Raw genomic sequence first — 144179 nt, forward strand, 5'->3', positions numbered from 1 at the left:
ATTCACCAAAATGGCACCTGGTATTGAACCATGGTATTCACCAAAATGGCACATGGTATTGACCCATGGTATTTACCTCGAATGTAGCCTATTTAAATGGGGGAATTAAACCAGCATAGATCATCTTTACTATGGATCTACTAACCCCCGAGAGGTATCAAATATCGTGATATGCAAACTAGCATAGAGTGCAAAAGTATTTGATCCCTCTCGGGGGTGGATCAAGAGTAAAAATGGATGTTGTAATTTAATGTATGTTAAATATTTTAGCTTGGTTAAAATAAAAAATAAAATAAAAATCAACTATTAATTTTATTAATTTTTATAAATTACTAATAGTAAATTTTAAGCTCCAGGTTTATAATAACCCATGGTAATACCAATATCTTATAAGATTTTATAATTGAGTAAAATATTCGCCATGCCTTGTGTGAGATTCGCCAAAAAATTATATATACATATTATATTATTGATAAACTCGCCTTCCATTTTTCCTATATACCATGGAGATTCGCCCATTTATTATATATATAAATTTAGGGGGTTCTTAAAATTTTCCCTATTGGCGATTGATTTTATTTGGTACCGAATAAGAAACCAATAAGGGAGTCGTTCTTCATGTCCAACTAATGAAATACAATTTTATTTGGTACCGAATAAGAAACCAATAAGGGAGTCGTTCTTCATGTCCAACTGATGAAATACAACTACCTCCAACTGATGAAATACAACTACCTCCATCAGCAGACATAGAATATATTTTAGCGAAGATAGTGGTAGGTATTCCATTTCCTTTACACTAAACACTTTCTATTGAAAATCTCCACTTTTGAATTGAACTTACTGGATTTTGATTACTCCTATGAGAGAAATTACCACAGGTAACTGTGGGGAATGGTTGCATGTGCAATCCGTGAATAGTTGTTGTTGACTTCATCTTCAATGTTCAAAAGTCTCATACACTGCGTTTTCATGGACGATTGACAAGATGAATTTTGATTGATCTTTGTAAACGTTCTCTTTGAAAATCCCACTTGAATTCGAATAGACGAGATATGTAGAAGAAATGACTGGAGTTATTAACAACTTCCATAGTCATTGTGTGTTGTTATTTATGTAAGCATAAGGAAAAAGGAGGCCGAAAGGAAGAAATTCCCTTCTATGCAAAACGCATATTCGCCATCGTCATCTGCTTCCAACTGCAGCTTGATTTCTATGACATAAAACTCCTCGAAGCAAAAATTCCCAATGGAAAATAATAATCGGAAGATATTTAATAAAAAGGAGCGACGGAAGCATTATGTCATCGAGCAAATGTTACTGCCGCAATAAGAATAAAAGAAAGTGTTCAGATGAGAAGTAGGATAATAGTCCCCAATATATTAACTTGTGCCATGCTTTAGATTAAGAAGCCTTTAATCTAGATTTCCATGGATGTATGTAGTTTTTTATTTTACACCACTTTGTATGGTTGCAGACAACACTATTTTGTATTGTTGCAGATAACATTTCACAAGTTTTCGAGCATTCCATCGTGACATCACAATTATTTACACGTTGTTATGCATCCTTCAAATGATGATTCACACCGTCTCCGGCCTCAACTTCTTAAAGAGGACCAACAAGCATCTGTTAGAGCCTAGATTTGTCTCAGGCTGAAAAGACAAGGTTCTAGGTCCACATCAAACCACGCTCAGCCTCATAGCTAGCCCTACGAGGACAGGAGAGGGCTCTCTCTAGGTCGATCTCAGAAAAATACAAGCGATGGGGCTCGAGATGACTATAGTAAAAGCTAATCTTAGGCTAGGCATTAATTACAAAGGATTTGATTTGGGTTTTTGAGGGTTTTGTTGAAAAATTGGGAAAGGAAAATTTGGGCTCGGGGATGAGGCATAGTTTCTGCAAAGGTCTGATTGGGGCAAGGAAGGCAGTTGTTTTGATGCTTTAAAGCAAGTGATATGGATAGATCAGACAGGTGAGGAGCTAAGGAGAGCAAGAGAGTCTCAAGAATTCTCCTTAAACTGAATAAAACATGAAAATTTAAACAAATTTCAAAGGCAGAGCATAACAATTATGGATTCCACCTTAATCACTCATTTGTTTCAAATTCAGAAGAGGAAGCAAGAAAATGATACAAATAACACTAGATAAACTTACAATTACTTAGAGAATCACACCATCAAAACATAAATCCACATGAATCCCAAACTGTGCTGCAAAACCCTGGTCTTTCCTTAGCCAAAAATGCAGAGATAGAATGTACAATAGAGTGCCAAGCTTTTCCAAAGAGTCCAACCCTGACAATGACTTAGAAAATACATGATATAGACTAGCTCAAACCATTCCCTTGCCTCTAGGGGTCGAGCTCGTCATTCTAGGTGTTGTTTCAACCAATTCTAAACAAAGCACTAAAATCTTGGCAATCAAAACAACTTGCCTCTATAAGGTAGGAAACTGATTCATTCATTAAATTTTCACTCTTTGGTGAATGAATCCTCTAGAACAAGTAACTAAGTGTCAAAATTACATCATGTTCACCCAATTACATCAATATAAGTCAAAAATAACATAACAAAGCAAAACTAGTCAAAATGGTCGAATTTATGAGGTGGAAGGTGAAACATTGGGCCAAAAAACCTTTGTGTACCGCGCCACTTTGGAGCTGATTTTGAGGCACTTCATGAAGTCAAAATTGAGCCTAAGTGTGCTTGTTGGAAATCCATGCCTTTCTACTTTCCAACACAAGTGGAATTTCTGAATTTGGTGCCCATTTGCCCCTCCAAAACCTCAATCTCCCAAGACTACATCCTGTGTGTGAAATTAGGGGTAGAGAGGTAATTTTTACGGTGTTTTTGACATCCTGGGGACTCAAAACTTGCCCAAAATTCTTGGCCATGCACCAACGGTCATGATTTTTCATGAAAAATCCAAAACTATAAACGTTTTTGCATTTGTAGCCTCCTATTGTAAGCGCATGCCACGTGGCGCGGTGCAAAGGGAGAAAACCCTGTTTTTTGCACACAAATTTACAAAAATACCAAAAATGTCCCAAATTTCTTGAAATTTGGGTTGGAGCTTCCTTATAAAGTGTTATGTTGGGCTAAAGAGGCCTCGGCCAATATCTGAAGATGATCGAGCTCCCTTTGCCTCTTTTGCTTCTTGATTGCCTTCCTCAATTTCGCCTTCAAATTCCTGATTCGGGCCTTGCACACTTTGTTTCGCGCCATGTAATGGAAAGCCATGTGTCTTAGCAAAGCATGGTCCTTGTCGGCCTTGTCCAACAACCTCTCTAGGTGCATGTTAACTCTCTCGATATTGGCCTCCCGATCCTCATTAATCTCTTACTCCAAAGACGTTAACTCAATTCTTCTTCTTTGTGCAGCTTGACGATTCTTGCGAATGTTTTGTTGCTCCATGATCGCTTGTTGATCCTCAAGTTGTTTGTTCCTCTGCTCCAAGTACTTCATGGTCCACTTAGCCCTCTCCAAGTCAAGGGATAAGGCTTCTATCTCAATTTGCTGCTCCTGGATGATCTCTCTAAGCTGTGCACTTTGCCAACCCGTATCTATATCAGTATCATGAAGGAGAATGAATTCGGTCTCTCGTTCACCTGATGGCTCACCTGAAGGCCCCTCATCCTGCATTGGGCTCTTGCCTTTGTCCTGTACCTGTGATGTTGATGGAGGAAATGAGGCCCCTTCCACCCCGGGTGGAGATAACACTCGCTTTGCCGCTACAAACAAATGTCTAATGCCTCTCTAATATGTGATGAAAACCGGCACACTAGCAATCTCATGGCGCTCATACTGATGAGAAGGTTCACCTTCATGCTTAACCTCTGATAATCTCAACGAAGCTCTGAATAAGTCATGAGAGATGAAATCATCCCAAGTGATGCCCTATAATCCAAGCTGATGAACCACCAAAATATTAATAAGAGCAAAATGATATACATTGTTAAGTTGCTGCTGAGGGGTTTTATGGTATATAAAGGTGGTCATCCTCTCTATGTTCCAGCAAATGAAATACGAAATGTTCATCATCCGTACCCTTGTGAAATGCATGAGAAAGCTGATGTGATAAGCATAGAGACGAGAGAAGCGTCCCTCACAGCTGAAATATTTCATGATCAATCTCATTAGTGGAGCATATTCATCTTTCAGATACCGGAACGAGAAAACTCTCTTGATCTGCCTCAAGAAACTGGTTTTGATGTATGGCTTATAATGCTGCTGATCAATCTTCTGTTTCTTGTGCAACGGTTCACCAATATTCGGTATACCGGTTGCTAATGAGACAGATTCTGGTGTAAGTGTGAAGGTGACATCAGCCAAGATAGCTTGATCTCTGTGAAAGTGCAACACAAAAAGACGAGCCAACTCATGATGAAATTGGACACTAGCCACTTTTTGACAAAACTCATAGAATGACTGATGCTGAAAACACTGCATAGCAAGAGAGCAGGCCTGCAATTCTGTAAGGGTGGTCGGTTCTTCCCTAACATGTCTGCCACTTTTATGAGGTCTCCGGGGTGCCTATTCTTCCAAGGGAGAGTCACTTTGAGTTTCTACCTCATATTCCGATGAATGCTCTGATGCCATGACTGCTGGAAAAAATACCTTGAAGACAAGACTACTGTTGTTTATAAACTGTACTTGGACTGCTCTTTTTGGTGTTGTATTTCAATTTCTGCCATCAAGGGAAAAAGCAAATGAAATAGGGACTGTTAGGAGGGGGAAACAATATTGAGGAATGGGAATTATTGGGAGAATTTTAATAGGGAAATATGGGAGAGGGTTTGAGGGATTGATGTATGGGAATAGGGTTTTAGGGTTTAGGATTATTTGTATAGGGTTGAGGAGATTTTTATAAGGGCTAGGGTTTTGGGATTTGAATGTAATGTAGGATTCATAAGCTTAGTGGGGGGGTAGGAAATGAGGAAACAAGGGAGAATGGGGAAGGAGGAGAGTCCTTGGTGACAAAATTGTGAGCTCTGAAACCCTGGCAACAAATTTGATTGTATTGGGTTTGAAATTTTGTTTCAACCTTTATCACCCTTACACCAACATCTCTTATCATAAAATCTGAAGCAATGTCAAAATAGAAGGCCCTACCTGACAACACCACGCAAGGGACGAGAAATTTGAAGAGATTTGACACAATTTCGGGCTTTGAACTGTGTGCGCCGTGCCAAGAACCCAATGTGCCGTGCTCTCTATGTGCGTCATGCCCGTTCAAATTAACACTGGGCGGAATCCCTAGTGCGCCGCACGCTTCCAGTGCGCTGCGCCACCTGTTATATGCACCGCGACACTTAGCTACAAACTAGTTCTCTCCAAAACACACATTGCTCACCCAAATTCACCTTGAAATGCTTTTCTCCAACCTTGGCATGCAGAATGGCTTTCATCTTCATGGAAAAACCTTTATAAAGACATCAATTTGATTTTTGGTTCTCCAAAACCCATTTTGTAATGTTTTGCAATTGACAGTTTTTCACAATTAATAGAACTCTGACTTTTTGTTTCCTCGATTTTTTGGTTGAAATGATGAATTTCTTGGAAATTTTTTGCAGGGATAGCTGACATGGGATTTGGAAAAGGAGACCAGGGTTGCGCGTGAAGAATTCAAGAACTAAAAATTTTGGAAAATTATTACAAAAAATGAAATGTCGACTTGTCTTCAAAACTTTGAAGAAAAGTCATAATCCATCTCTATGACGATAAAAATCTTTGAAATAATAACTTATCAAGAACTTCATCAAGAACCTCCCTTTGGCTTGTTGGATTTATTAGACCTTGTCGAAGACCAACCTGACTAACCCCAGACCTAATGACTAAAATGACTGTTATGACCTAGAAACTGAAACAAGGACTGCCAATGACTTTTAATATTTGATTTTGATAGACAGACCTGAGCCAACAGTGCAAAGCATGAGGGGTATGAATAACAAAAGCCCTTTTGTCAGATTTATGGCATGTTCCTAACGGAAAGCAACTGATAAAGTGAGATGGGACACCTAAACATAAAATGCAAAAAGAGTTTTGATCTCTGATGGAGGGATGACCAGACCGACACTAACATTGGCTCCAATGGGGATGGTAGCTCCTTGGAGGTGCCAAGAACGACAGATTTTTGGGAGAGCAGACCAATGCCTTCGTCCATTGGGCTATGGAGTCATTATCTCGACAAAAAACACAAGACTTTGACTCATTTATTGACTAAAACGTGACTCAAACTAGCTCGATGCAATACTGAAATGACTGGAAAAACTTGACTCAACAGACCAAAAATAAATGACTTATGATTGACTTAAAACAAAAGCTTGTGAAAAATGCAGCAGTCCATCAAGATTTGAAATCATGATGAAAACCACCTGTGTTTCTTACAAAAGAATATACCATCAAACTATATCAAAATGCCAATGCAACCAATCAAGCAGATGCCTTCTTGATTGATTTTCCTAATCAGATTTTCTGGTCAACAATGAATACTGGTAACTGGGAATCCAAAAACACAGTTGACCATGATCTCCTTCATCACCGAATACTGCAATAATCACCTTCACTGCTGACTGCAACAAATCTGCCATTGGATCCTGAAAAACATGAAGTCTTTCCTCCTGCTCAAAGAGCAAGGTGTCTTTCTCTCTTGCTTCTGATCTTTCTTCATAATGTACTTCAGTATGTTCCTGGTCCTCAAAAAATTCTGAACAAGTAGATGATTGGATCTCCTCTTGAAAGAACATTTCAAAACATGAGACATATGAAGAAGAATTTGAAAGGGAATCTTGAATGGTCTGATCTTCGGCAGTCTGAATATATTGTAGATCGTCTTCATACGATATGACAACCGGATTCTCATTACATTCATCAATCATAAGAAAAGAAACTTCAGATATTTTTTGAAAGCCAACGCTATCATTTATATCATCTACCAACGATGCATCCAAAGAAGATTTTTCACTTACTTGAACAAAGATTTCATCTTTTTTTTCATGAATTCGCTGGATTACCTCGTTATGAAGGTTGTGTTTTGATGAGATGAGGGCAGTTAGGTCTGTAACTCTATCTTCTTCATTTGAGGCAACCTCAACAATGCAATTCTCTTCTATGAGATCCGGAACAACATGTTTTTCTTCATCACAATCTGTCTCTCGATCTGATTTATCATCACCATTTTTAGAGATTGGAACATCATTTTCCTGCGTATCCTCTTTTATTTCAACCAGATCTAAAATAAAACTTCTTCTTTCATCATTTTCAGCCATATGGAAATCTTCAACTTGTTGATTTTGATCCTGCTGCAAAGTTCCCTCTAAGAGTTCTGTGTGCTGCTGAAACAGAATTTCATACAAGGCTTACATGATCTCATCATCCATGAAATTATCATCTTCATAATATTTCTCAAGGATTTCAATAAAACCATAAGCATGATTGCAACAATCTTGAACTAAATTTAATGATGGATAAGATTCTTTATACCTTTCAAAGAACATGGTATGAAAATCTTTCAAACAGTAAATACAAGCTGGCTGCAAATTTTCATACCAAGATTGTGCTTCACCTTCCAGAGTGGCCAGGAATATCTTCATCAAGCAATCTTCAGGAAAATCAACCTTCAACTTGCAAATATGCATGTGAAATCTGATCAGATGTAAAGCAACATCCTTCCTACCATCATCTTTAAACGTAGGCAAATTCCTTGACCAATCTACCTTCGGAATTTTATTTGGGAAGCCTAGAATGTGATCTCGGCTCATGGGAGTGTATCTTCTTGCAACCCGTTCCATCTTGAAAATCTCAAAGCTACTGATCTCTCTGCAGTGGAGTCACCATGAAGGATTGATTTCAGGATTTTTCAATAAATGAAGTCGCCAGGTGAATGATTTCAGCCTTCTTATGCCTGATCGTTTTCCACCATCAACAATCATATGTGAACTTGATACATGTACTGGGGCAGTTAACAAGTTAGATGTCATGTTTACAAGCTAGATCAGAGATTGACTGAAGCATCGTTTATCTACATCCGCTAATGCAAAGCAAAAGCGTTTCGAAGGCTACCTGGCATAACTTCAGGCTCTGTCTGTAGCTTATAAAACAAATGACACCAACAAGCAAACCATTTTCTTCCCCAGTATGGCCACTATGTTAGAGCCTAGATTTGTCTCAGGCTGAAAAGACAAGGTTCTAGGTCCACATCAAACCACGCTCATCCTTGTAGCTAGCCCTACGAGGACAGGAGAGGGCTCTCTCCGAGTCGATCTTGGCAAAAGACAAGCGATGGGGCTCAAGATGACCGCAATAAAAGCTAATCTTAGGCTAGGTATTAAGTACAAAGGATTTGATTTGGTTTTTTGAGGGTTTTGTTGAAAAAATGGGAAAGGCAAATTTGGGCTCGGCGATGAGGCACAGTTTCTGCAGAGGTCTGATTGGAGAAAGGAAGGTAGTTGTTTTGATGCTTTAAAGCAAGTGAGATGGATAGATTAGACAGGTGAGGAGCTAAGGAGAGCAAGAGAGTCTCAAGAATTCTCCTTAAACTGAAGAAAACATGAAAATTTAAACAAATTTCAAAGGCAGAGCATAACAGTTATGGATTCCACCTTAATCACTCGTTTGTTTCAAATTCAGAAGAGGAAGTAGGAAAATGATACACATAACACTAGATAAACTTACAATTACTCAGAGAAGCATACCATTAAAACATAAAGCCACATGAATCCCAAATAGTGCTGCAAAACGCTGGTCTTTCCTTAGCCAAAAATGCAGAGATAGAATGTACAATAGAGTTCGAAGCTTTTCCCAAGAGTCCAACCCTGTCAATGACTTAGAAAATACATGATGTAGAGTAGCTCAACTCATTCCCTTGCCTCTAGGGGTCGAGCTCATCATTCTAGGAGCTGTTTCAACCAATTCTAAACAAAGCACTAAAATCTAGGCAATCAAAACAACTTGCCTCTATAAGGTAGGAAACTGATTCATTCATTAAATTTTCACTCTTTGGTGAATGAATCCTCTAGAACAAGTAACTAAGTGTCAAAATTACATCATTTTCACCCAATTACATCAAGATAAGTAAAAAATAACATTACAAAGCAAAACTAGTCAAACTGGCCAAATTTTCGAGCTGGAAGGTGAAAAATTGGGCCAAAAAACCTCTGTGCGCCTCGCCAATTTTTGTATGCATCGTGCCACTTTGGAGCTGATTTTGAGGCACTTACCGAAGTCCAAATTGAGTCCAAGTGTGCTTGTTCGAAAGCCCTACCTGTTTACTTTCCAATCCAAGTGGAATTTCTGAATTTGGTGCCCATTTGCCCCTCCAAAGCCTCAATCTGCCAAGACTGCTTCCTGTGTGTGAAATTAGGGGCAGAGTGGTCATTTTTAGGGTGTTTTTGACCTCCTGAGGACTCAAAACTTTCCCAAACTTCTTGGACATGCACCAAAAGTCATGATTTCTCATGAAAAATCCAAAAATATAAACTTTTTTGCATTTGGAGCCTCTTATTGTAAGCGTGCGCCACGTGGCGCGACGCACAGGGAGAAAAACCCTATTTTTTGCACAAAAATTGACAAAAATACCAAAACTGTCCCAAATTTCTTGAAATTTGGGCTGGAGCTTCCTTATCAAGTGCTTTGCTAGGCTAAAGAGGCCTCGGCCAATTTCTGAAGATGATTGAGCTCCCTCTGCCTCTTTTCCTTCTTGATTGCCTTCCTCAATTTCGCCTTTAAATTCCTGATTCGAGCCTTGCACACTTTGTTTCACGCCATGTAATGGAAAGCCATCTGTCTAAGAAAATTGTGGTCCTTGTCGGCCTTTTCCAACAGCCTCTCTAGGTGCATGTTAACTCTCTCGAGATTGGCCTCCCGATCCTCATTAATCTCTTGCTCCAAAGACGTGAACTCAATTCTTCTTCTTTGTGGAGCTTGACGATTCTTGCGAATGTTTTGTAGCTCCATGATCGCTTGTTGATCCTCAATCTGTTTGTTCCTCTGCTCCAAGTACTTCATGGTCCACTTAGCCCTCTCCAAGTCAAGGGATAAGGCTTCTATCTCAGTTTGTTGCTCCTGGATGATCTCTCTAAGCTGTGCACTTTGTGGACCCGTATATGTATCAGTATCATGAAGGAGAATGAATTTGGTCTCTCGTTCACCTGATGGCTCACCTGATGTCCCCTCATCCTGCATTGGGCTCTTGCCTTTGTCCTGCACCTGTGATGCTGATGGAGGAAATGAGGCCCCTTCCACCTCGGGTGGAGATAACACTCACTTTGCGCTGTAAACAAATATCCAGTGCCTCTCTGATATGTGATGAAAACCGGCACACTAGCAGTCTCATGGCGCTCATACTCATGAGAAGGTTCACCTTCATGCTTAACCTCTAATAATCTCCGCGAAGTTCTGAAGAAGTCACGAGAGATGAAATCATCCCGAGTGATTCCCTGCAATCTAAGCTCATGAACCACGAAAATCTTAATAAGAGCAAAATGATATACATTGTTAAGTTCCTGCTGAGGGGTTTTATGCTGTATAAAGGTGGTCATCCTCTCTATGTTCCGACAAATGAAATACGGAATGTTCATCATCCTTATCTTCGTGAAATGCATGAACAACCTGTGTGATAAGCATAGAGACAAGAGAAGCGTCCCTCACAGCTGAAATGTGATCAATCTCATTAGTGGAGCATATTCATCTTTCAGATACAGGAACAGGAACACTCTCTTGAGGTGCCTCAAGAAACTGGTTTTGATGTATGGCTCATAACGCTTCTGGTCAATCCTCTGTTTCTTGTGCCATGGTTCACCAATATTCGGTATATCGGTTGCTAATGAGATAGATTCTGGTGTAAGTGTGAAGGTGACACCAACCAAGATAGCTTGATCTCCGTGCAAGTGCAGCACGAAAAGACGAGCCAAATCATGATGAAATTGGACACTAGCCACTTTTTGACAAAACTCATAGCATGACTGATGCTGAAAACACTCCATAGCAAGAGAACATGCCTGCAATTATGTAAGGGTGGTCGGTTCTTCCCTAAAATGTCTGCCACTTTTATGAGGTCTCCAGGGTGCCTATTCTTCCAAGGGAGAGTCACTGTGAGTTTCTACCTCATGGTTCGATGAATGCTCCGATGCCATGACTGCTTGACAAATACCTTGAAGACAAGACTACCGTTATTTATAAATTGTACTTGGACTGCTCTTTTTGGTGTTGTATTTCAATTTCTTCCACTAAGGGAAAAAACAAATGCAATAGGGACTGTTAAGACGGGGAAACAATCTTGAGGAATGGGAATTATTGGGAGAAATTTAATAGAGAAATATGGGAGAGGGTTTGAGGGATTGATGTATGGGAATAGGGATTTAGGGTTTAGGATTATTTGTATAGGGTTGAGGAGATTTTTATAAGGGCTAGGGTTTTGGGATTTGAATGTAATGTAGGATTGATCAGCTTAGTGGGGGGGTAGGAAATGAGGAAAAAAGGGAGAATGGGGAAGGAGGAGAGTCCTTGGTGACAAAATTGTGAGCTCTGAAACCCTGGCAGCAAATTTGATTGTGTTGGGTTTGAATTTTTGTTTCAACCTTTATCACCCTTACACCAACATCTCTTATCATAAAATCTGAAGCAATGTCAAAATAGAAGGCCCTACCTGACAACTCCACGCAAGGGATGAGCAATTTGAAGAGATTTGACACAATTTCGGGCTCTGAACTGTGTGCACCGTGCCAAGAACCCAGTGCGCCGTGCTCTCTATGTGCGTCATGCCCGTTCAAATTAACACTGGGCAGAAATCCCTAGTGCACCGCGCCACCAATTATATGCGCCGCGCCGCTTAGCTACAAACCAGTTCTCTCCAAAACACACACTGCTCACCCAAATTCACCTTGAAATGCTTTTCTCCAACCTTGGCATGGAGAATGACTTTCATCTTCATGGAAAAACCTTTATAAAGACATCAATTTGATTTTTAGTTATCCAAAACCCATTTTGTAATGTTTTGCAATTGACACTTTTTCACAATTAATAGAACTCTGACTTTTTGTTTCCTCCTTGATTTTTTGGTTGAAATGATGAATTTCTTGACAATTTTTTGCAGGGATAGCTGACATAGGATTTGGCAAAGGACACCAGGGCTGCGCCTGAAGAATCCAAGAACTGAAAATTTTGGAAAATTATTACAAAAAACGAAATGTCGACTTGTCTTCAAAACAAAGTTTTGAAGAAAAGTCATAATCCATCTATATGACGATAAAAATCTTTGAAATAATAACTCATCAAGAACTTCATCAAGAACCTCCCTCTGGCCTACTGGATTTATTAGACCTTGTTGAAGACCAACTTGACTAACCCCATACCTAATGACTAAAATGACTGTTATGACCTAGAAACTGAAGCAAGGACTGCAAATGACTTTTAAGATTTGATTTTGATAGACAGAACTGAGCGAGTAGTGAAAAGCATGAGGGGTATGAATGATAAAAGCCCTTCTGTCAGATTTATGGCATGTTCCTAACGGAAAGAAACTAATCAAGCGAAATGGGACACCTAAACATGAAATGCAAAAAGAGTTTTGATCTCTAATGGAGGGATGAACAGACCGACTCTAACAACATCAAATGTGACAACGAGAGTTCTATGAAGTTGGAAAATAATCCAATTTATCATGCCAAAACAAAACATATTGAAGTACAACATCATTTTGTAAGAAAAAAGATACAATCAAATGAAATTCATTTAGTGTATTGTAATAGAAGTGAGAATGTTGCTGACATCTTTACCAAGCCTCTTGGAAATATGAACTTTGAAATATGTAGACAACAACTAGGCATCGTTGAAAATCCATTTCTCCATTATGGGGGGATGTTGGAATAATGTAGACATGATATGTCTAGATAGAGTTGATGAGTTGTATTCTTGTAGTTAGTGTTTAAGTCTATCTGTCATGAGTTGTGTCTTCATAGTTTGTGTTGTGAGTTGGTAATGTGAATTATTTTGATCTAGATAGCCCTAGAAGATGTCTATGTGTGCCTATATAATGTACTGGTTGTCCAAGCAGTTTTATCAATGAGATTTGATTTCATCCTTGTGCATCTCTTTGATTTTGTAATATCATTTCCACAACTTGTATATTTTAATGATTGTCTACAATGGAGGGTTTGTACTGGTAGGCAGCGATCTTCAAGGTGTTATCTAGTTGATACCATAGCAAGCAAGTGAATCAAATTTTTATGGTATTTATGAATATATGAAACTAGAAACAACAACATGACGAGAAGCATTCCAAAAACAAGGAGAGAGAAAAAATAAGGAAAATATAGAAAACATAAATCGAAATATTCATTATTTACATGGTTGGAATTGTAATAATCGTATTTAACTATAGTGAAGTAACATGTCTTATTAATTAAGATGGTAAAATTTTAACAGAATTCTAAACTGTTATGTAGAAACTTAACTATAAAGATATTTCGTTTAGTCTTTAAAGCCAACAATATATGTGCACAAACATGTGTTATTATTCATTTAGAAAGTTTATTTTAGAAAATGATGTAGAGACATGTTACCTGTTTTCTTATCAGCATTGACAATTTACAAACAACCTCCATATTATTATTCATTTTACTAAATTTACCTTTGCGCTAAACAAGCTATATTCTTAATATTTAAATGAGTAGAGGGAATACGAAAGACTCAGTCATGTATTCCCTGGTCAAGGAAAGACTCACTCCATGAGGTATTGCCGATTATAAGGTTTCTCTTATCTTATTCCTCCGTCAAGCGTTTGTTAACATATTACAAGAATGTCGATTGGATACTCTTCATTGTCACAACCCCTGTAGATGAATTATAGAGGAAAAAGCTAAATTGTAGAGGTAAGGGCTCTATTAGTGTGCATAATTGGTTAAATATGCAGATATGCAGTGTAAGCCACCTCCCAAAAGAATATATGTCATGCAAACCACTTCTCAAAAATGAAATGCAAGATAAATTTCTGATCGCTCAAAATGAAGAGAGAATGGACATAGAGAACGATGCTTTCGTTCCATCCCATTTCTAATGCATTTTTTCCAGGAACAATGGCTACGGTCCTGTTTCTAGTAAAAGTGCTAGGAATATAAGTAATATACAAAAAATCTTTCAGGTCATGCATATCATTTTTCTTTTGGTCTGAAGTGAGGAGTGTAACATATGTTGGCACATATGGAAGATTATGTAACATTTTGAGACACCCTATATTATTGTGATGTTTCAATTCAGTTTCGTTTTCATCATTAACACTTGATAGATAACGCCGCAAACCATGTGTAATGAATTACCCAAGCCTGTAAATGTTGGATAAACAATAATTCCAACATATCACATTAAATTCTCTAGGAAAGTTGTCTCGGAGTTTCTAGATATTTCAGTAGCTTCTTGAAAAAGCCATTGCCATTGATAGTCTAGGCGATCCAGAAACTATTTGTATAAATAACCCTGTTTAGTAATCAAATGACCAATTTGTTGTTGTTTAGTATGCATTCTCTGATTTGGTATTAGAGCGAGGTTTAGCACTGAGAGTGAGAAATTTCCTTTCTATGTGAGCGGTCAATGTGAGGGATCGTTACAGGTGTCTTGGAGGGGGTTTTTTAGCAGAGCTTCTAGTGAAGGGCGAATTGGCCAGAGCTTAAGCTTGTGTGGAGGAAAGGATTCTTCTGTGTGTTTTACTCCAAGAAGAGCAGCTGCAATCCACTGGAGGGAGCCAAACCATTGGAGGAAAGAGTTGTTACGTACAGACTGAAAAGTGTGATTGAGATATCCAGTGGAGGAAAGAGATGTTGTAGTGAGAGTTAGACAGAGTTGTATCTTCTTGACCAAGATCACCCTCTGTTTCAGTCTGGAGCTCAAGGAGCCTTTGATAGTACATGGTTTAGCGCCGAGATTGTGAAATTTCCTTTCTATTTGAGCGGTCAATGTGAGGGATCATTATAGGTGTGTTGGAGGGAGTTTTTTAGCAGAGCTTCTAGTGAAGGGCGAATTGGCCAGAGCTTAAGCTTGTGTGGAGGAAAGGATTCTTCTGAGTGTTTTACTCCAAGAAGAGCAGCTGCAATCCACTGGAGGGAGCCAAACCATTGGAAGAAAGAGTTGTTACGTACAGACTAAACAGTGTGATTGAGAGATCCGGTGGAGGAAAGAGATGTTGTAGTGAGAGTTAGATAGAGTTGTATCTTCTTGACCAAGATCACCCTCTGTTTCAGTCTGGAGCCCAAGGAGCCTTTGCTAGTACATGCCGTGCGTAAGGGTAAAAACATACTCTGAATATTTTTATAAATCAACCACAATATATTTAATCCATATATTCTAAAAGTCATACCAGACCTGGGTATAAATTTGGTATTCTAAAAAGACAAAAGAAATGAAGTTTTTAATGGGTTTTATTTGGAATTAAGTTGATGATCCGGTAGTCTAAAAGTGAGATATTGTACATGCTGGAAGTTTGATTTAAGTTAAAAAAGGTAGTTGCGGTCTTGTTTTTGGTTGTTGTTTTTGTGATTTGGGAGAACTTTGTGGTTTTTAAGTTTATGAAAATTGGTAAATTTTGTTTTGTAAGAAGGATTTTTTAAAGAATTAATGAAGATGAGGAGTTTATGATGGTGGTGAATGGTGAAATCTTGGTTTGGTTTTTGGATTAGGGGAACAATATAAGCTACACCTTCACCAAGGATAAATTCCAAATCAAGTGGAGTTGATGTGTGTTATTATTATGGAAAACGTAGTTATTTTTCTAAGAATTGCATGAAAAGAAGGTTTGACAAATTTAAACAAAGAAGACATTCAAGAAATTATGTTGATAGAGAAGAAGAAATTAGTCATGATTTTAGCAATCTTAAATTATTTGTGTCCAAGGCTACTTTATCACTAGAAACTGATGATGATAATGTTTGGTTTATAGATTTTGATGCATCAATCCACATGTCATGGAAAAGATATTGGTTTGATACTTATCATGAGGTTAATAATGGTGCATACATCTATTTATGAGATAATAGATCACTTGAAATTAAAGGATATGGTAAAGGCAAAATTGATCGAGCAGAGAAATATCACCAAGAATGGGGAATGCTATGTAAACAAGAAGAAATTTTTTGGAAACAAAAATCCAAGGTTCTATGGCTAAAAGAAGGAGAACGAAATACTAAATTTTTCCACAGATCTACCATTGAAAACAAAACTCACAATAGAATCTCTTTGATTAAGGACGAGAATGGCCAAATTCTTCAATCCCATGAGGAGATAGATGCAGTGTTAGTTAAGCATTTTTGGGACATTGCCAAGGAAAACTTTTCAGGAAGAGAACCTTTCATTAAGAAGTTAATTAAACATATACCTAAACTGGTACCAGAGAGGATAATTGTAATCTCAACAGACCTGTGACTGAACAGGAGATTAGCGAGGTCCTCAAGGAAATGCAAAATGGCAAGGCACCAGGTCCGGATGGATTTAATGTGGATTTCTTCAAAGCCTGTTGGAATATTGTTAAAAGGGATATTGTCGAGATTGTCGAAGACTCCATGCGGAACAAGACCATTTTCAAAGCTCTCAATACCTCCTTCATTGCCCTTATTCCAAAACATGATAATGCTCAAACACCAGAGAAATACAGGCCCATCGACTTATGCAATGTTGTCTACAAGATAATTTCCAAGGTTGTGGCTAACAGACTTAAACCCTTGCTGCCCACGCTCATCTCCGGGGAACAAACATGGTACGTAGAAGGAAGACAAATTCTATACAACATAATTCAAGCTCACGAGGTAATTCACTCGTTAACTTGCAACAAGAGAGCGGGCATGATCATGCAACTGGACATAGCCAAAGCATATGACAAAGTAAATTGGATGTACATCAAAAAAGTGCTCACAACGTTTGGTTTTGATCATAATTGGGTCAGATGGGTCATGGCCCTTGTGACTTCTTCCAGCTTTTCAATTTTAGTGAATGGTTCTCCTTCTGAACTTTCTCTCCCTTCCAGGGGTCTTAGACAGGGAGATATGCTTTCTCATTTTCTCTTCATCCTCATGATGGAAGGGCTGGGGCGGTCCATCAAGCATGCAAGAGTAATGGGAAAAATTGAAGGACTCCAACTTTCAAAGAATGGGCAAGTTCTGACTCATCAACATTTTGTAGATGATACCATGTTACAGGGAATTACCACAGTTAAAGAAGCACTTTCTTACAAACAAATTTTGAATGACTTTGTGAAGGCTATAGGTATGGAAGTAAACCTTTCCAAATCAAAAGCCTTTTTCTTTAACACTCATATTGCCATCCAAAGAAATGTCTCTAGAATTTTAGGCTTTCAAAGAGAATCCCTTCCCTCTAAGTATTTGGGAGTTCCTCTTACAGCTAAACCCTGACACAAGAGTATATGGGATCCCCTTGCAACTAAAATGCAAGACAAAGTCAGGAAATTGACAAATAGATCTTTAAATTTAGCTGGCAGATTGGTTCTTACTAAAGTTGTTCTCCAAGCGATCCCAATATTTATGCTATCAGCCCTCCCAGCTCCAATAGTAGTTTTACAGTAATTTTGGAATATTCAACGAGATTTTCTTTGGGGCAAAGAGGAAACAAGGAAAAATGGGCTTTAGTCTCATGGGAAAAGATCTGCAAACCAAAGAACCAAGGAGGCCTGGGTTTGGACAATCCTGAGATTCTCAACGGGGCTCTTGGAGCCAAACTTTGGTGGAGGTGGGTTAAGGACCCTAAAGCTCAATGGGCAAGCATTTGGAAGGAAAAATATGCCAATGCCTGGCTGACTTCTGAAATCATACGTATGACTGAAACAGTGAAAGGCTCCCCGATATGGAATAAGGCCTGGACAATAGAGAAGTGGTTCAAAAAAATAGTTTCTGGGAAATTAGAGAGGCAGATCTGGCACTTTTCTGGGAGGCAAAATGGTAACAAGAACCTAATCTATTGAAGGAAGAAACTTTAGGCCTCAAGCATGAGACTGACAATCAAGGTTTAGTAAAGGTGAAAGACTTTTGGGAGAATCCACATAATGTTGGAAAATGGAGAATGTGGAAAAAAATAGAGGGTAGAGAGGATAGGACCCTCAACAGTAGAGCAGAGTCCCTTAAGATAATGCTGGATCAGAGAATAATTTTAGTAATGGAAGGGCAGGACCAACTGAGATGGGGTAACAACAAAGAGGGAAATTTTAATATTAAGGAAGCAAAAGGTTTTCTCCTAGTTCAAGAACCCCAAGCTCCAAATAAAACTTGGCAGAGGCTTTGGAGACACAAAGGTTGGATGAAAATCAAACTATTCATGTGGTTAGTTCACCACAAGAAAATTTTAACCTGGGACAACCTTAATTGAAGGGGCATGCTGGCACCCTCCAGATGTCATCTCTGTGAGGCCCATGAGGATACTATCGAGCATCTTCTCAACAGCTGTATCTTCACTGACATGATATGGGAATTTTTTACCAACATCTTCAAACATTCTGATAGAGACAAAGAAAGTATTGCTAACACTGTTAACAATTGGAGGAATAATTTTTCTCATAATGAAGTTCTCAATACAGCCTGGGATCTCATGCCAAGCTTCATTATTTGGAATGTGTGGAAAGAAAGGAACAAAAGAATATTCAAAGAGGTAAAGATAGACTCACTTAGCCTGGTGAAGCTGATCGTAAAACAACTTTAGGAGACAGTTGGCACCACGGTTAGGAATCTCCCCAAAAATCCTCCCTCAGTAGAAGAGTTAAGAATCATCCAGCTGTTAGACATGCAGGGGCTTATTCCTCAAGGTCTAGAAAGGAAAGCAAGCATGAGAGACAAGGTGGAGGAATTTTGGCATCCTCCCCCTGAAGGTTTTTTAAAGTACAACATTAATGGAGCTTCCAAAGGCAACCCGGGGGTGGCTGTCTTTGGGGGAGTTCTAAGGGATGATACAGGTAGCATAATCTCACTCTTCCATGGACACTTAGGAAAAGCCACTAACAACATGGCAGAACTAATGGTCTTGGAAAAATGCTTAGAATGTTTGATATAGAACAATTGTCAAAATGTCATTATAGAAGCGGATTCAGAGTTAGCCATAAATGTAGCCAAGAGAATCAGTAATGGAGCAGGGCCAGAAAAAGTCAAAAAACACTGGAGGTTAACTCAGGTTCTTCATAAGATTCAAGTACATCTACAGGAACTTCGTACTCTCAGATTTATTCATGTGAGGAGAAAGGCCAACAAATTGGCGAACATTCTAGCCAATCAAGGTGTCAGCAACAAGGATAGCATAATTTTGAGGAGGTGGAGTATCGTGGCGCAGAGCGATTTGAAAAAACTCTATCATAACCAGGCGGAGGAGGAAAAAGAAGAGTATAGAAGCAAAAAGATAGAATCCAACTAGTTTTGGATTGCGGTCAGAGGGCTTCACAAGGTTGGACTGAAAGGTACATGATGGGAGGTAAGACAAAGTTGGCGGCATTGTTGACCACAATCAGGAATATTCTCTGCGACTGGTGACAGAGTTTCCCTAACCGAAGAAAGCAACATCTAAACTTCCGGATCACCTAATTTTTTCATTGGCTAATGTCAATACCGCCCAGGGAGCGGTTTCGTAGCAATCGCATCGCTTCCATGTCAAAAGTGGTTTTAATTTTTTGGCAGCGATGCTATAGAGAGCAGGACACGTGGTGGAGGGCCTGCTTCAAAAACCGCTCTCCCTGCTCCGTAAAGGGCGACGACTTCGGGAATGCGATTTTCAGCTCAGTCGTCTGATGGAGTGAGGGAAATCAATGCTCGGGATAGAATGAGCAGTTTAGTGGGGCCCCATCGCACGCTAATGTCGGGCATTCTTGGTGGGTGCGATATGTCCCTTGACTGTCGGATCCAATTTTACAAATCAACAATGGCGATAGGTCGAGTAGGTGGAAGGCGTTGCTGGTTAAGCAGCGTGCTTCTCTCCTTTGCGATTTTGTTTGGAGCCATTGGATAGGGCCTGACGGTTCTTCACTGCAGATTCTGATGAAAGATTTTTTTTCAGCAGGTTTAGCGTGGGCCCCTCTTTGTTGTTTGGTTTCTGTGGGGCTCGGTTATCTCCTGGTCGTGGAAGGCCGGTGGGGCCTTTTTTCTTTCGCTTTAGTCCGTCCACTACTTAGGTTCATTTTTAGCTTTTTCCTATTTAGCTTTGATGTGTTGAAAGGTAAATTTTTTGTGTCGAGTCTTCTGCCTAGGCCTATTCTCGGTTCCTTTGGGAGGCTGATCTCCTTCGCCACTTTTCAGAGTGGGTTTTTTAAATTTTGTGTATTATTAATGGTAAAGAAGGTCCTACACTTGCTTCAGCAAAAAGAAATTAAAGGATATGGTGATATAAATGTTACGATGACTAATGGACAAGAGCTTCCATAATTTCAATTTAATTATCTGTAATTATTAGGTGTTTGTTAGGTATTTTAGCTCAATGAAATATTCTAGAATACTCATAGTATTATACGCAAATCAAATGTTTAGATATATCTCTAAAGTAGTTATGTCATTTTTTTGCTTTTTAATGAAGTTGACTAATAAAAAAAATTATTATATAAACACGTGTCATATGAAGTGAATTATGGTTTTTGGGGCATGTGGTATTGATAAGCCATGGGATTGGCCCATGCTTTTGTAACAAAGCCTATTTATAGATTAAGAATCTCTATGGTAAAGTGGGGGTAAATGGCCATGATTAACAATTTTGGTCCATATTTTTTAAATTTTATAAATGTTTGACTTATGTATTAATTATTTATAGTTAATAATAAAATAATGATAATTTAAAATAAAGTTATAATTGAGCTAGTGTTTTTCATTTTTTTTAAATATTAGCAACATGGGATGTATCATGTAGTAAGTGTTTTGATTTTCATTATGGATTGATGGGTATAGATAATTATATGACTGCATTAATTTAATGTATATAGTTATACTAATTATAAATTTTCAATCATAAATATGAAATAATGAATTAAAATATAAATCACTTCCTTTCACTTGTGAGGTATGAGAAATGAATAATTTTTTGAATTATAAAATTGTGAGGTATGAAAAACACATTTTTTCGAATTATTTTTAAATGGTCACTTACACTAAATATAAACCCTTCATATGTGAAAAATACATAATTTTTTGAATTATAAAATTATCAAGTATGAAAAGCATATTTTTCAAAATTATTTTGAAATAATCACTTACATAGATATAAACGCTTGAACTCCTATAGCTTTAAACTTATTATTTTTTTATGTGAAGCCAAACAAAATAAAATATATCCCTTTCCTAATAACTAAATCTAATCCAATTAAATAAAAATAGTATTAAAAAAATGATTGTGAAGACAAAATGAAATACATTCATTTAGATTGAAATATAATTTAATAATTGACATTACTTCATAAATCAAATCCTAAAATATTCAATTACTTTAATTTAATTGACATTACATTTTAATATTTTTTTAGTTGTCCGGAGCTCCGCACGCTACACACAAGGAATATGTGGTTCATTTATCCAAAAGGAATAAATGGCCGCCTGTTTATTCGTGGGAACGAATGAATGGCGGTCTGTATCCAAAATGGCGGTTTACGTGACTAACAAAACCACCATCATCCTTGACGTCACAGTGGTTATCCTACCCACACAACACAACCATGTCCCGCGAGGGCTATAAAACGGGGGCGTCGAAGGCAGATTGATAAGAATCACAATAACGTTTGCCATTATTTCATTTCAGGCAGCCATGACGATCAGGTGCTTCAGCTTTGCTTTATTTCTCATGTATTATTTTTTTGCTTTTTAATTTTATTAGGTTAGGTATTATTCTCTTCTTCACACATAAACAAGCTAGTGTCTAGTTATCTATTTCATTTGCAGGGAGTGCATAAACAAACTAATAAACATTATTCTTTTGTTTTTAAATTTTTGCTATGTTGAGTATCAACATCTTGTTGATAAATAAACAAACTATTGTCCAATCATTTATTTCATTTGCATGTTGTCAATGCTTTTGTTTTCAAAGTAAGCTACAATTTTGAGTAAGCTACAATATTGAGGTGTAGACAAGTTGATTCCCATAAGGTTTAGTCAATCTCTAATTCAAACCTCATAAAGAGAAGTTGAATATAACTTTGTTTAATTGTCCACCTAATTATGCATGTTGTAAAGTTATTTTATTTCATTTTATGTTTATAAACAAATCATATATCATGATTAGTATGATATATTTTGTTAATTTAAAATGATTAATGGATTTTTCCATTGAAGGTGCTTCAAAGTCAACAACTCTCTTAGCATTTTTGAATATAGTGTAAGTGTATATTCATCTTAGCCCTAAATCTATGATAGTGCCAAGAAGATCAAGTCTTTTGAAGTACTACAAACCTTTTTACACTAAAAAACTTGAAAAAAGGTTGTAGATCCATGGATTTTATCCCTCTTTGGACTTACCCAACGTTATAAAAGTTTTTGTTGATTATTTCTATATGTTTGTGTGTGTACACCATGTATCAACTTCATGTATGTTAATAAAATGTTTTAACCATAATTTTTCAATTATTTATAAATGTCTCAATTATTTTATATAATTACACCTATAGGACTGTTTATTTCATAACAGGCCTTCTAAAATTTCAATTTAATTATCAATGGTTACTATGTGGATGCTTATGGAAGCCTGACTAAAGTGAGGGTGGATGACATGGGTTGGTTTCGCAAGGTGAATCAATTTAGTATATTCACAGTCATTTAATTGATTTTCTTTAAACTCATTAACTAAACTTTTTAAATGAGCAATTTAACAAATAATGAACAACGGATTGAATATGTGAATAACACATAATAAGTAATGCCAAACATCACCTAAGAAAATAACAAAAACACATATGGATAATAGATATAAGTGGAAGCCCATAAAAGGAGAACACCACCATTTGTTATTGTTGTGATGCAGAGGAAAACTCCTACTCCCTTATTACCTCTGATCTTCTTTATGCTCCAACCTATAGGACCTTACTACCTCAATTTTTCTACAAGCTACAACATGCAAGGAAGCCCCAACTCCCATAAGTTTTTGCAGGCTACAACCCAAGGCAATATCTTATCTCAACATGATGCAACATATTCTTTATAAATATCCAACATGAAAGGAGACTAAAATTCCATGAAACATACAAGATATAACATGTTGATTTACCTGGTTTATAGATTTTCATACCTCCATTTATGTCTCTGCTTCTTTCTATTGTCAAATCTTCCTTTTTCTCTCCTCAAATCTGCTTCATGTATTTGCGAGGTAGCTAATGAATATCTCTACAATCAACTCTCACATTCTCTAACCTCTTCATTGTCTTCCTAAAGCACATCTTTTATAAAGATAGTTTTTGTTTGTATTCCACATAAGAATATGAGGTAAATAGGCTTGACTCTTTGCCTTCCACACATTCGTTTCCAAGCTCTTCATATTTCGAATATTATCACACAAATAGGTGTGGCACCAAATATTTAGTTCATCCACCTATAATGGTTGAATAAACCACAAAAATTCCAACATACGCAAACAAGTAATACATTATAGCGTCATAACAGATGTAAACTATTTACTTTCGAATGCAAGCAATATGCATGCAAGATATGAAAGAAATGTATCACTCTCCAAAGCCATATATTTGTTTTGCAACAAAGTGTGCCACTACTTCTTCATGTCATTGTCTTAGTAGCCTTGAGTCTTGTATTGTATGTCATGTAGTCTGGCCTTCAATCTCATGAATTTTTGCCTTTGATTTCATGGATTTTTTAATTTTCCTTGCATTACAAAAATTAAAATCAACCATTATATGTACATAGAAACATAAACAAGCCAACATATCTCATCAACATATGTTCTGCACACATATGTCTCATTAATTTCTCAAGAGGAGCTGATGCATTAACATCCGTCAACATGTCTTGAGAAACCAACATGTATTATGTCTCCTCCTTTGCATACCTTGATGCTCCTATTTATTTGTGCATACATTAACTCTAGTTCAATATGTATATGCCTTGCTGCTTACATGCATCACAAATCCTCATGAAAACAACATGCCATCAATCAATGCATGTTCAATTGTGCATACATTAAATGTGTCTTCATACTTTGTTGCTCCTTTACTCCTTTCCTAGTTGTCTTTGTAACATTATATGTAAGTAGCCTTAGCTACTATGCAAACTCTGCAACTTCTTCGACATACCTTGCAAAATATACTTCATATCAAGCATATATTGGAAGAAATCAGACACTTTTGCTACTCCTTTTCCATCAATGAAAACAATGAAAATAGTCTCCCCCTTGGCATTGATGGAAACATTGTGATCCTCCCCCTCTTTTCATGAGAGACACTTCTCCTCATCTCTCTCACCTCCCCTATTAAAATCAACGGGGAGGTGTTCTATGAACAATGAAAATCAACAAGAAAGGGGTCTATCTGGAAGTGTAATGTTTACACCAGCTTTCAATTTTTTTTTTGCTCCAAGACAAACTTGATGTATCTTCAGGGATTCATGGTAACAATCCTTTTTCATAGAATTATTTAATTTACAATAGAGTATTTAGGTTCATTGTTCAAATTCAATTCACTTCTTTTATTAGGTTTTTTCTTTATATTATTCCATTCTCACATTATGGCCTTTATATAAATTGACGAATTTGTTTTACACTGTCAACTATTCATTGCCTAAAAACAGGTCTTGTCTAAAACAATTTTCCTTTGCCCTTATCTCCTCACATATTCAAATCATGGCACTCTAGCATCACGAAGATATTTTTGATGATCTTATCGAGAAAGGAAAGGATAATATAATAGCTTCTTTCCAAATATTCATACCTAGTCACCTTCTATCTATAAGCAATCAAAATACAATGTATGAGTCCCTTGCACCCTCTTAGAAATTTGTTAATGAAGAAGTTGTCAAACATGTCCTTATGCCCTCCAACAGAAATGTTCATGAAATCTACTTTTTTGCCAAGTTTCATCAATTGTTACCAGCTTTTGTAACACTGTATCAAATTTTCACATGTTACTCCAACTATAAATGTACTCTTTGGCCATGATCTCACTATCAGCATACTTCAATGCAGCGAAAACAAATATAATTTTAAGGGAACAACAAATATTCTAATGTTTTATAGATTCAATTGAGTTACCAGTGGTATGGTTGAATAACCATTTCTTCCTTTCTTTAAAAAATTGAAATAATCAATCGAGAAAGCTAATGTGACACATTGAACGGTAGACCATTCGCATCTATGCATAATCTATTGAAGATAATAGAGAATCCTATAATAGTGTGAGTTGGTTCACGAGACCTTAGGATAGGAATTAGTTTCTATTTCTTAGGGTATGGTCCTAACTTCCCTATTTCTATGTGTGCTATATAATGTTTGAAGTATATTAAGAATGGAGAGCATTCTGCACATCTAGACTCTCCTTCATAGAGCTGACCAATGAGTTTTTATTTATTAATTCAAGCATCTCATTTTGACATGGTATCAGAGCTTCAGAGCTCAAGAAGCCTGCACCTGAATGGAGAGAGGCTGATGCGACTGAGGCAAAATCAGCATGGATTTTGGCGAGAAAATCGCACCGATTTCACTATTAAACTTACGTGATATTTTATTTTGTGATCGACACGATAGCTTGTAGGAAAATCGCGTTGACCTTGTGTAAGGGCAAAAGGCTGTGTTTTTTGCATGCTACATGTATTATTTTTTTTGTGCTGTCGTCTGAGAAGGTCGCATGATTGTTGCGACAGAGTAAATTTCTATGTGGAGGAGGCAGCGTGCTGGCAGGTGTGAGGCGAAGGCCAGCACTGCGTGGAACAAGAAAACTGCATGGGATATTTTTTCATGCTCGTGGAGGGAGATAATATCACGTGATTGAGGCACGGTGAGCATGGAGGTTGTGATCCAGCATGAGGGCGATCCACACACTATGCAGGAAGCAAAATTTCTCGATGTTGTTGAAGCAGGCATTGTTGACACCTAATCATCAGGATTGGGTGAATATAATGTAAATAAATAAATAAGTAATATGAACAGTCATTGGGAGATGAAGTGAACAGTTTCTTCCTCACGTATATAATGAAGACCTACCTAAAGGAATAAGATATACGAATCAATTTTGCTTTGAGGAGTTACTACCTGGTATGACATGGTATCAAAGCCAGCTCCCAAAATTAGTTGTAACTCCCTTCTGCCTACAGAGATCTCTGTCCACTGCCCCTGTGCGCTCTATTTGCCATAATTAATTCTGATCCATTTCTGCCATGCCTCAGACCTAAAAATCTTTTGAATCACTGAGTTGAATGCCCTTGAGGCCGTGCTGCTGCGTTGAATGGTCCGCGTAGCTATGCGAAGGAGCAGTGAAATGCTGGTGGTGCGTGAATGGTGCGTGAATGTCTCCATGACCAAGTTCACTGCGTGAATGGTGCGTGAATGTCTCCATGACCAAGTTTACTGCATGAATGGTGCATGAACCAAAGGCTCTATCTGCACGAGAGATTTTTTGGATTCTAGTTGATTCTCTGTTGGTTCAGATCCTAGAGGTATTAACCAAGGATCTCTGTCTCACGTTAATGTTAGCTTCTAGAACATTTCCGTGAACACTAAAGCTACTGTGGTCTTCACATACCACACTATTAATATATCTACATTTGTGACCATAAAAATCTCGAGGTATCCTGAAAAAAATTCTGAAGATTTAGAGATCAGCTGGACGACTTGAAATTATTGTATTTATGCTGACATGGTATTTACGCTTGTATGGTATCCAATCCGTTGATGTTTTTTGGCTATGCATTGAAGTTTTTTTGGCCATACATTGGTATACAACCGTGGTATACAAGAGACTGTTCACTGGTTTATGAAGTGCAAGCGTTGAAGTTAATGCCATATGTTGAACGCTATTTTACCATTGTACTAATGTTGTTTTAGCATTGTGTTAATGCAATTATATTAAGGCTGTTCTTGGAATATAGTGTTGGTAATGTTGAACGATGTTCAATGCATGTAAATATGTTAAATGCCTATGTGGGTTGATGCACATGCGATTTGAGCCATGTGTTGAATATACATGGCATGCGTTGAACTATTTTTGGTACAGTGTCCTATAATGTACATGTGAGTTGAGCCCCGATTTTGTGCATGTTTTAATTTTTTTTTAAAGGGTTGCACTGGGTGATCAATGTAAAAAGAAACCGATATATATTTTTTGAATAGTGCCGATATATGTCTTGGGTATTGACATTTGCTGTCAAGTTGAGTTTGTTGTCCAGACATATCAGAACTATATTTTTTCCCATTAAGAGTAAAAGTTTTGCAGCAGAAGTTTTTTTTGTTACAATATGCATTCAATCATATCCATCGTGGGAATAGTTCTCACTGGCAAGGAGAGCTATCCTGAGTGGTCCCAGATGATAAAATACATGCTCATTTTCAATGAGTTGTGGAAAGAAGTCTGTGTTGGAGACGGAGACAAAGAGCCAGAATAGCCTACCTCAGACAAAGAGCTCGTCATTTGGGAAAACAAGAACAACAAAGCTTATGCATTAATGGTAGCATCTGTAAATGAAGAGGTGAGTCACCATATTTCGCCATTTTCAACTACTTTTGAAGCCTTACAAAAGCTAAAAGAACTCTATGACTCACATTTTGCACTTGAAGTTGTTCAACTCATGATTAAACTCTTCACTATTGAACTGCAAAATAATGATCCTCTTGCTCTTGCATCTGAAGTAAAGTATATAGTGCATGATATCAAATCCACTAAGGTAGAATTGGATATTCCTCTTATCTCTTTTCTCAAGGCACTTTATCCTATTTACTCCAATTATCTTGAGTCATTGCAAGTAAATGGAAATCTCAAAGATATCACCTTTGACTCTCTTGTGAAAACGTTTGCTGAAAGAGAGAAAGATTTTGGAAAGAAAACATCCCCTGAATCTTCTGAAGAGGCTGTGTGCCTTGCTCATAAAGAAAAGCATCTTGCTCAAGATTCTTTAAGAGGAAGAGGTGGTCGAAGAGGAAGAGGAAGATATTTCAGAGGCAGGGGGGAAAACACGCTCAAGGAGAAAAGGCAGATTTTCACTGCATACGCTGCAAGAGAAATGGATCACATGATGCCTCTACATGCAAGTTACCATGGGACAAAATTGAGCAACAAAGAAACCAATAGAAAGGTAAAACTGATGATATAGACAAAGGTAAAGCACCTAAATCTGCTCACTATGTTGTGGCACAATGCAATATTGGAGTAAATGAAGATTTGTTTAATGCTTCACTTGCTTCTTGGAAAAATGATTGGTTGCTTGATTCAGGAGCAACTTGCCACATGACTCATAGAAAAGATTTTTTTGAAGAATTTACTGACAATGTTGATGGAGCATTATACTTTGCAGACCAATAAAAAATCAAGCCATCAGGGCTTGGCACAATCAAGCTTAAAATACCAAGTCTTTGAGACTTTCTTCTGCATCATGTTCTATATCTCCCACAACTCAATAGAAACATGATTTCCTTGGTCCACATCCGCAAGAAAGGTCACTCCATTCATATGTTTGATGGCAAGCTTGAGGTAAGAAAAGCATATGAGCACTCACTTGTCATGAGGGGAATAGAAGAAGAAAGGCTTCTCAAGCTGCAAGGAACCTCTGCTCGTGCACAAAATTTCTCATACAATTCTCATTATGAAGAAGGTACACTTCCATCAAGTTTATTATGGCATGATACATTTGGACATTTGAACTATGACAGCCTTCGCTTGTTGAAGAAAAATGGTGTTGCTGGTTTGCGTACAATTCCTAGGAAACTTAAGCAATGTAATGCTTACATTCTAGGAAAGCATAGCAAACAGTCTTTTCATGATTCACATTCAAGAGAACATAGAAAACTTGAAGTCATTCATTCAGATTTATGTGGTCCAATGCCTATTCCTTCTACAAATGAAATAAATATATGATGACATTTATTGATGACTACACCAGAATGTGTTGGGTTTATTATTGAAGAGCAAATCGGATGCTTTTCAAACATTCAAGAATTTTCAAAAATGGATTGAAAATGATGCACAATCTCATATTGGGTCTATTCGCACTGATAATGGAAAAGAATACAGATCAAATGAATTTGAAAACTATCTTGGCCAATATGGGATCAAACATCAAACAACTGTACCTTATAATCCCCAACAGAATGGTGTAGCTGAAAGAATGAATAGGACAATCTTAAATATGGTATGATCCATGCTCTTATTCAAAAATGTAAAGATAATGTTTTGGGCTGATGCTATTCTATGTGCTACATATATAAAGAATAGATGTCCATCTAATGCTATTAGAAACAAGACTCCATATGAAATTTGGTATGGACATGTTCCTTCGGTAAAGCATCTCAGGGTCTTTGGTTCCACCTGTTATGCCTTGATACCAAAGGTACATAGAAAAAAAATTGGTGCTAGAAGTCGTAAGTGTATCTTCCAGGGATATTCAAACACCTCCAAAGCATATTGTCTCTATGATGAAGTAAATAAAATGTTTTTTGTATCTAGGGATGTAATTTTTCTTGAATCATCCAAAACTAACAATGTTGTTGAGCGGCAACTTGATCGCTTGGATAGATTCGAAAAAGCAAAATCATTTAAAGAATTTGATAATCAGATTCCACATCTTGAAGGGGGGGTTCCTATATTAGATCAACATGTGGAATCTTCATCTGAAGAACACTCTCCCCCACATGAAACTCCAACAACGAATGATGCTTTAAGTGATGTGATTGATAGAATTGGGAAACTCAATCTTGATTCAATTCCAACTCAACCAACGGAGCAGCCTGGACCATCTGAGAAAGGTCCCCCAAAGTGGTGGACAAAGACACTTGAAAGTGTTCATCCTGATGAGGTTGGAAAGAAAGGAACTAGAAATTCAAACTGGAAAAATGGAGATGATGTGGATGACTCTAATTCACCTGTCGATATGGATGTTTCTTATGATTGTGAATTGAACTTGTCTACAGATTTTGAACCAACTTCCTTCGAAGAAGCTGCTTCTCATGATTAATGGAAAGAAGCGATGAAAAAGGAGTATAATGCCCTCATAAAGAACGACACTTGGAAGTTGGTTGATCCTGCATTAGGAACCAATCCAATTGGCTGCAAGTGGGTCTACAAGAACAAGTATAAAGCTGATGGCTCACTTGACAAGCACAAAGCTAGGCTTATGGAAAAAGGTTTTGCACAGAAGGAAGGGGTCGATTATGTGGAGACTTTTGCCCCCACAGCAAAATGGGATACCATTCGGACACTCTTTGCCCTAGCAGCTCAAAACGGTTGGAAAGTCCATCAAATGGATGTAAAAACTGCTCTCTTGAATGGAGATCTAAAAGCGAATGTTTTTATTTCGCAGCCTGAAGGATTTGTTGTGAAAGGACATGAACATAAAGTATGCAAACTGCTGAAGTCCTTGTATGGCCTCAAACAAGCACCTCGAGCCTGGTATGAAAAACTAACTGAGCATCTTCTGAAACTCAATTTCAAACATTATGATCTTGATGAAAAACTAACTGAGCATCTTCTGAAACTCAATTTCAAACATTATGATCTTGATGGTGCAACTTTATTTGTCAAGAAAGTTGGAAAAACAATTGTATATCTTGTGGTATATGTACATGATCTTTTAATGATAGGGAACAATGACAACTAAATTGCATCCATAAACAAGGAATTGGGGAAAAGTTTTGAAATGATTGATTTGGGCTATGTTCATTACTATCTTGGTGTTGAGGTAACCCAACATCCGAAGTCCATATTTCATTCTCAAAATAAATACATTGGAGATCTATTGAATAGGTTTGGCATGACAGAATGCAATCCTCTTACTACTCCAATGGAACAAAACTTAAAGCTCACATCTATTGAAGGAAAAGAATTTGAGGATGCAGCAAAGTATAGACATCTTGTAAGAAGTCTCAACTACCTAACTACTACCATACCAGACATTTCGTTTGTTGTTGGAATCCTCTCCAGGTTTATGCAAAAGCCTTGTGAGGGGCATTGGTCTGCTGCAAATAGAGTTCTAAGGTACTTGAAGGGAACTCAAGACTTTGGAATCAAGTATACATAGGTGGACAACTTCAGCTTGATTGGATACTCTGATTCAAACTTCGATGGAGACAAAGAAACCGGGGTATCTACTTCAGGATATGCTATGAGTCTTGGATCAGGAGTTGTCTTCTAGAGATCACATAAACAATTAGTTCTAGCAGACTCCACAACAGAAGTATAATACGTGGCAGCATCTGGAGCAACAAAAGAAATTGTGTGGCTCAGGAAAATTCTTGAATATTTGCAGGTAAAACAAGTACAATCAACTCCACTCATGATTGACAATACCTCTGCAATAAAGTTGGCCAAGAACCCAAAGTTCTATGATCGAACGAAGCACATCAATACTAAATATCATCTGATTCGACATCATGTTGAGGCCAAAACAATCCATCTCCGTCATTGTTCCACTAATGAGAAAATTGCAGACATCTTCATGAAAGCGCTTGGAAGAGAAAAACTTGAACGATTCAGAATGATTCTTGGACTCACCAACATCCCTTCAGATTAAGGGGGGAAAGTTGACACCTAATCATCAGGATTGGGTGAATATAATGTAAATAAATAAATAAGTAATATGAACAGTCATCGGGAGATGAAGTGAACAGTCTCTCCCTCATGTATATAATGAAGACGTACCTGAAGGAATAAGATATACGAATAAATTTTGCTTTGAGGAGTTACTGCCTGGTCTGACAGGCATGCTGGAGGCCGAAATGTATTGTTTAAATTCCTTGCCTGGAGGCATGGTAAGCAACTAGTCAACTGGTGGCGTGTTTTAGATGAAATCTCAGTGAGCAGAGGTGGAAAATAGTTGCTGCCTGAGTGTGGATTCGCTGTCGGATCGTAGGAGACTTGCCCGGAGACCGCGTGAAGGATATTCTGAGGGATCGTATGAAGGAGGGTGGTCAAGGTCACACTGTTTTTTTGATGTTGATTGATGGTGCATTAGGAAAAACACATTTGAACATTTGCGTATTCAAGATTGAACATTTATGTATGGTGCATTGTTTTTTTTAATTAAAGATCTGGTCTCTTATTAAAAGGGGTGAATTTTGTAAAAGGAAAAAATGGGGGGATTGATTTAAAGGGGAAAGAATTAAAGAATTAAAGTTTTTTTAAATTATTTAATTAATTAAAGAATTCGAATTCTTGAGGGGTTCTTCATTTGAAATAGGGGGGGATTAAAAAAAGGGAGATCTGGGCTCTCTTTGTTTAGGATACGGGCTTGTTTTTTTTATCAGACATTTTAGACAGTTTATTTTTTAAGAAGATTGAGGTTTTTTTTTTTTTTTTATTGGGGTTGAATTTTTTTTTTCATTCAAGATGAACAATCAAGTAGGAAAATCTTACCTCAATGAAAACAACAAGCTGGATGGATCCAATTACTTTGCTGGGAAATTCAAGTTGCAGACCTTACTTGAGGGACACAATGTATGGACGATTGTGAATAATGATGAGGTGAAGCCCAACTTCATTGCAGGAGGAACAACAACAAAAATCCAAGGCTGGGACAAGCGAGAGACTAAGGTGAGAATTCTCCTGAAATTGTTAGTCAAAGACTGCATTATTCCCCATATCCATGATTGCAAGATTGCACCAGAGATCTAGAAGACACTCAAGGATCTCTATGAGGTCAAGAACACTAATCGACTGTTGTTCTTGAAGAGAAAGATTCTATCCATCAAGATGGAGGAGAAGGAGATAGTTGTAGCATTCACTTCTTGGATAAAGGAGCTCAAGAACAGGTTGGGTGATAGCAGTGAAGTTATGTCAGATACAAATCTGGTCACAAGTACGATGAATGGTATGACTGATGAGTATCAAATGTTCATCAGTGGCTTGAATGAAAGAGAAAAAGCCCTCGTGTTTGAAGAATTCATGGGGATCTTCATGCAAGAGGAGGAAAAGTGACTCACTCATAAACCCCAGAGTTCAGATCTGGACTTAATGGCGAAGAAGAATCCCTTAAGAGGAAAGCTAAATCCCGCATAGAAGAGCAGCGCAGCCCCACAGAGAAAGATGCCTTCACCTCAAGGTACGTATTTCAATAGAAATGAATCTGCGACCAAATGTTTTTATTGTGGTAGAACCAGAAATATAGCCAGATATTGTATGAAAAATAAGTTTGATGAAGGTCGAGAGAGACATAAGAAACATGTAGGTCATTTTGCTGATGAGGAACATAGTCAGAGCATCAGACTATTCATATCTGACTCTGCGCTTTCGGCTAAGGAGGATGAAACATATACCTCGTTTGTTGACTTAGGTGCATCCATCCACATGACAAGGAAGAGATAATGTTTTAAAGACTTCAAAGAGACTAGCAGTGGAGCAAACATCTATCTTGGAGATGATAGAGGGTACCAAATCAAAGGTTATGGTAATATTCCTGTTGTTTTGCCTGATGGAAATATTAGACATAGCCATGATGTTATGTATGTACCCATGATAAAAATTAATATGATCTCTATTTCTATTATGACTGATCAGAATCTCAAGGTAGAGTTTTATAAATCATATTGTGTCATTAAAGACCTATTGGATTCTATGAAGCCTATTGCATCATGTATTTGTGTGGGAGGATTGTACAAGTTAAGTTTCAAAAGCACACCACATCAAGAATTGGCATCATCTGCCATGACTACAGTGGACTTATGGCATTAGAGGTTCGACCGTATTACCTTCAATGATTTGCTACTTTTACATAAAAGAGGTATGGTCGAAGGTCTTCCTGTCTTAAAATCTACTCATATTGATTGTGATGCCTGTGCACTAGGAAAGTTGCATAGAATTGAATTTCCTGTGAATCCTAGTAGAAATAAGAGAGATATACTCGAGCTGGTACACATAGATCTATGCGGGACTATGCAGACAAGATCGTTAGGCAGTGCATACTATTTTTTATTGTTTATGGGTGACTGTACTAGATTTACTTGGGTTTATTTCCTCAAGAAGAAGAGAAACATTTTTGAATACTTTAAGGAGTTCAGAAGTATGGTTGAAAAACAGACAGGTAAATGCTTCAGGATTCTTTGCTTGGATCAAGGGGGAGAGTACAAGAAAGCTTTTGTACTCAAATACTGCAAAGATAATGGGATACAGCAGCAGTTTACAGTACCCCACACTCCTCAACAAAACTGGGTTGCAGAGAGGAAGAACATAACCCTTGTGGAGTGTGCTCACAATATGTTGAAAGGTACAAATCTTTCTAACAGCTTTTTGGATGAAGCGATTGATACTGCAATATATCTAAAGAATAGGAGTCCAACAAGAAGTTTAGATTTTAAAACTCCTTTTGAAGCATTATTTGGTTATAAGCCTACAGTTAAGCATTTGAGAGTTTTTGGTAGCAAATCCTTTGCTCATATCCCAAAGGAAGATAGAAAGAAACTTGACTCAAAGGCCATCAAATGTATTTTTGTTGGCTATTGTACAGAATTTAAGGCTTATAAATTGTTTAATCCCTCTACTCATAAAGTGTTTGCGAGCAGAGATGTAGTGTTTCATGAGCAGGTTAATGATGGAAGAGATGAGAGTGCTAAGGAAGAATGGCACATGCCCTTGTTGGTGGAAGAAGGAAGTGATGAATCAGGTGACAACAATGAGCAGCAGCAGATGTAGAAACACCAACAGTAGGAAGGGAAATAAGATGATGTAGTTGTGAAGCCAAGTCTAGAAAATGATGATCAGACAAGGTTTGAAGCTACCCCACCACTCAGGAGATCAGGCAGAAAAGCTCAGTTGCCAGCAAGATATAGGGAAAATTCTTTTATAACTAGTATGATGAATGTTGTTTAACCTTCTAGTTATAAGGAAGCAAATGAATGTAGTGAATGGAAAACAACTATGGAATAGGAATATGAATCTATAATTAGAAACAACACTTGGGAGCTGATTGAACTTCCTGAAGGGAAACAAACCATAGGTTGTAAATGGTTGTATAAACCCATGATGAATGCAGATGGAACCATAGATAAATTGAAATCTAGATTGATAGCAAAGGGGTATTCAGAAAAAGAAGGCATTGACTATGAAGAAATCTTTGCCCCCGTAGCTAAACTAAATACTATCATAATGTTGATTGCTTTAGCTACTAAGAAAAATTGGATGATTCACCAATTAGATGTAAAATATACATTTTTAAATGGGGAATTGAAAAAGGAGGTTTATTTAGAGCAACGTGAGGGGTTTGTCTAGAAAGGGAAAGAAAATTTAGTCTGTAGATTAAAGAGAGCTCTAGATGGACTAAAACAAGCACCCAGGTCCTGGTATGAAAAGATTGATTCATTTTTTCTGCAACTTGGTTACAACAGAAGCAAAAATGACCCTAATCTGTATACAATGAAAGATAAAAAGAGGCGCATAGTGTTGATTTCTTTCTATGTAGATGATTTAATTATTATAGGTGATGCTATTGCTCTAGTCAAAGAAATCAAGCAACAAATGTCACACATGTTCGAAATGAAAGAACTTGGTGAATTAAGATACTATTTGGGTCTTGAGATCTGGAAAGATTCAGGACAAACTTTTCTGTCCCAGGGTAAGTATGTCAGAGATCTACTGGAAAGGTTCAAGATGGACCAATGTAAGTCTTCAACAGTACCACTACAACAAAACATTAAAATTCATAGTGAGGATGGCTCTAAAGAGGCAGATGCGACACTTTATAGATAGCTGGTTGGGAGCTTAATCTACCTGACCACTACTAGACCAGATTTGGCTTATGCAGTCATTTTGCTAAGTTAATACATATCCAAAGCACTTGAGAGTCATTGGAATGCAACAAAAGGTGTTTTAAGGTACCTACAAGGAACTATAGACTATGGTATTATTTATACTAATTCTTCTAATGTTAGACTGACAGGATTTATAGATTCCAACTGGGTTGGAAATGTAGATGACCACAGGTCCATAATAGGCTATGCATTTAGCAATTGATCTGGGGTGATTACATGGAGCAGTGAGAAATAGAACACAGTTTCCTTGTCTTCAACGAAAGCAGAGTAACAAGCTATGTGTGCAGAAACATAGTTTCCTTGTCTTCAACGAAAGCAGAGTAACAAGCTATGTGTGCAGAAACATGTGAGGCAGTTTGGTTGCGGAGACTTTTCCATGATGTCAGGGAAGAACAGAAAGATGCAACAACAATCATATGTGACAACCAGCATTCAATCAAACTTGCTAATAATCTGGTGTTTCACAAAAACACTAAACACATTGATATACAATTCCACTTTATCAGGGAGAAAGTTCAATCAAAAGAAATCCATCTTGTATCTTGTAAAACATGTGATAATGTTGCAGACATTTTCACTAAGCCTCTTGGAAAAATTAAGTTTGAAATGTTTAGGGAGATGTTAGGCATATTTGTGAACCCATTCTCTCTTAAGGGGGAGTGTTGAAGATAATGGAGAATCCTATAATAGTGTGAGTTGGTTCACAAGACCTTAGAATAGGAATTAGTTTCTATTTCTTAGGGTATCGTTCTAACTTCCCTATTGCTATGTATGCTATATAATGTTTGAAGTATATTAAGAATGGAGAGCGTTTTGAAGAGCCAGACTCTCCTAATTCAGACTCTCCTTCGTAGAGGTGACTAGTGAGTTTTTATTTATTAATTCAAGCATCTCATTTTGGCATAATCAATGTGTTAGTGTGTCATTAGATGATAACTATTGAATAACCATAAAATATCCTAGCACGAGCAAATTATGAATCATCAATCAACCACAATTGAACAAATACACTAATGTTGCATTGCTCGAATGCCTTTAAATACTGTCTAAGAAAAAAAAAAACAATCCTTCAAGGTAGAATTCAATGGCAGCAAAACAAAGAGATTGTTGGATGAACGTCGGTTGTATGTTTTTCATTGTGGAAATGGATGCATATCTCCAAACATATCAAAGAGGTTAGAATTATATACCGTCACTTCCATTAACAAGCCAATTGCTGTTTGATTTTCTTCATTACCGAAATAAAAAAACAGTCACTAAGAGAGTCGTTCTTCAAGTGCAAATGATGAAATACAACTACCTCCATCAGTAGACGCACAATATTTTTTAGTAAATATAGTGATAGGTATTCCATTTCCTTTACACTGAACACTTTTTATTGAAAATCACCACATTTGAATTGAACTTATTTGCTTTTGATTACTCCTACGAGGGCAATTATCACAGGTAACTAAGGGGAATGGTTGCATGTGCACTGCGTGGATAGCTATCGTTGACTTCAGCTTCATTGTTCAAAAGTCTCATACACTGTGTTTTCATGGACGGTTGACCAAATGAATTTTACATGATCTTCGTAAACGTTCTCTTTGAAAAGCCCACTTGAATTTGAATAGACAAGAGGTGAAGAAGAACTGACTGGAGATACTAACAACTTCTGTAGTGAATATGTGTTGGGAGAGGCCGAAAGGAAGAAATTCCCTTCTACACAAAATGTATATTCGTCATCGTCATCCGCTTCCAGCTGCAACTTGCTTTATATACAATAAAACTCCTCGAAGCAAAAACTCCCAATGGCAAACAAAAATAGGAAGATATTTAATTAAAAAAAAGTGACCGAAGCATTATGCCATCGAGAAATTGTTGATGCTACAATATATTAACTTGTGCCATGCTTTAAGAAGCTTTTAATGCAGATTTCCATGGGTGTATGTCCATTTTTATTTTAGACCACTTTTCATTCTGTCAGACAACACTATTTTTTATGGTTGCAGATAAGACTTCACAAGTTTTCGAGCATTCCATCTTGACATCAAAATTATTTACACGTTTCTATGCATCCTTCAAATGATGATTCACACTGTCTCTGGCCTCAACTTCTAAAACATGGGTCCAAACCAAACACAATCCATCAATAACAGTAAAATTTTGTATCTCTACATCCCTGTCATTTTTGATTCTCTTCTGGAGCACGAATAGTCAGTAGCATTCTCAATGCTTAATGAATACTATTGTTACACTATGTCATCCATTATAAATACTCTTTTGACTGCTAGCATATCTCTTGAAATCTCAAGGTTTACTTCATTTGCACAACCTATAAATTTTAATCATTGTCGGGAATGGAGGGTTTGTAGAGGTAGGCAGCGTCTTCAAGGTGTTATCTAGTTGATATCATAGAAAGCAAGTGAATCAAATTATTATGGTCTCTAGTAATCTATGAATCGAGAAACAAGAAACACCAACATGACGAGAAACAAATTTTAGAGGTTTCGCATTCCAAAAACGAGGAGAGAGAAAAAATAAACAAAATATGGAAAACATAAAACAAAACATTCATTGAAATTGTGATAATCACATTTAACTATGTGAGGTAACATGTATTATTAATTAAGATGGTAAAATTATAACAAAATTCTAAAGTGTTATGTATAAAGTTAACTATAAAGATATTTCTTTGTCTTTAAAGCCAAGAATATATGTGCACAAACATGTGTTATATTCATTTTAGAAGTTTATTTTAAAAAATCATGTAGAGAAATGTTACCCGTTTGTATGTCTCCATTGACAATTTACTCCATATTATTGTTCACTATACTAACTTTACCTTTGCGCTAAAAAGGCCATATTCTTCATATTTAAATGACTAGCGGGTATAGCAAAGGCTAAGTCACGTATTCCCTGGTCAAGGAAAGTCTCGCTCCATCAGGTATTGTCAGTTATAAGGCTTCTCTTATTTTATTCCCAGCTAGTTGATTGCAGATTCCTGAAATATTCAGGAATGAACAGATGTGGGTACAGTTAAAAAATTAACTGTGTTTATTCCATCTGATTCCCAAATATAAAAATTGACCACACCCATGTTCGTCAGATTTCCAAATATCTCAGAAATCTGCAATCCACTTAAGCTCCAAGCTTATTCCCTCGTCAAGCATTTGTTAACATATTACAAGAATGTCGATTGGATGCCATTCATTGTCACAACCCCGATAGATGAATTGCAGAGGGAAAGGCTAAACTTTATAGGTAAGGGGCTCTGTTAGTGTGCGTAATTGGTTAAATATGAAGATCTGCAGTGTAAGCCACCTCCCATAAGAAGATATGTCACGCAAGCCACTTCTCAAAAATGAAATCCAAGATAAATTTCTGATAGCTCGAAATGAAGAGAGAACGGACGTAGAAAACGATGTTTTCCATCTCGTCCCATTTGTAATTCGTTTTTTTCCACGTACAAGGGCTACCATCTTGTTTCTCGTAAAAATGATAGGAATAGAGTGAATAGACCAAAAATCTCTCAGGCCAGGCACATTGTTTTCCTTTAGGTCTGAGGTGAGGAGTGTAACGTATGGAAGATTATGTAACATTTCGAGACGCCCTATATTATTCTGACGTTTACGTTTCAATAAATGTTTGTTTTCATCATTAGCACGTGATAACCAACTCCACGATGTGTAACGAATGCCCCAAGCATGGTGTGCACAAGGGTAAAACCGTACTTAGAATATCTTTAAAAATCGACCACACTATTTTTAATCCATATATTCTAAAAGTCATACCATACCCGTGGATAAATTTCAGAATGGAATGAATATTTTAATTGGCTTTATTTGGAATTAATTTGAATACCAAGTAGTCTAGAAGTGAGATATTTTACATATTGGAAGTTCAATCTACCTAAAAATCGGTAGTTGTGATCTTTGTTTGTGGTTGTTGTTTTTGTGATTTGGGGAACTTTGTGGTTTTTAAGTTTATGGAAATTAGTATATTTTGTTTTCTATAGAGGGTTTTTTTAAAGATTTAATGAAGACAACGAGCTACGATGGTGGTGAATGGTGAAATATTGGTTTGTTTTTAGGATTATATATATATATATATATATATATATATAACAGTGAAGAAAGATTAAAAAGGAAGAAGGACACAATTATAGTATCTAATGATATTGGATAAAATTTTATGACTTATGCTTGAGGCTTTATATGTGAGAGAAAATTATTGGTGAAAATTAGTATTTTTTGGTGGTTGGTACTTGGTGAAAATAAGTAACATGGCTAATGCATTGGCATCATCTTATTTATATGACTCTAACAAGCTAGATGGTGGAAAGTATGCAAAATAGAAGTTTAAGCTGCAAACTTTGATGAAAGATTAAATATATGGACGATTGTGTCTGGAGCTAAAGTCAAGCAAGTGACCCCTCAAGCCATAGACGTTGCAATTCAAGATCGGGAGTGATGGCAAAACAAAGTGAAGGTGATTTTGCAAATGTTTATTAAGGACAACATTATTCCACACATTAGAGAGTGAAAAACATTCAAGGAGGCATGGGACACTCTCAAAAATTTGTATGAGACAAATATTAGGAATCAAATATTGTATTTAAAGAGTAAGTTTCTTTCAATTAAGATGGAATAAAATGAAAGTGTCAGTAATTTTATTTCTGGAATTGAGGATTTAAAGGATAAATTAGGTTACATTGGTGAAACAATATCTAGTACAAACTTGGTTACTGTGACGTTAAATGGAATGCTTGATGAATATCAAATATTTATCACTAGTATTTCAGCTAGAGAGGAGGCTCCTACATTTGATGATCCAAACTTAAACATGAATGCAACAATCTTACAGATATAATCATAAACACAGAGATGCAATAGGAAAATACTTCATTTCATTAATATAAAAATATTGAACTATGTTTACAAATAGAATGGAAATAAGATATCTTGAGCGATGATAGCTTATCTCTAAGAAAATATGTGGTAGCTACATGCCTATGAACTGTGTTATAATGAGGCTAAGGGCCTATTTATTATTTCAAAAAATGAGAAAATTGTAAACAACCAAAACCCTAACCCCAAGATATGTAAGACTAAGAGTTTGTGGGCCCCGTTGGGGTTAGTTCGGAAGAAAACTTCCCAGGGTCATAACTTGGTCATATTATCTCCATTTGGCATGTGTGATACCTTGTTGGAAAGGTTTCAAGTACTACAAGTTTTTCCGCAAGCCCCTTCCAATGGCTACGGGCCTACCGCGGACCGAAAAAAAACGTCGTTTAGGGCGTCAAAACTTCTTTGGAAGTTGAGGACCTCAAAAACTACTAAAAATAGTAAATGCTGAAATGAACAAGGGAACAAATGAAACTGACTTGGGGGTTTTGGTGGAATAGGTGGGTGGCCACCAATATCCACCTAGATCATTCCTCCCCCCTTAGGAAGCAATGGTTTGCATTGCATGTAGAGCCTCCATGAGGTGAGGAAATTTCTGTTGAACTTGGTCCCTAGTGAACCACCTCCCTTGCTGAAGGAGTTGGCATGCTTTGAAAACTTGATATAGTTGTATCCTTTGTTGGCGAGTGTTCTTGATCTATGTGTCCATTATCTGATCAGTTGTGGCATGTTCCATGCAGTCCTGGTTGAACCCTAAAGGTGTGAGATGTTTTACAATGAGATATGTGTCCAACAATGTTGGAAAGTATAGCCAAAGGAGATCTACATTGAACACTAGGTGCAGGTCAAGTAACGGTGGGATGCTGAGCTCGAAGCCATTGTCACTGATGGCCTTGGTGATGTTGTATGGCCCATATTGAAGTAGAGAAAGCTTGCGGTAGGGTCCAACAAGCCACTCCTTTTGCAAATGTAGCCAAACTTTGTCGCCCACCTGGAACTTGTGCGTCACTGGATCCTGATCATGGAACTACTTGTACTTAGCATTAGTTCTATCCAATATATCATGGACCTATTAGCGGATGTGTTCAATGCGCTCAATGAAGTTGTTAGCCCTTTCATATTTGCATTGAACATGAATGAAATCTACCTGAGTGGCTGCAAACAGTATGGCCATATCAATGGGCATAATTGCTGAAATCCCAACCCTACTTGAAAGGGGTTGTGGCCCGTTGAGTTGTGGAGAGCTTTGTTGTAGCTGTGTTGGACACAAGAGATACTTTCATACCAAGTGCGTTGATGCTTCGAGTTTTACATGCACATATTTTGTGTGATCATCTTGTCAACAACCTCTATTTGGCCATCAGTTTGGGGATGGAAAATCATGGACTTAGTAAGTTTTGTATCCATTATCGAACAAAGAGTTGACCAAAATACACTCAGGAATATATTATCCCAATCTGAGACAATGGACTGTGGGATCCAAAAGTGTACCCACACTCGCTCAAAGAAGAGAATTTATCGATGACCACGAAAACGTAATCATTTCCGTTCTTATTAGAATGAAGTTATCACAAGAATTTTTGATGAATGATCTTGGACAATTGCACTATTGTCTAGGTCTTGAAGTATGGATAGATAATGGAAGCACTTTAATCACATAAAGAAAATATACAAATGAAGTGCTAAAGATATTTTATATGAAAGGATTTAAAGTTGTGAGTATTCCATTAGAACAAAATATCAAATTTAGAAATGGTGATGGAACAAAAGAGGTGAATGGAACATTGTATTTGTAGGTTTTAACCCCGTACATAAATTACCTACATACAAAATTCTAAAACACATAAAATAAAAAATGCAAGAGCATAACACATAAAACACATATACACAGAGATTTTTCCCTAGATCCCGAAACTGGGACTACCAGCTTGTTTTTTCATTATATTCCTTCAATGTTACAATACATATTTGTACATGCCAAAGCATCCAATACCATGGACCAAAAACCATCGTGTCCAAAACCATGGATTGAAAACCATCATGTCCAAAACCATGGATTGAAAACCATCGCGTCCAAAACCATGTGCGAAAAATCATGCACAAAACCATAGGTAGGTCTGCCCATAAAGTGGGGTTACCTGCATCCCTCAAACCCCCTGTGACTCCCTTCGCTATGCAATCGGCGCAACGAAAGGGGGCTTCTCCCCCCTTCGAACCCCCTGGTTAACAACATGGGCTAGTCATGGAAAGAATATAACACAACCCAACATTCTCCCACTTGTTGTTTTCTTTCTATAGGGGGCCACCAAAGAGCTTAGTCATTTATCCAGTCCTCCAATGCCGATTGTTTCTCTACACCAAGAGAATTTCTCAGAGCTCACAGATTTTTTCAATGCATCTGCAATATTCTTCAATGCGTCCACCTTTACGAGAAACATTTTTTTGTCTTCCATCATATCCCTCACAAAGTGATACTGAACTTCGATGTGCTTTGTCTTTGAATGATATGCAGGGTTCTTTTCCAAGAAAATTGCACTTTGGCTGTCCTAGTGTATCCTTATAGCACCATGTACTAACCCCATACTTGAATGAAATCTCTGCAACCAAACTACTTCCTTGCTTGCATGAGTGGCTACCATGTATTCTACCTCTATAGTAGATAGTGCCACTACAGATTGTTTCTTACTCATCCAACTAACTGCACCTCCAAATAGGTAAAACACATACCCACTTGTAGATCTTCTCTGATCCGGATCTCCAGCCCAATCTGCATCAACAAAGCCACCAATATCCAACACTTTGTCCAACCCTAGTCTTCCTTGGTAGCACAAACCATAATCACTAGTGCCACACCAATACGTGAAAACCCACTTCACTGTTGTCCAATGCTCCTTCCCTAGTTTTGACATAAACCTGCTCAATACTCCTACTGCATGTGCAATGTCTAGTCTAGTACAAACCATCACTACATCAAGCTACCGACTGCACTTGCACATGGAACGTGGAACATGTCCTCTTCCTCTTCTTATGTCTTAGGACACTGTTCAGTAGATAACTTTACACCTACAGGAATAGGAACCTTCACCAGTTTACAATACTACATATTAAACCTCTGCAATATTGTCTTGACATACTTCCTCTGATTTAACCTTCCTCTTTGTCTGATTTCTTTTAATTTCCATGCCCAAAATATAGTTTGCAGCACCAAGATCTTTCATGTCGAATTTGGAGGACAAATGGGTCTTCAAATCCTGGATAATTTCTTTGTCATTTCCAACCAGCAACATATCATCCACATACAAGACCAGATAAATAACATGATCACAAATTAATTTAAAATACACACAGTGATCTACTTTGCTTCTGGTGAAGCCAAGTCCTCGTATAAATGTATCAAATTTCTGATACCACATCCTTGGTGACTGTTTTAACACATACAGAGACTTCTTTAACTTGCATACCAATTCTTTCTTACCCTTCACCGCAAAACTTTCAGGTTGTTTCATGTAGATCTCTTCTTTTAGATCTCCGTGAAGAAATGTTGTCTTCACATCCATCTCTTCTACCTCATAATCAAAAGTAGTAGCAACAAATAACAACAATCTAATAGAAGCTACCTTGGGAATAGGAGAAAAAATATCACCAAAATCAATTCCCAACACTTGGGAATAACCTTTTGCTACCAACCGAGCTTTGTATTTCTCCACCTTTCCTTTTCCAGTTGTCTTCTTCTTGAACACCCATTTACTACCAATGAGATTCTTTCCAGCCGATAAGTCCACCAGATCCCAAGCCTCATTTTTGTGCAAAGATGCCATTTCATCAACCATGGCCTCTTTCTAGAGTTTTCCATCCTCTGAATCTACTGCTTCCTTCATAGTTCTCGGATCATGATCATTAATAGATAAAGAAAAATTTGAATAGAAAGCAGATGAACTATACCTTTTTGTATACCTTCTTTCTCGAACTAATCTTCTCACACCCATAGTTTGTGGCTCTTCATATTCTAAATCCTCCTCTGCTGTAGAGTCTGATTCTTCCTCTTTTAGCTCAAACTCTATCTTCTCATGTTCTTTTGGTTGGAATTCAAGTTTAATAACATCTTCACCTCTTTGAAAACCACATCTCGGTGGTACACAACCTTCCTTGTTACTGGGTTCCAAAGCTTATAACCCTTTAAACCATCCTTATACCCAATAAAGATGCACTTTTCAGATTTACTATCAAACTTGTTTCTTTTCTCCTTTGGAACATGTACATATGCATCACATCCAAATACCCTCAAATGTGAAAGAGAGGGTTTCTTACCAGTCCATACATCTTGTGGAGTCTTATCCTCTAATGCTGATGAAGGTGATTTGTTGACTAGGTAACATGCTGTCTCCACCACCTTTGCCTAGAATTCTTGTCCTAACCTGGCACCACTAAGCATGCTTCTTGCCCTTTCCATCAATGTCTTGTTCATTCTTTTTGCAACTCCATTTTGTTGAGGTGTATATGGAGTAGTCTTCTGCCATGCTATCCCATACTTCTTACAGAATTCTTCAAATTCCTTGCTGCAAAAATCTCCACTGTTATCTGACCTTAGTACCTTTATCTTCTTCTATGTCTAGTTTTCCACCAGAGCCTTAAATTCTTTAAACATGTCAAAGACTTCAGATTTCTTCTTAAGGAAATATATCCATGTATTCCTTGAGAAGCCATCTATAAATTATACATAGTACATAGAATTACCCAGTGATGGAACCTTCACAAGTCCAAACACATCATTGTGAACAAGCTCTAATATTTGTTTTGCCTTCTTACCACCAGAGGGGAAACTCACCTGATTCTGCTTCCCATATAAACAATTTTCATAGAAATCAAGTATTCTACCATAATTTTACCATGAAGTATTATAAGGCCCTTCTCTCCAATATGTCCAAGCCTTTGATGTCATAGCATGGTCTTCTCTCCAGAGACCACTAGATTTTCTGCTCCACTTCAAAGAACCACGAAACTGTTGCACCCATCAACAACAGTGCTACCTTGCAACTTGTACAGAGTTCCAATTTGAACTCCCTGCATCAATACCAGTGCCCCCCAAACCATCTTGCAGGTATCCTTCTTGAACACTATTTTTACACTTGTATCATCCAGCTTGCTTACAGAAATAATATTTCTAGCTAATGCAAGAATATGCAAAACACTCGGAAGTGTTCTAACACTTCCAACTTGCAACTTCAACTTTACTTTTCCGCGAATAATGATTCTAGGCTTCCTCTCATCCCCCAAGAAGATATCATCACCATCATATTTCTCATACTCACAGAACCAATCTGTATGGGGAGTAGTGAAAGGATGCACCTGAGACAATCAACCATGCCTCATGATCTACATGTGTACTTTAAGAAGCCAAGTAAACATCCCCACCTTCATCTAAGGTTGTTTTTTCCTCTGCAGAAGGAGCATCATCAGATCCCTTTCCTTTATTAGGAGCTTTATATTTACAGTCCCTTTTGTAGTGCCCTTCGTTTCCGTATTTCCAGCACACCACCCTTACAGGTTTTCCTAGAGATTCAAACCTCCCTCTAGATTTTGATATCCCACTCGATGACTTATTTTTGTTTATGTTATGGGACCATCGTCGTATAGACAAGTCATCACCATTCTGGCTCTCCATATTTTTCTGTCTCATCTCCTCCGTCAGCAAGGATGAGACTATTTCATCAAACTGCAAGGCAGTTTTATTCCTACCTATTGCAATAACCGGACTATCCCACGAATCTGGTAGAGAACAAAACAAACTGATGCACTTATCTTCATCTGAAATTTTAATATCAATAGATAATAACTGATTTACCACAGTATTAAATGCATTCATATGCTCCATCACCAAGTCTCCATCTTTCATTCTCAGGTTATACATCTTTTTCCGTAGGATCAGTTTATTCACTAGAGACTTAGATTGGTACAAAGTCCCTAACTTTTCCCACAAAGCTTTAGTCGTAGCTTCCCGTGATACATTCAATAATACTGAATCTGAGACACACAATCGTATTGTGCTCTTTGCCTTTCGATCTAACTTCTTCCATTATTCATTAGACACTCTTGTTGGTTTAGTACTCGAATCTATTGTGATCGACTGATCTTTATCGACCAACCAATCCTCCATCTTGAGTTTCCAGAACTCAAAACTCTGACCATTAAATTTCTCGATCTCTTTCTTTCCATTGCTTGCCATCTTCTTTCACCACTAGGATCGATTCCGCAAATCTCCCACTGAATAGGGTCTACCATAGGCCTGAGCGAAACCACTTAGCAATAAAGGCATCCCCTTGAAGCCAAAATAGCTCCGATACAAAATGTATGTTTTAATCCTGTACATAAATTACCTGCATACGAATTCTAAAACACAGAAAATAAACAACTCGAGAGCATAACACGTAAAGCACATATACACAGAGATTTCCCCTGCATCCCAAAACTGGGACTACCAGCTTGATTTTTCATTATATTCCTTTCAATGTTACAATACATATTTATACATGTCGAAGCATCCAATACCATGGACTGAAAACCATCGCATCCAAAACCATGTGCAAAAAATCATGCATAAAACCATAGGTAGGTCCACCCAACCTAATATAGGGTCCAAAAACAAAATTTTCTGAGGCGCTACCCTAGACCCCATAGACTGGGGTTACCTGCACCCCTCAAACCTACTATGGCTCTCCCCACTACGTAATCGATGCAACGAAGGGGGGGCTCCGCCCCCCTTCTAACCCCCTGGTTAACAACGTGGGCCAGTCGTGGAAAGAATATAACACAACCCAACAATATCGACAACCAGTGGAAAGCTTGAATTATCTCACTACCACTAGACTAGACATTTCTTATGTAGTTAGGATACTTAGTCAAGTCATGCCTAGGCCTCGTGAAATCCATTAGATATTTTCAAAATGGATCCTTCAATATTTAAAGGGAACTATCAAATTTGGTTTTGAATATACTAATGATTGTAATGTTAACTAACTTTACTATTATTATTCATTGTAATAACTTTACCTTTGCATTAAACAAACTATATTATTTATATGTAAATGAATAGCGGGAATAGGAAAGGCCCAGTCACATATTCCCTGGTCAAGGAATGACTCACTCCATTAGGTATTTCTAGTTATAAGGTTTCTCTTATCTTATTCCCCGATCAAGCGCTTGTTAACATATTACATCAATGTCCATAGGATGCCCTTCATTGTCACAACCCCGGTAGATGAATTATAGAGGAAAAGGCTAGATTGTAGAGGTAATGGCTCTGTTAGTGTGCATAATTGGTTAAATATGTAGATATGCAGTGTAAGCCACCTCCCAAAACAAGATATGTCATGCAAGCCACTTCTCAAAAATGAAATGCAAGATGCATTTCTAATCGCTAGAAATGAAGAGAGAACGGATATAGAAAATGATGTATTCTATCTCATCCCATTTATAATGCATTTTTTTCTAGGAACGGTCGCTACCGTATTGTTTTTATTAAAAGTGCTAGGAATATCATGAATAGAGAAAAAATCTCTCAAGTTAGGCATATCATTTTTCTTTTGGTTTGAAGTGAGGAGTGTAACATATGTTGGGACATACGGAAGACTATGTAACATTTCAAGATGCCCTATATTATTGTGACGTTTCAATTCAGGTTCATTTTCATCATTAAAATGTGATAAATAACACCACCAACTACTGTAACAAATGCCACAAGCATGTAAATGTTGGATAAATAGTAATTCCAACCTACCACAGTAAATTCTCTAGGAAATTTGTTTCGAAAATTTTGGATATTTTTGTACCTTCTTGAAGAAGCCATTGCCAACGAAAGTCTAGGCGATCCAAAAACTTCTTCTATTTGTATAAATACCCCTCTTTACCAAGTTGTTGTTGTTCAATGTGCATTCTTTGATTTGGTATTAGAGCAAGGTTTAGTGTTGAAAGTGTGATGTTTTCTTTCTATGTGAGTGGTCATTGTGACAGATCATTAAGGGTGTGTTGGTGAGAGTTTTTGTGCAGAGCTTCTAGTGAAGGGTGAATTGGTTGGAGTTTAATCTTGTGGGAGGTAAATGATTCATCTTAGTGTTTTATAACAAGGAGAGCAACTACAATCCACTGGAGGGAATCGAACCGCTGGAGGTGATGAGCCCCAGAAATGGGTAACTATGGGCTCATTTTACCTCTTAATTCGACTTAATCCACCATTCTCATTAGTTTATTGTATGTTTTTGATCATATTTATGCTAATAGAGTGAACTGGGTTAGTCATTATGCCGAAAAGTCTAATGTGTGCTTTATGCAGATTTTTGGTCAATTTTGAGACAAAATCAAAGGTTTAATGAGCATTTGGCAGCCAAATTCATGGAAAAACAAGGGAGAGGATTTGTAGGAGGGTTTCCCCTTCATTTTTGAGCCCTTACCTCGAATTCTCCATCAAAAACTTGGAGCATAAAGCCAAGAGGCAGCCAAGGAACTCAAGTAGGACTGTTGTTATCTTCAGTTCCAGGAAGCTAAGTTCCTTGATTTTGGGAGGATTGTTGGAGGTCCCCATTTTTATAAATAAGAAGGCTTAGGGCCCCAGTTTGGTTAGCGAGATTTTATTTAGTAGGTTAGCCAATTGATAGTCTATTTTTGCACTTTAGTGCAGCCCTGTATCAGCACATTTTCGAGTTCTTCTTTCAGACAGTTTTTGTGATGTAACTATTATTTTGTGATCAATGAAGATGAATCCCGCTTTGCACCAGCTTTGAGCTTTCTTAGGAGGTTGTAGCTCTTGGGTTTGTGCCCAACCTAAGTGCCTCGTACCTTTTTTGTGTACTTTTATGTGTTTTTACTGCATTCATAGGATAATTTCTGTTATATAGGTTAAATCTTGCTTTGTTACTTAGGTTGTTTTTGATGATTAGGACAGTTGTTCATGCTTCAGGTTGATTTGACAGTTTGGTGACAGAAAGGATCCACAGAAAGGCTATCAAGCATTCCTTGATCTCATTTCTCCCTCCTTGGGACCATGAGCTGAGACCAAGGCATACTTGCTGCCACAAAAACACTATTTTTGCCTTCCAATGCAATTGCTAGTGTTAGATTTTAAGTTGGAAAAGTTGATATCAGTTGTGTTCTCATGTTTAGATCTATTCTTGCTCAGTTTCGATAGCTTTCTTGCATGATTTCTTGTCTATAAACTTATGTTCATCATGTTTCTGGTTCTTATGTTAGATTAGGTCAAAACAGATAAATCAGTGTTTTTTAGTCTTTGATTGGATCAGTTTTGTTAATTAGTGTGTAGAAAAACCTGTAAGACACTCCAGCCTATCCTACCTCCATCATACAACCTGCTCTAGTCCTTCTCTCAATATTTCTTTCCCTCATTTGCCACACTTTCCCAACTCGCCCTAATTTATACATTTTTGTGCAACATTGCTTCCATTATCCTTGAACAGATCCAACCATCTTTATCACTCCTTAGCTTCATCTACTAGATCCTAGACTGCTTAACATCCTTATCCATCCTTCATTCCCAGTTTCCCACCATTTTTCCTCCAGCAACCCTCTAAAAACCACTTTCGGCCTGTTCCTATAGAATTTCCTATAGATCCCCTGCAGCCTCCTGTAGATGCTCACGCAAGAGATTTTTCGAGATCTGAGCACGATGGAAATCTCCAGAAGCGTGCTAGAGACCTGTTAGGTCCTCTCCACACCTTCCCAACCTCCTGCAAATGCCCACTCCATTTCCTTTTGCCAATAAACCTCTGCACAATCAAAAATAGTTAAAACGCATGCATAATAATTCTGTATAAAATTTCTCAACAATACAAAAAGATGATTTTTTCATATTCTCCTTCAAAAGTAGCTTAAGCACATGCATTTTAACTTTACAATAGACAATGGCATTCATTTCAATAGCTTACGTCTCTTTTCTTTCACAAGTAGGGTTAGTCGGTAAAACTAGGCTTTGCTAGGGTTTGCATTTCCTTTCGGCTTTCATCTTCTTCCTGCAAGTAGACTAGCCTATTTTGAGTTAGCTTTCATCCATCACAGTTAAAAGCTTATTCTAAGAACTCCTAGAAGTTGGCTTAAGCTCCTAGTCAACTTGTGCCAGCTGATCAAGTGATAGCCTGCAGTAAGAGCTAGTACTTGTGCATATAGCACCGTCACTTCCAAGTTTGTTACGAACTACCCCGTTGATAAAAGTAAAGAAGGGAGTCCTAGGAATTGCAGCATCATTGCTGCAATACTGGAGCCCACCAGGTGGGAGCCTAACCGTCGGAGGAAAGAGCTGCTCCGTCGAGACTACAGAGTGCAATTGAGAGACTCACTGGAGGAAAGAGTTGCTTTAGTGACAGTGAGACAAAGTTGTTTCTTCTTGAACAAGATCATCGTCTCTTCAGTGTGGAGCTCAAGGAGCCATTGTTGGTACATGGTAACATACTATGAATATTTTTAAAAATTGACCACAATATATTTAATCCATATACTCTAAAATCAATACCATACCTAGGGATAAATTTGGTATTCTGAAAAGACAAAAAAATGAAGATTTTAAATTTTTTTATTTGGAATTAAGCTGTAGATCCGGCAGTCTAAAAGTGAGATATTTTACATATTGGAAGTTTGATCTAAGTCAAAAAAGGTAGTTGCAGTCTTTGTTTCTGGTTCTTGTTTTTGTGATTTGGGAGAACTTTGTGGTTTTTAAGTTTATGAAAATTGGTATATTTTGTTTTGTATGAAGGGTTCTTTTAAAGAATTAAAGAAGATGAGGAGCTATGATGGTGGTGAATGGTGAAATATTGGTTTGTTTTCAGGATTAAGTAATAATATATATATATATATATATATATATATATATATATATATATATATATATATATATATATATATATATATATATATATAGATATATATGGAAGGGTGAATAAATATTTAAAAAAAAGGAGAAAACCATATTATCCAATGATATTGGATAAAATTTTATGACTTATGCTTGAGGGTTTATATGTGTAAGAAAATTATTGGTGAAAATTAGTATGTTTTGGTGGATGGTACTTGGTGAAAATTAGTAACATGGATAATGTATTGGAAGAATCTTATTTATATGACTCTAACAAGCTAGATGGAAGAAACTATGCAAAATAGAAGTTTAAGTTGTAGACTTTGATGAAAGGCTACAATATATGGAAGATTGTGTCTAGAGTTGAAGTCAAGCAAGTGCCCCCTCAAGCCACAGATGTTGAAATTTGAGATTTGGAGCGATCGGAAAACAGAGCGAAGGTGATTTTGCGGATGTATGTTAAGGACAACATTATTCCACACCTTAGAGAGTGCAAAACATTCAAGAAGACATGGGACACTCTCAAAAATTTGTATGACATGAATAGTACAAATCAAAAACTGTATTTAAATAGTAAGCTTCTTTCAATTAAGATGGAAGAAAATGAAAGTGTCAGTAATTTTGTTTCTAGAATTAAGGATATAAAGGATAAATTAGGTGACATTGGTGAAACAATATCTAGTAAAAACTTGGTTATTGTGACATTAAATGGAATCCTTGATGAATATCAAATGTTTATCACTATTCTTTCAGCTAGAGAGAAGGCTCCTACATTTGATAATCTGAAATTAAACATGAACGCAAATAGAATGGAAATAAGATCACTAAAGTGATGGTAGCTTATCTATGAGAAGAGATGTGGTAGCTACATGCCTATGAATTGCATTACAATGAGGTCCAAGGGCCTATTTATTATTGAAAATCATGAGAAAATCATAAACAACCAAAACCCTAACCCTAGGAGATGTAAGGCCAAGAGTTTGTGGGCCATGTTGGAGTTAGTTGGGCATCCAACTTCCCGGGGTCGTAACTTAGTCATATTATCTTCGTTTGGTGCATATGATACCTTGTTGGAAAGGTCTTTCCAGGTACTACAAGTTTCACCATAGGCCCCTGCCGATGACTACGTTTCTACATGAAACCGCAAAAAAAAATGTCATTTACGGGGTCAAAAATTCTTCGAAAGGTGAGGACCCAAAAAACTACTAAAAATAGTAAATTCTAAAATGAACAAGGAAACAAATGAAGCTAATTGTGGCGTCTAGATGGAATAGGCAGGTGGCCACAAATATCCACCTGGATCATTCCTCCTACCTTATGAAGTAATGTTCCCCATTACATGCAGAGCCTCCATGAGGTAAGGGAATTTCTGTTGAACCTAGTCCTTGGTGAACCACTTGCCCTAGTAAAGGAGTTGCCCTACTTTGGTAACTAAATATAGCCATATCCTCTGTTGGCGAGTGTTCTTGATCTATGTGTCCATGATATGATTAGTTGTGGCCCATTCCATGGAGTTCAAGTTGAGCTCTATTGGTGTGAGTTGTTCTGGAATGTTAGATGTGTCCAAGAATGGTGGAAAGTATGGCCAGAGGCAATCTACATTGATCACTGGGTGCAAACCAAAGAATGGTGTGATGTTGAGCTCGAAGGCATTGTTACTAACAACCTTGGTAATGGTGTATGGCCCATATCGTAGTGGGCAAAGCTTGTGGTACGGTCGAGCAAGGCGCTCCTTCTGCAAATGTAGCCAAACTTTATCGTCCACCTGGAACTTATGCGACACTCGATGTTGATCATGGCACTGCTTGTACTTACCATTGGCTCTATCTTATATATCATGGACCTTTTGGCAAATGTTTTGAATTTGCTCAATGAATTTGTTAGCCCTTTTAGCTTCAAAATGAATGTGATCTGAATATACATGAGTGGCTGCAAATGGTATGGCCATATCAATGGGGCATAATGGTTGAAATGCCAACCCTACCTAAAAAGGGTTGTGGCCTGTTGAGTTGTGGAGAGATCTGTTGTAGCTGTGTTGGACATAGGGGATACTTTCATCCCAAGTGCATGGATTCTTCGAGTTGTACATGCACATAATGTGTATGATCATCCTGTTGAAAACCTATATTTGGCCATCGGTTTGGGGATGGAAAGTCATGGACTTAGTAAGTTTTGTATACATCATCGAACAAAGACTTGACCAAAATGCAATCAGGAATCTGTTGTCCTGATCTGTGACAATGGACTATAGGATCCCAAAGTGTACGCACACTCGCTCAAAAAAGAGAATCTGTCAATGACCATGAAAATGAAATTGTTTCCATTCTTAGTAGAAGGAATACTCGAAATGTAATCCATGGAGATAGATTCCCAATGCCGGCTAGGAGTAGGTAAAGGAGTATAGAAGCCTTGCTTCTTGATGGTTTGTTTGGAAATGGCGCAGGCGGTGTAGGATCTAATGTACTTTCCAACATCTTGACGAAGTTTCGGCCAATAAAAATACTTCTGCAATACTGCCTCTGTTTTCTCTACTTCGAAATGTCCACTTATACGACTATAGTGCACCTCCCAAATCTTCTTGGCACACTAACTTGAAGGAACACATATGTGTCCTAGGTGAAATAACCTTGCATCCTGAAGGTGAAAATTTGGAGCTTGCTCCCCATCTAGGAGTGCCTGCTATATGATGTCAAATTCTAGATTGCTCTTGTAAAGATGTGACCACGCCAAGGTCTCATGCCCACAAGTGTCGAGCACAGTTATCAGCACGATGACCGATGGTTGGCTGAGGAAGTAAACGACATTATTGGTGTTGCCCTTCTTATACTTACTTTTGAAATGGAACTTTTGCAAATAAGTGGACCATTACTAATGGCGATAGTTCTGCAACTTCCCTTGTGTCTGCATGAACTGTAGAGGTCAGTGGTCTGTGCGGATGACCATTTCCTTCCCCATAATGTATTTCTTCCATTGACGATAGGCATGCATAATGGAATACATTTCTTTGTTTCAAGTGGGGTGTTTTTTGGACTGTGTTTGAAAGTGTCTAACTCTGGTAAGCCACTGGATTCCCATGCTGACTAAGAAGTACACCAATAGCATAGTCAGAGACATTTGTCTCAATATAAAATGGTTGTTGCAAGTTTGGTAATGTGAGCACGTGTGAAGAGCAGAAGCAATGTTTCAACTCTGTGAATGCCTTCTATTGAGATTTAGACCAAAATATTTTTTTTTTTCGCTCCTCCCTCGATGACTTGACTTAAGGGCCAAGTGATATTAGAGAACCCCAACACGAACCTGCGGTAGAAATTGGGAAGACCCAGAAAGCTGCGGAGCTTTGTGAGAGTGGTTGGAGCTGGCCAATATCGAATGGATCCACATGCACCCCCATTCATCAATAATATCCCAGAAACTAAACCTGGGTCATGGAAAAAGAGTGTCTCTCAAAATTGGCACACAACTTGTGTTGTCACAGTGTTTGGAGAACCTATCGAATGTGGTGGAGGTGCTCTTCCCAAATCTGGCTGAATATCAGGATGTCATCCAAGTATACCACTACAAATGAGTTGGTTAATGGCCACAAGATGTCATCCATGAGCCTCATCAAGGTTTCAGGAGCATTCATCAACCCGAAATGCATAACCAACCATTCAGAAAGGCCCTCCTTGGCATTGAAAGTAGCCTTCCACACATCAGAGGGTTTGATTGGCACTTGGTGATATATAGACTTCAAGCTGATCTTGCTTAAATATTTCCCCCCTTTGAGTTGGTCCAGAAGTTCATCAATCTGTGGGATGGGGTACCTATTTTGGAAAGTGATATTATTCAACGCCCGATAGTCTATATAGAGTCTCCAACTCTCATTCTACTTCTGTACCAACATAATTGGGCTCCCACAGTGCGATGAACTCTCTCGGATGTCACCCTTTTGCAGCAACTATTGAATCTGCCTCTTGATGTCGTCGTATCCAGAAGAAAGCACTCATAGATTGGTCCATTGGGCAATAATGCACCTGGGGTCAGATCGATGGAGTGTTTGACCTGACATTGCAGAGGCACCCCTACGGGGAGGTGAAGATGTCCTCAGACTCCTCCATGACCTTGTCCATCTGTTGTTGTAGTGTGGAGGGGCCATGTCTAGAGGTCATGGCCACAACCTTCTTCTTGTCTTGGGGGGGAATCATAAGGAAACCAAATTTCCTGGTATGGGAAATGATCTTATTGCATTTTGTTCTAGTGATCAAAGAGATGGCGGTAGACGGGGCTACCTATGGTATCCTATACAACTTATTAGCCAAAGTAATAATCATAGGGTGAGGTATAGACTCATATACAACATGTCGCTTCCACTGTATGGTTGTACTAACAATACATCATAAAATTCAAGACAAGAAATGTCACACAGTACCTCATCCTTGAAGAGCTTGATGCTGTAGGGAAGGAGACATTGATGGATGAAGCGAAGATCTCATCCTTGGTGAAGCCACCTAATGGTGTACGACTATGTATGTGCTTTAGTCTTTAGGCCCAGCCACTTCATGACCTCTGCTGAAACGAGGTTCTTTTGGCCCCAACTGTTCACAATGAACTACAGTGGAGAACCCTTCACCCAAATCTGTGAGTGGCAGAGGCATTTGCTCTCCACTGGATCTTCAGGCTCAATCTTCTAGATCTTGGTGGTGGCCATCGTAACATTGGTGTATTAATCAATGATCTGCTTTTCTTTGTTAGTTTCCTTATTGAGTTCTGATTAAAAGTCAAAACCTACATCTAATTCAGAAGCCTTCAGCTTGGCCACCAGTGAGTGCTTCACCCGACACTCACTTTTATTGTGAGTGGAGCACTTATGCAACTCATACCATTTTCTTATGTCCTTCTTCATCTTTGTCATGTTGTTCTTTTCTTACGGCTTTAGTGGGCTATGTTGGGTAGCCCTGCCTTGGCTTGGTCCTTTGTTATGTGGTTTGGGGGCACCTTTTCCTTGCTTTGGATTTGCAGATCCAAAGTCCCTCTTCTTGTGTTTAAACTTCTCCTCAGTTTTGATAGTGTACCAATACGGTGTGCTAAGCGACGAAATGTCCAGGAACTCCATCTTGTCCTGGATGTACTTGTGTAGATAGGCGCGGTACTTGAGCATCAAATTCCTCTTAGTATCCTTGATACTTAGCTTCGTGCGAAGGGTATGGAATGTATTTGTGAACTCTGGCACATCTTGGTCCCTTATTTGCCATAGTGGGGTCCACTTTATGTATTTGTATTCATAGCTTCTGATAGGGTAATATTGTTCTTTGACGGCGTCTTGGAAATAATTCCAAGTGGGTATGGCTTAAAACAACAAGGTGTCGATCCTATCCTTTTGGTCACAATAGGTTTCCCATCAGTACCTGACATATGGGGCAGCTTTGAGAAGTGAAAAATTAATATTTTCACAATTGGAAAATTCACCAATTGAAAAACATCCTTCCAAAATATTTAACCATTTATCTATGACATCTGCATTTATCTCATCTTTGAATATGGGAATATCGAAGTTAACTTCCACCTTAAAAGGAGTCGAACCTCTAGTGTGGCTGCTAGCTGAAGATGCATCGCATGTGGGTAGTCGTCAAAAGATCTGGGGAAAGTTATCCATCATCGCGTCCCTCTATCATTCAAGGGCTTCCTCGAGCAACATGTTGAAAGGAGCTTGTGCCCCCTCATCTTTCTTTTCATCTTCCATGGTAGGTCATCAGGTTTTGGGAGTTTGACCTTATAATGGTTCAACCAGATAAAGCCCTAACTCCTTATACCCTGACCTTGTTGGGGACATGTAAAGAAAAACAGAGAAAGAGCAGACTAGTCTAATACCACTGATATCAACTTAAATAGGAACACAACAATTTAATAGATATAATCATCAACACAGAGATGCAACATTAAAACACTTCATTTAATTAATACAAAAATACTGAACTATGCCTACAAACATAATGGAAATAAGGTAGCTGGGGCGATGGTAGCTTATTTCTAAGAAGAGATGTGGTGGCTACATGCCTCCTAATTGTGCTGCAATGAGGCTCAAAGGCCTATTTATTATTGGAAAACATGAGAAAACACTAAACAACCAAAACCCTAACCCTAGGAGATGTAACACTAAGAGCTTGTGGGCCCCGTTGGGGTTAGGTGGGAAACCAACTTCCAAGGGTCATAACTTGATCATATTATCTTTGTTTAGGGCGTATGATACCTTGCTAGAAATATTTCACTAAGTATTACGAGGTCACAACACGCTGCTATCCATGTCGTTGGGCTTATCAAAAACCCCAAAAAACAACGTTTAGGGGGTCAAAACTACTCCGGAAGTTTAGGACCCTAAAAATTGCTAAAAATAGTAAATACTAATATGAACAAGGAAAAGGATGAAACTGACTAGGGATTCTAGGTCGAATAGGTAGGTGGCCACCAATATCCACCTGGATCATTTGATGAGTTTGCATGTATACTTATGTAGGAAGAAGAGCGGAGAAGAAGTCTTAAACAAAATTCTTCCATTTCATATTTAGCATTGATGGCTAAAGGAAAGCATTCATTCAAAGATAAACAGTGGGAGAAAAATAAAGGAAAAAAGACACACGTAAAATCATTTCAAGGTACGACTTCACCAAGGACAAATGCCAAATCAAGTAGAAATGATTTGTGTTATTACTATGGAAAACCTAATTATTTTGCTAAGATTTGCATGAAAATAAGGTCCGATTAATTTAAACAAATAAGGCATTTAGGAAATTATGTTGATAGAGATGAAGCAATTAGACATGATTTTAACAATCTTAAATTAATCGTGTCCAATGCTACTTTATCAGCAAAAAATAATGATGATAATGCTTGGTTTATAGATTCTGGTGCATCAATCCACATGTCATTCAAAAGAGATTGGTTTGATGCTTATCATGAGTTCAATAATTGTGCACACATATATTTATGAGATAATAGATCACTTGAAATTAAAGGATATGCTGACATAAGTGTTACCATGCCTAATGGACAAGAGCTTCCATAAATTCAATTTAATTATTAGTAATTATTAGGTGTTGGTTAGGTATTTTACTTACATGAAATATTCTAGAATACTCATAGTATTATACACAACTCAAGTGTTTAGATTTATCTCCAAAGTAATTATGTCATTTTTTAACCTTTTAATGAAATTGATTACTAAAAAATTTGTCATATAAACAACTATCATATGAAGTGAACTATGGTTTTTGGGGCATGTGGTATTGATAAGCCATGGTATTGACTCATGCTATTGTAACAAAGCCTATTTGTAGATTAATAATCTCTATGGTAAAGTGGGGGTGAATGGCCATGATTAACAATTTTGTTCCATATTTTTAAAATTGTAAAAATGTGTCTGTTATATATTAATTATTTATAGTTAATAATAAAATAATAACTATTTAAAATAACATTATAAATGAGTAAGTGTTTTTTATTATTTTTTAAATCTTAGAAACATGAGTTGTATCATGTAGTAAGTGTTTTGATGTTCATTATGAATTGATGGTTATAGATAGTTATATGACTACATTAATTTAATGTATATAGTTACACTAATTATAAATTTTCAATCATAAATATGAAATAATGAATTAAACTCTAAATCACTTCTTCTAACTTGTGAGGTGTGAAAAATGAATGGTTTTTTGAATTATAAAATTGTCATGTATGAAAAACACATTTTCTTGAATTATCTTTAAATGGTCACTTACACTAGGTATAAACCTTGAGGTGTGAGAAATGCATAGTTTTTTGAATTATAAAATTGGCAAGTATGCAAAACACATTTTTAAAATTATTTTGAAATGATCACTTACACGAGGTATAAATGGATATAAAGGCTTGAACTCCTCATAGCTTCGAACTTATTTTTTTTAATGCGAGACTCTTCTTTTCACCAAAATAGTTTCCCAAACAAAATGAAATATATCCATTTCCTAATCGAATTAAATAAAAATAGTATTAAAAAGATTGATTGTTGCGATAGAATGAAATACATGCATCTACATTGAAATATAATTTAATAATTGACATTACTTCATAAATCAAATCCTAAAATGTTTAATTACTTTAATTAATTGACATTACTTTTTAATATTTTTTAATTTTCCAGAGCTCGGCACGGTACACAGAAAGAATATGTGGTTCATGTATACAAAAGGAATAAATGGTCGCCTGTTTATTCGTGGGAATGAATGAATGGCGATCTGTATCCAAAATGGTGGTTTAGGTGACTAACAAAACCACCATCATTCTTGATGTCACAGTAGTTATCCTACCCACATAACACAACCATGTTCGACGAGGGCTATAAAACAGGCGTGTCCTCAGCAGATTGATAAGAATCACAATAACGTTTGCCATTATTATAGTTGATATTATTTCATTTCAGGAAACCATGACGATAAGGATCTTCGGCTTTGCTTTAGCTCTAATGTTAGTACTCGTGGTGGTGCATGCACAGGAAAATGCCCTCTGTAGCGACGAAAAAATCCCAAGTGAAAGTCCTTACTTCGACACTCTCGAAAGGCTATTCTTAGATTTGGAACAACACACGGGGGCCTCTACCAGTTACAACTACAATACGTCGAGTGTAGGTACCGAGGGGTCACCCACTGCCTACGAACAAGCATATTGTAATGAGAAATATGTAACTAGGGTTGATTGAACCAACTGCCTTACCAATATTTGCAATCAGAGCTTGGGCTTATGCCACAATTCCGTCGGTGCTTACGTTCCCTCTGAAGAAAATTGTTTCATCAAATAGGAGAAGTAAACTTTTTAGTATCAACTACATTTATATTAGCAATTACACCACATGTTGCATTGGAAATCTTGTGGAGTAAAAAGAAGATAGAAATCAAAATTTTATTTAATTTTTCTTAACACTGCTTGTAGAATTGTTGCTTTCGATTCAGAGAGAATATATGAAGGGGGACAAATATTGTATGGCAAAAGTTTGTTACACATTTTAATTGATTAATATCAGTTTTTAATTTTATGGTAGATAATAATTCAATAGTCTAACACCAAAATCAATAGTTCAAAATGGGACCAGTAACATAAGATGGGAGTTTCTAAATGGGACAATTAGCATAAGAGGGGAGTTGTTCTCATAGGCAATGCCTTTTGGAGTAACAATAATTATTATTATTATTTTATCTAGAGGAATATGCAAGTGGGAACACTAGAGTCTATAAGACAAAAATCTTATGAGTAACTAGGTAGAAAAATCACATTTATGAGAACATAGGTAGAAAAGTCTTGAATTGATTGATAGTCAAAAGGTACAAGGGTATGAGTATGGTATAAATGTTGTAATGTAATGTTTAACATTTTCACTAAGTCAAAATACATAAAATAAAACAAAACAAAATTATTAATGTAATTTAACCTTTTTAACTCAAGTCCAAATAAAATAAAATAGACAAAAACAAAAAGTAATCCTATAAAACTAAAATAGTAATAAAAAATAAAAATGACCCATAGTATCGACACATGGTATTGAGAACCCATGGTATTAATGTAGAAGTCTATTTAGAGGGGGGAATTAATCCAACCTATTCCATGTTAACTTTGGATCTACCAAGCCATGAGAGGGATCAAATCTCTTTACACTCTAAAAGGTTTGCATTTGAAGGGATTTGATCTCTTTAGGCTCTTCATCTATCCAAAGTTTCCAAAGTTAAGATCGATCTTGGTGGTGGCTATAAATTAGCAAAAACATGGCCATTTAAGATTCTCTCTAAGTTCTTCATATATTGTTAAGATGGATCTAGGCTAGTGGCTATTAATTGGAGAAATGTAACCATTTAAAATCCCATCTAATCAGTCTCTTTCTCATCAACTTTTCACATTAACGATTTTCTTTCTATTACCTCACAACAAACAAATAACCTCATTAATATTCTATCATGCTCTTTCTTATCATCCACTTTTCACATTAACATTTTTTTTTCTATTGCCTCGTAGGAAATAGTGGTGATAAAGAAAGTGAAAAATGATGACAGTTGAAAAACAAATAGCAAGATGATTTAACTAATGAAGATGAGTAAATCAAGCAAGTCCAAAAACGAATAGTAAGAGGATTTAACTGATTTAAATAAGGGAGATGAGTAGGATTGAAATAGTGGCGATGAAAGCCCTACGGGGGTAGGAGAGTTGGTAATCACAATGTGGTGAAGTTCGTTAGAAAGGCGGGCTCCGTACTGAAGGTCAAGGTCATGAGTTCAATTCCCTTGAACTAACCCAGCACTGTGGAGAGGGGCAGGCGCAGTTCCCAGGGGTTATAGTAGTAGCGGTGCCAAGGGTTATAGTGGTAGCGGTCAAAATGATAGTGATAGCCATCCTAGGGGTTATAGAGGTAGCGGTCAGAATCGACCCCATCTAAGGCGAGTTGCGAGGTTGCTCCAGTTGCCGATTCCTCTCTAAGCAAGAAAAAGAAAAGAAATAGTGGTGATAAAGAAAGTGAAAAATCATGACAATTGAAGAACAAATAGCAAGATAATTTAAATAACGAAAATGAGTAAGATTGAAATAATGGCGATAAAAAAAATAAAAAATGATGATCAATAAAATTTTATTTCAATATTATCTATTTTCTATATAATTTAAATCTTAATTTATAAAATTTGATATTACATTTTTTTTTTAATAAAATAAATATAAAAGTTTAAAGATCATTAAACTTTTATGAATTTTGACCTACATGGAAAGAATTGGGCTTTTATAATATTTGTTCCAATATACTAGTGAAAAGAAAAACTATAAAACTATACATTAAATAGTTTTGATTTAACACAAAATGAAATATTTAAATCTATTAATAGAGAGTGCAATCTTTGTAGTACAGTGGTGAAGCAATATAATAAATATGCTTTTATGATATTTGTTCTAATATAATACTGAAAACGAAAACTATAAAACTATACATCAAATAGTTTTGATGTAACACAAAATGAAATTTTTAAATCTATTAATAGAGAGTACAATCTTTTTAGGACAGTGGTGAAGCAACATAATAAATATTTTTTTAATGAAAAAAACATTTATTCTGTCCATTTTAATAAATTTTTTTTATCAATTTAATATATTTTCCGAAAGCGTGGGTACCATTTTTAATTTATGGTACATTGAATGCGTGTGATTTTTAGGTTTCACTACCACTAATACTACCGAAAATTATGATGTAATAAAATATTACTTATTATAATTACACGATAGACTCTCAGAATATGAGAATTTTTTTTCGCTGTCTGTCGCACCTGAAATCTCCTCCAGCACGAGAGAGACTTGGTTGGACCAAACATCATACATAATCCCTTGCGCGTCCCTTGTAACCCCAGTGATTCAGTGTCTCCCCTTCCGTCCCTTGCAACCCCAGTGATTCGGTCTCTGCCCTACCAATTTGCAAGTGCTCTGCTGTGATTACATTCACAAGGGTCTCTTATACCACTTGCCTTTCGCCGATCATCACCTATTCGTTTTACCGGTGGAGCGTTTGAAACAGTCATCCATCACTTCCTCGGATGGTATTCTGTACATTGACTGCAACAATGGCGGCGCTCATTTGATCGAAGCATCCGCTTGAGGTGTAAGGGGGTTGGAGATAGGTGCAGTCGTTAGCCAGTTTTTTGGCGCAGTCAATCCGAAAATAACAACCGAGTGAAATGGTGCCTTAGATTTCCCCATAAGATAATTTGAAATGGCGCCTTAGCTGCTACAACTCGAATGGAAACCAGATAATGATGTGTATGTGAACTTTGGTTGACAACACCAACTCTGATAACAAGTAGAATATTAGAGTCGTATTCTTTATCTGGCTATAAAAAAAACCTGGAGGAAAACTTATCCAATTGAAACATGCAATTATTGGGTTAGAAATGCACCAAATATTGATAATATGTATGTTAGAAATGCACTAAATAATGATAATATGTACACATACATAGAAATACAATATTATTTGGACCTGGACTAACGGTTATTAATTCAGGAATGCGCGAATTGAAACATGCAATTATTGGGTTAGAAATGCACCAAATAGTGATAATATGTATGTTAGAAATTCACTAAATAATGATAATATGTACACATACATAGAAATACAATAATACAATATTATTTGCACCTGGACTAATGGTTATTAATTCAGGAATGCGAAATATTTCTATTAAGGGCTTCAAATCCATGTCAGAGGCTAATCAATGATAATACAAAAACATATATAAATACAAACATTTGGAATTATAGAGTATGACAATCTGATAAAAATGGCAATGTTTGTATTAATAAAATAAAATCCATTGGTCACCTCTACGAAAGAGAGTCTGAACTAGGAGAGTCTCGCTTGGCAAAAGAGAGTTTGAATTAGGAGAGTATCGCTCTACAGAACGCTCTACATTGTTCACACACATTACCCATTAAATAGAAAACATGGTTTTAGGGAAGTTAGAACAACATCCTAAGAAATAGAAACTATATCCTGAGGTTACGTGAACCAACTCTACCTATTCGAGGATATTCTCCATTATCTTCAACACTCCCCCTTAATCGAGAATGTGTTCACAAATATGCCTAACATCTCCCTAAACATTTGAAACTTAACTTTTCCAAGAGCTTTAGTGAAAATGTTTGCAACATTATCACATGTATTACATTATTCCAAATGGATTTCTTTGGATTGCACTTTCTCCTTGACAAGGTGGAATTGTGTATCAATATGCTTAGTGTTTTTGTGAAACGCCGGATTTGGCAAGTTTGACTGAACTCTGATTGTCGCATCTGATTGTTGTTGCGTCTATTTGTTCTTCCCCAACATCTTGGAGAAGTCTCCGCAACCAAACTTCCTCACACATTGTTGCACACATGGCTTGATACTCTGCTTCAGTTGAGGACAAGGATACTGTGTTCTTTTTCTTGTTGCTGCATGTGATCAACCTGTATCCAAGGCTAAATTCATAACCTGTTATAGATCTACGATCATCTACATTTCCAGCCCAACCTAAATTTGCATATCCTGTCAATCTAACATCATAAGAGTTATCGTAAATAATACCGTAATCTACAGTACCTTGTAGATACCTCAAAACACTCTTCGTTGCATTCCAATGGCTTTCAAGTGGCTTAGACATAAATTGACTTACCACACTAACTGCATAAGCAAAATTAGGTCTAGTGGTGGTTAAGTAGATTAGTCTCCCAACCAGTTGTCTGTAAAGTGTTGCATTCGTCGCTTTTGAGCCATCCTCACACTGCAATTTGATGTTCAGCTATAATGGTATTGTTGCAGGCTTACACTAATCCATCCTAAGCTTTTCTAGTAGGCCTTTGACATACTTTGCTTGAGGCAGAAATGTTTGACCTGAATCTCTCCAGATCTCAAGACTTAAACAGTATCTGAGTTCACTGAGGTGCTTCATTTCAAACACTTGTGACATATGTTGCTTGATTTCATCGACTAGATATGTAGCATCACCTTTAATTATCAAATCATCTACATATAATGAAATCAACAATATGCACCCTTGTTCATCTTTCATGGTGTAAAGATTAGGGTCATTTTTACTTCTATTATAGCCAGCTTGCAGAAAAAATGAATCAATCTTCTCAGACGAAGACCTGGGAGCTTGTTTTAGTCCATGAAGTGCTTTCTTCAATCTACATACTAGATGTTTTTTCCTTTCTAGACAAACCCTTCCGGTTTCTCTAGATAAACCTCTTCTTTTAGTTCTCCATTAAAAAATGTAGACTTTACATTTAGTTGTTGCATCATCTAATGTTTCTTAGTAGCTAAAGCAATTAACATTCTGATAGTGTTCAATTTAGCTACAAGGGTGAAGGTTTCTTCATAGTCTATCACTTCTTTTTCTGAGTACCCCTTTGCTACCAACCTAGATTTTAGTTTTTCTATAGTTCCATTTGCATTAATCTTTGGTTTATATAACCATTTAAAACCTATGGTATGTTTTCTTCTAGTAAGTTCAACCAATTCAAAAGTGCTATTTCTGATTATTGAATCATATTCCTGTTCCATGGTTGTTTTCCATTCACTACATTCATTTGCTTCTTTGTAACTAGATTGTTCAACAACATTCATCATACTAGTTATAAAAGCATTTTCCCTATATCTTGCAGGCATTTGAGCTTTCCTACCTGATCTCCTGAGTGGGGGCTGGCTTCAAACCTTATTTGATCATTATTTTCTTTGTCTTCCTGTTGCTATTGTTGTTGTTGCTGATGTTGCTATTGCTATTGTTGTTGTTTTTGTTGATGATGTTGCTGTTGTTGTTCATCCTCTACCTTTGTCTGTTGCTGACCCTGATTATTCTTTGCTTCTTCTTCCACCAAGTACGGAATGTCCCATTCCTCGTTGTGTTCATCAAATGCTTCATGATCCTGCTCATGGAATTTGACATGTCTACTAACAAAAATCTTGTACGTAGAGGGATTAAATAATCTATATGCTTTGTATGACGAACAATACCCTATACAAATATGTCTGATGGATTTTGAGTCTAATTTTCTTTTATCTTCCTTTGGAATGTGGGAAAATGCTTTAGATCCAAATATTCTTAAGTGTTTTACTCCAGGCTTATATCCAAATAATTCTTCAAAAAGAGTTCTAGACTCAAGACTTTTTGTAGGACTCTTATTTTTCAAATAAACTGCAGTATTCACTGCTTTAGCACAAAAACCACTCGAAATATTCTTACGTTTCAGCATAATTCCGGCACATTCCATTAGTGTTCTGTTCTTTCTTTCTGTTACTCCATTCTATTGTGGAGTATGGGGTACTATGAACTACTGCAAAATTCCATGATCTTTACAATATATGATAAGCTCATCCTTCCTGTATTCTCCCCCTTGATCAGAGCAGAGAATTTTTATTGTTTCCCTATTTATCTTTCAATCATATTTTTAAAATGCTTAAAGTATTCGAATGTATGGCTCTTCTTACTTAAGAAATACACCAAAGAAAACTTCGTACATGTTGGAAATAATACTGAGGGGGGGGGGGGTGAATCAGTATTATCTAACTCTTTTAATAAATCTTCCTTATTTGTTCCTTGAATTATTTTTGCATGTCAGTACCATAAAATAATGAACATGAACAAAGAAAATAGATAGTCACACCAAAGAACACAAGATGTAAGGTGGAAACCCAATGTGGGTGAAAACCACCTGCTGCAATATGTCTCTATCTTCTTTCAAATTAGAAACTCCTTTGACAATGGTTACGTACTGGTGCAGTCATTTACCAGTACGCAGGCTGCAACCTGCAGAGAGCTACAACTCTCTCTCTCGTTTTCCAGTCTCTCCTGGAAGGGAGCTACAACCCCCTACTTCTTTTCTTACAAGGACCACTTTTCATGAATTTTCAAACTGGATCATAAGCATCAAATGATCATCAAGTATAAGAGAATCACCCAGTCAACTGTAGTAACCAGATCAACAATAATAGGACCAAACCCAGAACACAACAATGATAAAAAAAGATTTTAAGAGAAGTAAGCAGCTTCACCCATGTACTGCCTGCTTACAGTACGCACCCTGCTCAACTGCTCTTCTGCTTACGTACGCACCTTGCTCAACTGCTCGCCTGCTTACGTACGCACCCTGCTCAACTGCTCGCCTGCGGACCTCCGCACCTGCAACCCTTCTGTGCCTGCGTACCGGTGCACCTGAAACGCTTCGTTCCTGCGTATGTATGCACTTTTCTTTCAGTGTACCTGCGTACCTTCGGGAATAGATGATTTCAAGACTTCAGAAATAACCCAGACAGTCAGATCTACAGATCTGAACATGCGCCGAAGAGATCTCAATCCATCAGTAGACTCGCCTTCTTTAGATCTAGACATACTCTCAAGAGATCATAATATTTCAGATCTAGCCCTCATAAGATATTCAACCCAAAACATACACAAGCCAAATGATCTCCTTTGCTTTATATAGGAAAGCTCTTCCTTAAATCATGGATTAATACCACGGGCCGACACCATAATAACACAAAACCGTCGGCTAAATACCAAAGGTTAAACATAAGAAACCCCACGTGTGCTTTTCTCTGCCTTGAAATGTGTGCACTGGGGGTACGCACCTCCTGAACGGCTGACCTGCGTATCAGGCCGCGGTCCCTTCACGGTGTACCTGCGGGTACGCACTTTCTGAACTAATCTCCTGCGTACTTCTTAATTTTCAACATATTGAGAGCCTTGCCATGGGTGTTTCCATCAAGTACAACATCTGTAACATATAGCCATACCAGAAACATAATGCCAACAATCTCCCCCTTTGGACTTGATGGCAACCTCAAAACTTCAGCTTCATTCTCCCCCTTTGACATCAAGGGCAAAGGGTTATGCTCCCCCTAAGAACATGCTCCCCCTGAATATGAACCAGATCTGCAACGAAGAACCATAATCCAGCATGAAAGAGATAGAGACATATTGCAGCTACTTCCAAGATCTCCTTCTGCACATCCTTCATAATGCCAACAATGCATTATATGCTCCCCCTGAACCTGTACCATCAATCAGAAGAGGTTCAGCAATAAGATGATGCATCAACAACCCCCAACTTTTGCCTGAGGTATTCAAAAGTGTCCCTGGGCAATGGTTTGGTGAGAATATCAGCAACTTGTTCCTTAGAAGGAACATACTCCAACTTGACCTTCTGTTCAAGCACTTGTTCCCGGAGAAAATGATACTTGATTGGTATGTGCTTGGTTTTTGAATGCATAACAGGATTCTTTGAGATGTTGATTGCACTTGTGTTATCACATAAGATGGGGATTGGTGGTGTACAAGTGATTTGAAAATCCTGTAAAGTCTCCATCATCCAAAGGAGTTGGGTGCAACAAGATGCAGCAGCAACATATTCCGCTTCAGCTGTAGACAAGGAAATCGAACTTTGTTTCTTGCTGAACCAAGATACCAGTCTGGAACCCATAAAGAACGCACCACCACTTGTGGTTTTCCTGTCATCCACGCTTCCGGCCCAATCTGCATCTGTATAAGCATGAAGTGTAAGATCTGTATCTCTAGGATACCATAAGCCATAATTTTGATTCCCTTGAAGATATTTGAAAATTATCTTCACTGCCTGAAGATGAGTCTCCTTCGGATTTGCTTGAAATATTCCAACTATTCCAACTGCATGCATGATGTCCGGTCTGGTACCTGTCAAATAAAGTAAACTTCCAATCATAGATCTGTAGGTTGGTTGATGTACTACTGCAGATTCATCATTTGCACTAAGGCTACATCCTGTGACCATGGGTGTACATACTGGTTTTGCATCTTCCATACCATATTTCTTCAAAATCTGTTTGAGATACTTGGTTTGAGATAAAAAGATTCCTCCTTCTTTTTGTTGGATTTGCAAACCAAGGAAATATGTCAGTTCTCCTAGCAAGGACATTTCAAATTGTTTCTGCATGACCAAGGCAAAGCTTTGACTCATAGCTTCTTCATTGCTCCCAAAAATAATGTCATCTACATACACAACAAGTATTAACAATTTGTCATTTTCAACTTTTATATAAAGATTGCTATCTGCTGATCCTTTTGAAAAGCCTTGTTGATGAAGATATTTGTCCAAACGGTAGTACAAAGCCCTTGGAGCTTGTTTGAGACCATAGAGAGCCTTTTTCAATCTGCATACAAGATTTGGATCATTTCCAAGAATGAACCCATCTGGCTGTTCAATGTACACTTCTTCTTCCAAGTCTCCATTCAGAAAGGCTGATTTCACGTCCATTTGAAATACTTTGAAGTTTTGAAAACTTGAGAGAGCAAGGAACATTCGGATGGCCTCAAGTCTTGCTACAGGAGCAAAGGTTTCTTCAAAGTCTATTCCTTCTTGTTGCGCATACCATTTACAAACAATTCTGGCTTTGTTTCTAATTACTTCTCCATTTTCATTCAATTTATTTTTGAAGACCCATTTTGTTCCGATAACATTCTTATCTTTTGGTCTAGGAACCAGCTCCCAAGTGTTGTTCTTTTCGATCTGCTCAAGTTCTTCATCCATTTCTTTCACCCAACATTCATCTTTGCATGCCTCTTTCACATTTTGTGGTTCAGTAGAGGAGAGTAATGCCAAATAGCTTGAAGCTTCTGCAACTGTTCTTCTTGTTTGTACACCTGCTTCTTTCTGCCCCATAATCTGAGATTCTGGATGATTCTTCTGAACATATCTAGATGGAGTCTTTTCTTCTATTCTTGTTTGCTCTTCTGGTTCTTCTTGAGGTTCTTCTTCATCATCATTCTGTCATTGGGGGTAGCCTTCATCTTCTTCGATGTATTCATGATGTACTTGCCTAGGAATGTATCCCTTCTCATCAACCGCTACATCAATGCTGTCAACAATTCTGTCAAGTCTTTTATTGTAGCATTTGTATGCTTTGCTATGTGGAGAGTAACCAAGAAGAATGCCTTCATTTGCTCTAGGTTCAAGTTTTCCAAGCTGCTCATCAGTATTCTTGATATAGCATTTGCTCCCAAAGATTTTGAAGTGCTTTACCGAAGGAGTCCTACCACTCCAGAGCTCATGAGGAGTTTGAGTGTTGTTCACCCGGACATTTGTTTTGTTGAGAATAACAACCGCAGCATGTGCAGCTTCACCCCAGAAAGTTGCGGGAGTTCCTGACTCATCAAGCATAGCACGAGCGATTTGTTGGAATGTTCTGTTAATTCTTTCCACAACTCCATTTTGCTGAGGAGTTCTTGCTGTAGACAATTCTCTTCTTATCCCATGTTCTTCACAGAAATCGAAAAATTCATTTGAAGTAAATTCCCCACCTCTGTCGGATCTGAGGCACTTAATTTTGTGACCTGATTCATTTTCAACCAAGGCTTTGAAGGATTTGAATTTTTCGAATGCTTCATCTTTGTGCTTCATAAGTCCTAGCCAAACAAACCTGGAGAAATCGTCAATGAATAATATCAAGTATTCTTCTCCTCGAGGTGTTCTTTTTTTGAAAGGACCGCATGTATCTGTATGTACTAGCTCAAGAGGCATGCTAGCTGATCCTTCTTTCTCTGGAAAGTTAGTTCTGGTTTGTTTTCCAAACTGACATGATTTGCATATGGTGTTGTCAGGAATTTTGATATCTGGAAGGTCGCGAACTGCCTGATATTTGCATGCTTTCCTTATTTGTGAAAAGCTTAGATGTCCCAACCTCCGATGCCATAACCAGTGCTCATCATCCTTGCTCAGATAGCATTGTTGTTGTCCTTCTTCAAATATGTATAAATTATTTGGATTTCTTTTGCCTTTGATCATTGTTTTACCTGTATCAAGTTCACGAACAAGACATCCATTTGATCTGAATATAACCTCGGTTCTTTGATCAAACATCTGGCTGACACTTAGAAGATTATGCTTCAATCCATCAACATACAAAACATTTCCAGCCTTGACCTTTTCTTTTAACTGAGCAATGCATTTTCCTTTTATAGTTGCAGGAGTATCATTTCCAAAAGAGACTTTCTTTCCCTTTTCTAGAGCAGAATAAGACTCAATTTTTTCATTATCACCTGTCATATGCTTCGAACATCCACTGTCAATGTACCATAGATTTTCCTGTCCCTCTGCATAAAATGCTATCCCACATCTTTCTGTTTGAGGTTCCTTTATTCTCCATGTTTTGGTGCTTGAGGCTTGTTCCTTTTTCTGCTGAAACCTTCTCCTGCATTCAAAGTCTTCATGACAAAAGTTATTGCAAATATAACATTCAACTTCATTTTCAAGAACCGAAAATTTGTTAGAGGTCCTTTTTGTAATCCCCATCATACTTCTTTGTTTTTGAGCTTCCCTAGTCATGATCGTTTTATATGCAACACATTGAGCTGCTTTGTGACCAAAGTTATGGCAAGAAAAGAATTGTCCATTGAAGAAACTTCTGTGGTTATCGAATCCACCAGCCAATTGATTGTAATTTCTATTGTCATCTATTCTTGAACCAAATTCAGAAGATTTTACCTGTGGCTGGTTGTAGCTTTTGTTCACCCTTAAGATGGATTGCCCCTGATAGTTTCTGTTTGTAATTCGTACCTGCTTTACCTGATGATCTTCATTGTGCTTTTGCTCATTTCTTCTTGCTGCATCAAGATAACATTTTGAGGTGGATGCTTGAGAAGTTTCTCCATTATAGCCCAGACCTGTCTTGTTTAGCGGAGACCGCTGCACATTGATAATCTCATCCAAAGTTTCAGATCCTTTGACAAACTTAAGATTAATAGCTTTTGTTTTCTCAATCTCTTTTCTAAGACCAACAATTTCACCTTGTAATTTTTCAAGATGTTTTTCTTTTTCATCAATTTGAAATTGTAGAGTATCAATGATCATATTCTTTTCTTCTATACATCTCTTGAGTCTAGTAATTTCATCATAAAGGTTATCCACATCTATAGCATCCATATAATCATCATCTTCAAATGCCATTAACAACTTATATTCATTACCTCGTTCATCTTCATCACTGTTTGATAGACCATCACTATCTTCATGAGTGTAGTAGCTTTTCTTATTTTCATTATGTTTCTTGTTCCATCTAGCAGGTTCCTTTCCTTTATCCTTATAAGGACATTTTGCAGCATAATGACCTACTCTTCCACAAGAAAAGCATTTAAAAGGTAACTTACCTCTGAACCTTCCAAAACCCCTTTGAAGATTTATGACAAAATTTGATTCTTCTTCTTCTTCTTCTGGGACGTGGCTTGCTTCATAATAATCTCCTTTGCCTGATGCCTTGAAAGCAGCTTCTCTTCTATCTGATGGACCTCCCTTTCTCATTTCATAAGCAGTTAAAATTCCATGTAGCTGAGACATAGTAAGGATTTGAAGATTTTCCTTTTCTTCTATTGCAGATACTTTAGATTCAAAATTGGGAGACAATGATCTTAGAACCTTTTCAACCATAATAGCCTCTTTTATTTCTTCACCCAATTTTTTCATACAATTAACAACCTCATCTACCCGAAGAAAATAGTTAGCCACACTTTCATCATTATACATCTTGAGAGTCTCATACTGAATTCTGAGAGTTTGAAGTTTAGCACGTTTTACCTGTTCATCTCCTTCATAGCTCGTGATAATTTTGTCCCATATCTCTTTTGCGGATTTATAGTGCATTACCTTCATGAATTCTGATTGGGATATACATCCTAATAGAGTACTGACTGCTTTCGCATTTGTTTCATACTTCTTTTTCTCGGCTGCATCTGTAGGAGTGGCTGAAGGAAAAGCATAGCCTGTCTCTACGATGTCCCAAACTTCTGTACCAAGAGATTGAAGATAGGCAGTAATTCTTACCTTCCAATAATTGAAGTTTGTCCCATCAAAAACCGGTGGCCTGATTGATGCTTCTCTCTCGTAGTTGCTCATGATGAACGATCTACCTTCAAGCGATCAAGCTTCTCTGAAGGACCTGCTCTAATTCCAATTGTTGGAAATAATACTGAGAGGGGGGGTGAATCAGTATTATCTAACTCTTTTAATAAATCTTCCTTATTTGTTCCTTGAATTATTTTTGCATGTCAGTACCATAAAATAATGAACATGAACAAAGAAAACAGATAGTCACACCAAAGAACACAAGATGTAAGGTGGAAATCCAATGTGGGTGAAAACCACCTGCTGCAATATGTCTCTATCTTCTTTCAAATTAGAAACTCCTTTTACAATGGTTATGTACTGGTGCAGTCATTTACCAGTACGCAGGCTGCAACCTGCAGAGAGCTACAACTCTCTCTCGTTTTCCAGTCTCTCCTGGAAGGGAGCTACAACCCCCTAGTTCTTTTCTTACAAGGACCACTTTTCATGAATTTTCAAACTGGATCCATAAGCATCAAATGATCATCAAGTATAAGAGAATCACCCAGTCAACTGTAGTAACCAGATCAACAATAATATGACCAAACCCAGAACACAACAATGATAAACAAAGATTTTAAGAGAAGTAAGCAACTTCACCCATGTACTGCCTGCTTACAGTACACACCCTGCTCAACTGCTCGCCTGCTTACGTACGCACCCTGCTCAACTGCTCGCCTGCTTACGTACACACCCTCCTCAACTGCTCGCCTGCTTACATATGCACTGTATCCATTGAACTGCCTGCGGACTTCCGCACCTACAACCCTTCTGTGCCTGCGTACCGGCGCACCTGAAACGCTTCGTTCCTGCGTATGTACGCACTTTTCTTTCACTGTACCTGCGTACCTTCAGGCATAGATGATTTCAAGACTTCAGAAATAACCCAGACAATCAGATCTACAGATTTGAACATGCGCCGAAGAGATCTCAATCCATCAGTAGACTCGCCTTCTTTAGATCTAGACATACTCCCAAGAGATCATAATATTTCAGATCTAGCCCTCATAAGATATTCAACCCAAAACATACACAAGCCAAATGATCTCCTTTGCTTTATATAGGAAAACTCTTCCTTAAATCATGGATTAATACCACGGGCCAACACCATAATAACACAAAACCGTCGGCTAAATACCAAAGGTTAAACATAAGAAACCCCACGTGTGCTTTTCTCTGCCTTGAAATGTGTGCACTGGGGGTACGCACCTCCTGAACAACTGACCTACATATCAGGCCGCGGTCCCTTCACGATGTACCTGCGGGTACGCACTTTCTGAACTAATCTCCTGCGTAATTCTTAATTTTCAACATATTGAGAGCCTTGCCATGGGTGTTGCCATCATGTACAACATCTGTAACATATAGCCATACCAGAAACATAATTCCAACAGTACAGTCATCAATAAATAGTAGAAAATATAGTGCACCTCTTAAAGATTTTGTCTGCATAGGTCCACAAAGGTCTCTGTGCACTAATTCAAGTATATCCCCTGTTTCTTTTTTACTCGAATAGGGAGTTATTCTCTATGCATTTTTCCTAATGTACAGGCATCACAATCATTATGTACTTGATTTAGCATAGGAAGATCTTTTACCATTTCCTTCTTTTGTAGTAACAACAAAACATTGTAGTTGATGTGGCCAAATCTCTGATGGCATAGCTCTTCTGTAGTCAGGATCGATGTTGTCAATGCTCGAACTGGTGCAGGTCTTACATCAAACTTGTACAATCCTCATGTTCGGATTCCTGTAGCAATTGTCTTCATGCCATCTAGCAGATATTTAATATAACAGTTAGATTTAAAGAATTCAACTTTTAGATCTTGATCTGTAATCATGGATACAGAATCAAGTTCTTTGTTACACCAGGCACATACATAACAATATTAATTTGTTTTATATTACCATTAGGTAGAATGATAGAAACTTTCCCACATCCTTTGATTTGATGACTTCTGTCATTACCTAGGTAAATCTGCGCGTGTTCGTTGATTTCTTTAAAATCTTCAAGCCAGTGCTTATTCCCTGTCACGTGTGTTGATGCTCCTGAATTTACATACTAGATGAACAATCTGAAATTATGCACCCAATCACCATTCACGAGATGACCTGCATGTCTTTTCTGCTTCTATTTTTCTTCATGATATTTCTTTTTCCTGCACTCCCTCACAAGATGACCGAGTATTTTGCAATAAAAACATCTAGTTTCACAGTAGTTTCTATTTGGATGCATAGCTTAGGTCTGATTCGGTCTTTTGTGTGAGTTTGCTCTGTTTTGCTATTGTGTACTTCATTTCCCTTTGAAGAAGTTTTTCTTCACCATCAATGAAAGATCGGCACTCTCAGGCTTCAAAGTCGATCTTATTTCTTCTTCTTGCATCAGTATTCCTGTCAGCTCTTCAAATTTTAGGATTTTCTCTCTGGCATTGATCCCAGTGATAAACATTTGGTAATCATTAGTAACACCATTCATTGTAATAGTTACAAGATCTGTAATGTCAACTGTATGACCAATGTCTGACAATTTGTTCTTCCGATCCTTGATCCTTGCTACAAATGAAGCAATTTTTTAATTCTCCTCCATCTTTAGGGATAGGATCTTACTCTTGAGGAACAAAAGATAATTTGAATTCCTGATCTCATACAACTCCTTCAGAATTCCCCAAATCTCGTTAGCTGTCCTACAATCTCTAATGCGTGGTATGTTGTAGTATTTCACTGACATCTTCAACAATGTCCTTTCTCTACCTTCTCACTCCTCCCAATCTGGGATCGATGCTGATTCAGTGGCGGGCCTCGGCTCATCCCCATTCGCGATCGTCCAAGCACTCTGCAGAGTCTGCATCTTGAATTTCGAATTTGCATAATTGGAAACATCCAACTTGTTATGCTCATTCAAGCATGCTTCAAACATATTCTAATTCATCTTGATGATTTAAAAAATAAAAATTGACAGGTGAAAGATGTTAAATTTACCCCAAATCTGTGACAGAGATAGATCACTGTTCTTCGTAGCACATTCGCAGATCACCATGGCTTGCTTCTCAGCATCTAGACAACCTTCTGTTGTCAGCTACAAACTTGTTCTTGGCTTCCCCACGTAGCTTCTTTGATTTACACGATCGTTGCAGATATGCTTGTCTTTTCTGAGACATGGTTGCAGCTGTACACGAAATACCTACGACGAAAAATGTTAAAATATGCATGAAGGAGCTATAATGCACTCATCACAGAGGTACACTCACAACCAACGATGATTTCGGATTCATTACAGTTATCCTCCTCACAATTGTGATGATCTTGGTTCAAAAAACCACCCACTAGCCAGCGTACATGTTCCTCAGCCTTGACACTCTGATACCATGATAAAAATGGCAATGTTTGTATTAATAAAATAAAACCCACTAGTCAGCGCTACGAAAGAGGGTCTGAACCAGGAGAGTCTAGCTTTGTAGAATGCTCTACATTGTTCATGCACATTACACATCAAATAGAAAACATGGTTTCAGGGAAGTTAGAACAACATCCTAAAAAATAGAAACTAATTCCTATCCTGTGGTTACGTGAACCAACTCTACCTATTCTAGGATATTCTCCATTATCTTCAACACAATCCATATCGGATCTCACTTGCAATATGGGTAGTAGGAGCAAATGTTTCATCAAATACGAGCAATACACCTTTTAGTATCAACTACACTAATACAAGGGGCAATAACAAATGCATCTAATATGTTCATTTAAATAAAACTCTAAGGAATCTCTCATCTATGTAGAGATATTGCATGCTTGTTTGATAATGTGCTGCTATCTACTTCTTTTTCATGAATATTCTATCTCAGCTTTGGAATCTATTTGCTTAGCGTATTTTTCTCATTTAATATTGAGTTAGAGTTGAATAGAAGTCATTTCTCTCACATGGTTGTGGTTATATTTTAATTTTTTTTTTTGTATTTATTGCCTATTTTTTATAAATAAAGAAACTAATAAACATTATTTTTTTGTTTCATAATTTTTGTTATGTTAGGTGTTAATCTCTTTTTCATAAATAAGCAAACTATTGTCTAATTATCTATTTCATTTGCATAGAGTGCATAAAAAAACTAATAAATATTTTTTTTCTTGTTTTTAAATTTTTTCTATGTTTGGGTATCAATGTCTTGTTCATAAATAAACAAAGTATTGTCCAATCATCTATTTCATTTGCATGTCGTCATTTATTTTGTGGGCAAGGTAAGCTACAATTGAGTAGGCAACAATTTTGAGGTGTAGACAAATTGATTCGCATGGGGTTTAGCCAATCTCTAATTCAAACCTCATAGGGAGAGGTTGAATATAACTTTGTTTCGAGTGTCCACCTCATTAGGCAAGTTGTAAACTTATTTTACTTCATTTTATATTTATAAATAAATCATATATCACGATTAGTATGATATATATTTTTAATTTAAAATGATTAATCGATTTTTCCATTGAAGCTCTTTCAAAGTCAATGGCTTTCTTAGCATTTTTGGATTCAGCATAAGTGTAGATTCATCTTCGCCCTAAATCTATGATAGTACCAAGAAGATCAAATATTTTGAAGTACTACAAACCTTTTTACACTACAAAACTTGAAAAAACGTTGTAGATCCATGGATTTTATCCCTTTTTGTACTTACCCAACATTACAATAGATTTTTGTTTATTATTTAGACATGTTTGTGTAATGTATCAACTTCATGCATGTTAATAAAAAAATTTAACCATAATTTTTCAATTATTTATAATTTTTTTAATTATTTTATATAATTACACCTATAAGCATGTTTGTTTCATAATAGGTGTTCAAAATTTTTAATTCAATTATCAACGATTATTAGGTGGATGGTTATGGAAACTTGACTAAAGTGAGGTCAGGCGATAGGGGTTGGGTGGGCAAGGTGAATAAATTTAGTACATTCACATACATTAAATTGATTTTCCTTAAACTGATTAACTAAACTTTTTAAATGAACAGTTTAACAAATTATGACAACCATATTGAATATGTGAACAACAGGTACTAAGTAATGCAAAGCATCACCTAAGTAAATAACATCAACACGTATGGATAATATATATAAGTGGAAACACGTAAAGGGAGAACACCACCTTTGTTATTGTTGTGGAGGCAAACGCCTACTCCCTTATTACATTTTATCTTATATAGGCTCCAACCTATAGGACACTAAACCTCAATTTTTTTGCAAGCTACAACATGCAAGGAAACCCCAACTCCCATAAGTTTTTGCAAGCTACAACCCAAAGGAGGCGCCTATCTCAACATGATGCAACATGTTCTTTATCAATCTCCAACATGAAAGGAGACTTCAATTCCTTAAAACATACAAGATATCACATGTTGATTTAACTGGTTTATAGATTTTCATACCTCCATTTATGTCTCTGCTTCTTTCTATTCTCAAATCTTCCTTTTTCTCTGTAATTAATGAATATTTCTACAATTAGCTCTGGCATTCTCTTATTCTTTAACCTCTTCATTGTCTTCCAAATGAACATCTTTCACAAAGATAGTTTGTGTTTGTATTCCACATAAGAATATGAAGTAAATAGGCTTGACTCTTTTCCTTCCACTCATTCGTTTCCAAGCTCTTCATATTTTGAATATTGGAACACAAATTAGTGTTGTTCTAAATATTTATTTCATCCTACCATAATGATTAAATGCAGCACAAAAATTCCAATAAATGCAAACAAATAATACATTATAGCATCATAACACATGTAAAATATTCACTTTCCAATGCAAGAAATATGCATGCAAGATATGAAAGAAATGTGTCACTCTCCAAAGCCATATATTTGTTTTGCAATAAATTGTGCCACTACTACTTCATGCCTTTGTCTTACTGGCCTTGAGTCTTGTATTGTATGTGATGTAGTCTTGCCTTTGATGTCATGGAGTTTTGCCTTTGATGTCATAGATTCTTTCATTTTCCTTGCATTACAACAATTCAACTCAACCATTATATGCATATAAGAGCATAAAAAAGCCAACATATGTCATCAATATATTTTCTGCAAACATATATCTCATTAATTTCTCAACATGAGCTTATGCATTAACATTTCTCAACATGTGTTGAGCAACAAACAAGTATTATGTTTCCTCCTTTGCATACCTTGTTTCTCATGGTTTTTGTGCATACATTAATTGTAGCACACCATGTATATGCCTTGTTGCTCACAAGCATCGCAAATCCTCATGAAAAAGGCATGCCAATGCATGTTCAATTGTGCATGCATTAAATGTGTGCGCATACTTTGCTGCTCCTTAATCCTTTCCTAGTTGTCTTTGTAACATTATATGTACATAGCCTTAGCTTCTATGCAACTTCTTCGACATACCTTGCAACATATACTTCATACCAAGCCTATCTTGGACCAAAACATGCCTTGTTGCTACTCCTTTTCCATGAATGACAACAATGCCAATAGTCTCCCCCCTTGACATTGATGGAAACACTCTGATCCTCCCCCTTTTATCATGAAAGACACTTCTCCTCCTCTCTACTTACCTCCCCTTTTCACATCAATGGGAAGGGGTTCTATGAATAATGAAAATCAACAAAAAAGGGGTCTATCTGGAAGTTTAATGTTTCCATCAACTTTAAAGAAATTGTTGCTCCAAGACAAACTTGATGTATCTTTGCGGATTCATGGTAACAATCCTTTTTCATAGAATTATTTATTTTTCAATAGAATCTTTAGGCTCATTGTTCAAATGAAATCACTTCTTCTATTAGGTACTTCCTTTATATTCTTCCCTTATGACATTTTTTCCAAGAAACAGGTTCTGTCTGAAATAATTTTCCTTTGCCCTTATCTCCTCATATATTCTAATTATGGGACTCTAACATTAAGAAGATATTTATAATGATTTTATCTAGAAAGGAAAGTCTAATATAATATTTTCTTTCCAAATATTCAGACCTCGTCACCTTGTATGTATAAGCAACGAAAATACAATGTATCCATCCCTTGGGCCCTCCTAGAAATTTGTCAATGAAGAAGTTGTCAAACATACCCTTGCACCCTCCAACAGAAATGTTTATGTAATCTAATTCTTGGCCAGGTTTCATCAATTGATACCAACTTGTGTCACACTGTATAGAAATTTCACATGTTACTGCAACTATAAATGTACTCTTTGGCCATGATCTCATTGCCATCATACTTCAATGCGGCGGAAACACATAATTTCAAGGGAACAACAAATATTATAATTTTTTCTAGATTGAATTGACTTACCAGTGGTATGATGGAATCTCCCTTTCTTCCTTTAAAAAAAAATTAAATAATCAATCGAAGCTAATGTAGCACATTGAACGGTAGATCATTTGCATGCATGCATAATCAATTGCTCAGCGTGTCATTAGGTCACAACTAGTGAACACGCACAAAAAGATACCCTAGCTCAAGCGGATTCTGAATCATCAATCAGCCACAATTGAAGAACTACACTATTGTTGCATTGCTCGAATGCCTTTCAACATTGTTTGAGAAAAAAATAAAAAAAAAATAAACAACAATCCTTCAATGTAGAATTCGATGGCGACAGAACAAAGAGATTGTTGGATGAGCATTGGTTCTATGTTTTTCATTGTGGAAATGGATGCCTATCTCCAAAGATATCAAAGAGGTTGAATTCCATCCCATCACTTCCACTAACAAGGCAATGTCGGTTGATTTTCTTTATTACCGAAATAAGAAACCAGTCACTAAGAGAGTCGTTCTTCAAGTGCAACTGATGAAATACAACTACCTCCACCAGTAGACGTAAAATATTTTGTAGTGAAGATAGTGGTAGGTATTCTTCCTTTACACTCAACACTTTAAATTGAAAATCGCCACATTTGAATTGAACTTATTCGTGTTAGTTCAGAGCATACATAACACATAGCATATTTATACTCAGAGACTTAGACGGCAAAAGAAAAGAATAATTCACAACGACAGACAAATGAAGACACAACAAGATTACTCAATTAGAAACAACGAAATAGATAAAACAATCACTGGAGAACATAAATCACTTTGCATTACATAACAGGCTTGAGCCTTCGCTTGCTTTCCTTGGCCAGAGAAATTACAAATTATAGAGGCAGAAGAAGGATCTAGAATCTTGTATGTGATTCAGATGGAGATCTGGAATGATCTAGAAACTACTGGCGGAGTAAGAGGATCTAGAATCCTACATGTGATTCTAGAAACTACTGGCAGTGTAGAAGGATCTAGAATCTTTGAGATCTAGAAAGATCTTATCTAGAAGGATCTAGAATCCTGCGTGAATTTGGCTTCACACTTAACATTCTCCCACTTGAAGCCAAATAAGAGTGATCAAGTCACACCGAGTACTACCATTCCTCTACATAACTCATGTGTATTTCGTGGTAGAATCTTAGTGAGCATATCAGTAGGGTTCCTATCTGTATGGATCTATTCCAAGGATAATTATTCTTCCTCCAACACATGCCGGATCAATTGGTACCTTAAGTCAATGTGCTTCGTTTTTGAATGAAATGTTGGCTTTTTTGCCAAGTGAATGGAATTCTGACTATAACAATATAACACATACTTGTCCAGCTTTATTCCTATCTCTCCCAGGAATCGATGCATCCACAACATCTCTTTACAAGCTTCTGTTGCAGCTATGTACTCTGCTTCTGTTGTAGAGAGGGCTACTATTCTTTGTAACCTTGACACCCAAGATACTGCTGCACCTACAAATGTATACAAATAACCTGTAGTTGAATTTTTGGTATTCATATCTCTAGCCATATCTACATCTGTAAATCCTTTAAGCACAATCTCATCATGACCAAAACATAAACAATAATGACTAGTACCCTTGAGATACCTCAAAATCATTTTTACTGCTTGCCAATGTTGTTTGCCTGGATTGGAAAGGAACCTAATCACTACTTCCATTGAATATGCAATGTCTGGTTGTGTGCATACCATGGTGTACATCAAACTGCCAACTGCTGAAGCATAAGGAATTCTTCTCATCTCTTATTTCTCTATCATTACTAGGACATAATTAAATACTCAAGTTGAAGTGGGTTACAAGCGGTGTACTAACTGGCTTGGCATCCTTCGTATTAAACCTATCAAGCACCTTCTTAATATATTTTTCTTGTGACAGCCACAACCTTTTGTTTTTCCTGTCACGCATAATCCACATGCCCAATATTTGTTGTGCTGGTCCCAAATCCTTCATTGCAAATGTGCTACCCAAATCTTTCTTAAACCTATTGATATTATTCTTATCATGCCCAATAATCAACAGGTCATCCACATATAACAATAATATGATACACTTTCCTTGATCATACCTCTTGATATAGACACAATGGTTAGCTTCCAACCTCTGAAAACCATGTTCCAACATGAATGAATCAAATTTCGTGTACCATTGTCGAGGTGTTGTTTTAACCCATAGAGACTCTTCTTCAACCTACAAACAAGGCCTTCTTTGCCTTTTCTATGAAGCCTTTGGCTGCAACATATAAATTTCTTCCTCCAAGTCACCATGAAGGAAAGCAGTTTTTAAATCCAACTATTCACATTCTAGGTCTAAAGCAGCAACTAGACCAAGAATGACTCTAATGGATGACATTTTAACAACAGGTGAGAAAATTTCAGTGAAGTCAATACCTTCTTTTTCGGCAAAACCTTTCACCACCAATCTTGCTTTATACCTCTCCTCCCTTTTGTCACCTTCATGCTTAATCCTGTACACCCATTTGTTTTGTAGAGCCTATCTACTTTTTGGGAGGTTTACCAACTCCCAAGTTTTATTTTCCTGCAAAGAGTTCATTTCTTCTTCCATTGATTTCTTCCATTCTTTACTGTGCTCAACTTTACAAGCTTCTTGAAAACATTTAGGTTCACCTTCATCAGTCAACAAAATATAGTTTGAAGGAGGATACCTTTGTGAAGGCTTATGAGGCCTAGAAGATCTGCGAACCAACTGTGGTGGTGCATTATCAGGGTGAATCTCCTGTAAAGGTTCCCGCAAGATTCCTTCTTCTTGTTGTTCATTATTTTCCACTTGTTGTTCTTCATGCTCCTGAATTTGTTGGTCATTTTCTTGTATTGGTGGTATGTTTTCCTACTGCTCTTCAACCCTGTCAATAACCTTCTTAACCTCCAACTCACCTACAATCCTTTTGAATGCTTCTGACTCATTAAATATAACATCCCTGCTTCTAATAATTTTTTGATTGACTGGATCCCATAGACGATAACCAATATCTTCATCCGCATATCCCAAAAAAATGCATTTCATAGATTTACCATCTATTTAGTTCTATTTTCTCAGGGAATATGTACGAATGCTTTACATCCAAATATTTTCAAGTGAGAATAATTCAAATTATCACTAGTCCAAACTTCTTCAGGAATAACGCCATCCAAGGCTGTAGTTGGAGATCTATTTATGAGGTAGCAAGCGGTCCTGACTACTTCAGCCCAAAAATTATTCTCCAAACTGGAATTGGACAACATATTTCGCACCTTTTCCATAATGGTGCAATTCATCCTTTCTACGACACCATTTTGTTGAGGAGTACCAGGCACAGTCTTCTCATGCTTTATGCCACACCTATTACAATATTCCTTAAATGCATTTGAGCAATATTCTCCACCATTATCTATTCTTAAACACTTCAGCAATTTGTTAGTCTCTCTTTCAACAACAACATGGAATTTTGAAATATTCCAAACTCTTCACTTTATTTTTCATAGGATATGCCCAAAATTTCATGGATGCATCATCTATAAATGTTACAAAATATGATGCTCCTCCTAATGATTTGACGTTAACAGGCCCAAACACATCCGAGTGTACCAATTCTAACACATTTTTTTTTCTGTCATGGCCACCTCCAAGGAATGAAACCCTTCTTTATCTACCATATATACAATGCTCACAAAGATAAAGATTGTAGGATTTCAAACCTCACAATAAATTTTTACCAACAAGGATTTTTAAGGCCTTCTCGCTCATGTGACCCAAACGCTTATGCCACAGATCTGTTGAATTTCCTTCTTTTGTGATAGCAGCGAAATCTGAATTTCCTATCAGTTTCTTCAATGTGTATAATGTCTCTGTCTTGGGTCCTTAGGCCACGACCAATGCACCTTTGCTAATTTTCCAGCCTCCTTTTCCAAATCTTGTCGAATAGCCCTGATCATCTAGTGGTCCCTTATAAATTAAACTCATGCACATTTCTGGTACATGCCTGACCTATTTCAACAACATACCTTGTCCATCTTTCATCTTGATCTAGACATCTCCCACTCCAACAATATTGCAAAAATGATTATTCTCCAAATGCATTCTACCATAATCATTGGGATTATATGAAACAAAACTATCTTTTCATGGGGTTACATGGTGACATGCCCCAGAGTCAAGGATCCAATCAAAGCTACTACTAGATGTATATACACATGCATCCTCTACTGAAACAGTAAACAAAACATCACCATTTTTGGCTATAATAGTAGTCTCACCTTCATTTGGGCTAGACAACTTATGATTTGTACTAGATGGTCTCTGATCCTTTTGTCCTTTCTTTCAGAATCGACATTCTTTCTTCATGTGCCCGGGTTTGCCACAATGAAAGTAGATGATCCTTCCTCTCCTTGATTTTGATCGGCCATTTGATCTTGATCGCCTTTGCCGGCCTCGATCCATTCTCCTACCACAATCAGCTAGAGCTAGAGCCTCTCCTCCCTGTTTTTCCGCAATTGACTTGTGTTGCAGCTCCTCATTCATTAAACTGCTATTGGCATCATCAAACTTCATGGTCCCTGTAGTTGTTGAAGTGCTCGCTACAATTAAATTTTCCCAGCTGTCTGGCATAGAACACATTAGCAAAATAGCTCTAATTTCATCATCTAAAATGATTTTAACAGAGACAAGTTGATTAGTAATAATATTAAATGCATTCAAGTGCTCAGCGACTGAAGCGCCCTCCTTCATTTTGAGATTATAAAGCTTCTTCATCAAGAACACTTTGTTTGATGTTTTGTTCTTTTCATATAGATCATGGAGCTTCTTCCATAATCCTTCAGCCGTCTTTTCTTTGGACACATTGAAATAAACATTATTTGCTAAATATTAATGGATTGTTGCAATCGCCTTTCTATCTAGCTTATTCCACTCTTCATGTGATTCTAGAAACCACTGGCAGTGTAGCAGGATCTAGAATCTTGGAGATCTAGAAAGATCTTATCTAGAAGGATCTAGAATCCTGCGTGAATTTGGCTTCACACTTAATAATTCACTTTTGATTACCCCTATGAGAGGAATTACCAAAGGTCACTAAGGGGAATGTTTGCATGTGCGCTGCGTGAATAGTTTTCATTGACTTCATCTTCATTGTTCAAAAGTCTCATACACTGCGTTTTCATGGACGATTGAAAAGATGAATTTTGGCTGATCTTTGTAAACGTTCTTTTTGAAAAGCCCACTTGAATTTGAATAGATGCGATCTGATGAAGAAATGACTCTGGAGTTACTAACAACTTCCGCGGTCAATGCGTGTTGGGCCTTATGTAAACATAAGGCAAAAGGAGGCCGAAAGGAAGCAATCCCCTTCTACCCAGAACCCGTCATGCGCTTCGAACGACAACTTTCCTTCTATGTCATAAAACTCCTCGAAGAAAAAACTCGCAATGGCAAAAAATGATAGGAAGATATTTAATATAAAGCACCGACAGAAGCATTATGCCATCGAGCAAATGTTGTTGCTGCAATAAAATTTAAACAAAGCATTCAGAGGAGAAGTAGGATAATCGTCCCCAACATATTAAGTTGTGTCGTGCTTTAGATTAAGAATCCTTTAATGTAGATTTCTATGGATGTATGTCGATTTTTATTTTACACCACTTTGTATGGTTGCAAACAATGCTACTTTGTATGGTTGCAGATAAAATTTCACGAGTTTTCGAGCATTCCATCTTCACATCACAATTATTTACATGTTGCTATGCATCCTTCAAATGATGATTCACATAGCCTTTGGCCTCAACTTCTTAAAGATGGGTCCAAACCAAACACAGTCCATCATTGACACTGAAATTTTGTATCACCACATCACCGTCATTTGTGCTTCTCTTCCTGAGCACGACTAGTCACTGGCATTCTCAATGCTTAATGAAGACTATTGTTAGAATATGTCATCCATTGTAACTACTCTTTGGACTGCTAGCATATCTCTTGAAAAGTAAAGTTATACTTCATTTCGACAACCTGTAAATTTTAATCATTGTGTGGAATGGAGGGTTTGTACAGGTAGGCAACGATCTTCAAGGTGTTATCCAGTTGATACCATATCAAGCAAGTGAATCAAATTATTATGGTATCAATGAATCTATGAAAACAGAAGCCAGAAAACGAGAAACAGAGTTTGGAGGTTTTGTATTCCAAAAACGAGGTGAGGGAAAAAAAAAGCGGAAAACATAAAAAAAAACATTCATTATTTACATGGCTGAAACTGTAATAATCACATTTAACTACACATACATGTACACTGAGGTAGTGTCTTATTAATTAAAATTTTTAAAATGCTAAAATTTTAACACAATATATTTTAATTCTGAAGTGTTATGTGTAAACATAACTATAAAAATATTGTCAAAAATATATGTGCACAGACATGTGTTATTATTAGTCCCTGCTATGCTGGCATAGCAGGGACTATAACGTTCGATCGAATATTTAACCGGCTATTAATCCATCCGTTGACTGTTTTTTTTATGTTTTCTTGTGTTTTAACCAAAGTTTAATCGTAGCAATTCTGCTCACTTAAATTTTATCCAAAGTTTTAACTCTGAATGCATTCTACCTCTTATTAGAGGTTTCACGTGGCCCGATGCAAGAAAATGGTGGCAATACCATTTTATCCAAAGTTTTGTCATTTTATATACAGTTGCCAATTTCTTTATATCAATGTTTTTGCAATTTATTTATATCGCAGCGTTTGAAATAATTTATGCAAAGTTTTTAAGCCTCCACTGGAAGTGGAGGCTGCATGCTACCTGCATGTTCTTCAGGCCACTTTTCACCTCCTATATCTCCTGTCCCCCTTCTGTCCCATATTCGTTCCATGCGATAAACAATACATGCAATATCTATTCCCTCCGGGTCATTCCTCTTGCCCCTCCATGCTCATGTTAGCCCATTGTTCTCTGCAATAGTTCATTGCAATAGTTGATCCCAGCCTGTTCAATTCGCAGAAGAAAAGTAGAGAAAGACAAGAGCTCCACTATTTCACCGAGCATTGGAGTAGTTGAGCCCAGCCTGTTCAATTCGTAGAAGAAAAGCAGAGAAATACAAGAGCTCCACCATTTCACCGAACATTTCTTTAGTTGATTTGCACTTTTTCATCGATCGATGGCTTCACCCAATGCCTGGCTTCCCCCAACGCCTATCTTATCCTGCTAATCTACCCCTGGAGGTACAATTTAGAAATTGAATTATATTTTTTTGTCAACCTAAAAAAATCATAACTTTTCATTATAAAAATGATTACAGTAGCTTGGTTTGTTATGCTTCTTCAAAATTGTTTTCATTATAAAAATGATTACAACTAATCAGTAACAAAAAAAAAAATTCCCTAATCAAATTGCTAGAATGCTAACCTGCTGCAGTGCTACCGGAAATTAATGATAAATCACCTCTATGGAAGCCGCGTGCAGAAGACTGGTACTGATATTCTGATGGTCATTCAACACACACTCCTTGAGCTGAAGGTGAGTGGCGTCAATGCATTTTGTATAATTTTCAACTGCTGCGTCCCAATTTTTTTCTCTGAAGGACATGTTTCACGATTTGATCTGCAGTCAAATGATCTACCACTGAGCTATAGGTTGTCAGATTTAGCAATTTAAATCAACATCAACCAAATTATCCAGAAACTCGCATAGGAACCAAATTATCACCAACAACATAACAACTATTTTATTTAAGTTCGAAAATCCCAATTCCTAGTTACTCCATTTCTGTTCAATTTCTTTTATATTATAATTCCTCATGCAAAATAGGTAGGCTCTTTACCTAGTTACTCCACCCATAGGTTCTCGTATTTAGAAATTTAATTAACATCCAGAAACTTGAGAAGCCAACCAGTTTCGAACCTGTGAACTCGCATAGCCAAAGCCAAAGCCGAAATGGAAGAGGGCCCAACCCAGTCCGAACCAGTGACCTCTTGATCTGCAGTCAAATGATCTGCCACTGAGCTATAGGTTGTCAGATTTAGAAATTTAAATCAACATCCAGAAACTTGCATAGCCAAAGCCGAAATGGAAGAGGGCCCAACCCAATTCGAACCGGTGACCTCTTTATCTGCAGTCAATTTATTTTTAATTATGCTAAATTGAAAAAAAATCCAGAAGATGATGTAATGTCGATAGACTGGGGCCAACATGCTGAGATAAGAAGGATGGTCAAATGTCATTTACAAAAGAAGAAAATGGGACACGTGGCTTGCATGCAAGCCTGGGAGTCGACTATTTTCCCATATTTGTTTATATATATATCTATATCTATATATATATATATATATATATATATATTTAATTTATTAATTTTTTATTTCAAATTTCACAAGGTCTTACATTTTCAGGGAAAACAAGTAGAAGAATGAATGTGGGTATGAAATGAAGAAACCTGCAACATGACGGTAAAACAATATTCCTTTCCATGGGAAAATTCTTGAAACATATATGTTCTTTTGCATTGGGTGAGACAGGGTTACAGGCAGTGGACTCGTCAGGTCTTTCCATCGCAACATTCTTGTACACCTTCATACTTCTTGTACGCCTAGAGAATGTCAATTTCCGTATAAAGTTTTCAGAAGGAAGTACAGACATAAGAGCTAACAAAGAGTACCAAATATGTAAGATTGCTTCAGAATGTGCACGAAAAACAGTGGCAATGTCCGTGACAAATCTGAAAAGGGATGCAGCATGACAGATTTCCCCGCTATTGCCAACAATTTTCTGTCAAAGCTGGAACTCGCCATTTTATCATTCGAAATAGCTCTTCACATTTAAAATGATAAAAAATAATCCATTGAGAATGCATTTTCACGTCCTGCTAAATTCATCCATTTACAGAGAACAAATTTTGGAAATAACACACAACATACCTACCTAATCAGCCAACAGACTCACCTTTGTTGTCAGTATTTCTGCCAATATAACGAACGCACTCTTAGATGCATCTCGGTCTTCTCTTTAACGGACGAACAACAACGACTTCTATTCTAGGAAGAATGTAATTAAGATTCGGGACAATTCAAGATTCAACGAACATTAACAGAGTTTATTGATGAGCAGGGAGATGAAAATCAGGCATCCGGATTCTCGCTGAAACTTATCCAAAAAAAACATTAATGGAAAACTTCCACACGTAGTTAGATGAACGGGCCCCATTTGACCAACTTGGTTCATGCAATTGATAACTTGTCTGTGGTAATAAACACGTGTCAAACTTTTTCATCCATTACCAGATTTTTTACTGAAGTGCTAAGTTCGTTCGGTGAAGTTCGCTGGTATTGACGGCGACGGAGAATGGTTATTTTTGAAGGTGGAGAGCATCGCGTGGGATTCCAAAGCCATTGTTACACTCCCGAGAAAACACTAAGTTGCCCATAATTAACCGCAAACTACTATGCTGATTGTAATTGAACCCTAATTAGTGGGCCGAAACACCTAATTTTATAGCTCTTTTGAACACTGGTGCATCTGGTTACAGTTCATCTCAAAACACCTTCTTCTATCATCAGTGACAAAAATTTGAAAGGATTTACCTTCTGTACTTTCCCGGAGGGGCCGCATACTCCCACAGGCCAAGCAGAGCTCGACCTTTCCTCGGAGCAGGCTTTGACATGGCCAGTCCAGCCTTTCCTTTGGAGGATAGTTTGACATGGCCAGTATTTAAAAGGCAGAGAATTGTCCAAATGGCCAAGTAACCATTCAAAATATTTCATCTACAACCACGTCTGACCGCAGGTTGAATTCACCTGAATCTGTAATTTTCATATTTTTATCATGAAAAAATACTGAAATGCTTTTGTTAAAATTTTTAGCATTGCTTAAAATATTTTATAAAACGTGAAATTTGGAAGGGTAAGTCACTCGTATGCATGTGTACGTGAGCAATCATTCACCTCACATTCATATATGACTTCTACGCAATTATTGTTTTGCATGGTTTTGGATAATATTGGTAAGGAATGATAATATTAGGTTTGAATAATTTACACATATTCAACGAAACTACGACGAGATATCCAAAATAAGCAGACAGTCGATGATAATAAACACCCACCAAATAATCTCACCCGTTAAAGGAATTCAAATGTTGAAAGGTGATGCTAGGCAAACAATCGATAATAATAAGTACACAAACTCAAATCATGTCAACTCTTAAAGGAATTTCAATGTTGAAATGTGACCATTGCGATATCGATTATCGTGGAGGTGAAAAAATATGCAGTACACTAGTAATATATGAAACTACCCTACATTCATGGAAACCTAATTTTATTGAAGTCGAGTGTTTAATATATAGGTGAAAGGCCTTCATAAAATCAACACAGAAGCAGTAGAGCTTCAAGTGATTCTGTCTAGCCTCCTAAATGCTAGCTCAAACAGTGAATATGTGATGCATTGTCTGGTAGTCTCGCTTGAGCCTGGCTTGGCCTCTAGCTATCTAACAGTTCCTCTCAAAACAATCAGACTCATAAAGATTGATTGATGTAGGATATAATTTAGTGAAAAGTATGACCAATCATGGCAGTCCCGTAATTCTTAGTATCCACGACATTGCTTGATTTGCAAATAGGGTGAATGATATGGTGGAAACATGAACGGGTGGAAATTGGAATAAACAACCTCATTAAAAAGGATAGCAAGTGGATAGAACACTCTCTATACTGGTCATGCTAATTGAAGGACCCGTCTGGGAAGATGGCAATGGCTTGCCAATATCATCGTGGCTTTTGGTTTCAGCTGTGCATCAATGCATGGTACAAATAAAACCCATCTCCCAGTTAGCTTCTAAACAATTCAAAAACCAGAAATTCAATTACAATTACAATTTTGTATTGTTGTTGTGGCAGACCCCGGTAGGGACTACTGCCACGGCAGTGGCTCCCTTGTTTATTTCAAAAGTTTATTTTAGGAAATGATGTAGAGACATTGTTGGCAGGGAATATAGCGTTCGATCGAATGTTTAACCGGCTATTAATCCATCCGTTGACCATTTTTTTATGTTCTCTTGTGTTTTAACCAAAGTTTAATCGTAGCAATTTTTCTCACTTAAATTTTATCCAAAGTTTTAACTCCGAAAGCATTCTACCTCTTATTAGAGGCTTCACGTGGCCTGATGCAAGAAAATGGTGGCAATACCATTTTATCCAAAGTTCTATCATTTTATATATCGTTGCCAATTTATTTATATCAATCTTTTTGCAATTTGTTTACATCGCAGCGTTTGAAATAATTTATGCAAAGTTTTTAAGCCTCCACTGGGAGTGGAGCCTGCATGCCACTTGCATGTTCTTCGGGCCAGTTGTCACCTCCTATATCTCCTCTCCCTCTCCTGTCCTGTCTTCGTTCCATGCAATAAACAATACATGCAATATTTGTTCCCTCCGGGTCATTCCTCTTGCCCCTCCATGTTCATGTTAGCCCGTTGTTCTCTGCAATAGTTGAGCCCAGCCTGTTCAATTCGTAGAAGAAAAGCAGAGAAAGACAAGAGCTCCATTGTTTCACTGAACATTGGAGTAGTTGAGCCCAGCCTGTTCAATTCGCAGAAGAATAACAGAGAAGGACAAGAGCTCCACTGTTTCACCGAACATTTCTTTAGTTGATTTTCACTTTTTCATCGATCGATGGCTTCACCCAATGCCTGACTTCACCCAACTCCTATCTTATCCGGTTAATCTGCGCCTGGAGGTACAATTTAGAAATCGAATTATATTTTTTTTTCAACCTAAAAAAATCATAACTTTTCATTATAAAAATGATTACAGTAGCTTGGTTTGTTATGCTTCTTCAAAATTGTTTTCAATATAAAATTGATTACAAGTAATCAGTAACAAAAAAATAAATTTCCCTAATCAAATTGCTAGAATGCTAACCTGTTGCAGTGCTACCGAAAATTAATGATAAATCACCTCTGTGGAACTGCGTGCAGAAGACTGGTACTGATATTCTGATGGTCATTCAACACACTCTCCTTGAGCTGAAGGTGAGTGGCATCAATGCATTTTGTATAATTTTCAACTGTTGCGTCCCAACTTTTTTCTCTGAAGCACATGTTTCACGATTTGATCTGCAGTCAAATGATCTACCACTGAGCTATAGGTTGTCAGATGTAGCAATTTAAATCAACATCAACCAAATTATCCAGAAACGCGCATAGGAACCAAATTATCACCAACAACATAACAACTATTTTATTTAAGTTCGAAAATCCCAATTCCTAGTTACTCCATTTTTGTTCAATTTCTTTTATATTATAATTCCTCACGCAAAACAGGTAGGCTCTTTACCTAGTTACTCCACTCGCAGGTTCTCGTATTTAGAAATTTAAATTAACATCCAGAAACTTGAGAACCCAACTAGGTTCGAATCTGTGAACTCGCATAGCCAAAGCCAAAGCCGAAATGGAAGAGGGCCCAACCCAGTTCGAACCAGTGACCTCTTGATCTGCAGTCAAATGATCTGCCACTGAGCTATAGGTTGTCAGATTTAGAAATTTAAATCAACATCCAGAAACTCGCATAGCCAAAGCCAAAATGGAAGAGGGCCCAACCCAATTTGAACCAGTGACCTCTTGATCTGTAGTCAATTTATTTTTAATTATGCTAAACTTAGAACAAATCCAGAAGATGATGTAATGTCGATCGACTGGGGCCAACAAGCTGAGATAAGAAGGGTGGTCAAATGTCATTTACAAAAGAAGAAAAGGGGACACGTGGCTTGCATGCAAGCCTGGGAGTCCATTATTTTCCCAAATTTGTTTATATATATATATATATATATATAGATATATATATATATATATTTAATTTATTAATTTTTTATTTCAAATTTCACAAGGTCTTACATTCTGAGGGAAAACAAGCAGAATAATGAATGTGGGTATGAAATGAAGAAACCTGCAACATGACGGTAAAACAAGATTCCTTTCCACGGGAGAATTCTTGAAACATATATGTTCTTTTGCATTGGGTGAGACAGGGTTAGAGACAGTGGACTCATCAGCTCTTTCCATTGCAACATTCTTGTACGCCTTCATACTTCTTGTATGCCTAGAGAATGTCAGTTTCCGTATAAAGTTTTCAGAAGGAAGTACAAACATAAGAGCTAACAAAGAGTTTTGAATATGTAAGATTGCTTCAGAATGTGCACGAAAAACAGTGGCAATGTCTGCGACAAATCTGAAAAGGGATGCAGCATGACGGATTTCCCCGCTACCGTCGACAATTTTCTGTCAAAGCTGGAACTGGCCATTTTATCATTTGAAATAGCTCTTCACATCTAAAATGATAAAAAAGAATCCATTGAGAATGCATTTTCACGTCCTGCTAAATTCATCCATTCACAGAGAACAAATTTCGGAAATAACGCACAACATACCTACCTAATCAGCCAAGAGACTCGCCTTTGTTGACAATATTTCCGTCAATATAACAGTTGCACTCTCAGACGCTTCTCGGTCTTCTCTTTAACGGACAGACAGTAGCGGCTTCTGTTCTAGGAAGAATGTAATTAAGATTTAGGACAATTCAAGATTCAACAAACATTAACAGAGTTTATTGATGAGCAGGGAGATGAAAATTGGGCGTCTGAGTTCTCGCTGAAACTTATCCAAATAAAACATTAATGGAAAACTTCCACACGTAGTCAGATGAATGGGACCCATTTGACCAACTTGGTTCATGCAGTTGATAACGTGGCTGTGGTAAGAAACACGTGTCAAACTTTTTCATCCATTACTGAATTATTTACCGAAGTGCTAAGTTCGTTCGGTGAAGTTCGCTGGTATTGACGACGACGGAGCATGGTTATTTTTGAAGGTGGAAAGCATCGCGTGGGATTTCGAAGCCATTGTTACACTCCTGAGAAAACATTAAGTTGCCCATAATTAACCGCAAACTACTATGTTGATTGTAATCAAACCCTAATTAGTGGGCCGAAACACCTAATTTTATAGCTCTTTTGAACACTGGTGCATCTGGTTACAGTTCATCTAGAAACACCTTCTTCTATCATCAGTGATAGAAATTTGAAAGGATTTACCTTTTGTACTTTCCCGGAGGGCCCGCATACTCCCACAGGCCAAGCGGAGCTCGACCTTTCCTTGGAGCAGGCTTTGACATGGCCAGTTCGGCCTTTTTTTTGGAGGATAGTTTGACATGGCCAGTATTTAAAAGGCAGAGACTCATCCAAATGGCCAAGTAACCATTCAAAATATTTCGTCTACAACCACGTCTGATCGCAGGTTGAATTCACCTGAATCTGTAATTTTCATATTTTTATCATGAAAAAATACTGAAATGCTTTTGTTAAAATTTTTAGCATTGCTTAAAATATTTTATAAAACATGAAATTTGGAAGGGTAAGTCACTCGTACACATGTGTACATGAGCAACCATTCACCTTACATTCATATATGACTTCTACGCAATTATTGTTTTGCATGATTTTGGATAATATTGGTAAGGAATGATAATGTTAGGTTTGAATAATTTACACATATTCAACAAAACTACGATGAGATATTCGAAATAAGCAGACAGACGACGATAATAAACACCCACCAAATCATCTCACCTGTTAAAGGAATTCAAATGTTGAAAGGTGATGCTAAGCAAACACTCGATAATAATAAGTACACAAACTCAAATCATGTCAACTCTTAAAGGAATTTCAATGTTGAAATGTTACCATTGCGATATCGATTATCTTGGAGGTGAAAAAATATGCAATACACTAGTAATATATGCAACTACCCTACATTCATGGATACCTAATTTTGTTGAAGTCGAGTGTTTAATATATAGGTGAAAGGCCTTCGTAAAATCAACACAGAAGCAGTAGAGCTTCAAGTGATTCTGTCTAGCCTCCTAAATGCTAGCTCAAACAGTGAATATGTGATGCATTTTCTGGTAGTCATGCTTGAGCCCGGCTTGGCCTCTAGCTATCTAACGGTTCCTGTCAAACCAATCAGACTCGTAAAGATTGATTGTTGTAGGATATAATTTAGTGAAAAGTATGACCAATCATGGCAGTCTTGTAATTCTTAGTATGCACGACATTGCTTGATTTGTGAATAGGGTGAATGATATGGTGGAAACATGAACGGGTGGAAATTGGAACAAACAACCTCATTAAAAAGGATAGAAAGTGGATAGAATGCTCTATGTACTGGTCGTGCTAATTGAAGGACATGTCTGGGAAGATGGCAATGGCTTGCCAATATCACCGGGGCTTTTGGTTTCAGCTGTGCATGAATGCATGGTACAAATAAAACCCATCTCCCAGTTAGCTTCTAAACTATTCAAAAACCAGAAATTCAATTATAATTACAATTTTGTATGTTGTTGTGGTAGACCCCGACAGGGACTACCGCCACGGTAGTGGCTCCCTTGTTTATTTCAAAAGTTTATTTTAGAAAATGATGTAGAGACATTGTTTTGGTTAACAATTTATAAACAACATCCGTAATATTATTCATTATCTCAAAATTAATTCCAAGTATCGCCTTAAACATATTGTGAATCACCACAGGAAATCACCATACTTTCCCAGTCAACTTCTACAAGTTGCGATTTTGTTGCAGGAGGAAGGATTGAAGTTAAGTACTAGCTGACCATTACTGAAGTTCTGAGAAGAAGAACAAGCTGGCCATTAATTAATGAAGTTTGGTAAATACATATGGGAAAACATTCTGCGAGTGTTATCCACAGTCCACAACACCTGAAAATTCAGAAAATAATTTATTATGTAAAATCACCCATCCACTCCACAACACCTGCAAATTCAGAAAATAATTTACATAAAATCGCCCATACTATGTCTTAAATATTTTCTCTATAGTAAATTAATCAGTCAAATTTGTATGTCTTTATAAATATGAAGGTAAAAGACTTTTGTATGGTTGAGTGACTTAGAGAGAGTCTAGGGTGAAAGTATGAGAGGTAGCAAGAAGAAAATCGTGGAGAAAATATTGGTGGGCACGTAAAAACAAGCCTAGTCGAGGGTGAAAGTATGAGAGGTAGTGAGGAGAAAATCATGTACCTCCATTTACAAAGCAAATGTATTTTCATATTTTTTATATCATAATCTGTTCCTTGGGCTATGGTTTTAAACCTTCATGAGTAGATGCTTTTCCGTGAGTTTTTTTTTTTTTTTTAATTTAACCTCTGTCTAGTTGCGATTTTCTTACCACATAGAGTTTCTTCCCGCAAAGAGTTACTCCGCAACCCCAATGATTTTCTTTGTTTTACCTCGAGCTGCAGCCTCCATTTACCAAATGAATGTATTTTCATATGTTTTATATCATAATCTGTTTGTTGGGCTATGGTTTTAAACCTTCATGAACAAATGTTTTTCCATGAGTTATTTTGTTTGTTTTAGTTAGCCTCTGTCTAGTTGCGATTTTCTTGCCGCAACTGAAGATTTTCTTGCCTATATTTCTGAGTCAAACTCCTCTCCTATGCCCCTTTAAAATTTTCTAACATGGTATAGTCAAGCTCCTCTCCTATCCCCCCTTCAAAATTTTTGAACATGGTATAGTCGAACTCCTCTCCTTTGCCCCTTGAAAATTTTTCTAACATGGTATGAGAGAGTGGGTTATACTCTCTTAGTGTAAAACAAGTGTTTGTAATATGAGTCAAAAATTATTTTGAGGGCCGATTTATTTTGGAGCATATTTACCATAACAGGTATAAAGTTTTTTTTTACACTCAGAAATGGCAACATCAAGCACAAGATTGACTAATCCTTAGATACCTTAATTTAAAGGGAAAAATATGATTATTGGGCTATTACAATAAAGGCCTTGTTTTCATCTCAAGACATTTGGTATTTGGTAGAGAATGGTTTTTAAGAACCATCAATTGTAGCAGCATATAATGCCTTGTCTCAAGCATAAAGGGATTTGCTAAGGGAAAATTGAAGAAGGATGCAAAAGCCCTCTTCTACATTTTTCAAGTCATTCATGAAAGTAGTTTATGAATGGTGGCAGTAGAAACAAAGTCCAAGCAAGCATGGGACACCCTCTAGAAAACGTACCAATGCATGGAAAAAGTGAGGACAACAAAGCTACAAATGCTAAGGAGAGACTTTGAGACACTTTGTATGAAAGAGTCTGAGAATGTAGACTCATTTTTACACATGTAATTGGACTAGTTACTCAATTCAGGTCTCACGTTGAGACACTCGAAGAAAGGATAATAGTTGAGAATGTTTTGAGAAGTACGCCAGCAAGGTTTGCTGCCATTGTTGTGGCCATAGAAGAGACAAAGGATCTCTCACAGTTCTCAGTGGATGAGCTTCATGCATCACTAATTTCTCATGAACATAGAATAAATTGAAAAAAAGCTCATCATTGGAGCATGCCTTCAAGACATAATTTTCATTTGGTCAACGTAGAGGCAAAGGAAGATCATACACTAGACGAAGGGGAAGAAGCCCACATAGAGGTGGAAGAAGCAGCCTTTCAAGCTCAAGTGGAAGGGAAAGCAATCAAAATCGAAGTCAAGGCCCAAGCCAAAATTAATCACAAGGTTAGAGGTATGATAATTCTCAAGAATTATGGTCATTATTCAAATGAATGTAGAAAGAACAAATTTGACATAGGTAGCAAAGCAAGTGTATACTTCACAAAAGAAAATCAGAACCATGATAGCATATTTTTAGCTTGTAATGTAGCACAAGAAAAACAAAGTGATATATGGTATCCAGATTGAGGGTGTAGCAACCACATGTCAGGGAACATAGAAATGTTTTCTAATCTAGATGAAAGTGTGAAATCTAAAGTGACATTATGGAATGATAGCAAATTCTCTATCACGGGAAAAGGAAGAGTTAATATCCTAACAAAGAAGGGGGGGAATAATTACATCTCAAATGTTTACCTTGTCCGGGGTTTGACGCATAACCTTATAAGCATTGGACAACTCATGAAAAAGGGCTTCATTTTTTTTTTCGAAAATGATGTGTGCACAATTTTGGACAAGCCTCCATGCAGGCAGATGATTGCAAAGGTTCAGATGAAAAATAACAGAATGTTTCCCCTAAAAATATGATCAGATTTGAAGGAAGAAGGTGCAAAAACAGAACTATCAATGAACTCACAAGAGGATGAGAGAAAATATGCATATGTCAAACAAGTAAACATTCAAGTAGAGGTCAAAGATGAAAATTGGTTATGGCACTTGAGATTTGGTCATCTGAACATTGGAGGTTTGAATTTGCTGCAAAGGAAGGACATGGTGAAGTGGTTGACGCTTATAGAAAAAATTGGACGGCCTAGGTGAAGGATGTATCTTGGGCAGACAACATAGAGGGACATTTCGAGTAGGAAAGTCAATCAGGGAAAAGCAACCCTTGGAGATTTTCCATTGAGATTTATGTGGACCAATGTAGACACCATCTATTGGTGGCAACCATTATTTATTAACCTTCATATATGACTACATAAGGAAGACATGGGTCTATCAACTAAAACAGAAAAGTGAAGTGTTTGAGCGCTTTTGCCAATACAAGGCCCTTGTTGAGAAGCAATGTGTATACTACATCAAAGTGTTGAGAACTGAGAGAGGTGGTGAATACATCTCAATTGAATTCCTTTGTTTTTGCATGGAGCATGGAATTCACAAGGAATTTACAACAAGGTATACAACTCAATAAAATGGTCTAGTGGAAAGGAAGAATAGGACTATTATGGTAATGACAAAGAGTATGTTGAAGGAAAAATAATTTCCAAATGATTATTGGGCCGAAGTTGTCACTTGTGCATCAGAGTTGAAGGCTTAGCCTTCAACTATAGTTCTGCGATCTGCAGGTTCAGCTCAAGCTAAACTCGAGCCATTTTTTCTCTTGCATCACGCACCCTTGTGGCTAACTTATAGACACACACCTCCACTAGTTCCTTTGCTTGAATGGCCAACTCTGGGACCATTTGGTAGGCTTCCTCTATGGCCTCATTGCACTGCAAGCTCAACTCCTCAATGTTCATGCGTTGCTCGCTCATTACCTGTATAGCATGAATCTCCTTGGCCTGAAGTTCTGTGGTGACTCCTTCTTGTAAGAGGTAGAGTGTCTCCTGAGGGATCGAAACCATGTTCAACTCTACCCCTTTCAAACTGCTCACCATGGGTTTGTTAGCTTTGTTTTTTGTAGTAATCACCCCACCTGGTAGCACTATTGTATTGGTCACCATGGTGCGCAACATTTCCTTGGCAACTAAAGTGATGCCTGTGAGGTTGGTGGACACTGTACCAGCCTGTGGAGTGCGAACCTACAACCCCTGTAACTTTGTCCGAAGAGCCGCCAGTACCAACTGCGGTTGTTCTTGAAGCTGTTGGAGGGCATCTGCAGCAACATCCCTCACCGTTTCATGGATATCATTCAAATCCCCTTCAATGATGGTGATAGGGTCGAAATATGTCTTTGAGGCCTTTGTTTTCTTTCGCGACCCTACCTTCTCTCATGGTTGCAGACGTTTGAGCTGGTTGGACATCGTCTGTGGGTCCATGCAACCTTGTTCTATGTCTATCTCTTGTTCTCACGAAGGTGACTTCTATCCTTTGCACTCTTCATCTGTTGTTTTCTACTTCTCCGCCAACTTCGCAACTTCGCGTGCTACCTGGGCCTTATCCGCTGCATTTTATTCTTTTTTCTTTTCCAATAGCTGCACCATTCGAATTTTTGTCTCTTCCATCTTGTGTTATGTGGCGGACTTCTCTATTTCCACCATGGAGTCAGCTGGGATGCGACGCTCTAGTGGACAAGACTCAAGGACTGTGAATATCACACCATTAGTTACCAAATATGGTAAATCATGCCATGCCTTCGTAGGGTCCTTTCACACCTTGATGAAGGCATGGTAGAAATCTGATTTGAACTCTGCGAAGCTCTGCAAACTATTGTAGACTATGGGCGATAGCCATGGCTTGCGATTGATCCCCATCCGGATGTTCATCTCCATTAGCACCCAAAATATATTGCTTTCTCTGATCTGTTGTGCATCCTTGGTCGCCTGCAGCGAAGTGTACTTTGCTTCCTCTAGAAGGTCTAGCGTGACTGAAGGGAACTGGCTATCTTTGGGCAGTTCCCATGCCACTAGTACTATCTACAATAGGAGCCATGCATAATGAAATGTTTTTCCCTTCTCCTGTGCCTTGGGGCAGTACGCAAGGAACTCGCCGCAAAGATATTTCGCCTAGTTGAACTATACCACTTTTGTGCATTGTACCACTAGTGCAACCACTAGCGCGGGCACCTCATCTGCGTGGCACTTCCACATCACCTTCCCTGCCAATATCTGTGTCGTGACCTTAACTACAGGGTTTTTAATGCTGGAGATAACATACTCTCGCTTCTTCTTCTCCAACTTAAAATTCTTTTTCATTACTTGCGTGAGGGCCAACTCACCACCTTTTCCCTCTGATACGTTTGCTGGATCCTCCGCTGAGCAAGGTAGCCATGTAATCCGATGAATAATATGGTCTGTGATTGGGATGGGCTTTTCCATCCAAAAGCACTCATCATGCACCAAGCAGAGCAACTACTTGATGACGAAAAAGGTCACTGGGGCGCGATGGTAATGTGAAACCTATAGTAGGGTTATCAACCCTGCTTTCTCGACACCGCGGAGCCATTTGCGCGGCTCCAATTCAATAATTCCAGCCATCGCATCTATCTTCTGGTGCATTAGCTTCACGTTTGCTAAATGTGGGAATTTCTCATGGTCGACAAGGTCCCAATCTTCAAATTTCAATAGGGGAACCTACCCCAAGTGCGGTCCCTCAAAAATGATATCGTCTAGGAGTAGCGGAGTTTGTGGAGAGTTGTTTCTCTCATCTATATCCTTTTGCACCTTATCTTTACCCTTTCATAGAGGAACATATTCAGGTCACCAGGTAATAGGGTTTGCACCTTGGGTTTCAACATCCATCTCTTGATCCTCCTACTCCACCAGAATTTCTTCAAACTCTTCCTCCTCATCAGCCTCTAGATTAATGGCCTTTTTGTTTTCCTACAATGTGAGTTTGGTCCTTAGTGGATTTCGAGGAGGGACACACATTGGTATCATGGCCTACTTATCCTTCTTAGGTCTCGGTGTTTGCGGTGATTTGTGGACCTCAATGATTATTTCACCGTTCTCTAGGGCTTTCACTTCCGTAATTCCTTGTGTGACTTCCTCGATTGTCACTACTCTTATCTCCATGGCTTCTTCAGGTGCTGACATAGTGCTACTCCACAGTTCTTTCAGTATCTATGGTAGTTTCGCAAACAACGAATTCACTTTCAGAGTCTCTAATAAGTCTCGGTTCATGAATAGTTGAGCACACAACAATTTAGTTCTCAAATTACCAAGTGTTGTTCTTCGTTGGACAACCACTTGTAATTTATAGCACCTTTTGAATTTGAATTTGACCGTTTCCCCCACATTCAGTCCATTAATGCTATATTGGAGGCATATTTTCAAGAATCTAGCCCATAAAGTTCACCTTAAATGCCTTCCTCCCACTCCATTTAGCCTCAAACCAAGCATCAAATTGTGAATAGTGACTTTAACGATCACATTCTAGTAGACCTGCGTGCCAGCGCAACTCTCTTTGTGCTGTCAAAGACCGTGTGACACTTCGCTACTGTGCACAGTCTTAACATCGTGCAGTTCCCAGGCAGAGTAGTTAATAGTCTTGCGCCTCCTTTCAGCTACTTGGAGCACTAAGATTCTACTTCTTTCGGCTAGTTAGATGGCCAGGCCACCTGTGTATGGCTTCAAATGACTGCCATTTACTTTTCTTGGGAAGGGATCTCCATTTAGCTTAACTAGTTGTACCAAGACACTATCCGTAATCTCCTTAATAAAATATGGCCCCAGCCAATGCATTCTAAGTTTGCCTGGAAATTTATCAAAACTTACTATCATATAATAGCACCACATCATTCATCTTAAAGGTGTGTAGCTTAATATTCCTGTCGTGCATTTCCTTTTCATGTTGCTTTTGGAATTGCTGGTGAAATCTAGCCAAAAATCGTTCTTCTTCGAGCTCATCTAGCTGCGTGAGCCTCTCCTCTAGGGCTACGCGATCCGTCATACCTGTGAACGCCGCTATGCAAAAACTAGGCAGATGTATTCCATAGACATTATGGCTTCAACTCCATAGACAAGCCTAAAAGTTGTCTGTCCCATCAGTTTCTTGCATGTCATTTGGTAAGCCCATAAGACTGCAGGTATGCGTAGGTCCCAATAACTTTATTGCGCATTGCATACCTTGGTCAACACATTTTCAAGAACTTTTTTGAACACCTCCACTATCTCGTTAGCCTGTGGGTGATAAGGTGTGCTCTTATGGTGATACACTTGAAATCCCTCCGTAAGCGCACTGATCGTCTCGTTTAGGAAGTGTGTACCATGATCGCTCATCAAGATCTTTAGACATCCAAATCACGTAAGTACATGTTCAAATAGAAAATTTGTGGCAGATGTGCCCATGCAATCCTTCACCGGCTGCACTTCTGCCCAATGAGTCAAGTACTCCACCGTAGTGATAATATACCTCGCACCTGTCTTTCCTTGGGGCTGAATCTGTCCTACAAAATCTGTTCCCCACTTTTCAAAATGTTGCAACGTCATTTGTGAATTCAAAGGAATCTCATCCCTCCACAATGGTCTACCTGTTCTCTGACATATGTTGCATGCCTTGCAATATTATTTTGAATCCTAATGAAGGGTTAGCAACCACAACCCTGCGCGTAGAATCTTCTACGAGGTTGTTGTCCTTTCATAATGTCCTTCTGCAGCACCCCCATGAGCATCCACGAGGATGCTGCTTCGTTGAAAGTCAGGTACATACCTTCGCAGTATTTCACCATTCCTGATCTTTTATAGATGCCCAGCAATGACAGAGAAATCTATCACGCACACCACTAAGTCATTCTTTTGTTGGACAGAGGATCCTTCTGGTGTGGTTCCAGTTGTTAGAAAGTGTATTATATCTTCAAAATATCCATCTGCTACGAGCATAACAAAGAGTTGCGCGTCAGGTAATCCTTCCTCCAAACTTGTATGTTCCTTCCCTGTCTCAGTGCACGATAGGTGATCTGGTCCTATGTTCAATTGTCCAAGCTTCACAACAACTTTAAAATCGTATTCTTGGAATAATAAAATCCATCTGCAGATGTGCCCCCCCCCAATGTAGGCTTATTGATCAGGTACTTCAGCGCAGAGTACAGGTTCACCTGCTCAGGATGGGGCTTTTCTCCATAGGCCTGCATCCATGTGTGCAGATAATTCTACCCATCATATTTGTCTTTTAGTTGCATCTTAGGCTTCCCAAATCGTTTTCGCATCATTCTCCTACATTCGTGCCAATCCTCAAAGCATCCTTTGTGCATACCCCACCATCTTGCGGCGTAGCACGCAGTACCCAATCCAAGGCTTGGAAGCATTGTTTTTGTGGCACCTCTCTTTCAAATGCATCCAAGAAGACATTGACCTCATTCAGTCCATCATAAGTAGGTAGATTTCTTACCTCTAACGACATGCAGCGCAGTGACCTAGTCATCATATTGTAGTTCATCGTAGTTACTTCATGTAACCAATTCTGCGAGCTTTCTATTTCCTCATCGGTGTCCGGACTATAGAAGCTCTCGTGCTCCCATGAAATCTGCTCATCTGTGGTGGGATTCACCTAGTCTTGGTCTCGCGCTATTATCTTATAGATGCAGTCCAGATCATTGTTGCTCTCATAGTCACAGACTAGCTCCATATAGCGCAATCCTTCAGCAAGGTCCAAGGGTATTATTACACGCAGTGATTTCTTCTCGAAGATCATTTTTCACTTCTTCATATTGATTACCCCATTCATATCGGTAGCCAAGTCAATTCCTAAGAGCACAGGGTAGGGATTGCTGTCATCAACAATCTCTATTACTTCAAAGTTTTCCAGCACGCTCGCTCCTTCAATATCCACAGTTACTCCCTGCAACCTCCCCATAGGTATTATTTTCTATTGATTCGCCATCCTTAGCTGAATTGGAGACCATTGTAGTGTAGGTCGCCCCATTCGCTCCCATGTCTATTTGGATAGAACATTCATATCTGATCCCAAATACAAGATGACTTGATCCATTTCATATTCTCTGATCTGTGCAGTGACTCTCATTTCACGCCCCATCTTTGTTTTATGCTTTCCAATCTTGTGGAATACACATGGCTCACTTGACGTGGTCCCAGCACATCTATTGATAAGTTCTTGTAACCCTTTCATAGCCTTACTGTCATGCAGTAACTTCATACAATGTTCGAGGAAAGTTGTGAGCATGGATGGGTCCATTTTTGGCCCAGGCTTATCTTTGCTTCCTGAAGTGGAGGCCTCAACGAAGCTCTTCTTAGCTTCCATGAAGGTTTCCCGAGTGTGCTGCAAATTGAACTCAGCCTCCTTCGCTGGGGCTCTGCAAACCCATGTGCTATCTTTAGGCTATTTCCCTTTGTCATCCCCTGTCACGATTCCACTTCGGAGCACTATGTTTACATTTAGATCTTCCTTGCATGGCTCAGACCTCATCATCTGTTGGTTCTGAGTTTGGGGAGGTAGTAGCGCTCCTTTGTTGCGTATCCTAGCTATTAGTGTAGCACAATCCTCAATCTTATGATCAAACAACATGCAATACTTGCATGACGGGTGCATTGGATTAGTGCAATCGTGGGCATAGTGTCCTGGCCCTCTGCAATTGTAGCAAATCAACTGTCCACGACCTTTACCGGGTTCTCCTCTACCTCAGCCTCGTCTGTAAACTTGAAATCTTGACCGCACCATCCCTGCATTCTGGTCAAGGGGCCGCGTTTTGACCTAAACCCTGTAGGTGGGCGTTCTATCCATCATCAATTCATATCTTCCACAAGTACGCTCATCATGTCTCACTGACTTACAAAAGTTGCAGAACAACTCCTGCACAGTTTGGGTATACTTCTGTAACAAGTGGCAGTTATCCATGGCATGTTTTCTGGCTATTTGACAGATCACACACCATAAAGCAGGCATTTCACTATGTACAGCTTGAGCTTCCAGCCTTAGAGGCATCAGTCCTCCTCCTGCAAGGTAATTTGTAAAGATCAGGCAGTGGTCTATGTCATGACCATGACTCTTGCATTTCACGCACCATACTTCTTTGCACACTTCTAGTTAAACCATCCTGTCCTGTTTCAAGGTTTGCATGTCAAGACATAGATTCTTCAGCTGCGCATGGATCTACTAAACTCCTAAGTTAGGATCTTGCATCGGGGTCTCATGTAGCCTCATAAAAATTTCTAATGCTTCTATGTGAGTTGTTATATTTTGCTACAATAGCGCACTCCTTAAATGTGGTACTAGCGAAGCTACAAACCACTTGTGATGTTGTCCATCTATCAAATTCATATTGGCTTCATGGATCATACATTAGAGCCTCTGATCTAGTTCCCAAGGAATCTCGCTTGGTAGCATCATGATCTCTTTGAATCCCACAATCAATTGTGCTTCGGATTTAGTCCTGCTAAATTCCATATTTATGATTGTTTGGATATCCATGACTCTCCCATTCAGGTTATCAATGGAGTACTTAATATACGAGGTCAGTGCACGATCATGTAGGGTGCTAACTAGTGTTTCTTTATTTATAGGGTCCTCTATAACACCTTGCACTTCCCATACAGCCCTTACAATGAACCTGAATTGGTCTCGATCCTCACTTCCTAAACCTTTGAACACAGGTAGCTTCACTATGTTTTCCATACTAAATCGCGGAGGTGGTGGAGCCAGTATTGGTGAAGTTGGAGGTGATGGTGGTGAAGATGGAGTTGGTGTAGATGGAGGTGGTATTCGTGAAATCCCTTTCTTATTAACGGAATAACACTTGGCGGAGAGACATTCGCGATCCCTTCTTCGTCTCCTCGTAGAGGTGAAATCAAGGGTCTATGCCTTGGACCCTTATTTCCTTCATTTCTATAGATTCTTCTGCTTCGCATAAACCCGAACATCAAGGTAGTTGCATAACCCATTTTTTCCACAATAGCATTTTAATCCAAGTGTTAAAAGATTTTACGTACTTACCTCGCAGTCCTTTGAGAAAGTGTCGCTCTGCATCGCTATAGCTGATTGAGGTGTCGACCGTGAACTCAGTAAAAAATCTACCTATAATGTGGTCGAGCTAATGATAAACGACACATGTGATCTTATCCTCCGATGCTTCCAACCTTCACACTAGCTCTAGGGTCCACACAATAGGACCATCAAGCTTCCACTCTCCTTGGCTATCTGCTAGCTTCACGATCCACTCGTATATCTCAGTAAGGAAGGACGTGAAAAAAATTACGTGGATATATGTATATAGGTAGCTTTCTAGCCACTGTTCTTTTGAAAATCATGGGTTTCTGTTCTCCTGCGCTGCGAACTCGTGAAGCCTTTTGTCCAACCATCCTTTGATTACTTTATTAGTTGGAGTCCAACGATACGACATCACACATCTCTTATGTAGATTCTGTTCCCGAAAACGGAACCATTTGTTGGCTTATGGAGGCCTGACCCAGGTTCAACATTAGGTAGCCAAACAAATCCCTACACTACCATCCCTTTCGGCATCATCCCGCGGAGTGCGAGCTGAAGTCTAACCCGAAGTAGTATGGGGGGATACTGGAACCATGTTTCCACACCCTTGAGATGGTTTTGATGTCAGTTTAGTCCAACTATACTTCCCTTCGTGCAAGTTGTTTATCCCTCTTCTCTACCCTTGAGTACCTTTGCAAACATTTACAATCGAATTCTGCATAGCCCTAACCAGGGGCTGAAGTCCTTTCGCACTGCTAAGGTAGTGAACTGCGATACCTCCTAAACTACGCTAAGTATCTTACTTATCTTATTAGCATACCTTTGTTAGCTTGGCAAAAAACGATTGTTCTTACTTGTGTTCACTTAACCAATACGAGTATACACCTTCACGCATCGTATAAGAATTATAAGTGAAATTCGTACCCAATATAACAGATGCATAAATAGGAAACAAATACACAGAAATGATAGGAAACTTCTATTTATTAATACTTCTAGATGATTACAGACTCCACTCACCCTGTGCAATCAGCTGCACTGGTCCACGCACTCAGCTGTGTACTACTAGGCCTTTGCACACTCAGTTGTAGAGCCACTACCTATGATACAACCTGAAACTTAGACTTACACATTAGAGCTATCTCACATACATCTTCATTGCTAAGACATTGTGTCTCTTCTCTAATTCTGTATACTTAGAGATTATCTCTATTTCTACAATCCCATGGTCTGCAGATCATGGGTAGATCTTCTACGGCCGACATTACATTATCAAAAAAAGGGCAGACAACCCTATGACTCTTTAACAACTATGTGCTTCATGCCCACAAAATGTGGAGACTTTACATTGGAATTACAACATTGGACCAAAATTTGCGCTCTAAGCCCCAAAAATGCCCTTGGGCGATCCCACGCCCAACCCAACCACTTGGTTATGAGGTAGAAGGCCAAGAAGGCAAGGTGTATAGCTTGAGGAAAGACCTTTATGGGCTGATGCTAGCACCATGTGCATGGTACAACAAGGTAGATGATTACTTGTTAGATAATGGTTTCGACAAATGTGATGGTGATCCTACTCTCTACATCGAAGAGAGTGATGGTAAGATTCTTATTGCTCTCTTATATGTATATGATTTGATTTTTATAGGTGGTTATGATTTCCTCATTGCTGATTTGAAAGATGCCATGAACAATGAATTTGAAATGATTGACTTGGCATTGTTAAGGTATTGTTTGTGTATAGAAGTGAACCAAATAGGAAATGGAATTTTTTATTTTTCAAGCAAAGTATGTAGCGGAAATTTTGGAGAGGTTTAATATGCGGAACATCAAGCCCACACCAACTCCAACTATCATAGGGTTGAGGTTGAGAAAAGAAGGTTGAAGCAGTAATGTCAATTTGACATTATACAAAATCATGATAGTTAGCGTGATGTATTTGACTACCACTAGGCCAGATATAATGTATGAACTAAGCTTGGTGTCGCAGTTCATGGAAACACCTAAGGAGAAGAATTGGCAAGAAGTGAAAAGGATTTTAAGGTATGTCAATGGGACAAAGGAATACGGTATTTTTTACATTGCAACAAATGATTTCAGGTTAGTTGGTTACATTGATAGTGACTGTGTAGGAAGTATCGATGATAGAAATAGCACGTCAGGATATGTTTTCATTTGGGTTTTGGAGCCATTTCATGGGCCTCTAAGAAACATCCAATAGTGTCACTTTCAACAATAGAGATAAATATGTCGTCATAACAACAAAATCATGTCAGGTAGTTTGGATGAGAAGGATGTTGAGGGATCTTCTCCACGACCAAGAGGGAACAACAACTATTTTCTGCGAACACACTTCCGTAATTGAATTGTCAAAGAATTATGTTTTTCACAAGAGAACGAATCACATTTATGTTAAATATCATTTCATTGGAGAGTTAATTAAAAGTGGCGAAATTATGTTGCAGCACTATAGGTCACAAGAACAGTTTGATGATATTTTCACAAATCCATTAGCAAGTGATTTTTTTATTTTTTTATTTTTTATTTATTTATTTATTTATTTATTTTTTATCTCAGAGATTGTTTAGGAATTGTCAATGGAGACAGTTGTGATTAATGGGGAGTGTTTTCAAATTAATCCCAACCACCACCTTAAACACACTGACAACCACCATACTTTCCCAGTAAACTTCTGCGGGTTGTGATTTTGTTTGCATTTGGAAGGACTGAATTTCTGAGAAGAAGTACAAGTTTACCATTCCGCAACACATCAAAGAGTTAGAGAACTTTGTGAAGTTTGGTAAATACATATGGGCAAACATTCACTCTGCAGCTGTTATCCACACTCTTAAACACTTGAAAGTTCAAAAAAATATTTATTTCATAAAATCACCCATACTATGTTTTAAATATTTTGTCTGTCATAAATTAATGAGTCAAAGTTGAATGTTTTCATAAATATGAAGGTAAAAGTCTTTTCTATGGTTGAGCAAGAGAGAGAGTCGAGGGTTAATGTATGAGAGGTAGTGTGGAGAAAATCGTGGAGAAAATATTAGTGGGCACGTGAAAACAAGTCTTCGCGAAGTTTTAGAAAGAGTTACTCCGAAATCCCAATGAAGCATAAATTGCAGTAAGATTTTATTTTTTTTACAAGGATATGTAGCCTCCATTTACCAAGAGAATGTATTTTCATATGTTTTATATCATAATCTAATGTATGGTTTATTGCACTATCATTTTAAACCTTCATGAGTAGATTTACCACAACCATTTTTTTTTTACTCTATTTTTCCAGGAGTTATTTTCTATGTTTTATTTAGCCTCTGTTTAGTTGTTATTTGCTTGCCACAACCTAAGATTTTCTTGCCAGAACAATTTTTCTGAGTCAAACTCTTCTCCTCTACCCCTTGTAAAATTTTCTAACATAGCGAGAATAGGAAAGATTCAGTCATGTTCCCTAGTGAAGGAAAGACTCACTTTGTTAGGTATTTCCAGTTATAAGGCTTCTCTTACATTATTCCACAGTCCCACATTTGTTAACATAATACAGGAATGTAGATTGAATGCTCTTCATTGTCACAACCTCGGTAGATGAATTGTAGAGGTAAGGGCTCTGTTAGTGTGCGTAATTGGTTAAATATGCATATATGTAGTGCAAGCCACTTCGCAAAATAAGATATGCCGTAGAAGACACTTCTCAGGAATGAAATTCAAGATAAATTTTTTATTGCTCAAAATGAAGAGAGAATAGACGTAAAAAATGATGTTTTCCATCCCATACAATTTCTAATGTTGTTTTTCCAGGAATGGTGGCTACTGTCTTGTCTCTAGTAATAGTGTCAGGAATATGGTGAATAGACAAAAGCTCTCTCAGGTCAGGCATATCCTTTTCCTTTTGGTCTGAGGTAAGGAGTGTAAGATATGTTGGCACATATGGAAGACTATGTAACATTTCGAGACACCCTATATTATTGTGGAATTTCAATTCAGGTTCGTTTTCATCATTAACACGTGATATATAACACCACCAGCTATGTGTAATGAATGCCCCAAAACTTGAAATGTTCGATAAACAATAATTCCAACCTATTGCATTAAATTCTCTAGGAAATTTGTCTCAGAGTTTTTGGATATTTCCTTAGCTTCTTGAAGAATCAGCTACCACTGACAATGTAGATGATCCAGAAACATATTCTATTTGTATAAATTTCTTCAGCTACCACTGACAATGTAGATGATCCAGAAACATATTCTATTTGTATAAATACCCCTCTCTAGTAATCAAATTACCAAGTAAATTTTATTGAGTGTGTGTTCTCTGATTTGGTATTAGCGCGATATTTAGTGCTAAGAGTGTGAAGTTTTCTTTCTATGTGAGCAGTCAATGTGAGAGATCACTAAGGGTGTGTTGGAGAGAGTTTTTTTGTAGAGCTTCTAGAAAAGGGGGAACTGGAAAGAGTTTCAACTTGTGTGAAGGAAATTATTCGTCTGAGTGTTTTACTACAAGGAGAGCAGCTACAATCCAATGGAGGGAGTCGAACCGTGGAAGGAAAGAGCTATTGCGTAGAGACTACAAAGTGTGATTCACAGACCCATAGGAGGAAATAGTTGTTGTAGTGATAGTGAGACAGAGTTGTTTCTTCTTGACGAAGATCACACTCTATGTCGGTCTGGAGCTCAAGGAGCCTGGGTTGTTACATGGTTTGCATAAGGGTAAAACCATACTCTGAATATTTTTATAAATCGACTACACTATTTTTAATCTATATATTCTAAAAGTCATACCATACTAGGGGATAAATTTGGTATTCTGAAAAGACAAAAAATGAAGTTTTTTATTGGTTTTATTTCGAATTAAGTTAAAGATGTGGTAGTCTAAAATTGTGATATTTTACATATTGGAAGTTCGATCTAAGTGGAAAAGGTAGTTGTGGTTGTTGTTTTTGGTTGTTCTTTTTGTGATTTGGGAGAACTTTGTGGTTTTTAAGTTGATAAAAATCGATATATTTTGTTTTGTCTGAAGGATTTCTTTTAAAGAATTAACGAAGACGAGGAGCTATGATGGTGGTGAGTGGTGAAATCTTGTTATGTTTTTTGGATTAAGGAATAATATATAAAAGGGAGAAGAAAGATTAAAAAATAGAGGCAGCCATATTATCTAATGATATTAGATAAAATTTAATGACTTGTGCTTGAGGGTTATATGTGTGAGGAAATTAATGGTGAAAATTATTATTTTTTGGTGTTTGGTACTTGGTGAAAATAAGTAACATGGGTAATGTATTGACAGAATCTTATTTATCTGAATCTAATAAGGTAGATGGTGAAAACTATGCAAATTCGAAGTTTAAGTTGTAGACATTGATGGAAGGCTACAATATATGGATGATTGTGTTTGGAGCTGAATTCAAGCCAGTTCCCCTTCAATCCACAGATGTTGAAATTCAATATTGGGAGCGACACAAAAACAAAGTGAAGTTGATTTTTCAACTGTCCGTTGAGGGCAACATTATTCCACACATTAGAGAGTGAAAAACATACAAGGAGACATGGGATAGTCTCAAAAATTTGTTTGAGATGAACACTACAAATCGAATATTGTATTCAAAGAGTAATCTTCGCTTAATTAAGATGGAAGAAAATGAATGTGTGAGTAATTTTATTTGTAGAATTAAGGATCTAAAGGATAAATTAGGTGACATTTTTGAAACAATATCTATTACAAAATTGGCTACTGTGGCATTAAATGGAATGCTTAATGAATATTAAATGTTTATCATTGGTCTTTCAGCTAGATAGAAGGCTCCTATGTTTGATGAGTTGGTAGGTATACTTATGCAAGAAGAAGACCAGAGAATTCATATTAAACATAAATCTCCCAATCGATATTTAGCATTGACGGCTAAAGGGAACCATTCCTTCAAAGGTAAATAGAGGGATAAAAATAAAGGAAACAATCCACAAGTAAATCATTTCAAGGTCACCTTCACCAAGGAAAAATTCCAAATCAAGTAGAGATGATGTGTGTTATTACTATGGAAAACATAGTTATTTTGCTAAGAATTGCATGAAAAGAAGGTCTGATAAATTTAAACAAAGAAGGCATTCATGAAATTATGTTAATAGAGATGAAGCAATTAGTCATGATTTTAACAATCTTAAATTATTTGTGTGCAATGTTGCTCTATCAGTAGAAACGCATGATGATAGTGTTTGGTTTAAAGATTATGGTGCATCAATCCACATGTCATGCAAAAGAGATTGGTTTGATACTTATCATGAGCTTAATAATGGTGCACACATCTATTTAGGAGATAATATATCACTTGAAATTAAATGATATGGTGATAAGTGCTACGATGCCTAATCGAAAAGAAAAACAAATTCAAAAATGTCATGTATGTTCTAGGATTAAATAATAACTTAATTCCTATCTCTACTATTACATTTCAACATTTAGAATTTGAATTTGTGAAATCACATTGTTTGGTAAAGGATATGTAGGAAAACTCCAAGGTTGTTCCAAAAGGAATGGGACTTGAAGGATTATACAAGTTGGATGTAATTAAGAATGGGCATCAAGCTTTGGCATCAACATGCATGTTGAATATAGAGCTTTGGCATCAAAGGCATGGACACTTGAATCATAATGATCTAATGTTACTACAAGAGAAATTGATGATAGAAGGCCTTCCAAATATTAAGGGTGAACACTTTGAATGTGAATGTTGTGCACTAGGAAAGCAACATACGGAATAATTTCATGTGCATGAAAATAGAACAAAATGTGAAATACTTGAACTAGTGCATAATAATGTATGTGGTCCAATGCAGACTAAGTCACCTAGTGGAGCATATTACTTTCTTATATTTATTGATGATAGCACTAGATACAACTCGATATAATTTATAAGAAATAAAAGCGATTTGCTTGAATACTTTAAATAATTCAAGGGTATGGTTGAAAGGCAATCAGGAAGGAGCATTAAAAATCATTCAATCAGATAAAGATGGTGAGTACACTTCGAGAGATTTTGTCAAATATTGCAATCAAAATGGAATTATGCAACAATTTACAATACCACGTACACCTCAGGAAAATGGAGAAGCTGAGAGGAAGAATAGAACATTAGTTGAATGTGCTTATAGTATGTTAAAAATTAAAGGTTTTCCTAATAGTTTTTCGGTTGAAGCCATTATTACAACTATATACCTCAAAAATACAAGCCCTACAAAAAAAAATTGAGCATAGGACACCATTTGAAGCATTTTTTTACTCATTTAAGGATATTTGGATGCAAGGCCTTTGCTCATATTCCTAAAGAGGATAGAAGAAAATTAGATGCCAAAGCTATCAAATTCATTTTGATTGGATATTGTACTAATAAAAAAGCATATAAAATGTATGATCCAAGTAATCACAAGGTCTTTGCAAGTAGATAAGTTATATTTCTTCAACAACTTAAATAAAAAAGGGCATCAAGCACCTAACAAAGGAAAAATATCCCCCGACAGGATCAAAAATTCTCTAACACCTCAAGGCTAAGTGGTAGGTTAGGGCCCTTAGTCCTATAGTGATAAATGTGGGAAGGGATAAGAAAAAGGAGATCATCATATCAGAGGCCGGAAATCAAAAGTTTAGAGTACTATATGAATGTGAATATTGCAATATGTTATCACTCAGGTAAGGAATTATAGGGCTTTAAGGCCGTCAAGGTTCACAACTACGATATTGAATGTGGAAACGAAGGAGTTGGTCTCAAGATTAATGACGATTGTCAAAGATCACTGCATCAAGATAACAATGACCACGATGTTCGAGAAAGAGTGTTGGGTCCACCTTGAGGCTAGGCAAGTTATCTCTGTGTTTTGATGCATATTTCAGTGAGTTAAGTGGATGAATGGGTCAGTTACCATAAAAATGATGCATATAGGTAGAGATGGTTCATGGCGTCATACAGACTAGTACGAAACTCAGAGACAAGGCAACGCCAACAATTATCCACAGAGGAACCATGCCAAAGGACAACCAAGCCATGAGAAACCATGAATAAGCAAGGAGAGCCTCAGCGAAAGGATGTTTGTTCATAGAGAGGAATATTCCTAGTTGGAGTGTGTAGATGCACCAAGAATTTATTATCAGTATGTAGAAAATAGTCAAGTTCCCATTCTCATGGATAATGTAGTGGTATAGACCAAGTTAGATGGAACAATAGAATGGTAGAGCAATGTCGAGGTACACTCGCACAATGTGAATGCATGACAAAGTGACAGCATCGATCGGGGGACAACAAAGGAGCAAAACTGAGGAGCTTAGATGAGGAAATTGGGGGGAAGAAACATAGTTTCCAAACAGCTAAGGGGAAAAGCTCTAAGAGTGTGCACTATTGTGTAAGGCTGAGAGAGAGATAGTTTTGTTGAAAAGGGCCAAGAATTCTTATGTAAAGGTAAGAGACCCCGAGAGTGGTGCTGTTGTGAGCAACGGCCAGAAGTTTCCTATGCTCTTTGTGAGCAAGGTCATATTTTCCTATGCTTTGCAAGAAAGGCTGAAGGTGCATGTGCAAAGAAAGAAGACTGAGAGTTGAGCCTCTGATATGAAGAGAAAAATTCCGAGAGATGAGTGCATGTAGATGAAGACTAGAGACAAAGTTGTGTGGACAGTAATGAGTGATTTTTGTTGATCATCTCAATGGGTTGTTGCAAAGTGACGAGACTGAGCAGCGAACAAAGCTAAGACCATGCATAGTGGCTGCCATTTACAAAGAACATTTAGTTCTTATTTGAGTGTGGGTTGGTCCTTGCATAGGAGAATTTGGTGCTTCCATCTTTAGTGGGTGCTTGAGAAGGCTTGGGGGTTGGTGCCTTCTGTAATTGGCTTGCAAAATTCCAAGGCTGCAAGTTGGTGCTTGCAACAAATCCATGAGGTTAGTCCCTCAAATGGTGCTTCTAGTAAGCTGTATAGGTGTCTAGAAAAAGAGGGATTTGGTGCTTCCTTCAAGCCGATGTTAGAAAACAATTAAAAGGAGTTTGTGCTTCCTGTGATGGGGTGCTCACAAAACAGATTGATGTAATAGAGTAGGTGCTCTTATTTACATCAATAACAACAACAAGCTTTGGTGGTTTTTTCCCCAAAATGGTTTCCACGTAAAAACATTGTGTCTCATGTGTATGATACTCATGGTGCATATGCTTGTACGTTGATTTCATGTTGCTTCCATATTACATATTGTTTTTCATTATATGGATGGGTGCCAATCTTGAATAAGAAAAGTAAATAAGCATAAAAATGTAAAATTAGCTTTAATATTGATTCACCCCCCTCTTAGTATTATCATTGCTTCCAACAACTATTCCATTTCTAGGAACATCTGAGCTAAACACATGGGGCAGAATATCCTTCAAGGCCTGGGACTCCTGAGGCAGCATAGTCATCATTTTAAGCTATCTCCACTAAGCTTGCCACTATGGTGATTCTTTATAGAGTATTGTAGCAACCATGGGAATCCCCCTTAATAACATGCTAATCAGCGCTACCATCTGTTGCTTCCATACTTAATTATATTTTAGTTGGAATCAATGCCAACACACCAAGTGTCACCAACCATTCAGTTAATGCCAATTGTCCAACAATCTCCCCCTTTATTATTTTTGGCAACACAATAAGCTCCCCATGAAACAAGGCATCATCCTCTTCATCAGTGTTATTCTCCCTGGTACAAATAATCTTCTCCCCCTTTAAAAAATATTTCTGTAAGTTATTCTTTAGTTTCCACATATTCAATTCAAACAACATTAGTTATAACCTATTCTCTTAAGAAATGGAAATTGATGGGAATGTGCTTTGTATTTGAATGCATGATGAGATTTTTAGAGATTCTACTGGCATTAATGTTGTCACACATGATTTAAATTCAATATATCAAATCTAAATAATGTAAACTCTGAAACGGGAACTATAAACTCAAAATGGTAACTTTGGCCAAAAACCCCAAAAAATCATCAAAAATAGTGCTAAAAATGAAAAGTGTGTATACTCGAATGATGGTTTTTTCCTTTTAGGGTCAATTTTGAACATGTTTTAAAAATGGCAGTGACAACAGAATTTTCGTGCGAAAAACACCTTGAAAACGAAAAGTGTTGATACTGGAATGATGGTTTTTTTTAGGGTCAATTTTCAACACTTTCAAAAAATGCTACTAAAACTGAATTTTTATGTGCAAAGGAGAGTTATGTAATGGAGGGGACTGGAGCACTGGAACTCGACTGCTAGGGTTCTGTACTCTCCTCAAATGACGCAATATGATCTACTCAGATAGCCATCACGGACCTGACCTTGTGCCCAGAAAATACCCAACTACTATGTGAAGGATCGTAGGGCAAATGGACAACCCCTAGGGGGGGGCTTCTGCGCCCTCCCCTAAGGTGAATAATCTGTAGCACCAATCTGAAAGGAAAATACTATCTGGATCGGTCAGTGAGGATGTGATCAACCAGGAAATCCCACGCCAGCATGAGCGCACTGGAAAAGACAAACCGGAAAATAAGACGGAAGAAAAAACAGGACGGAATAACCTACCAGACGGAACCCCGAAGGTCTCATCGACCACCTGCAAACCAATAGCAACATATCGACCCAGAATCGAACTGCCGGGAGAAAAAATAGAAGAACGAATCCAATTTATGACATATCATGCGCTCATCGGAAAATTTATAGGGTTCTGGCTGACGGAAAAAGCCCTATACAGTTGGATAGCAGTGAAGTGGAAGCCTAAAGGCGATGTGACTCTCTAGCTAGGCCGAAAAGGATTCTTTACAGCGATCTTCTTTTTCCCTGGAAGACAAATACAAAATCCTGGTTGAAGGACGCTACTTCTTCAACTCAACTGGCCTATACTTAAGGGACTAGGCACCTAGATTCAACTCGGATAAGGAGGACCTCACCTGGGCACCGGCCTGGATAAGACTATACTCACTTCCAGATGCGTACTGGGATGAAGATATCTTGAGAAATATTGGAAATGGTTTGGTGGAATACATAAAGGCAACAGAAGAAACGAAAGTGCGCAGATACACATCTTATGCCCGCATCTGCGTCTTCATGCGCCTGGACAAAGCTCTGCCAGAATCGGTAAGTCTCTCTCACCGTGACTATGAATGGATTCAACCCTTAGACTATGAACATGTCCCGTTTCGATTTCGTAAATGCCATGCCATAGGGAATCCTTTCAGAGATTGTCCCCTAAATGTTAAAGCCACTGCCCCTACCCCCATTAACTCTCTGACCCATGATGGCTTCACCAAGGCCCCTACCTGCAAACGAGCTCATAAAAAACCAACAACAGGGAAGAAGCCCCAGCAAAATAACACCTCTGACCCTGCGGTCAGAAATAGCTTTGGAATCCTAGCTCAATCTATGGAAGAGAAAAACACATCCTCATTACCCAACTCTGCTGTCCCCTCCTCCTCCACCCAGCCACCTCCTTCAGCCCCTCCAACAAAAGACACCCAAGGTAACCCCATGGAAAGCAAAGAGAAGTAGGTGTAAAAAGACAATGAAATGGAGGTTGACGAATCCTCAGACCCCCTCCAAAGCCCAGACATGCCCTTGGAAGAAAATAACCAGGTGCAACGAATGGAGGAAGAACCAAAAAGCATAGATCCGAATGGATTAGACATATTAGAACTAGAAGTAGCATGCAAAAAGAAAGCCTACGAAAGCATCCCAGAGCTTCAGCTTAACAAACTAGAAATGGTCATTTCTCGAGCCTACCAACAGTATCAGCTCAACATCCAATCAAGAAGTCAATGGGATTTAGGCCCCACTCCAAAAGACTCCAAAAAAGGGGGAAGAAGAACCGATATCCAAAGAACAATAGCGGTAGGGAAGATCCTGGTGGACTCAGGCAGGTATGCTAAGCTTACGAAGTACTATAAGCCCTCCACCAATAGTGGATCATGAAGCTCATTTCATGGAACCTAAGAGGGTTCAATAGCCCAGGAAAACTCAGAATGTTAAAAAATATGTTAAAAAAGGAAAAGCCGCAAATATGCTTTCTCCAAGAGACAAAATGTAACAACTCAACTCTAGAAACTATCCTCTCTAAGGCTTGGCCAGGATGTCAATCGGTGGCTGTGGACGCATCTAGCACATCTGGAGGGCTAGCCATTGCGTGGAACTCTCAAGCACTTACTCTCTCGGACTTTAACGCTTCTCATAATTTAATCCAGGCCGCATTCCACATAGTAGGCACGAATATTCATGGGAATCTCTCGAATGTATACTTCCCTCAGGAAGCAAAGGAAAAAATTGCTCTCCTCCACACCCTAGAAGCTCTAAACTTCAATAGAAGGTACCCGCTCTAGATTGTCGAGGGGGATTTTAACATGATAACAAAATTGGAGGAAAATATTTGGGGCAGAAACAGGTTGGAACAGGAAAACACCCATTTTAAAGACTTCATCCAGAACGCATCTTTGATAGATCTGCATTTCTGCAATGGTACTTTTACGTGGAGCAACTGAAGAGCAGGCAAGCACCAAATAGCCTCGAAGCTGGATCGGTTTCTAATTTCAGACAACTCGATTCATCTAGGGGGAGACTTCTCAGCGACCATTCTTCCGCACTCAGGATCCGATCACTGGCCTATTGCCCTTCATTGGCAACGTCCTGGCAGCACCACAAGAAGACCTTTTCGCTTCAAGGAATTTTGGTTGACCCATCCCTCCCTCGAAGACTTTACTCACTCTACATGGACATCCTTCAGCCCTCCAGAAGGCTCCAAGATGTTCAAGTTCCAACAGAAACTCAAACATCTAAAATTCTGCCTTAAGCGATGGAACAGAGAGACCTTCAGAAACATCTTCAAGGCGCAACATGATCTTCAAAAAGCCCTGGCAGATCTGCAGCAAGAAATAAGCACATGAGGCCACACAGAAAGAACCCTTGAGCAGGAGCAACGCATCCACAATCAGCTTGAGGAGAGAAGAAAGCAGGAGGAGATATACTGGAAGCAAAAGTCCAGAATCAAATGGTTGAAAGAGGGAGAACGAAACACCAAATTCTTCCACAGAACCACTGTTCAACGTAGAATGTGCAATAATATCCATTACATTCAAAAATCAGGAGGAGAAAGGGTGGAACAACATGAGGAAATTGAGAAGGAGTTCCTCAATCACTTCAAGAAAGTCCATAAAGAGCCTGAAATCAACAGACATCCTGCAACTGAAAGAATCATACACAATGTGCCAAAATTAATCACAACGGAGCACAATGAGCTCCTCCTCCATCCAATTCAAATATAGGAAGTGGACATTGCTATGGCTCAGCTTAAAGAAGGAAAAGCTCCTGGCCCAAATGGCTTCACCACCACTTTCTTTCACAAGTTCTAGGAACTGATAAAGTTGGAAGTCTAGGAAGTGGTAGAGGAATTGCAAGCATATCATTGGCTGCTTCCCTCACTTAACTCCACTTTTAAAGCCCTAATCGAAAAAGAGGAGGACTCAATCAAACCGGACAAATTCAGGCCGAATGCTCTCTGTAACATAATATACAAAATCATCTCGAAAGTCATTGCAAATAGGATAAAGCCCCTCTTGCCAACTCTCATTTCTCCGGAACAGTCTGGATATGTGGAAGGGAGACAGATCATGGACGACATCATCCTCTCGCATGAGATCATACACACTCTCAAGCATTCAAAACAGGTAGGTATCCTCCTAAAACTTGATATTTCCAAAGCATTTGATAAGCTCAGCTGGAATTATATACAACAAATGCTAATTGCTTTCGGATTCAGTCCCACATGGATCCGCTAGATTATGAGCCTAATTTCCTCCACTAGCTTCTCCATTCTCATGAATGGGATCCCCTCTCGCCCCTTCTCCCCCTCCCAAGGTATAAGGCAAGGTGACCCCCTATCCCCCTTCCTCTTTGTATTAATGGCTGAAGGATTGGGAAGTCACATTAAAAATGCCCTTCACTCACATCAGCTTAGAGGTCTCTCCATTCATCAGTTGCCTGCCATTTCCCATCAGCAATTTGTTGATGAAACTATGCTCTTTGGTTACCCCTCCGTTCAAGAAGCCTCCAGATTTAAAGTCGTGCTCAATGACTTGGCTGAAACATTTGGAACCAGCATCAACTGTTCAAAACCGTAGATCTTCTTCTTTAATACCCCTCTGGTTGTCAAGTCTGCTATAGTCCGCATTTTGGGGTTCCCCATCGCCACCCTTCCCTCCAAATACCTTGGAGACCCCCTCACTGTCTTTGCCATCTAGCACTCCTCATGGCGCAACCTTATTGAAAATCTTGAATCCTGTCTCAACCAATGGACACACAGAGCTCTGAACTTAGTCAGCTGCACAATGCTCTTAAAGGCTGTTCTTCAAGAAATGTTGTTGTACTTATTCTCCATCCTGGCTGCACCAAAGTGGGTCCTAAAAAGACTGAGGAACATTTAGAGAGGATTCCTATGGAGAAGCAATGCAACTAATCGCAAATGGGCACTGGTAAAGCGGAGCACAGTTTTCAAACCAAAAGCAAAAGGAGGCATCGGCCTAAGAGATCCCGAGCATAGCAATGCCATCATGGGAGCCAAAATATTTTGGCAATGGCTCACCAGTCCAGGTAAACCTTGGGTCACATTATGGACGGCCAAGTATGCCAATCACCGACCCCAGGAAGAAATCATCAGATTAAAGCCCAACGATAAAGGATCGCTAATTTGGAATGCAGCCAAAGAACACTATCAAATGATCCAACAACACAATTTTTGGGAGGTAAGAAACAACTACACCACTAGATTCTGGACAGATGCCTGGAATCAAATGCCTATTCTCAGCCATGTATTTAACCTGCCACCGGACATCATTAGGGAGGAGAGATAGTAAGTGAATATTAGGTAGTATTGGACCCAGGAAACTGAGAAGGGCTTCAGGATTTGGAAATCGGGCAACCAAGTACTCACAAATGAAGATCACCAAATTTCCATGGATCTGGAATGGGAACTAAGAAAAGGAAAAATCAGGTGCGATGAAAGCAGAGACATTCTTAGATGGGGATATCAGCCGAAAGGAGCCTTCACCACGTCCGAGGCCCACAAAATCATCTGCAATGATTCTGATCCCCAGGACCCAATCTGGAGAAAAATCTGGAGCTCTGGCTCCTGGCCCAAAATCTGTCATTTTCTTTGGTTGGTAGGACATCAAAGAATTCTAACCTGGGACAAGCTTAGAAGAAGAAACTTTCATGGCCCCTCCATTTGTTTCAACTGCAATGCCCATGAGGAAACTCTCCAACATCTGCTCGACTCTTGTCCCTTGGCCAATCAGCTATGGGAAAAGGCAAGCTTTAAATGTCAAAGAAGATCCAAACTTGAGTATGAAATCACGAACTTATACGTCAGTGGCAACGAGACTCTTACAAGAGTGAAATCCTCAATCATCTATGGAGACTAGTTCCCGGGCTAGTTCTATGGAGCATATGGAAGGAGCGAAATAATCGCATATTTAAAAATCAACGCTCTTTGATAGAAAACATTTGGAACATGCTCTTATGCTAAGATCTTGGAAGGAGGAGGACTGGGCTATGCTAGACAATGAGAAAACCATTGTGGAAAACTGGCAAATTCATCTTACTCAAGGATCTCACAAGCAAGACCATTCTGAAACCAGTACTCAAAATCAGGTCACATGGAAGCCCCCACCAAAGCATACATTCAAACTCAACTTTGATGGGGCCTCCAAAGGGAATCTCGGACTCGCAGACTTTGGAGGAATAATAAGGAATCATGAAGGTGCTCCCCTGATACTATATTTCAGAAACATTGGATGGCACACCAATAACTTAGCTGATTTAGAGGGACTATGGCAGGGACTTCTACTTGCTGGAGGACACAACTTTCACCCTCTATAGGTGGAAGGATACTCTCAAATCCTCATAAACATGGCCAAAAAAATCCTAAATGGATCTCAGGCCAGGAAAATAGCCACCAGCTGGAGGCTTGAAGCAAGACTGGAAGCCATAGAACTTGAGCTCCACAGAAATAGAGCAATCACCTTCACACACACATGACAGGAGGGTAACAAGGTTGCCGACTTTATGGCCAATGTGGGGGTGGACAATGACCACTCTCTAACTACAGGGCAACTGAATACTATTTTAACACATGACAAAGCTCAAGAATGCTCTCAACTGGTCCAAAAAGATGCAGTTCCCCCGTATGCGGGTGCTAGATAGGATGGGACAAGCGTGGAAGGACGGCCACATGCCAGCCACTGGCCATCACGTGGCGGACGTCGAAGACGCAGGTAAGGTACGCAGCTGGTATAAGGTGAAGCTGCAGAGAATAGTTAATGCCCGGCATGGCAATTCGGCTCAAGCGGAGGTTGCAGTTATGCCGGGTGAGCTCCAAGACAAAGCAGGTGAGGTTATAAGTGATGGTGCAGTGTATGGTCAGAGAATGTTGGTGGCTCCTCCTTCAAGCAGGTCTCTAGAACTCCGGTTGCCTAGCCTCTCCATCTCCGCCGGGATATCCTCTCTGTCTTTCTGGCTTATTCCACAGTTGGTTCTGGTAGCTGGGTGTTTCGATTTCCCCGTGGTCTGTTGGAATTTCCTCCCCTTGACCCCTGTGGGAATGGTGAGACCTCGACAACGTCTGCTTAGCCGTCGAGGCACTTCCAGAGGGGGAACCTCTCACAGTCACGAGGCAGATAATGTTGACCATTGCTGCCATTACAATATCGCATGCTCCACTGGAGCTAATCCCCTCCACTCCAGTCAATTCATGGACGTGGGGGCTTCGAGCTCGGCTACCTTGCCTGCCTTCGGCTCTGTTATCTTCAATTTTAGCAGTTCCATGAATAACCCGCAGATTAGTGCGCATGTCTCGGTCCTGTTCATTGAAAATTCCCAGGAAGTCAATGATTCCCTGGATGAGCATGGGCAGAGGAATATTGATAACAAGATGCACGAAGCAAAGGTTCTTGAAACTGATTTGGAGCAGGAGGTTAAAGGTCATGCCTCAGACCTGGAAAATGCATCGGAAAGCAAGCGCGATCAGAGGGAGGGGATCGGTGAAGAGGAAGATACTTTTCCCCCTGCTGCTGAAAGGGAAGCCTACAGTTGGTGCCGGGTAGAGGAAGTCCAAATGGACGATTGGTGATGCCCGAGCACAAGGTTCTTTTGGCTCTTCTGTCTGGTCTTTTGGTCTCTTTTGTTGTCTATTTTGGCTTAGTTATAGCATCAATTCTCTGTGTTTATGTTTCTGAAACTTTGTTAATGGGATGGGTACGGTTAGTCTCCCCTACGTGGGATAATCTGGATTTCTGTTTGGTGCCCCTACGTGGGCTTGCTCTTTTGGATGGTCTTGCTTATATGTTGTGCGCCCTTGCGTGGGCTAGTTTTCTAGTTGGCCTCAACTGCTCTCGGGTGATATACCCAAAGCCTGGTTCTTTCTGATTTACCATGTTGTAATTTTTGCCTCATGTACATAATTTAATAGTATAGTCTTTTACCGAGAAAAAAAAATTATGTGAAAAAAAATAGTTGTTTATGAGGAAAAAACACACTAATGTTTTTGGTATAATAACATTTTTCTTTCCTAAGTAGAAATTCAACATGTCTTAATAATTACCATAAAAGATCTGGAAGTTATCTAGGACAAAGAATTAAAGGTATTACAGACTCATGTGCATGGGTTTGCTTATGTTACTTATGCAACAGATCGGTAAGATCGCTAAGATACATAGACACTGAGGCAATCAAAGAAAACATAAGAGTCAAACATGTAAACAAAACAAGTTTAATAAGGAGTTCACCCAATGCTCATGGGCTATGTCTCCTGGTACAACCTTTCAGTGGTGGCCTCTCTATTATGTTTTCAAGCAGAGTTTTTACAATAGTGAGCTCGATTCGAGACTCACTAAACAAAATGAAGTGAGTAGGAGTGGAGTGCATAGAATCTCGTTACTAAAACTCAACTGTTGAGGGTCACAACAGTATGACAAGCCTATGCTGAGGAGTTTTCTTGAACCTCTCAAGCCTTCAATGGCGTACACAGACTCTCTGACTATCTCTGGCTCTGTCTGGCTCGATGATGCCTTCAGGTTAGCTTGGCTTCTACTCTCTATTCTGTGCTATTAGCTTCTTTCGTCTCTGTGTGTGCCTCTCCTCTGCTTCTATCAGTTCATGGCTTTAAAGCTAGTCTGTTCTTTGACTGCTCATATCGACTTCCTGGCCTTCAAGTTTCCTTACCTCTATCCTTTCAAATTCCTCTGCTCTATGTCATCATCATTGGGTAATGCCTTGCAGGGAGGTGGCCATCTGTTTCCCAACAAACTGGGTGTCAGATTCCTTGAATCATTTTTGGTTGGTCGTTAATTCTGTTTGCTTCAAGATCACCTGTGAATCATGAATTGTTTGCCAACTCATCATCCATGTCGGACTTCAAATCCCCTGTCATCTTGATTTTTGACCTGTCAAATCAGGTCAGTCATCGGGACGCATCTTCACTGTTGATTTGCCCCCCCAGATCCTATGGTCGTCCTTCATATCGGGCAGACAAGTCGCACGGTGTTTACTCATCCGATGCAAGCGATTTTCTCTCTCATCCACTGGATGCGTGTCGCTTGATGTGTGGCATCGGGCCGGACTCAGTCAAAACTACTTACTACCTCGAGGCCTTCCGATATTCTACCGGTTTGTGGCATCCCGCGCTATGGAACCGAAACAATTACTTTTCCATTTTTCATAGTGATTTCAAGTTCGGGTGCTTCGAGGCTTTCCTTTACTGAGGGGGACGCCATGCGATACACAATTAGTGGTTTAGTGCTAATCTCTTATCAAAAACCACCCCCGTTTCTTGATTTGGCCTCTGGTTTTGCCAGTTTGCACCAGTGCGCTTTTCCATGGGCCAACAGTCTGCGCGTTGGACCGAGGGTCCTCGTTGCTCTTCTCTGGCCATAACTGCAATTGTTATGAGGATTCCTTCTGATAGCTTTGATCTTTTCTAGGACTCAAATCTTTTAGGATAATTTGAAATAGTCATGAAAACTTAGAGAGTTTTTAGGATCCAATTCAGATCAAGGCCTTCCCATTGAAAAAGCTTTTGGACCACCAATGGTTGGTTTTCTTTCAAGCATCAATCAAGTGAGGGTCTTGCTTCCTCGCTTGCTCAATTCTATCCATTTCATACTGCTTGGCTTTGAACCTTTGAGTCTGATCCTGAGGTATTCAACATCTCCTCTATGTGTATTTCTTACCTTCCTATCCAGAACTGTATCTTCCTACAACTCATTAAGATATTCAGGTAACAGATCATCAATAGAAGGCAGTTGACTCTGCTCTTCAAGATCTTCAATTAATGAAGGTTCAAATAGTTTCAAGCTCCCTGCATTAACCACTGAGCAGATGTGCATGTAAGCTGGTAGATCAAGGTGAAAAGCATTCTCACCAATTTTCTCAAGTATCTTGAAAGTCCATACCTTATTGGTTTTAGCTTCTTACCTTCACCTTGCATTCTGTCTTTGTTAATATACAGCCAGACTTGATCACCAACTTGAAAACTCTGCTCCATCCGATGCTTGTCATGCCTTGCCTTGTACTTGGCTTGGCTCTCTTCTAGCTGTTCCTATACTACCTGGTGAATCACTTGGATTTGTTCAATGAACTTGGTTTCCTTGTCCACATCACTGTGTCCATCAACTATTATGTCTTTACCAAAGACAAAATCCAAGGGAGACCTTGGTATCAAACCAAAATAGGTCTCAAAAGGATATCTCTGTGTAGAAGAATGTTTAGCTCGGTTGTAAGCATGCTGCACATAACATAAATGTTCATCCCAAAGTTTTGGATGCTTGTTGCAATAGCCTCTGAGCAACTGGATCACTGTCCTATTGACCACTTTTGTTTGGCCATCTATTTGTGGTTGAAAAGATGTGCTTTTCTTTAGCTTGATGTCCATCAATTCCCACAAACTTGACCAAAATTTCCCAACAAATCAGGTATCTGGATCAGATATTATCGAAGTGGGTAATCCAAAATGAACCCATACATGCTGAAAAAACAACTTTGCAGTTTGTTCATCTGTAATTTGTTTGTTACAAGGTATTAAAATACACATTTTGCTGAACTTATCCACATCAACATATAAATATTCATGACCTTTCCTAGATTTAGGCATTCCTCCAACAAAGTCCATGGAAACACTTTCCCGAGGATGAGAAGGAACTATTAGTGGAGTGTACAAGCCTAGTTGTCTATTGTTGGGCTTGCTTTTAGCACACATGGTACACCCTCTTACATATCTACAAATTGTCTCATTCATTTTGGGCTAATAACAAAATCTTTGTAGCTGTGCAACTATTTTACTTACACCAAAATGACCTGATATTAGAGAAGTGTGTGCTTCTCGAATTATCTTTACTCTTTCAGTTTGTGGAATGCATAGCTTCCCAAAATGATACAAGATTTGGTCCTTAACATGATAATCCAATTCTTCTACTTGTTTGCCTTGACTTAAAGTTGCATATACATCTTTAAAATCTCTTTCTTGAGCATATTGTTCAATGTAGCTCTCATGCAATACTGAATTATGCCTAAGCATAGTAGATGTATTTATAATTGGTCTAGATAAAATATCTGCAACTTTACTGTGTATGCCTTTTTTATATTTGATGACTAAATGAAACTATTGTAGAAAACCCATCCATCTATAGTATCTTCATTGCTGCAACTTAGTTTGGGAGTGTAGATATTGAAGTGGTTGATGATTGGTATGTATAACTGTCTCTTTGCCCATTAAGTAATGTTTCCACTTTTTCACACTCTGTACTAATGCATACAATTCTTTATCATATGTGGGATAGTTACGACTGCGGAATTAAATGTCTTAGAATGATAACATATGGGTTTACCATGCTGCATCAACACTACTCCCATGGCATAGTAACTGGAATCTGTTTCAATCTCAAATGGTCTTTGAAGATCGAGCAGTGCTAGTACTGGTGTTGTACTAATCTTTTTTTTCAAGGAGTCGAAGGCCTTCTACTATTTTCCTCCCCACTGAAACACCTTGTTCAATCCTGTTAAAGCATTTAAGGGAGTTGCAATTAAGGAAAAGTTAGAAATAAACTTTCTCCAATATTGTGTTGCTCCTAAGAAGCTTCTAACTTCTGTAGCAGATTTGGGTTTAGGCCAATTTACAATGACTGCAACCTGAGAGGGATCTATCTTCAATTCACCACTCCCTAATATATGCCACGAATAATTCAAAGATGTTTTGCCAAATTCACAATTTGAGAGTTTAACATAAAGTTTTTCTCTTTTCAAAAACATCTATTGTCTGCTTAAGATGCTTTAAATGTTCTTCCCACGTTTTTCTAAATATAGGAATGTCACCTAGATATACAATAACAAAATCATTAAGAAAAGGTCTAAGCACATCATTCATCACTCTCATGAAAGTAGCAGGAGCATTAGTTAATCCAAAACACATAACCAGCCACTTATACAATCCCTGCTTTGTTTTGAAAGCAGTCTTCCATGCATCTTGCTCTGCAACTTTGACCTGATGATAGCCACTATGAAAGTCTAACTTCAAAAAATAAACAGCTTCTTTCAACTGATCTAATTGATCATCTATGCAAGGAAGGGGATAACAATTTTTTATCGTTATCTTATTCAGTGCTCAGTAATCAATGCACATTCTCCATGAGCCATCTTTCTTTTTCGCCAAAACATTTGGAGACCCACATGGTGATGTGCTAGGTTTTATGAACCCCTTCTTGAGCAGCTCCTGTACCTGCTTCTTGATTTCTGCATTCTCTAAAGCATACAACCTTTTATAATTGTTGCTGCGATTGTTGCTTCATCTCTTGAGTCTGACCCCAAATCCTTTTGAATAACTGCAACAATCTTCTTCTTCTTTCCCTCGAACTTCTTAGGTTTTAGCTCCGGATGTAGAATCTAGCAGTGTTCATCGTCATGCCCATCCTTCTTAAAGTAAGTGCATGAAGACTTTCTTTTCTGTACAATGCATGTGTTCCTCTCTTTCCATTTCTGTTTTCTTTTGTCCTTATTTTTTCTTGCAGTGGGTTGGGATGATCCCCCAACTTCTGGGTTCCCATTCTTACCTCTAACTTCTACATGCGTAGCCAAAACAGATAGCTCATCTATGCTAGTGGGATTAAACATGAGGATAGTGTGCCTCATGTAGCTGTGTAGACCACCTATATACTTCAACAGAGTCTCAGGTGAGTCTAAAGAAATTCCTAGAATCAAAGCTCTTTTCCTAAATTCTTGGGTGTAACCTTATACACTTTGCCCTTTTAGTTGTCGAAGAGTTTTCCAGCTCATCATGGCTTGCTGCATGTAGGCTAGTGGATAGAATTTCTTTTTAATTGCAGAAACAAATTCACTCCAGACAGAAAGAATCTTACCATGTTTCTTCATGTCAGCTTGTGTCCTGCCTTCCCACCATACCAAGGTAGTGCCTCCAAGACATAAGCTGGCTAGCTGAATCATACTTTTGTTTGAGTCCATGCTCTGCACTCTATAATAAACATCAATCTGTCTGATCCAATTATCCAACTTCTATGCATTCAACTCTCCATCATATATTAGTAAATAAAATTTAACATCTAATTTAATCAAAGATGTCTTCTTTTTATTTTCAGGACTATTAGGAGGCACAATAAATTTTTCTTCTTTGCCTTTGCCTTTAGATTGGTCGTGGAGGGGAGATTCTTCTACTCCTTTGACTTGTTTGGAGCTTGATGAATCTTCATCTCTATGTTTCTTAAAGTCCGTAAACATTTCCTCCACCATGGATCTCAGGGTCATAAAACTATCCATGAATTGGGGATCTGATTCCAAGGGATTTTCTTCTGACATTTTCCTCTTAGAATAGACTCTTCCAATTTCTAGGTTAGTTTCAACCAATTCTCATTCTCCTAATTTAAGCTTTCATCTAGTTAGCAGTCAACAACAAAATCTAGCACAAGCTTGTCTAACCTTAGTAACCTAGTGCTTTGATGCCACTTGATCTTGAATTTATCTAGGACAAAGAATTAAAGGTATTACATACTCATGTGCATGGGTGTGCCTATGTTACTTACGCAACGAATCCATAAGATTGCTAGAATACATAGACACTGAGGCAATCAAAGAAAACATAATAGTCAAGCATGTAAACAAACGAAGTTTAATAAGGAGTTCACCCAATGCTCCTGGGCTATGTTTCCTGGTCCACCCTTTCAATGGTGGCCTCTCTATTATGTTTTCAAACAGAGTTTTTACAATAGTGAGCTCGATTCGAGACTCGCTAAACAGAACGAAGTCAGTAGGAATGGAGTTCATAGACTCTCCTTACTAAAACTCAACTGCTGAGGGTCACAATAGTATGATAGGCTTATGCCGAGTAGTTTGCTTGAACCTCTCAAGCCTTCAACGGAGTACACAGACTTTCTGACTCTCTCTCGCTCTATCTGGCTCGATGCTGCCTTAAGGTTAGCTCGGCTTCTACTCTTTCTTCTATGCTATCAGCTTCTTGCACCTTTGTGTGTGCCTCTCCTATGTTTCTGTCAGTTCATGGCTTTAAACCCAGTCTGTTTTTTGACTGCTCATTTTTTCTTCCCGACCTTCTAGTTTCCTTACCTCTGTCCATTCAAATTCCTCTTCTCTACGTCATCATCACTGGGTAACTCCTAGTAGGGACGTGGCCACTTCTTTCCCAATGAACTCGGTGTTAGCTTCCATGAATCATTTTTGATTGGTCGTTAATTTCGTTTGCTTCAAGATCATCTGCAAATCATGAATCGTTTTCCAACTCATCATCCACTTCGAACGTCAAATCCGCTGTCATCTTGCTTTTTGACCTATCAAATCTAGTTAGTCATCAGGACACATCTTTGTCGTTGATCTAGGCCCCCCAGATCCTATGGTTGTCCTTCATATCGGGTAGACAAGTGACATGATGTTTACCCGTCTGATGCAGGCGGTTTTCTCTCTCATCCGCTGGATGCGTGTTGTTTGATGTGTGGCATTAGGCGGGACTCAGTCAAAACTGCTTACTGCCTCGAGGCCTTCCAATATCCTGCCGGTTTGTGGAATATCGCGCTACGGAATTGAAATAGTTACTTTTTCGTTTTTCATAGTGATTTTGAGTCCAGGCACTCCGGGGCTTTCCTTCACTGAGGGGGACACCATGCGATACGTGATTAGCACTAATTGTGTACCAAAAACCACCCCTGTTTCTTGATTTGGCCTCCGGTTTTGCCAGTTTGTGCTAGTGCACGTTACCATGGGCCAATGGTCTGCATTCTCGACTGAGGTTTCTCATTGCTCTGGTCTGGCGACAATCGCAACTGTAACGAGGATTCCTTCTGATATCTTTGATCTTTTCTAGGACTCGAATCTTGTAGCATAATTTGAAACAGTCATGAAAACTTAGAGAGTTTTTAGGATCCAATTTGGATCAATAATAATAAAATAATGGGATCTGAAATACATTAAAATTCTATTAGTTTTCATCCATGTTGTTAAATGTAAAATAAAATCACACTAAAGATTGCTAAAATTCTAATTGTTTTCAACCATAAAATTAAAAAACCATGGCATTATGAACAAATTACATGCCTAAATTAATCAAAATGTCATTATTTGTATATTGAATCAAACATACATTATATCACTAATTTAATGTTTAATTGTAGATATTTTAACAATAAAAATGATCATAATTAAGACATATAATCCAACAACATAAAAATGACTCATAACTTCTGATTTAACATCATATGGAAATCAAAATTTTTATTTCAAGATACGATCCAAACATCAGTTATATAAATTGTCTTAGACAATTATTCAAAATCACTCATTTTTTCTTGCACACCATCATGATTCACATCTTTAGATGAATGACTGAATGTATACAAAGATGTTCCATATTATTCTCTTTCATCAACTAGTCCCCCATCTGAGTCAACATGCATGCCCACCATTTCAGGTTTCAAAATTCTTTTAGATCTACGACTGGTTTCAACGGACTCCCATCTCAACATTGTTCCTTCTGGTAACAACCTTTTGAGAATCTATATCGTTTTGAAGTGAACAGTTCCTCTCTTTGTTAAAATGAAGTCATAAACAAGTATGTCAACGTCCTCCAATTTTAGGACGTCTGTGCGGTGGCAATATATATTTGTACCTTTTTTTTCTCTTTCCCGAATCACCCCACCACCTCCGTGAGCTGTTGGGCCACCAAGGTGGGGCAGAGGCTATCCACAGCCCTCTGTCCCACCGTAGCGACCTAATGATCCGGGGGGGTGGCGGGACTAGGAGTCACCCGCCACCCTCATTGGCCATTGGGCCGCCAGGGTGGGTTAGAGGGTTGCAGAAAGACTTCGCTCCACCTCGGTAGCCCAACGACCCGCTGAATCACCTCACCACCCTCGCGAGCCATTGGGCCACCAAGGTGAGGTGGAGGGCTGTGGATAGCCCCCGCCCCACCATGGCAACCTAAAAGCCTGCAAGGTTGGTGAGGTGATTCCAAGAATAACCTCGCCACCTCCGTGGGCCATTGGGCTGTCGGGGTGGGGCAGAGGGCTGCAGATAGCCTCCACCCCACTTCTGTGGCCCAAAAGGCCTACAGGGATAGCTGGGTGATTCCCTGAACCACCCTGCCACCCCTGCGAGCCATTGGGCCATTAGGATGGGGTGGAGGGCTGCGGACAGCCTCCACCCCACCGTAGTGGTGCAACAGCTTGCGAATGTGGTGATGTGATTGCAAGAACCACATCACCACCCCTGTGGGTTGTTGGGATGCCACGGTGGGGAGGCGGTTGTCCACAGCCCTATGCCCCACCCTAGTGGCCAAACAGCTTGCGGGGGTGGTGGGGCGATTCCCGATAGCTTCTGCCCCACTCCTATGGACCAACGGCCTATCGGGTGGTAGGTCAATTGCGGGAATCGCCCCGCCACTGTTATAGACATTTTTGTGACTAACAACATTGAGCATGAAATTTCCATAATCCAAGGGATCCAAAGTCCCTAAAAGAGTTGTTCCTGCCCCTAAAGGAACAAGGTCAACCAATGACAGCTTCTCCCAAAAGATCTCCACCAAAAACTACTCAGAAACAGTCAATTCAGGATCAATTCAGATGCTCTAATGGCTGCCTGCGTTGCAATGCACCCCAGTACACTAGCTAGGTGCGATGTAATGCACCTAAATGCACTACCAGGGTGCGCTGAGCGAGAAATTCCGAATAGCAGTGTCATTCCGCGAGGTGTATAGACACTAGAAGCTTCCAGAATCTTCCTCAATGACACTTGCCTCAATGAATTCGACCAGTGATTAGTAAGAGGCTCTCAGCCTCCAAGTGGAAGCAAGAACTGACATAGAGAAGCCACAAGTCAAAAAATAAGCTGACTCATCCTCTCTGCTTACATCTATATATGGATCCCTCATCCCAGAGATCTAGGAGGCTGGAATTTTGTACTTTGCAGAGAATTGCTATTGGTTTGAGATTGAGATTAGTGCATTGGGTGATTTATGCTTTGTTGGAGGAGAGGAAGGGATTCCTTTGCTGGGGGGTAGATGCTGGATCGGGACTCACATGGTTGTATCTCCTCTTGGACTTTCTTATCATATCAATAAAACTATTTGAGTTTCTCCTATATGCCTGTATATCAATGATGCTTTGTTATATTTGCATGTTTAGTTTATATCTGATCCTAAACTAGTTATGAATGTAAATCTATGTCTTTTGTGTAGTTTCTCTCTTCTGTGATCTTGCAGGAACTTGGTGAAGCTGGACCAGTGAGAAAGCAGGCAGCGGGAAACGAACAAAGAGGAGAACGAGTGGATAAACAAACTAGCGAAAGACACATGTTAGTTACATCCTTATTCTCCATTTACATTTCATAAAGAAGAATACGAAGATAGTTTTCCTTGTTTGTTGCTAAGGCACTATCACACCTTAGAGTGGGATAGGGGCATTCTGAATGGATACTTTTCCCAACAACAAATTGGCGACTCCGCTGGGGATCGTATCTAGTTAGTTCATTTATGTTTCTATTGTTGTTCTTCTCATAAACTCAGGAGTGTCGAATCGAACTGCAGTTGCCATTTTCAAATGCAAAGTAGAGATCTGCTACTCTAGTCCATTCGCTGGGCCTGTTTATGATCTGAACAGCTGATCCACAAATGCTCTAATAGCCCTTTGTGATAGCTTTTAGTCCTCCTTTAAATCATCCCTCTAATTGTACCTAATTGATAGCTTTTATCCAGCCAAAAACCGTAGATTAAACTGCAAACCGTGACCCAGAACCTAGAGACAATTCTTGTTTCTGCTTCAGCGCAGGCTCTGTGAAGAGGTTGTGCATTTCAACGCAGGTCTCGAGAGGGATACCTGCGCTGCAATTCAGTTTCTTTGTGCAAGGGGTGCGTTGATCAGCCTTGGCCTTGTACAAATGTGGTTCTCTACTTCTTTTTGCTCAGTTTTATCTCCGTTTTTTGCAGCCTGTTATCAGTGCGTGTACCTATCTGAAACCCCTTTTCCTTGCCTTAATTCCACCTCAGTTGTATAAAAGAAATTGTTTTTGTTTTTGTGTATTTGTTACATCATTTGCAGTTTCCCATTACAAAAGTAAACTAGTCATACTGTCGCCCTTAGATCTAGACCTGTCGTAAGTGTCGTTTTGATCTTAGGAGTGAGTTTGTTTGCTCTTCACAGTTGATTACGCTTTTACTTTTGTCTTTTGGTTTGAATTTATGAATTTCTAAGTGTCGAAACAAGTATTTACTTCAAAATCATAAAGTGTCGTAATCGTCTTTTTGATTTCGAAAGAAGCTTGTTTGTGTTTTTCACTTGAAATCGAATTCAAATTTGTACAACAGCTTTCTTTTTAGGCATCAATATTAAGAAAGTGAAAACAAATACATGCATATGTGCATTTTCATTTTGACAGTTTGTATGTTGATTTAGGAAAAGTGCATTTACAGTGTGCTCTATGCTCTTTGAGAAAAGATTGTGTCTTTCTTTTCCCCTTGTAGCTAGGATTTTCATTGTTGAAAAGATATAAAAGATTTCTTATCATCTTTAGACTGCATTTAGGAATTGTATATACATCTCGTGCTGATCCAAAAAGGCAAACTTCTAAGAAAGATCAACTTAAAATAAATTGAATGAAATTAACAACGCTTTGTAACTTAACCCACAACATAGAGGTCTAGGCTAGAGACGTGTTCCGGCGTCGTAAAACCTGGTCATTGGTCGCCTCACTGATGGTTGCGTGATTCCTCCGGAAGTTACGATAAGTGCTAGTACGGATTGTGCTCCCTCGTACCGTCGAGTATATATTGGGAGACCCCTATAGGCATAAAACCTTTATCCATAGGAAGCCGTGTCGTCCGCCCTACTGATCGGAATGCACTGAACACAACATTCAGGAAGATTGACCGCCCGTACCTTAAAAAGTATTCTGCGGTTTTGCGAAAAGTTTGGCACACCCTCTACCTAGAACTCCAGAGCAGTCCCTTTCGTTCCTTTTCAGACTCCTTAACGGAAAAGGACCATCTGAGCACTTGTCACTTCAGGCTCATTAAAAATCGAAGGAGACTAGAGTCATCTTTTGCTTTTTCTCGACTCTTTAAAATTGAAAAAGCAAGTTGTGTCTAAAGCGTCTAAAAACTAATTTAATTCGGAAACACACTTTCCCCTTTTTGTATTTTAGTTGATCGAGTAATCCGCAATCGTGGAAGAAAGTCAATTGAAACCTCGTCATTCGCGGAGGCTTACGAGTCAACAGTCTTTGTCTCCGGAATCGAAAACAGTACGGACAAAGCGAACTCGTTTAACCGGTTCGAAATCTCCTATCAAAGTTAGAACAAGTGTTCCAACGACATCCGAGATTCCTGTTACTCCAAACATTTCTGGAAACCCTACCTCTATAGAAGAAGTTCTACAGCCACAGAGGGATAGTGATACTGATCCTAGTTTGAGAGCAAACACTTGTGTTACCGAACCAGTTCCATCTGCAACCGGTTCGGAGAGTCTTGTTCCTAGAACAACTATCACTGTCGATTCAACCCCTTCTTCGGCACCAGAAATATTTTATGGACCTGACGGTCTTCCCCTTCCACCTGGTTTGATTGCGATAGAGGAAATTGTAGAAGATCCGCAAGCAAGTACTCCAACACATTTTGGAGTCGAGGTCACTCTATTTCCTTCGACATCAGAAGTTAGTCTACCACCAATGGAAGTTCTTGTAGAATCGCTAGGTAGTCTTTTGGATAGACTCAAAATGTCTGAACAACCGTCAACATCTAGGACTGTGTTGACTCACACAGCGACAACAGAACTCCCTGCCGTCACTCCGACAATGTTTTCCGGTGTACCATCTATCCCGACTAGCTCACAACAGCTAGAAGGAGTCCATCTAGGGGCTATTTCGACAGTATGGTCTGTTCTTGTTTGGTCCTCCAGAATAATATCCGACAACTCTTATGTTGAGACTCGACAAATTGATCCATTTGGAGGTCAATTTGGGCAATCCAGTCCCCAAGGGCAGATAATCCCCTTGAGTTCCGGATTACCACCGTATGGGGGGCAGTATGCCCTTTCATTACACCCTCTGGGAGGATACCCATACGGGAGTTCACAACAGTATTCAGGTTATACTGGAGTTACGTCAAGTGGTTGGGTACCTATACTACCCCAACAACCAAGAGTTGTGTATTCTATGCAACAATGTGTACCTATGTCGAACATCCCGACTACACCGACTATTGTAACAGTGTCACAAGTTCAAACGCTGCCTGTTGTATGTCAACCTCAGATTTCTCAGCTTGTAATGCAACAGCCCCTTCACCCTATGACTCAACCACAATCGCCGACTGGTGGGGCGACACAGGTCCACATGGGTACAATTACCCCACACCCTGGTCCAACGGTTAGTATAGCGCAACAGAACATGGCTTCGCGACCATGGTTGGTGCAATACCAACAACCACAATTCCAACAAGTATACCAAGGTTCTGAGCAGCAGATCTTTGCGAACAGTGGACAACCGTACATTCAAAACGGCCAAAATCAACCACTTTACAGTGGTCAAGTCCACCAACCGTATCAGTCATACCAGCATCAACTACATTATGCTGGTATGCAAAGGCCAACTGCTCAGGCAATTCCATCGTATCCTGGGTATGCTTCACCTAACCTGAATCAACAGTTACCATTCGTGGCAACTTTAGAGTTACCCGATTTACACCGGTTAACAAACAATCCAATTGCTTACTCCCCTTGTTGGCCAGCGATTCCTCATAAACTTCCATCAGACATTCCTAAATTTAATGGAAATCTAGGTGAAGACCCATCGAATCACATGATGACATTTCATCTATGGTGTTCATCAAACACCCTAAACGATGATTCGATAAGGCTTCGCCTTTTTCAGAGGACGTTAACGGGTCCAGTGGCAAAATGGTATATTGAATTGCCTAGATCTTCGTTCGACAATTTCAGCACCTTAGCCACGACTTTCTTAACCCATTTTCAATTACCTATAAGGTATGAAACGGGAACGGAAATCTTAACCAACTTCAAACAGACAACGGCCACTCACATATCTGATCATATACATGAGTGGCGACGTCGTCGTAGGATGGTAAAAACGTATGTTCCCGATCAGCTATTAGCTGAATGGTTTATCAAGTCATTACTTCCTGCCATAACGGAAGATGTGGAAAAGGGGGGAGTCGTAACAGAAGAGCAAGTTATCGCTCGTGCGCAATATCTAGACTTGGTCTATACTCAGTCTGGCACGCTATACGACAAAATACCTGATGCCCCTAGACCGGAATTCTTGATTCCTCCTCCTCCTAAATCAAACAATGACTCTCATGCCGACGATGTCATGATTGGCACGACAAACGCGAAATCGACAAAGGCTACGTCCAAGAAAACCCGTAAGATTTCAGATCAAAATGCAAAAGACGAAATTCTTGCTTCGGAAGTAAATGTCGTATCAGCAGATAAGGGCAAAGAAACCAAACAACCAGGAAGCAAGAAGAAACAAAGCAAAGGGAAGAAGAAGAAACAGGGTGAGTCATCTCCTGAAAAAACTTCTTCAGACCCTCCTGGAAATAGGAAACCCCCCTTTGGGTGTCAGATATGTGATGAGAATCACTGGACAAGAGAATGTCCATACAAAGTTGAGCTTAAGAAATTCTTTAAAAGTTCGCAAACCTCAGTTGTGTTAACTGATCCGTTTCCAAATCCAGGAACAAATCTGGTTGATAGTGGAAATGCTTCCCCGTCGCAAGTGCTAATGTTGTCGATTTTGAAGCAACAAAATGATGATTTGATTTCGACAAGGAACAAAGATTACGGGAATCCGCAGTTGCCGAACGACAAGGACAAAGATCAACCAAGTAGTTCGACAACAACTTCGACAGAAGTTGTACCACCCATCATTCCTGAATTAACAATAAAACTGCCAAAGGGAGTAGTACATAAGTGGACATTTAATCCTCGTGCCAAAGCAGTGCAGCATTATAACATAGTGGAAGATTTGACCCAATCGCCATCCACTATGTCGACTCTTGAAGTACTACAAAATTGCCAATCCCAAAGGCAGGCTTTGTTATCGGCCATTGGTGGGGTTGATCCTAAGGATTCCAATCTTGTATTATTTGACCACAAAGGATACGATCCTCAGTTACCAGCCCAACTAGCTTTCCTTATTCAAGTGAAAGCCCTCAACAAAACTGTTCATCGAACAATTATTGATGAGGGGGCATCTACATGTATTATGTCGATGAGTTGCTGGAAAACTTTAGGATCTCCATCCTTGTCGCGATCTTCGACGACATTAAAAGCGTTCGACGGAAGGACATATACCCCATATGGTATCCTAAATAACTTGAAGGTTGAACTAGGGGGAAAAACAGTAGAAATAGATGTTGAAGTCATCGATGGGAATCTTGATTACAACATCCTGCTAGGAAGACCGTGGATATATGCCATGGCAGCTGTTGTGTCGACCTATTTTAGAAAGATTGCATTTCCCTTTCAAGGAGGGATTACAATCGTCGACCAACAAAACTTCCTCCCCAATGGTTCACAAGTTACAGGAAGCATTCCATGGAAGCCCCCATTCGCTTCAGAATATCGGAGTAGGCCTACTAAAAGATCCTATACTAATGGGAACTTTCGCTCTTCCACCTCGAATCAACTTGGCGGAAGTAGCATTGATAGGAACCTGCAATATGATATCTTCCACGAAGATCTCAGAAGACGATATCAACATGGATCATGCAATGGTTTTGCCCCCAAACCCAATAGATGTATTTTACCAATCAATGTTTCTAGCATGGGAAGCAAACCCAAATCAATGCTCATCAAGCGTTTGGGTAGATAGGTCTAGAGAATATGATACCCCTTCAGATCCTTGGTCGCAAGTGTATGGAACAGACGAAGGAATTGTACAATCAATGTTGATTGAGGGGGCACCATGGAATGATTGCCACCATCGTTCCCTTCTTCCAGATTATGAAGAAGATACTCAAGGTGACCTTTATCACCCTTCAGTTTTTGAATTCCTATCAAATACTATAAATACGGTGGATTCCGAGCGAAACGTATCCAATATTGAAGAGACCATAGCCATAAATATCTCGACTAAAACGGATGTTGTAGAGAATATTTATGTCGGAAAATGTTGTTCTCCTTCAGAACTGGAAATATATAACGCTATTTTTCGCGAATTCAGAGATATCTTTGTTTGGTCATATGATGAAATGCCAGCCATTGACTCGAGTATCGTTGAAGATGAAATTAAGATGTATCCAGATGTCAAACCAGTACGACAGCGGCTCAGGCAAGTGCATCCCAAGAAAGTCGTTGCCATTAAGGCAGAAGTTGAAAAACTTCTCCATGTTGGTTTCATCTACTCGGTTCCTCTAACCGATTGGGTATCGAATATTGTCCCTGTTATGAAGAAACAAGGGACAATTAGAGTGTGTGTCGATTATAGGGATGTAAATCAAGCTTGTTCGAAAGACAACTACCCTACACCCTTCATCGACCAGATAATTGATGAATGCACCGGATGCGAAGTATTTTCATTCATGGATGGATTTTCCGGGTATAATCAAATAAATATCCACCCACAGGACCAGTCAAAGACTGCATTCATTTGTCCGTGGGGCACATTCGCATATCGAAAATTACCCTTTGGTTTGAAGAACGCAGGGGCGACCTTTCAAAGGGCAACGAATTATGCCTTCCATGACATCAAAAACATCGTTCAGCCATACCTTGACGACCTTCCGGCTCATTCGCAAAAGCGAACTGATCATCTGTAGCATTTAAGAGCGATATTTCTACGTTTCTGACACTACAAGATACGACTCAATCCGCACAAATGTGTATTTTGTGTCGGTTCTGGTTGTTTACTTGGCTTTGTAGTCTCCAAGGATGGGATTCGTCTCGACCCCTGCAAGGTCAATTTGCCTCCACCTTCAAATTTGCTTCAGATTCAGAAACTCCAAGGGAAAGCAAACTTTCTGAGGAGGTTCATTCCAAATTACGCCGAACTTGCTAAAGGTTATACACGTATTTTGAAAAAGGAGGTACCCTTCGTCTGGGATCAGGTTGCGCAAGCTTCCTTTGATGCTTTAAAAGATTCCTTAATAAAAGCATCATTAATGTACACCCTCGATTATCAAAGAGATTTTAACCTGTATCTGGCTGCAGCAGATACAACCATCGCAATGGTTTTAGTTCAAGAAGTCGATGGAATTGAACACCCTATATATTATTTAAGTAGAAACTTAAATGATACAGAAAGAAAATATTCTTATGTTGAAAAACTAGCGCTTGCAGCTGTTCAAGTGATACAAAGATTTCGACACTATGTCCTCTTTCGAAAAACTACCATTCTATCAGATTGCAACCCCATGACTTATATATTGTCGCGACAGATGCTGGGGGGAAAATGCTCAAAATGGATAGCAATCCTTCAATAGTTTGATCTGGAATTTGTAAAATCCAAATCAAAGAAAGCTCTAGTTTTCGCAGAATTATTGTGCGATCTCCCATCGTTGTCCAACGATGAAACATCCGAAGAATCGATCGTGGATGAGAATTTGTTTCTGATATCTACAAGCAATGAGTGGTATAGAGATATAATAATTTATCTCCAAACCGAAAAGTTTAGGCCTAACACTTCTCACTCTGAACAGAAACGTATACGATACCAAGCGAAAGACTACATGATCGTCGGTGATACGCTTTACTGTCGTGGTATTGATACAGTTCTGAGAAGGTGCCTCACCCATGAGGAGGCCGAAAAAGCCCTAAATGAGTGTCATTCAGGGGCCTGTGGGGGGCATCAATCTGGATATGCTATAACATAAAAAATCTTACGAGCAGGATACTTCTGGCCAACTATGTTCAAAGATTGCATAACCGCAGTGAGAAGTTGCCATGCTTGTCAAATTTTTGATAGCAAAACCAGAAGACCTCCCGCACCTTTACAGCCAATAATAGTTGTTGGGCCTTTCGCCAAATGGGGCATCAATTTCATGACATTAACCCCACCTCGACCAGGGGGCATGGGTATATTATAGTCGCCGTTGACTATTTTACCAAATGGGTCGAGGCGATACCTACATTAGATAACACTGGTGAAACAGCTGCCCTTTTATTTTTCAATCATGTAGTCGCCAGATTCGGCGTACCACAGGCTATAGTCACAGATCATGGATCGCATTTTCGCAATCACATGATGCTCGAATTAGCTGCCAAACTAAGATTGTCTCACGACAGCTCTACTCCGTATTATCCGCAAGCCAACAGACAAGTTGAAGCGATCAACAAGGTCCTAAAGCGTATGTTGCAAAGGATGATTGGAGTTCACAAAAGAAGGTGGCACCTAATCCTGTACTCAGCCTTGTGGGCTTACCGAACATCGGTAAGGAATGCGACCGGGTTCACACCCTTCCAACTGGTATATGGCCTGGAAGCAGTCTTGCCAGTCCAGTGCGAAATCTCGTCTCTTAAACTCGCAATCGATCTCCTCCCTGGAACTTTAGAAGAAGAGGCCCGTTTCTTGGAATTAATCCAATTGGATGAAAACTGTCGTGTTGTCGCTTTGGCTAACGCAGCCCATAAGAAACGAGTCAAGGCACAGTTCGACAAAAATGTCAAACCCCGTGTCTTCTCAGAAGGTGACTTGGTCTTGCTTTACGACCAAGAATCCGATAAATTGGGAGCAGGTAAATTTAATTCTTTATGGATGGGCCCCTATATTGTTAAACGAGTGTTAGCAAAAGGAGCCTATGAGTTAACGGATTATGACAGAATTCCACTGGCGCAACCTCATAATGGGTTGTACCTCAAGCATTACTATGCTTAAATAGTAACCAATATGCTTTTGTTGTATTTTGTTTTCGCTAAAGTGGTCGTTTTGATCGAGTAATCCACCTTTTTACATTTATTGCAGATGTCGAACATTTTGGAGACATGTGTGGGATATGCCGACGGAGCGAGGCGTAGTTCGCGGAACCTGTCCTCCGCAGCCTGGGCCATTTTTGATCCAAGCGGCGAGTTAGTAAGTTTCAGAGGTGTATGTATTGGTCAATCAACGAATAACATCGCTGAGTATAGCGCGTTGATAGAACTTCTCTCTGATGCCATCACCCATGGTATACGCCGACTAATCGTCAGGCTAAACTCACAACTCGTAATACTACAACTCAATGGTATATATTCCGTCCGAAATCCAGCCATGTATCGCATGTTCCTAAGAGTTAAGATTTTGGAAAGACAATTTGGTTTGATTCAATACCAACATATTTCGAGAAACTTAAACACATTAACCGACTCATTAGCAAACTATGTGTTAGATAGACATTTGCGACATTTATAAAAATAAAACACATCATCAATGTTTTACATGTGGATCATACAACTCAACTAGAATAAAACCCCGAAAATCAAAATATATATATAGCTGTGTATGGTTTACATATAATGTTCTGTAACCAAGACAAAATTGGTCACATGACCCAAAAACTCAAAATGCTAGGGGGCACCCTAGTCTAATGATGCTTGTGATAGCAAGTCACAGCCTGTGCGATCATGCGTAAGAGACGAGTCCATCGTCTAGGCACACCAGTAGTGTGCCGCTGCAACTGTAAAGGTAACTCGTCGATCCTCACATCTGGAATACCAAGAGTAAGGCTCTCAACCTGCTCCTGCATGGCTGTGAGAGTCTCGGCCACATCAAGGACACGAAGGATAACCCTCCCAGCGGCCTCTCCTGCTGCGGCAACGGCTGGCACTCTCAGGTGAACTACTGGACGAACAGGACCAACATCTGCATGCACACATGAGTTTGATTAAAAGTCTTGATAGAATAAAGCACAAGGAAATTATAAATAAAAAATGTAAACAGTGATATGGTCGAAGATTTTACCAAAGAGCGCCGAGAATCGTCCATAGAATCTCCCGAAATCAGCTGATGAAAATCAAGGGGGAAGAGACACCTCCAAAGCTCCAACAAGCCAAGTTCAAATGAAATTGTAAAATGAGAGGTAAAAACACTTTTTAATTGCTTTTTACGTAGTTCAAAGTAAAATATTAGCGTTTTAATCTCATTTTCAAGCAAATGTTATTCATTTTTAACTAGTTTGATGCAACAATTGAAAGTACAGTACTATCTTTGAAAAGGTAAAGATATTTATGGTAAAAAATCAAAACTAGACCATGTTATCGAGCAGTTTTAGCACATAGTTCATGCTCGTTAAAAAATAAACATAAGATCGAGCAGTTTTAGCACATAGTTCATGCTCGTTAAAAAATAAACATAAGATCGAGCAAGTGTTTCAATCCGCATTTAATCTCGTTAAAAAATGAACTATCCTCCGGTAAATAGCCACCTTGAATGTAAATTTATCAGCCATTAAAGCCTTGGTCGTGTTTGCACCGCCACCTCCACTTTTCCATTGGCCGATCATTCACCTCCATTTGATTGTTTACCCATTTTGAGGAACAGCTGCGAAGAGTGATTTCACTAGCCATCCTTGTGACACTGCTGTGATTAGAAAATTCCAACCCTTACTTGGAATCAGCTGCTACCCGTCTTATCACTCGTTCCTCAAAAGACGAGTCTTCTTTAAGCTCTTTTCATCTGACTCGTAAAATATGAAAAGATTGCCGAGTTTTGGCCTTCCAGCTCGTTAAAGCAACCGGAAGTGCTATCCCTCCTCTAGATTTTAATCTTTTTGGACCTGAGGGATTATTGCACAAAAAGATTGAGCGCTTGTTTTGTTCGGCTCGTTAAAACTATCGAAAATTCATCCCTTCTGTATTGTTTTATACTTTTTCAGACTTAAGGGATTAGATGACAAAAAAGGACTTCCAGAGTTATCTTTACGTAGCTTTTCAGACTCTCTAAAAATGAAAAGGACCGAGTTATCTTTGTCGTTAGACTCGTTAAAAAGATTAATAGCGACAAACTTGTCTTTAGACGAGAACGAGTTTCACTATCGCTAGGCTCGTTAAAACATAGCGATGGGTTTGCCCGAAGGGCAAATTATAGAACAAGCATATGTTATCCTCCTCAAGCTTGAAAAAAATAAAGAGGTACTGGTCAGCAATGACTTGGGAAAAATTGGGAAGAAACTCAAAGAACTTTTATTGGTAGCAAGTCGCTCTTGAACATGACACT

The sequence above is a fragment of the Pinus tabuliformis genome, chromosome 4_2, assembly GCF_031772625.1.
Source record: "Pinus tabuliformis cultivar Carrire ecotype Pingquan chromosome 4_2, CPIR1, whole genome shotgun sequence".
In the NCBI taxonomy this organism is placed as follows: domain Eukaryota; kingdom Viridiplantae; phylum Streptophyta; class Pinopsida; order Pinales; family Pinaceae; genus Pinus; species Pinus tabuliformis.